Source organism: Glycine soja, chromosome 13 (genome assembly GCF_004193775.1).
Source record: "Glycine soja cultivar W05 chromosome 13, ASM419377v2, whole genome shotgun sequence".
NCBI lineage: Eukaryota > Viridiplantae > Streptophyta > Magnoliopsida > Fabales > Fabaceae > Glycine > Glycine soja.
The window spans coordinates 17151907-17267541 of NC_041014.1; the positions used below are offsets into that span (position 1 = coordinate 17151907).

The window sequence follows — 115635 nt, forward strand, 5'->3', positions numbered from 1 at the left end:
GCGTTTTCGTTCATGCATCCTCCACCAAATAGTTTGGAGCCATGCTTCATGATTGACTAGTGAGGACCCTCTAGTGCAATCCTCCATTCTCGCCTTTTTTTCGGAGCCCCATGAATTGCGTTTCCGTTCATGCATCCTCCACCAAAGAGTTTGGAGCCATGCTTCATGATTGACTAGTGAGGACCCTCTAGTGCAATCCTCCATTCTCGCTTGTTTTTCGGAGCCCCATGAATTGCGTTTTCGTTCATGCATCCTCCACCAAAGAGTTTGGAGCCATGCTTCATGATTGACTAGTGAGGACCCTCTAGTGCAATCCTCCATTCTCGCCTTTTTTTTGGAGCCCCATAAATTGCGTTTTCGTTCATGCATCCTCCACCCAAAGAGTTTGGATTTATGCTTCATGATTGACTAGTGAGGACCCTCTAGTGCAATCCTCCATTCTCGCCTTTTTTTCGGAGCCCCATGAATTACGTTTTCGTTCATGCATCCTCCACCCAAAGAGTTTGGAGCTATGCTTCATGATTGACTAGTGAGGACCCTCTAGTGCAATCCTCCATTCTCGCCTTTTTTTCGGAGCCCCATGAATTGCGTTTTCGTTCATGCATCCTCCACCCAAAGAGTTTGGAGCTATGCTTCATGATTGACTAGTGAGGACCCTCTAGTGCAATCCTCCATCCTCGCCCTTTTTTTCGGAGCCCCATGAATTGCGTTTTCGTTCATGCGTCCTCCACCCAAAGAGTTTGGAGCCATACTTCATGATTGACTAGTGAGGACCCTCTAGTGCAATCCTCCATTCTCGCCTTTTTTTCGGAGCCCCATGAATTGCGTTTTCGTTCATGCATCCTCCACCCAAAGAGTTTGGAGCTATGCTTCATGATTGACTAGTGAGGACCCTCTAGTGCAATCCTCCATTCTCGCCTTTTTTTCGGAGCCCCATGAATTGCGTTTTCGTTCATGCATCCTCCACCCAAAGAGTTTGGAGCTATGCTTCATGATTGACTAGTGAGGACCCTCTAGTGCAATCCTCCATCCTCGCCCTTTTTTTCAGAGCCCCATGAATTGCGTTTTCGTTCATGCGTCCTCCACCCAAAGAGTTTGGAGCCATACTTCATGATTGACTAGTGAGGACCCTCTAGTGCAATCCTCCATTCTCCAGGGTTTTTCATCGTCAAGTGCGGATCCTCTTGACTGGGAAATGTGATCTTTTTTATTTTCCTGATTGATTCCTTTGCCAAACGTGTATATGTATATTATAATATTGTTGTTGTTGTTGTTGTTTGTATTTTGTTTTGTGTTGTGCAGAAAGAGAAGGAGTAGAGACGAGAGTCGTCATAGACTAATCACGGAAAGGGCAAGACAGACGAAATCAGTGTCTTATCTTTACTTTCCTCTTATCTCCGATAAAAGGTAAGTAAAGAGGGGCAACTGCCATACCCTAATTTCGTCCGGGGATTATTACTTGATGATATGCAACCTTTAATCTTCCGCTTTGAGATACTTGACATCCTTTGTTTCACAATATGTGAAGTCCCGAGACATGCCGAAAATCAAAAGGAAGCAGGCTTATACGATCTGTGAAATTCCGTAATGTAGCGGAAACCAAAAGGAGGTGTTTTTGCACAATCCGTGAGTTTCCGTAACTTCTTCGAAAGCTAAAAAAGAGTAAATAAATGATCCGTGAGGATTCGTAACCTTACGGAAAGAAAATAGGTGTCGTTACGAAATTCGTAAAGTTTCGTAACGTTACGGAAAAAGAATTACCAAAAAAAGTAGAAGGGGGTGCATTTAGTAAAAAGGGGGGGGTACAAATAGCAATCAAGCCCACTTGGGCCTTCCAGTTTCTTCCTCCAGAAGGCGGTTGCTTCTGGAGGAAGCAACCTTGCTCGCCTGGGCGAGCTGGGTGGCAAGCTCCTCCCCTATTTTGCTATAAATAGGGGAAGAAGTGTAGAGGAAAGGGGTCACCCTTCTTGGTACTTCTTATTCTCTTGAAATTGCTGAGGAAAATTGTTTCCGTGAAGAAAATCCTAGCCGAGGCGCTTTCGTAACGTTTCCGTGAGTAATTACGTGAAGATTTTCAACCGTTCTTCGACATTCATCGTTCGTTATTCGTTTTCTTCAGTCTTCAACTGGTAAGTACCTCAAACCGAGCTTTTCAATTCATTCTATGTACGTGTGGTGGTCCACATTTTGTTTCATGTATTTTTATTCTCATTTTCATTTTCTTTCCGTACCCCCTTTTTGACGTGCTTCAGTCATTTATTTAAGTCATTTATCGCCTAATCAAAAAATAAAATAAATTTCCACCGATCATTTGATTTGTAATATCCGTTAATTTCTGTTAAAATGAATTCCGACCGTTGGATCGTGCCGTAACCACGTTGGAAATAAAAAAAGAGGTAAAATAATAATATAATAATAAAAAAATACCTTTTAGTAAAATAAAACGAAAAATCAATCGGACGTTTTCTCTTTGGGATTTCTCATTCTTAATCGAATTGATTAATAACTAAAGTGAAACTAAGGCTAAAATCAATTCGCCTAGTCAAGCTCGTCCACAAAAAAGGTCACTAAATGGGATTTGAAAGTTTATCATTTCAATTTTCCTTATCAAGTAAATGGATCATTTTTAAGGTCCAACGCCTTAAAATGATCACCTTTCAAGTAAAAAGAATCACTTGATTCACTCTTAAGAAAGAACTACGTAGGTCTGATTTCCTCTTCGATGGAGGGTACGTAGGAGCAAAAGTCCCCGCTTTTGTCGACCTCAAAAAAATAAAAAGAAATAAAAGTTAAGGTAACACAATTTCCACAATTCTAAAAAATAGGCTGTTGTCCTTTGAGACAAACGTGAGAGCTGCTAATACCTTCCTCAAACGTAAATACAACTCCCGAACTTAGAATTTTCGTTTTTGACCGGTTTCCTTCGGTTTTTCCGACGTTTCCCACAAATAAATGTTGGTGGCGACTCCGCGCATCTTTCCTCCTTTGGAAAGCGCACCCGTGAGCCTCGCCTCGCATGCCCGCAAAAGGGCATGTTGTGACAAGCACCATTGAGAAATCGAGACCCATTTGCAATTTCATAAGATCGAAGCTAGAATTTTGGAAAAACCACATTCTTGAACAATGTATCAAGTTGTCTTGTGGAATCTAAATGCCTCAAGCCAACTCATTTCTTTCAATAACACACACAATTAACAAACAAACAATTCAAAAGGTTCGTCAGTTCAAAGGCTAAAGTATGAAATTACATTTCGTCAATGCAGATAGATTGATTAAATCTAGTCACAACTAAGACATAGTAGAAGAGCTCAGAGAGAGAGATATTGAGAGATTGAATAATAAATGGAAGAACAGAGAAATTGAATGATGATTTCTATATAACTATCCAATACAACAAATAGAAAGTTGTTGCCATATTACAAGTATCTAAATTTTAACAGGCTTTAAGAACCCATCAAATTGTCCATCATATTATATTATACAAAAAGATAAATAATAGTAACATACTTTTTATTATTGATTGAAATTCATTATAATTACAACACTTTGTAAGTCTCTTCTTATTTAATGAGTTCCATTCATAATTTTATGGTTTTGAATATGTTTTTAATAAGTAATTTTATAGCACTTTCACGATATTGTTATCTGTTTTCAATTAAATTAATAATTTTTTTTCTTTTTTCTGTCTCAATTTATTTTTTATATAAAAAAGTGATCACTACTAAAAAAAAAGGTTTTTCACAACACGCATTTAAAGACGGTTGTCCAAAAATCGTCGTCATTGGGGTAGCGATGATATTTTTTGTAAATAATTATAATTTTTCAAAAAGAACTTTTTTTGTAGCGGTGGTCATTAAAAGATCTTTTCAAATTTGAAATTAAATTTTCAATGTCGGGTTTACAAAGTAACCATCGTGACTGGGTTTTTACTTTCCTCGCGTCCATTCATCTCCTCACATATTTATCGTTTTCAATTTTTCATTCTTGGTCCCTCCCGTCCTTTCCTCTCCTCTCATCCTCACATACCTCAACCCAAACCCATTCCCCTCCCCAACCCTCCTCTCCTCCCTTGACGTTCACTTTGCTTCATCGCATGTAGTTATTACTATTATTATCTACATATTTTTGCAAAGTTGCTTCATCTGTATTATTATGCAGATTAGATTCAGGTCCTTATCACCAAGATCCAACAACTTCTCAACCACAAGAAGTTGGTATTTCCTTCGATTCATGAACCAAAAAATTAAAAAGGTCAAATTTTTTAACCCTTTAAGCCCCTTTTTAATTATTCCTGCCATGAATTGCAATTGTTCCATGGCAACACTACTAGAAAACCAGTCTTTTACATCGGTTATTCGGGACCAACTACATCGATTTACGGCCGTCGTCAAAAGGGGTCGCCTATACTACGATGGTTGCCAACGACCGATGTAGAATGCTGAGGAAACTACGACGGTCAGCTCTGAAGGACTGATGTAGAATGTTGATCATTCTACGACTATTACTGAGGGACCGATGTAGAATGCTGAGCATTCTAAGATGGTCTTTCACACATGACCATCTTAGAATGATCCGCATTCTACATCGGTCTTTTTAGAATCGATGTTAATTTTTTTTTTTTTTTTGTATTTGGAGGTACTTTTCTTGTATTTACAGAGTTGAAATAAGGTTCAAATACCTGTAGTAAATACGTGACAATATGAAATTAATTAAATTTTATGCAATGAATATGAAATTTTCAAATATTTGATAGTTTAAAGCAAATTAAGTACACTAGTTTAAGTATAGGAGTTTATCAAGGGAGGGAAATCAGCTTAGGCAAAATGAAAAGTAAGCTAAATCAATAATGAATATGCTATGAGCAAATTGAAATATTATGAGGCACACGAGAAGGGTCAGCATATCCATCATAAGCAAAGGAGGGGATAATCTTCTTCTCAAGTGAACTTGTCTCTAAAGTAGGCAAGTAAAAGTGTAGTGAGTCTAAACCTATTAAAAATAGTCTCATTTTTGGCGAGCTTTTTCCAAAGTAAAGGCAGACTACCAAAATGAAAAGTGATTCTAGCATAACTAAACAAAAAAAAAAAAAATTAACCCAATAGGTGGGGTGGCTAGATGGATCAAATATGACCAACCTGCTATCTCAAACATTTAAAAGAAAAAAAAAACAACAGTATTTAGAAGACCAAAATCTTGAGGGGAAATAATAGAATTATAAAATCAAAGCTCTTGCCTTCTAGTTCAATGTCATTTTCATGAGCAGCTTCTAACATAGACATTCCAACAGGGACTTTGATATGCTTCTCTTCACCATCCTTATCAATAAAAGTTACAGATATCCTGCATAATGTTGCCTCAAAAAGTAAGGAGCATAATGACAACTGTCTCAAGGGATATCTATGTAGGTTAGTATTTAATAAGTAGGTGGATTATTGCCATCTTATATGAGACTTGAATTGTGAAAATTTTCAAGGAAATGTGACCTACTGCAACAACTGAGACTTAAAGATTTTGCTATTCTTGCCATTTTGGTTGAAGTATCAGAATCAAGCAGCAACCTAACTTTTGCTCGGATATCATATCATACCCCCATGATAGACAACATAGAATCTTAATTAGAGAAGAGTGCTAAACCTTAATCAATATATTCACATGACATTAACATTCTCTGCATTTTGAAAATGCCTTAAAAAAATTAATCATTAGAAGAAAAATATATAGAAGTAAATTTATGTTAGTTCTTAAGTCTTCCATTTTATTTTGGGGAGGGGGGGGGGGGGTCAAAATATTGCATATGTTGTATGATAACATAGATTGTACTCTCAACAACCACTTCTCAAGGTAAAAATTAGACAATAAGAAAAAAGGCCACTTTATAACATTGGAGAGTCCTTGTTCAATAACCAAATCATGCTTAGCTAGAAACAAGAAATCAACAGTTAACAACTAGTCTGCAAAGTGTTGCCTGTCAAAATATAACATCAACACTAGAAAATTACAAAATTTTGCATGGGTGTTTTATGCTAAATGTTTTTTTAAGAGTCCATAATCTTAACAAAACAATGGAGAAATGATCTATATATATATAATTAATCAACATTCCTGCATCCAAAATTATAACACAAACACAATCAATAGCAAGTTTTGAATGCTATTACATATTTATAAAAGGATCACGTACTCCCAAAAATCTGTCATCTCAGATAAAAAAGAACTTACGTTTGTTTTTGTTCACTTCCTTCCTCAGTAGCGTTGTTAGTAGTCATTGTTGAATGGAAATTATGCTTTTCTATCATGGCTCCCTTGTATAACTTAGTAAAAGAATGCTGTTGAAACTATTTTAAAAAAAAACACTGAATAATTAAAATAAAAACAGAGATAAGCATAAATCAAAGCCATGAGAAAGTAAAAATTTAATAAAACAATTTCACCAGTATTCCTAAACTAAATGTACACAGAATTTCTAAAAATTATGGATTGCACAAACATTTGCCCACATAGTTGCCAATTTGACGAATACTTAGAATGTCAATTATTATAAAACCCTTGGTACTACAATCTCTCATCACTCCAATCTAGTAACTAAATTGATAGAAAGACTTTCAGATTTCTAGGTTTGGGTTTACTAAATGATAATTTTGGTCTGTCCAAGAATTCAGAGACAACCAAATCCTTTCTAGAATTACCTATATAAGAAACCAATAAGCTCGTACACAAAACCATAATACAATCTTAAATTTATCTACATCTTCATAATAGTCAGAATCAGAAATAAGAGAAAAACACTGCACAGGTCGGGGTCCATTTGTTTTTTCCAATCCTCTGCTAACCACAAACTTGTTGGCCATTTTAGCTAAAGATTGGAGAGTCCCATGGAAAAGGTTAATGTCATTATCATACTTGTACTTAAAACACTCTCACTGATTATCATCAGACTTCACCACATATTAATCAGTGCCAAGAATGGCATGTTCAAGGCCCTGAATAAAACCAAAGCTTAGACATTTGTAAGAATAAGACAATTGGATAAAAAAAATAGCATAAAAAGTGGTCAATTTAATATCACAAAGAAGCACTTGGGCAGTGATTTTTATACCTATTGCAGCTTTGATTTCTTTGTGATGCAGATATGTTCCCTGAAATAAGACCATCATTGCTGAGTTGAGACCTTTAAGACATACAACACTCCCTCTGCCTAAATTGAATTTATCATTATAAAAAATATTACACAGTAAAAAAATTATTGATGTTGATATACATGGATGAGATATTCACTTATTCAAATAGTTTTCTTGTCAAAATTAATCATCCAAGACCCACCCCACCACAGTAGTAGAAGACATGTTCCAATATTTTCAGAATTCAAACACATTCTTCTTTATCTCCCTCTCTCTCGTCGTGAGGATTTTTTCATACAAATATGAAGAATCAACATCTATTACTATAAGTTAGAGGTGCATGATGTAAACACAAGCCGAGGAGCCAGAAGAAGAGTTCAAAGGAAAGATTGCTTCAACTACCATATAATGCTGCAGACTACAGCAAGCCATGTATACACATGTTTTGATTTCAAAAGTAAGACATACTCTCACCTCCTTAATTCACAATTCTCAACCTATAAATATTATTCACGAAATCCAAGTTCTCTCAACATCCACTTTAAACATAATTGCACATATATCAGTGCTCACTCTTTTCCCTCTCCTCTCACTACTTGTCATCCAAGGCTAAAACACACATCCAATATTGTGCATTGTTATTCATAAAAAGAATTATATTTACACCACAATATATAATGGCTAGATTTCTACACATACTTATAATGCTCTATTTCTACAACCGCAGCATTGAAAAAAATTCCTACACTCACCTATGCTTTTCACCATGGTTGTGAATACAATCCAAGTATTTATCACCAGATACCAACAATATATTACCTAATCAATGTGTGGTGGAATTTCTTTTATTTTAGTGCCAAGTTCTTGTTCAATCCTATACCTGAACAAAATAAATGGAAACACATGAGAAATCTACAGGAGTTATCTCTTAAATTAGTCATAGCTAACATAAATATTACAAATTGAAGTGATCCTCGTAGGTGGTCAAGTTCACCGTCAAAACTAGGTGTGCAAACCTCCCCGAACAACCGACCTGTATATCAACATAGTATTCATAAGAACACGGAATCATGTTATCAAGATAGGGGACAAAGCAAAAAATCAAACGTACCCTATGTAGATAAGTTTATGAGTTAAGAGGAAAATCATACTTAGCCAAAGATCGGAACGGAAGGTGGAGGTGATTTTGGTGAAACCTCGATCTTCATGTTGTGTTCTTGTGCCATGCAAATATGATACTTCACGTCCAACATCAGAATGTTGTGCTGAAAGATAATTTCTGCTTCCACTACCACCTTTTGGTTCACGGTCATCTTAATCGTCATTTCACAATGAGATTAATCACTAGGGTTTCCTGACACTACTAGAAAACCCTTAGAAACCACTACGGCTTTGTAAATGACAAACCCTTAATGGTAACTCTATTACCATCAATAGCGCAGAGGTTGTTACCCTCAAAGAGCCCAACCAGGTTGGCCGTAGCGGCATCCTGAATAGCAGACACAGTGCCAAGCGTAGCTTAATTCGAGAATTGTCTTAAAACTACCACAAACCCTCATTCAAGTATTAAATGTTAAAGCGAAAAATATAAAGAGGAACCACACACCTTCGAGAGCGGGGGGAAGCCCATGGCGGGAATCGAGCAGGACGTGTTGCTTGTTTAGGGATTAGGTGACTCCGGCGTGGTGGCATAGCAGAGGAGGTCACGACGGCACGTACGACAGAGGAGATCAAAGACACAGGATGAGAGGTACGACAACAGAGCTATGACTTGCGTCAACTGAGCTTTAGGGTATAAGGGGGCACAGGTATGGACCAAACTATAATTTTTTAATTTATTGTTTTTAAAATTAACAAAGGTGGTTTGCTAAACACACCTGTCGTAGAAGGAACTGTGAAAATTACGAAAACGCCATCACGCCGTAACTACGAAGATGGGTGTTGAAGACGGTTCTAGGAAACCGCCTTAGAATGTGCGTCGTAAAAAAATTATTTTTTAGTAGTGCGATGGAGTTACTAAAGAGGACGGCGCAGCGTGTCCCCTCCTTGCCAGCGATCAAGCTGGCCATTCTTATGGCCCATGCGTCGGAGGCGAAGGCCCAGTAGGTGGAGCCCAAGGCCCGTGAAACCCCAACCCTCAAAACCTTCCAAATCTACCGTTGGAACCCCAAAAACCCCTCAAAGCCCGAGCTAAGGACTACCAGATCAACCTAAAGGAGTGCGGGCCGACGGTCCTCGATGCACTCATCAATATCAAGAACGAGATTGACCCGAGCCTCACATTCCAACGCTCATGTCGTGAGGGGATCTACGGCTCCTGTGCAATGAACATCGATGGCTGCAACGACCTCTCGTTCCTCACCAAGATCCCCTAAAAAAAAAATCTCAGCCACCACGATGGTCACTCCTTTGCCGCACGTGTTTGTTTTCAAGGACCTGGTCATGGACATGACGAACTTCTACAATCAGTACAAGAGTGTCGAGCCATGACTGAAGAGGAAGAGCCCACCAGTGCCGAGAAAAGAGATTCTGCAGAGCAAGAAGGAGAGGGAGAAGCTGGGTGGGATGTACGAGTGCATTCTCTGCGCCTGCTACAGCACGTCCTGCCTCAGCTACTTGTGGAACCCCGAGTCCTATCTCGATCCCGTTGCATTGGTCCACGCGAATAGGTAACTAACGCTTCGCCACACACACACACATTGTTCTCTTGTTGTCACCAAGGTTTTAAAAATGGTCCACCACCATGATTTGGGCCACAATATCAAGGTGTTTTAACCATCCGCCACTGCAATTTTGACCACATCAGTTGCATTTGTTCGTGATATCAACCCCAACACAATCGCCTCCGATATTTAAAACCTCAAAATTGAGATGAGGTTGCTTGTTTTATTATTATTATTATTATTATTAAAGTTTTTATCACGGTCCAGTTAGTAAGAACCAGACACATATCTAGTGGGTTCGATTCCCCGCTACTTTCGATGTGAGGACGCTGTTGGTGGGGTATATTGTAAGTAAGGTCTGGCATACGAACATATGGAATTGGATTGAAAATTTAAAATTTCCAACTCTTGTATGCATATAAGTCATATGAGAAAACTGGTTTCTCCTTCATTTTTGGTAATATTTTGAATTTACCAATGAAAATATCAATTGGTTTGCCGAGATTAATTCATCTGATATATTAGAACATCTGGGATGCTGATTTGATCAATAAGGATTCTATTCCATTAAAATAAGAATAAGCTAGGATTTTCTGTTGAGAATGTGATGTAATATATATGGGGTTAAAAAATGGTTTTCTAATCCCTATTGAGTTTTTTTTAAAAAAAATTATAATGCTCCTTGTAAAACATGGCTAACCGTTTTTAAGTGGCATGAAGTGTTTTTAAATTGCAATTATTCTGTGTTGGTAAAGGTACTGATATTTGGAGTGCTTGTAGTTATTGTGGAGTTCATGGAATGTAGTAATAACAGGTTCTTGCAATTCATCTCTCTTCAGGTGTAGCAAGAACATGAATAACTTGGTCTTATCTCTTGTTTCTGTGACACCCTCTACCCTTACAATTATAACTAACTAATTAAATAAATCATACAAAATTTATTTAAAAGATTATAAACACATAATAATAAAAGAAGAAAAAAAAAACAAAATTAATTAATAATTTTTCTTTTTAAACACATTTAATTTAAATCAATTCAAAAGGGTAAAGGTTCACATCCACTTAGTGAAAACATAATAGAATATATTTTTTTTTAATAAGAGATAAGATTATCCCGGCTCAAAACAAGGCCGTTCACTCTAAATAAATAATAAAAAAAAACTAAAGAAGAAAAGTATAACACAATTATATCATTCAGTAAATCATAATCCCTATCACAGACTAAGTCTCTCCATCTCTAGCATGTGACTCATCATATGAAGGCTCACCTGAAACAAAGTGGCAATCAGCCCAAACACAAACACACACCGGGAGTGAGTTATCACATTCGTATATAATAAAACATTAGAGCATGTGAAACATATAATACTTAAAGCTGAATTTATATAAATAGCATTACTGCACAAAATCGCACACATTATTCACACCCATTCAAGTTTACACACTCCATAAAATAACATCAACCACAATTGTTAACTTAATGAAATTCAAACACAAGCGTTATGCAACAATTATACTAAGACTCAAGCCTATATGCAATGTGGTACCATGTCAGTGAAAAACAACACTGGGGCGCTTAGGAGTACATGACAAAGCACACCACACAATGGGTATACTCGGTCACTCTCACTAAGTAACATCATAAGGTGACCAGTCAGGGTTACTCTGTTTTGCGAGAATGCCCCAACCACATGGGATCAACATGGGCTTAAAGGAGCACTCAAACCGAGTATCTTTACCCCCAAGGCCTAGACTCCGAAGAATCCGTTTGGGCCTCACCTTCCTGATTCAGGTCCAACCCCTAAAATATATTTTTTTTTTATTTGCACGCAGACACTGTTTATGAGTTATATAATACCCACGACCTCACTCTTATATTCCAACATATTTAACAAAATGCGCTACAGTTTAACCCTTCAGGATCCTAACTAGGAATCCTACAATTTTCTTTAACACTGCGCATAAAAGTTCTCTCAAGGTACACAGTGGTCGGGTTACTGTATAACTCATAACTCACATGACAAGTAATATCTCTACAAATATCAATCACACACTCATTCACAACCATATTTCATGTCTACAGTCTAACATTTCACACTCTAACTAATTACAAAATATACTCAACAATTAGATAACAATTTATCATAATAATAATAATATACAATATTTAACTTCAAGGCTTATAAACAAGTAACTATAAAATACACGTAAAATATATATATAAGTATATTATATTCAAAATATATAACAAAATATATATATTAACGTAAACGTAAACGTACATATCACATATAACATATAAAAAGTATTAAATATATATTAATATAAAGTAATCACAATAATATCAAATATATTATTAAGTAAATACAAATTATATATAACAATAAAATATATACTCATATTGATTTCTATGAACAACATGTATACCTATATTTTTAATATATTTCAACTAAGTTGCCAACATCAAGAAAATGCCTAATTACAATGTGAATACAATTTTAGTTAATTTCTTTAAATGATTTTAGCCAATTCAATTATCCAACAATCCCTACACCTATGAATTTCATGACAAGAAATTACCCACGTGAAATAAAATATACAGTTTGTAAAAAAAACAGTATCAATATATATGTACACGTATACACTGCGGTGTAAAAATAATTATCTGGACACAATATACATTAGCACAGGAAAAAGATTGAAAGGCCAACATATCTGGTATAAACAAAATCACCACCACACAATTTTTTATGTTAATTATAAAGAATTCTAATTCCTAAGGTACACACCTAACAGAGAAACACATCAATCCCACAACAAACTCGCAACAGAACACCAATTGGTTCATCAAACACACTCAATCCGCGATTAAACATGAAAACATAATTAAATTCATAAACACCCCAAAATAACCCAAAAATTGATCCTCTAGGGATCCCTACACATGTTCATTCTAATCCCCAAGCGTGAGTAACTCATCCCTTACCTCGAGGTAGTCGCTTAAATGTTCTCTGTTAGCAATGGTGGCGTCTCTGGTGCTCTCTAGAGCTCCTCCTCTGGTTGCTCTGTTAGGGTTCTTGTGCGTCAGAAAAGAAAAAGGGGCAGAAGTGTTTTGTAAAAGCTGCTCTAGGTTAACATTTTGTTTATATAGTGGAGATTTATGACCTAATTATATTTTTATTTATTTATTTATTAACTTATTACTGTATTATTTATTTATTAAAAAAAAACGACTGTTACAGTTTCAAAATTCTCAAAACTGCAAACTCTAATCCTCCTTCAAGACAAGCCTCAACTAGAGGATAATGCTGTCATGACTATTGCAAAATGCTGTCATGAACTGCAGATTCTGATACTGCATTATAGGTACGTATGAATGATTGTGTTAGAGCTGCATCTGAAAGTTCCCCCTTTTCATTTATTTTTTTTAATTAAAATGCAATATTTATTTACCTTCTGGAAATGTTTTTATGAGAAATTTCTGGATACAATTATCACACTGGAAATTTGCTATAAAAGTGGCCAGACCTATCCATCATTTTGGACTGAGTTATATAAACCACAGAAACAAAGTGCTATTGAAGATTTTGACATTTTTAAAAGTTCCAACGTACATGTTTAGAATAAGTACTTTATGTGATCACAATTAATCTTTTTTTTCTTTCTGTTGTGATTGTAATGATTATTATTGTGATGAAAATCTGCATTTAGAACTAGAAGAAGATGCTGAAGAGGAGTTTACAAAGCTTTGGTCCTGTACATTCAATCAAGGTAGTTGATCTATATGCCTTAAAAATGAATAGAATTGCTATTTCCTACATTGTAATTTTGAATGTTTCCTTTTTGTGCCGGCGAACATAATGTATACTGTGTTGGCATTTTCTACTGATATTATATTCCTAAACTCTTAGATGACTTGCTTCCATTTTTAATAATTGTGTGGAGTTATTACCAAAGCAGTTGGTCTTGAAGAAATAAAATGAAGAAAGAGGTTGTCATTTATCACTTAAATAAAGAGAAAATGAAGAAAAATAAATATTTTCTTCTTCTTGTTTATTAGACAGAAAATGTTATATTAAATATTCTATAGTGTGCATATTGTTCCATTATCCTCGAAATCTTAAATTGAAATTATTACCTGATGGAATTTCAGGACTCCTTTGATGGCTGCCATGCATGAGGATGATTCTCCAGACTTAAGAGAAATAGCAAGAATCCTTAATGACATATTTGAGGTAAACAAAATGAGATACCATAAGTTTTGTCCCTAAACCAGTGCCCTTGCCTGCTAATAGTCTAATAATAATTTATCATGTATGTGAGTGTCTCAAATTCCTGATGTTCCCTTGAAGGCAAGAAAAAATGTGGTGAAGGTGTGTGATGTGGTCACTCGTAGAGCTGCAAGAAAATTTTTTACTCTGTTTATTGTTGCCATGTGTAAAATTTGCAATTTGTCTTCTTTTGGTGTATAACATACTGAGAACTATCCTTGCAGGGCATGACTGCCAATTGGTGGATGATATTCCAGTTGAAAAGCTGCTAATCCATGATGTACCAGTGGATATCATTTATACCTCGACACAGGTCATTTTTAGAAATAGATCTATCCCAAAGCCTCAAGGTTGGTTAAACAATGATGCTACCCGTACCTATCTGAAATCACATTTTATTATTGCCTTTTAATATGCAAATCATTGAGATGCCCTCGCAAAGATGTAATTTGTGCACTAGTATTCAACCTTGAATGTTGTAGCTTCAGTTTCTCTTTCCCTTTTTGGATGTTCATAACTTAATGATATTTTTTTAAAAACTAACCAACATCTTATCTTTCTCGCAAGAATTTATTGGGACAAGTTGTCTCCTGAGAAGTTGGACAAGTTCGTATACTGAGGATTGAATAAGAGACTAGGCAAAAAACAAGGAATGGGTCGTTGCTTTTATTAAGCTATGCATGCTTTATCTATTAAGCTATGCTTTATTTTTATCTATCACTGTATCGATCTATGTCATACTATGCATTCTTGTAATTAATATTGGTAAAACTAAAGAGAAAAGTTAATAGAAGGAGGTGAAATAATTAATTAACCAGTTCACACATCAAATATATTATCAAAAATTAAAATGACAAAAAATATATTAAAATGGTAAGAATAAAAATACAGACTTATAAATTAACTAAAATAGCATAATTCATAATTAAATTATAAGATAGCGAAATAAATTTGTTTATTAAACATTAAAAACTTCAATTTGATCAGCTTCTTATATGTTGACATGCAGAACACATATTAAATAAAATCAGCCAATCAAAGGTACTCAGCTTTAAGAGTTTACATTTACACGGGTTGTTTTTATCCTTTCCTTTTTTCCTGTGACCTCAATTCTTAAAGTACTTCATAAAATTTTAATTATTTCAATTATTCTTTTATACTCACTTTTAGTGTACCTCCATTATTTTTGGTTTGTGCCGGTTCCCTTTATTATTAACATCACACTACATAGTAAATAAACCAACATCCTATAAATATCTTTTCCTCACATAGTTATATTATTATTATTATTAGCCACAACATTATATATACTAACCAGGAAAATAGTTGATATTAACTTTGGATAATTTATCTTGGATTATCTATGTTTTGAATTTTAATCATGTTTGATCAATTAGTTTCAATATAGGATAAAGATGTCTAAGTGCTTTTTGATAATTATTATTACTTTAAAAGTTTTTAAAATTTTTATTTTTTTAAAAAAGATATTCTAAGATGATTTTTTATGGTTCTTCAAAAAATCGTCTTAAAATACCTACATTTTAATATGATTTTCATAAATTGATCTTCAATTTATTTTTATTTTATTTTTTGAAAATTCATTCTAAGACGTTTCTATAAAAAATTGTCTTAGAATATTCAATTTTTTAATTTTTATTTTTTTTAAAAAAATACATTATTAGATAGTTTTCATTAAAATTGTCTCAGAATGTTGTCATTTTAAGACGGTTATTTTTTTGAAAATTATCTTTGAATTGTAGTTTTGATAAGACGGTTGTTTTGGAATTATCATCATAGATGCAAACAAACATTCTACACGTCACTTAGCGACAGTTGATAACCGAAGTAAAATGTTGTAAACATCCAACATAAAATGTGCTTTTTTAGTATTGTATCCATAAATACAAATATTCATATTTTAAAAAAAGTAGTAGTCAACAACCTTAATTTTTCCATTATAATTCTTCAAAGGCAGCATTCACACACTTACCATCGTCGCAGTAATTTGGTGGTGTTCTTTTTCTATAGTCCATAATTTAGATAATTTGAAACATTAAAATATAAAAGAAACTAAATGCAGGAATATAATATTTGAAGTATAGATATTTGTGCGATATATGAAAGAAAAATCAGCAAGATAGAAATATAATTCACCAATCATATAGATATATAACTTGATCCATTGTATCAAAAATTTAAAAATAAATGTAAAAGTGATGAAATAATATTGCCTAATCATATTTTTCAAACAATCTTGAATCCGTAAATAAAATAATAATAATTCTTAATCTTATATTTTCTCCAAAAATCATTATAGAAACATTTTTTCCAATTTAATTTTTAAAATTGAAATTATGCTGAAATGCTATTTTAATAATTTTAAAAAAATAGTTAGACACCTCAGAATTTTAGAAAATTTAATAGGGGGTTTCCTTAACCCTAATAACATGTCATATATTTTTCTCAAGCCAAAAAAATCCCAAGAATCTATTTTTCATAATTATCGTTCCTTTGTTGTTCCACAACAGTATTTTCACAAGACAATTTCTAAATATTATGATATTGCTTTATAATAATTTGGGAAAATTTCTAGACATTATTCTACCAGGTTAGTTGCGCATTATATATTTTTCCAAAAGTTATTTCTCCTGAAAATTAATTTCTTTCTATTTAAAACCTTCTCATGCAAAAAATCATTTGGATGAAAACAAAGTTGTCACAAACAAGAAGCAATTGAAGTTTGTCTTGTTATCAACATTGTGCCAAGCTTGTGTAGAGTTGTCAATTAGTAATTTTAGCTCAAATGAGAAAAAGAAGCAAAAAAAGAAGGATAAGCAACTAAAGTTAGAAGCTAAATGTAAGAACAATACCAAAACCATTGAAATTTAAGGTGTGTGAGAGAGATGAACCGAAGGAATTGTAACTTTTGAAAAACAAACCAAAGTGAAATTATACAGAAGAGGGTGATTATTTTGAATTACGAAATATATACTTCATGCACGCATGATTTTTGCACAACCATATCATAATTGTCCTCCCACACCATTGAGAAATAGAGATCCATTTGCAATTTTGTAAGATCAAAGCTAAAATTCTGGTGAAACCACATATTGTGGAATCTGAATGCCTCAAGGCAACTCGCTTCTTTCGATAACACGTGCAATTAACAAACAATTAAGATGATTCTTCAGTTCAGAGACCAAATTCTGAAATTACATTTCTTCAATGTAGACAGATTAATTAAATCTAGTTATAACTAACACATAGTAGAAGAGTTCAAAGAGAGAGACATCTAAATTGAATGATTATTTCTGTATAAACAAATAGAAAGTTGCTGCTTCAGCAGGCATGCGATAAGAACCCATCAAATTGTCCATCATTATTATACTATATACAGAAACAAAAATAATAGTAGCATAGTCTTTATTATTGACTGAAATTCGGTAGAAATTATAACTCTTTATAAGTCTCTTCTACTTTAATGAATTTCACTCATAATTATATGGTTTCAAATAAGTTTTTAACTAAAAAAAAGTTATATAACAACAAGGCACGACAAAAGTAATGTTTGCCAGGAGGGTAAATATCCTTCACGGGGGGTGCTTTGCATCTACTTCTCTTCTTTCTTTTTCTCTTTTTCCCCAATAAAATGCTTTGAATCTTCACTTGAATCAGGCCTCTGAGTGGATGAAGGAATGGTCATTGTCTTCCCAAACAGTTTCAAAACAATATGATTTGCAGGCGTTTTTTCTGAACCTGACAAACACGGCAACTGTGTGTTGTGATGGTCATCAATTTGTGGAAACTTCTGCGACAAAAGAGTTGGTTCAGTTACTATACCAACGCAGCTCATATCCACATTCACTTGTTTTTTAACAGGCTCCTTAAAAGACAGTCCATCTCGGGTACCTGATTTCTCTTGTTGAACAGCATGCGCAGCACGAACGGTATTTTGTAACATTGAATTTGCAGTTGGGAGAGGATCCTCTATGGATAGTCCTGAATAATTGGACCTTTTCAGGAATAGTTTGGACTGATTTTCAGCACCAAAAGTCAATGCTGAGTAAGAAACTACCACAGATGATAAGCAAGTATTTGCTTTGGTGTTTGAATCATGACTTTGGCTTTTCAATTCAACCACATCATCATCCATATCAGCTCCATGTTTACCATCTTTATCATCGAGCCGTGTAGGAAATGATGTCAACATCACAGAAACTAGTCTATCCTCAGCAACAGAATGAGAGTGACATGGTTCAATTATCTCAGAAGCAGACGACACCAATTCTGTAACTGCATCTCCCCCTTTATCTTTTCCAACTTCCATGATATCTGGCATAGTTTTAGCTCTCTTGTCCTTGACTGAACTCGACTTATTAGAATTGTACAAGACAACCCCATAACCATCAGTGTCCACCAGTTTAGACTCACCGTTATATGTGCTAGAAACAATGTTTTTATCTTCATGATCAAATTCTTTATTAATTTCCTTTGATTCATTTAAGTCGATCAACTGATTCCAAGCTTCCATATGTTTGGATTTATCATGGCTCAAGTTCGCAGCAGACGAAGGCTGGTGATCATTTGTTTCTGTGTCTAACTTATCATTGCCAATGGCCTCCACAACACGTGCATCATTAGTGTTAGCACTCCTGCCAAGATTTATTTCATTAAGTAGAGATCTAATATTTTCAAGTCTGTGGCGCATGAGATCCAACCTATGGGATTTCTGACCCTTGATGAAAAATCTCTTGCACTGATCTTTGGACTTTGTTCCTACATGTTGTGCAATCATCCTAAAATCCTCACCGAAAGATGATACAGCTTGAAGAAATGTTGCCTTCTCCTCATCTGTCCACTCACAAGTTCCATCATCAATATCCTGATGAGTAATGTTAGGTATCACAGGTTGTTGGCATGGTGGCCTTGTAGCCTCAAGTGAAAGAGAATCACACATACCAACCAATGCATCAGCTGCAAGCCTCTCGCTTTCATTGGATTTCCTCCAGAGGAGGAGTCTTCCTGAACGTGTTCTTTGATTAGCTACAGTGCCGCACACCATCATTGATTTCTTCTGTGAATCAACATTTGCTTTATGGTTCCCTTTTTTACCCAATACCTTCACGACAGTTTTGACTGTTTTTGACTTTTGATTCTTACAACCCTTTTTCTTCTTCTTATTCTTCTTCTTCTTCTTCTTATCTTTCTCTAAACAATTGGGCTTATGATCTTTGTAGTAGAATTCAACACAGTCAGCAATTGTCTTGTGATCAAGGAAAGAAGCAATTTTTCGAAAATCTTTTCCAAAGGCTTCAAATTTCTCCGAGAAAATCTTTCTCTCCTCTGACGTCCAAGGGTTGATCATAGCTTTTTCTCTCTCAACAACCCATGGATCTTCAACCAACCCATTATTAGAGTGGAACATTGAAAACATTTTATCCTTTTGATCCAAAATTAATGTTGGCAACTTCAAGATTTTTCTGTTAACTTCATCTTGGGGTTTAGAAAGCAGTTGGCTTGTACAATTTATCATCTCAGATGTGGGAACTAAGCTTATCTTACTTCCTGCTGCAAAAATAGAAGGAAATAAGGACAGAAACAAGGGAAGTATAGTTAGTATCATAAAAATAAAGCTAAATTAAGAATAGAATATCCACTTAAAAATGTAAACATCACGAGTCAATATAATAAAAACATGTATCAATAGTAGAATGCAACATTATATGGCCACCTTTAGAAACACTGTAATTGCATGACAGGTGACAAGTGCTTCTACAGTTACAATAGCGGCTATAATGAAAAATACTCAAGCAACTCTGGTAGGATCCAATTGCTAGGTATGAGACTTGGGTCCTACATTGAAAGCAAGGGATTCTGGTCTAGTGTTTATAAGGCCAATTACAAAACTAACTTGTAATGCCGTTCTCTAGATGTTCTTCTCAATTGGTGTCAAATCTTTTCAATATATCTCTTAGTTGCAAACAAGCGGCATGAGTGGGACATCAGTAGAATTGCAGAGTTGATCCAAGACTAGTAAGGGAATTAGTGCACAGCCAGTGCCCACATGGGCGCTAGGGATGCAAATAATGGTGAAATTTTAGAATCCAACTGCAAGGTATGAAACTCAACCCGATATTTGAAAATATGGAATTTTGGTATGATGTGTATAGGTGCTAGGGCTCTCTAACTTCAACTACAACAACTACCTTTTGCAGTGTGGTTCTCCCAATTATCAATCATGGATAGCGGCATATAGCAGCCGACTTTGAAAACACTGTTTCGAGAAGCAAGATTGTCACTATTTTAAATGTGTAAAGAACTACGAAAGAAGCTTCAAGAGTACTTGATTACAAAAAAGCAATCAGGCTAAAAAATTTGGTTGTGATAGAGTTCATTCACATCTTATTTTTGGGTTAGTCATTATACCCAAAGTCACAACTACTAAAGCAACAAAACAGCCACCACGGATACTACCCAAGTTCGATTATTGACATAAATAATTCTTGGTTAGGCTTTACTTACCTCACAATCAAACTTCAAATTAGTCAGGATCTTTTTTTCTCAATGAACCGGAGGGTTAAGACAAAAAAATAGTCATCACAGCTACAGTGGTGAACAAGAGTACAAACCCATAATTGCCCCCAATTTTTTAAAGTTCAATGCTATTTTTTTTTCTCTATTTTTGCACCAGAAACATTAATGGTTTGTAACCCCTTCTTCCACGGTCATTCATTCAAAAAACCGTACCTGACCCTTATTCAAACTTTGACACCTAACCCAAGGCCAGCATTTGTGGCCTTAGTTACCAATCCCAGATTATGACATGATGCAGTAGACTCCAAAATGTCAAGATAGTGGATATATTAAGATGACTGTTACACTGAAATAGATGAGATAAAATAATTTATGCTACACACATGAATGCCCAAATTGACAATGCAATTAATAACATGACATAAGGTGAACAAATGTTCAACACCAAATCTTCATAAGTGTAGAAATAAAATTTGAATCAATAAGACTGCAAAACGAGTTTTTGATTAAAAAAAGACGGAGGGTGAGAGCTCTGCTAAGGTTTCTAAGAAGGACGAAATTGAGGAGGACAAGGTGTCTGAGTCGGAAGTCAATTTGCTTCAATGGAGTAGGAAGAATAGATGGAAGGTAGTGGGGGTGTTGGAAGAAGATGGTGTTACAGGCAATGGAGGGAATAGTTCCTATATGGAGAGTTTTATCAAAACGGACGTACCTTTTGAAGGGTGTGAAGGTATTATGGATGATGATTGGTTTTATCAATTCATTAATGGAACCAACACTGGTGGTGCAAGCCCTGGAAAGGAGCACTGATGGTGAAAGTGCTAGGAAGAAGAGTACACTTACATGTGATTGAGAATAAGCTTAAACGAGAATGGGTAAGCAAAGGGTGTCTCAAGATCATTGCTTTGTACAGTGCGTGGAGGAACAGAAATGAGGTGGTTTTTTCTCAAACCGCTTCATCTGTGGAAAGTATCATGACCTATGTAAAAGCCTTGACGTTCAATGTTATAAGTTGTAGGAAACACGCACAAGTTACTCAAATGCCAAACCAAGGAATAGTGCTGCGGGATGACAAAGGTAGAGTGAAGTTGTCCTATGCTTCTAATTTAAGCATGTGTTAAGTTTCATATACAAAATTATGGGCCATTCTTAATGGCATTGGTATCATGTGAGCCAAGCCCTAGCTGTTATCAGCTGATTCAGGCTGTGAAATCCTTTTCGGAAAAAGGACGAGTGTTCTCTTGGAGGCTGTGGACAGAGAAGCTATCCATGTGGCCAACACTTTATCCAAGTTTGGGCTCTCTATTCAGGGGGATGAGAGAATTTTTTATTTAATGCTAAATTTTATTTCCGCTCTTTTAATGATAGATATTGTTTTCTTCTCCCTTCAGGAAAGTCTCTAATAAATTTCTTGGGGCTTTAGTCCCTATTCACACCAAAAAACAAATCTTCATAAGTTGACAGAATTAATAGAAACAATACACAAAAACCTCTGAACTGTGAAAATCGTAGGCACAAAAGTTTGTGAACTATGAAGTGCATTAAACTGCAAAGGGATCCGTACACTCCAACATAATAGGAAAAAAAATGAAGAGACATTCAACCCAAGCAGAGTGCATGAACAAAGAACAGGTTAGGTTTGATTTTTTTCTAGATCTCCTACATCATCAACGAAGAATGGTTTAAAAGCTCTGTAATGTTTCTTTTTAAGCATCTATATTTGTATAGTTTCGGAGTCTGCTGTTCCTCACCTCACGATTGTATGGAATCATTAACTACAATTCCATTAAAGAATTGATTATAGTAAAAAAAAATTACAAAATTATTGAGCAATAGATCCTTCATAAACAGCCAAAAACAACAAAAATCATAACACAAAATCCTCCAATTAGCCCTCCCTTAAACCTAGCTTCCACCAATTCCATCATGTTCTATTTATTTTTAACTTCATACTATCATCTCATTGGTCTCACTGCTAATGGAAAATGTGTGTTAGACTATACTATTGATTATTTGTTTATGAATAACTGAACACGTCTTTAATATTGGATCACTTTTTACTTTTTAAAACTCCCATGCGTATAGTATAAATTATAAGTTATTTACCAAGGAGGTATAGCTCAATTGGTTGAGCAGTGCTGTAAAACTCCCGATACCGTGTTTAGTTATAAAAATATTATAAGTTATTTATCTCATTTATAGTCTTTGATACAATAGTCATCCCACTTAGTGGTTAATAAGTGTACTAAGCAAACAAAGTGTTGCTAAATAGCAGCCATGGCGTAATGCAGCAGATTTTTCACCAACAGCTATAGACAATTAGTGAAGGGAATCCCACCATGGCGGCACAATAGTGAGTTTATACAGCAGAACATTGGCCTTCCGCCGTGTTCTGCCATCTGCCAATGTTAACACTAAGCAAGTAGCATACATTGACAAACAAAATACTAATATGAAGTATCAAAATTATCATCAACAACCAAGCCTTGTCTTACCTAGCATGGTTGGTTAAATGGATCGAGCGACATCATTGGGCTCTATTAAAAGCCAAATTTTCAAGAATTTAAATTATATATGATTCCCAATTTAACCAACAATAGAAAAATAATCAACTCTTGGTTACTTCCTTACTTTTTCTATGTAAAAAATATCTATATAGGGCCACATGAAATTATAACAGCTGAACTAATTATGCAAAGAAATTAGCAACCAACACCTAGCAATTTTGTACATTGCATTAACTTATTTATGTAAGGAAACAAACAGAAAAATTAATGCCACATTTTTAGCAAAAAAAAAACAGTTAGAAAGAATCATATCCATACCAGGTTGGAAAGGAAAACAGCGATAATGAGTAGAGGATAAGTTCTTCTGACAATAACTAGTGGCAACTTTGAGATGCAATTTTAGATTGTTGGGAGAGGTTCGGGTGCATTTCCTCAGATATCTTAAGCACATATCTTTTTTCCACGGGTGATCAAAGGTTTTATGCTTAATTGTTAAATCTTTCTCCTTAAATCCTGCAAACCTTTTTTTCTCTGCAAACTTGTCCTTAATGAATTCATCAACATGAGAGAGCGAACTACTGCTAACTCCAACATTACTTATAGTTTTGCTAGTTTCATTAGGCAAGAACTTCTCAAATACTGCACATGCACTTTGGGCTGTTTCTCTATTGGAAGAAATAATGGTGTTAGGTAAAGTATCATCGTTGATACTGGGATAAAAGCCTGCACTAGTGTGAGCTCTCATCCCATCTTCAATTGCCATTAATGATGAAAATGGACTACCACCACTAAGAGAAGATACCATTTTTATCAAGGGTTCTGCTTCTAGAAATTTCAATGTTGATGTTGCAGGATTGTTGATATCATTTTCCTTGGTAGTGTCATGCATACCATGCAAGTTAGTAGAAAGAGGCATCATCTTCTCTATGTTGTTGTCGTCATGGGAAGGGTCAATTTGTGATGGTTCTGGACGATGAGTAACCTTATCATAACCTCCAAATTCTATATCACAAGTTTTTGCATTGTGACATGGCATTCCATCCCCAAATTCAGATTGTAGTGGCTTCAGTTCATTCTCAAGTGAACAAATTTCAGTTTCTGTCTGCTCCAGTACTTGTGAAATGACATTTTTCCATATCTGCAACCTAGTCATTGTAGTGAATCCTTCTGGACTAGAATCTACAGAGCTAGACTTGTCAGAATGTAGCAACTCAGCAATTGAAGAACTCAACCTATTCCAAGAGTTGGCATCTGTCCTCTGTGAACTCAAAGGAAACTTCAGCTGATGATTTTTTGGAGACACAGTATCAGGTGAACCTTCCAAATCACAAACATCATTGTCCACAGTTTCAGCTTTCATGCACAATGTATTGTCGACACTTGCTACAAAGAAAAACTAATTAGATTATAGCAAACAAGTAATAGAAAAATAAGGACAAATAATGAGCATGTGCATACATATTACATTCAGACACCTGAATAAATACGACTCACCAGATATCAAAGTCCTGTGTTCATTATAATTCTATATGATCTAAAATCAACAATACCCTAACAAATGAGATGCCGCTACACTATATTAGCAGTAATAAACATTCCAACATGGTAAGTTGCCTTGTTCTGTAAAAAGGACTACAGGGCCTGGTTAAATAAACTTCTATATAAAAGAAGAAAAAATAGAAAGCTAAAGCTTCTCTCATAAGTCAAAATTAGTCAGCCTATAAGTTAAAATCAGCCTTTTGAAAACTTAAACGAGAGCTTCTATAAATTTGCTCATGCATAAGTCAATTTCAACTTAAAAGAGAAGCTTAAGGTTCTGTCTGAATAAACTTCTCTGTAAGTACTTATAGAAGAAGAAAATAACTGTTAGGTAAATAAATAGAACTTCTATTGTAAGCTAAAATCAACATACGCACTTAAGTTTTATAAAAATATATCTATTTTTTAAGCAAAATAGGCATGCAAAGACATCACAGTCAAGACAAGCATCCCAACAACATTGGCGCCCCCGCCTAACTTAGATAGGAAGGTCTCTCATCTAACTTCACCGAATGCAGAAGTACATAAGTTCATTTAAAATTATGAAAGAAGCTTAGTACATTTATCTTCTTATTTCCTTCTCTTATAATTACATACAGAGATGTATATACAAACAAGACTTAGTTCATTTTAGCTTAGTACATTTATCATCTTATTTCCTTCTCTTATAATTACATACAGAGAAGTATAGACAAACAAGACTTAGTTTATTTTAGTTGATGGGGGACTTCAACACACCCCTCTTTGCCTTATGTTACCAACCACAACTAAGGTGGGTTAGGAGTGACCACAATTAAGACGTCTTTCCAACAATTCTTATACATGTTTATTGAGAAGTTTATTCAAACTGTTGGTTTTGTGGAGAAAATTATAAAAAAACAGAGGAGAGAAGAGAGACAATATGTATGCGGAGGAAATTGAATTATTCTATTCTAATTCAAATTGTTCTCAGCAGCGATACAATAAATAGCAAAAGATAAACTAATTAGATAACAAGATATTAGCAAAACAGAATATTAAAACTAACTTGCTCCTTAAAGATAGAAACCACTTATTGACTAGGCTAATCCATTAAAACTGACTTACTCCTAAAATATAGGAAACCAACTTATTTACTAAATCCTATTTTAAAAACTAAAAAATAAAATATTATGCAGTTACAAAAGTATATCTTCAACACAAACGACCACAATAAAGAGTAGTTGATAGAATCTAACAAGATACCTGAGAAGGAATTGCATGCACAAGAAGCAGGAGTAGCAGTAGTAGCAGCACTTACACCATCACCCTCAGTTTTCTTTTTCTCGAACTTAGCAAGTCCTTCACCCCAACTTAGCCTCGGCCTCTTCCTTGTCTCTTCAATCACACTGTTGGCACTGCTTTCCACTATATTCATGTTCCTGTCCCTACCATTTACTGTGCTTCGAGAATAAAACCTTTCAGAAGTATTGTTCCCTTTATTAAGTGGTTTCCAGCCCAAAGAACCCTCCCTCTCATAGTTCTTCTTATTATTATCATGGCATTGTTCTCTAAAGTTAAGCTTCTCCCTAGTGTTCATAGAACATGCATGAGAGGGAGTACTTAGTACATCATCAATTCGCCTCTTCGTTGAAGAACTCTCTCTCTCATAGTTCTTATTATTATTATTATTATTATTATTATTATTATTATTATTATTATTATTATTATGGCATTGTTCTCTGGAGTAAGGCTTCTCGCCATTGTTCACAGAAGGTGCATGTGAGGGAGTACATAGCACATTATCAATGGACCTCTTTGAGGATAAATGCAGAGAGGCATTGTTAGCAATTTCCCGGAACTTGCATCTAGGGTCTCTTCGGGATTGAAGGGTTATGCCATAGTCAAAGCAAAAGCCTTGGCTAGGTTCCTTTGGAAACCGGTATCTAGCACCACCACCACCACCACCACTCGGTGTTCTGGGACCTATACAAAAAAAATATATATATATATTTTAGCCAAAATTCGTAAAAAGAAGAAGGAAAGCAAATCCATAGAAGCTAAGTATATATTCTCATGCACAAAAAAAGGAGAAAACAAATGTATGTGTTAGCTTACACAAAAATTCATTTATTTGAAATAAGATTTTCAATTAGAGAGTTGAAAAAGATTTTCAAGTTGACTTGGTATGTCTAAATTTTATGAATCCTTTGAAAGTAAATGAAATTCAATGATACTCACAAAAATTAATATTCATATTAATATTTTCTCAATTAAATACATCTTTGACCAGGAATCATAATGGGGAGGTGTTAGGTAGGGTGTTATAGCATTGTCTCTATATCAATAAAAAATGAAAAAAAAAAAAAGCATTGTGTCTATATCCATGTTTGAAAAACAAATAGTCATATTTGCTCATATACATGAGTAGATAATAACTACCCATGTTCTCACAATTGCTAAGCAGTTATATACCCTTATTTGCACATGTTATCTTCATTCTACTTCAGAATAAAACCAACAAATCAATAAAAAAATACTAACTAATAAATTCCAATAGTTGAATTAAAATAATTATTCTTAAATCATTCAAACATAACCATTCAACATAATAATTTAGCATTATTATTATTATTAAATCACCCAAACCTAATCGTATAATATATATGTGTAGGTATATGACAAGGTGGGTACTATAGTATCCACATCTGCATTTGCCTCCTTTAAATTTTGAAGGTAAATCCATCCCTAGATGCATTGCTATTCAGCTAGAATTTATCCTTTACCCATATATAAAATTGAATAATAAGTATAGCCAATTAAATTATAAATTATTCAAAATTTTATTTTCTTCATAAATTAATTAATAAAAATTGAATGAAAAATTGTTTTCTCAAAAGTACTTAGTTGATAAAATTATAAGGCATAAATTGTGGTGAAATGTTATTTGTAAGACATGTTGTACAAAAGATTTTACGATTAAAGAGAAAATAGAAGAAAAAGAAAGAGATAAAGAGATAGAAGTATGATGTGAGATGAAAAGAGATTGAGGTAAAAATATTGTATAAATATTTTTTTAGTTGTTGTATAAATAACGAAACTCCAACTTACTAGTTTACCAATTTGATTTCTTGCAATACATTTTCATCTTTTCTCATATTCTGGTATCCCCTTTTTCTTTCCTATTGTAAGGTTATATTTAGTCTCCCTTTAGCCTCAAAAGCTTAATTGATTATACATCAAGGTGCATAAATTATAAATTACAAATCTAAGACCAAAGCGATAAAATAATCACCTATATGTTGGTGAGCATCTTGTCATAATGCATCAAGAATCATAAGTTATAAACTATATATGAATCAGATCAAAATGATAAAGAAGACTCACCAACACATTGAAATTGAGTAGATTCCTGATTCTTAAACTCAAGAAAACCACAATGACATGATGAGTGTTGTTGTCTCACGAGAGATCCAAACCTCCTCTGCTCCTTATCCTTGGAGACTCCCTTTTGATACAACAACATTGATTTTGGAGGCATAAAAAATCAACCCTAGTAGCAATGCACACCTAGAAAGAATTGTGTTGACAACAACAATCTTAGCACAAAACTAAATCAAAATAAAATTCGAATAGCACTAAAATTCCACAAGATTAACACCAAAATTCTACAACTTTTGCACCAAATTTAAGATTTCCTACTCAACTAAAAACCTAGGGTTTTTCCAAAAAAGAAAATAAAACCAACAATAAAATCAAACCTTCAATTATTTTGGTATTGAGAGAGGATGATCGCCCTAATTGAAACTCAAATCGAAAAGAGTAACACTCTATTATGAACTTAAACAAAAGCCTTAAATTCTGAATATAAGTTCTTAATTCCTTAGAGTGTCTATTGTTTGCTTATCTAAAGATTGTGGCCAAAAAAACTAGAAAATGTTCAAATGAGATGATCAAGAATGACAGAGAGCTAACCTAGAGAGAGAGAGAGAGAGAGGGAGGGAGAAAGGAGAGAGAGAAACATAAGACAAAAACTATATAATTTTCAAATATCATTTTCCAATACTTTTTTACAAATCTTAAAGAGAACAAAATATATTTATAATAATTTAAATATGCTTAAAAATAAGTGTGGGAACCATTGCCCCTAGAAGTTGCCCTTCCCTCCGCCTAAACAAGATAGTGTTTTTAAAACAAAATGCAAATCAATTGAAGAGCTTCAGATGTGCATTGAGGTATACTAGTTTTCAATTTGTGCAAGTAATTTAAATTTTATCAAATTTATGTAAGTTTTAGACTTTTACCAAATAAAAACTAGTTGTAATTTAATAATACGATAAATACATATATAAGTTCTATTTGTATTCAATAATAAAATTGTATTTTTCAAATGCGTTTTTTTATTTTTCAGTGAACAATTATTCTCATATATGGTTTATTGACATTTTAATATTAAAAATTAGATTGCATATGCCAAATATGATTTTATATTTTTCACGAAATAATAAAATTTCATTTTCATGCATAAAACTATAATTTTATTGGAGTTTAATTTTATTACTATATTTCAATTTGTGCAACTAATTTATAAGTTTTAGATTCTTTCCTGTAAAATTAAGACAGTTTTGAAGAATATGATGAGAAATAAGCAAACAAAATGTATTTGACTTCTTCAAATTATTAAAGTTACTTTTAATTAACAATCATTCCCATATATGATTTTATAATACTTTAATTAAATAATTAAATTATATTTGTCAAACACAGCGTAGTATTTTTTTAGAATATAATGAGTTATTCCTTTATAAAAACTATATAATGAGTCATCATTTTCATGTATTATCTATAATTTTACAAATTATAAAAAATTATGCGGTTAACTAATTAGAAATTATATTATGTGACTTTTAAAGTAATTATTGTAAAGTCGTCGAACTTATATTCAAATATAAAAATTGTGATTAAATGACAATATAAAATTTTTTACACTATTAATATATTTTAATTCAATTATTTTATTTTATTTTACAATAATCATATAAGTCACAGATATATAAATTGTATCACTTACAAATTCTAGAAGACATTACTATGTTTTAGGATGACAATTGTTGTTATAATATATAAAGTTATGACTATAAAAATTTTATAATATAATATTTTAAATCGGTTTATCATCTACATAACGTAAATTATTCTTTGGATTTCTATATTTTATTTGACCACTTTATTCTTTAATTATTATTTTTTAAATAATGGACAAGAAAACATCTAATTGCATTTTTAGTAGTTACTATGAATTTGAGTCATTATTTAGTGACAAATAAATATTAAAATGGTACAAGAAATTATTTAGTCATCACAAACTACTACAAAACTACATTCTACGATGCTCCATCAGAAATGATTTCTAAAAAACCATCGTCAATGAAAACGTAGTGGAAATTTTATAAATAAATAGATATAGATGATTTTGGTCCTCTAAAAGATAGTCGTTAATGAAAACACAATACCATTAGTGATTTTTAAAACTTATTATTGTATAATAAAAAGTTAAAATGCTAAATTTTACAATTTTTGTTGGTTACCCAAATTATTTCTCCGTTATATATTATGTCTTTTAATGCATACTCACCAATGATCTACTATTGTGTCATCTAAATTATTTAGTCCTTATCATGTTTCACACGTATACGTAAGTAATTATCAAATTACAAGGGATAACCACTAAACATGTTGATTAATAATTGGCACAAAATTATTTTATCTTAGCTAGTGATCTCAAATTCAAGTACTGAGTATAAAATTATGTTAACTATTTAAAGGGGGAGATTTATCGTCCACAATAACCCTACATGGATTAGGATAATTGTTTGCAATAACAAATACATATGATTTATAAAAAAAAGGACAAAAATTAAGAATTGAAGCTTTGTTCCTAATACCATGTAAGTAATGTTGCACAACTCATTCATAAGAGCTTTCAAAACAAATGAATAGTTTATTTGATTAATATATGACAATAATTTATTAAATATCCTATCTTTTCAAAATCCTAAATCATTTGGTTCATATATGATAATTACTTATCATATCTTCAAACATATAATCCTTGTAAATATATAAATATATGTTAGTCTTTTATACATGGTATATCATATTTAATATTGTAACAATTTAGAGATAAGATTATTTTTTTGACTTATGGAATTCTTTGACTACTTTTATTCTTTCTTTTTAAAAATATTTTTTTCATTGAAATTATAAAAAATATTACACTTTAATATCTTAATTTCTTTTTTCCTTAAATTATAATAAATGTTTGGTATTTAATATATAACAAATTATTTTGTCTAAATTGAGTTCTGACTCTTCTCCCCCATTCACGATTACATTGCAACTTGATGTTTAATTAATGTGTTAATTAGCTACACTTTACAATTCATTGGTTTGTTTTTGTCTCTTAATGGTGCAAGATCTCACAAAATGATCACATTTTTTGGTATTAACCCTCTTGTTCATTAGGGAAAAGAGACTATAATTAATCCAAAGTTCAGCCAGATGGTAAATAAAGTTTAACAAATAATATTTTCCGCCAAGGATCGAACTCGAATAATACCAGACGATTCAATCTTAACTTCATCACATTAATTACTTGTGTTCAATTAATTGTACACATAATTAATGTACACCAATTAAATGAATTGAATTCTTTGTCTAACTCCCTTATGACAATTGGATATAGGAACTTGAAATTTTTTTCATGTCAATTGTTTTAGTTCTTGTTAGGTAGTTGAAAAGTCAAAGAGAAAACATTTATTATTTTAGAGCATTTTCTCTCTCTTATATAATAGGTACAATAAGTATAGGGCTAAAAGCAAATGTTATTCTTTTGACTATTTTTATGGCAATAATAGTTACATGTTGAAATGAAGCAATCACTTTACAAGGTTTTAATGCTTTTTTTCTATCTCACTCCTTATTACTTTCTAAGGAAACTATTTGGAGGATAAGACAAAATTTAATGTTGTGATTTCACCAACCTAAGTATTGGTTGCAATACCCTCATAAGTATTATATGAACATCATACATACCAATGTGGAACATACCTTTCCAAAGCCAATATCTTGTAAACTTTATAATAGAATAATATACACAACAAAGAACAAGTATGCAAGGCATCATACAAATTAACAAAAACAATCATATATAAACGGCTAATCCTCACATAGGTCACAAAATTCATCCTAAAAAAGGTCCTAATAAATAGATTAAATAGAAAACAACACACATGCAAACTGCTTAACATTTCTATTTCCTTAGTCTACTAACTCTAAAAGTAGTAGAATAAACTAATGATACGAAGGCCTCAGTTAGTGCCCTATGGACACTAAAATATTATACACCGTATAACATGCATGTACTTTCATAATAAGTATATCTCATAATTATGGTATTAAAACATATGAGTAGCTAACAAGTAAATCATGCAACCCGTAAAGGCATTACTCGTGAATCCTAGCATGAATGTGCTTAACTAAGCACGATTGTGCTCCCTTTAAGTATGTTTATATTTCAAAGCATGAGACAAACCCAAAACAAAAATCTAGAAACCTTGCACGATCGTGCTCATTATAGAACACAAATCTAGAAACCATGCAATACAGCTTGGTCATTGCATGGTGTGCTTTACTAAGTACAGTTGTACTCCCTTCGAGTATGTCTATCTTTTAAAGTATGAGATAAATTCAAAATTGAGATCTAGAAACACAAATCTACAACTTTCACATTGTAGAATGTGAATCTTGATGCAATCCTACCCCCCAAGGACAATGGATAGAAAACTCCAAGAAGATTAGACCAGAGATGCAGGAGAAGGTCGTAGGGTTCTCATAAGGCTTAGGGTAGATTTTGGTCTCATGGGCTAAGTATGAGCCCACTTTTTCTTTGTAAATATTAGAATAGATTTTCCTTCTTTTGGGCCTTGTATTTTGGTCATTTTAGGTTTGAAGGGTACCTACAAATTAAGGGCACCATACCTTATGACTTAAGGGTACCCTAGTAGTATTGAGTTTTAGCCTTGTATTTCAGGTCATTTTGAGTAGTCTTTGTCCTATTTTCATGTATTTTGGTATGTGGTGAGCTTAGCTATTGGAGGTTGTGTAGTTTCTCCCCTCTAGCTTGTCAAGGAATATGCTAAGATGCCTTTGGCATATTCTTGTGGCATATTCATTTCCCATGTGCTAGAGTCACACCTTCCATTCTTGTGGCATCTAAAGGAAATATGCTAAGATGGCTTTGACATATTCTTGGAATATGCTAAGTGTTAGACAAGTGGCCTCAATAACTTAAGAGGGGGTGAATTAAGTTTCAAAATTTCCCACTAACAAACTTTTAACCCCCTTCTAAATTATAGGCTCAAAATGTAGAAAAAGAAGCAACAATCAATTTAATAATGTTCTTTAAACATGTAAGATAAAATTGATTGCAATAACATAAATTAGTTAAGGGAAGAGAGAAATACAAACTCAATTTATACTGGTTTGGCCACTTCCCGTGCCTATGTCTAGTCTTCAAGCAACCCACTTGAGATTTTCCACTATCTCTATAAATCCTTTACATACTTTGAACACACCTTGGGATCCCTCACCCTTGTGTTCAAAGATTCTCCAAGAGACAACCCCTCTCTTGATTACAAATGACTTTCTGAAATGAACAGAAAGATTTCTCTCCTTTAGAGTGGATGATACAAATTGAAGTTCCTAAAGAAATTTCTCTCTTTTAGAGATGATAATACAATTTGAAGTTCCTGGATGAATTCTTAATAGATTTGCAAGTGTTTTCCCAAGAATCGTTGAAAGAGCATTTGACAATTAATTTCTCTTCGAATATCTCTCTCTTGCTTTTCGAACTCATACACACATATATATAGACCCTTCGTGACTTTTCAAAATGGTTTGAAGAATATGTCTTTTTAAAAAGTTTTTTCAGAAATTCTTCATTGGTAAACGATTACAGGTTTCTAGTAATCGATTAGACAATTATATTTTGAAGGGTCATATTTTTTCAAAGTGTTTTTTGAAGTGTCGTTGCTGGCAATCGATTACATAATTCAAAATTCAAATTCAAAACCCTTTTTAAACCGTTTGCTTCAAAATTGTCTTCTAGTAATTGATTACACTGCCTGGTAACCAATTACCAAAGCCTTGGATGTTGGAAACAATGTGTTTTGAGGCAAAAGCTTGATCAACCAATGAGATTGTTTGAGGCCTTATCTTTTTCTTGATCTTGTTTGCTTTGACCTTGAATTATTCTTGAAGCAATGCTTAACCTTTGAATGTTTGTTGAAGCAACCTTGTATTAATCTTAAAGCAATGCTTAACCTTTGAATGTTTGTTGAAACAACCTTGTTGTTTGATTCTACTTTGGCATCATCAAAACCTTGTAATCATACATTCACACTAAGATGCCTTTGGCATATCCTTGGAATATTCCTCTTAGATTCACATGAAATGAAATGAAATTCTCATTAGTTAGTGACCTAGGCTATAAACAGAAACATGTGTAACATATGTCACAACTTTGATGAATGAGAGTCTTGTGAGACATACTTCAAAGTTCAACTTCTCTCATGCACTTTCTTCCTTCAATTTTCCATGCCACTTTCTCTCTCTTTCTCATTTTTTTCCTCCATTGAAGCTTCCTCTCTAAGCTTCTTATCCAAGACACTCTCTTGGTGGTGAAGCTTCTTCTTCCAAGGCTTATTCCCTAGTGGATGGTGTCTCCTCTCCCCTCTTCTCCTTTATCTTCCATTGCAACTCCATAGTTGAAAATCAACATTGAAGGACCTTACTAAAGCTCAAAGATTCAGCCTCCATAAAAGCTTCTCAAGCAAGCTTCCATGAACACAAGTTTGCCCTTCCATAGCCTTCTAACCCCAACATAGACATTGTGTGGCGTATAGACAAATCTTAAAACATGTAATGTCCATAATACTTTAACCCTATCCCCCTAGTCATAGCTAGATGGATAACAATAAACATCAAATCTTTTCCTCCTAAACCCTAACAAGGCAATACTAAAAACCAACAAGAAACCTATCATAACATAATCAATCAACAATTAGGTAATTAATGTAATGCAATTCAATACTAGTCATAAACAAGTAGGAACAAATATGGGGAAAAGAAACAAGTAGTCATATAGCTATAAGGAGGCAAAATCGTTCAATGAATTGCACTTACTTATGGATAAATAGTAGTTTGCTAAGGTAATGCCTGGGTTCTACATTTGTCTTCTCTCTCATTGTACCAATCTAAATTTCTACAATTAAATTTCCTATTTTATTTATGAATAATTGTATTTAATTCATGTTGCTTGTGATGTTACTTGTATGAAAATAATTTTATGTGGATATAGAGTTTAAAAGGGAAATGAAGTGTTTGATATATATATATATATATATATATATATATATATTGCTTTATTTAATAACTTAAGTGAAATAATTGACCAGAAATTAATTTGAGTGTGAGATATTAGTGGAAATAATTTGACTGATGTTGGATTAATGCATTGGTGTGATATGATGTTAGAAAAAAAATTAGAGCTTTAGGTCATTAATCATAAACAAAGTACTATTTTGAAATTAATGAAAATTTGGTAGAAGATAATTGCACATAGGTCCCTAGGATTAGGAGTCTTATAAAAGCAATGTAAGATCCCCAACTGTAGAAGTAGCATGTGCTTACCCTAACAAGGATAAGAGAGGGAGTATTTTGTGTTCATGTGTGAGGGAGAGGCCATTAAGGGTGGCTCCAACAGTTTTTGCTCATTCTTGCTTCAAATCTCTTCTTTTCTTCTCACAAACTCTCAAGTTATAGGGAGTTTTTCAAATAAAACTCATGAACCATGTGTTTTTCAACTGACTTGGGTCTTAGGGGTGTTTGGGCACATGATTTTGAGATGGGATTTCTTCTATATTGACAAGGAAGTGAAAATTCCATTTTCAGTATTTTGTGAGATTAAACCATTTGTATTGTTTTTAAGGTCTCTGGTTCTCGTGGTTATTTTTGTAAAAAAAAAATTGGCACTCCTTCTAATTAATTTTAATGGACTTCCCTTTTACTTTCCCCAAATATGGCAATTTCTATTTTTGATTTTAATAACTTTTGTGGGCCTTATTTGGAGACACCATTTGGTACGTTTCTTGCCCCAACTATGGGGAGTAGCCAAAAAGGTGTTTTGAGCAAGATAATGAAGGAAAATATTTTTAATGACCCAAAATGTTAAATCTAGACCAATGGACAATGTAGACATTTTAAATGAAAAAATTAGTTTTACTAAGAGTTGGATTGGTGGGGATCCAATAAGCCAACCGAAGGACACTTTGTGTGACATTAGAGGTTCCATGACTAGGTCTAAGACTAGGAGGATCAAACATGCTTTGCAAGGCCTTATAATAGAGATCAACTTTGGTCAAGGTGAATTAGAGGTTACACAACATTGGGTCACTTTTTTGCAAGCAGTGGATGAAGATTTAAGCCCATCTTGAATACAACAAGAAAAGCCCAAACTTGCAAGACAAACATTGCATTGATGGGCTGGAGTTTAATAAGTTTTTAGGGCAAATAGTTATTTAAATTCCATTTTACTATTTTTAAAGTAATTTTCGTTCTTAATTTTGGAGAAATAGATTCAGATGCCTATTCGTCTTGCCTAGCTTAAATTTTAGTGTGTTTAGAATTTCAAAGACATTATGATGACTAGTGGGACTTACTGAGTCATTGTGATGGTTAGTGAAAAGTAAATGTTAGTGGAAAATTAATGCCTAGTGGAAGTTCACTATTTGTATTTCAAGGCTTTCTTAGTTTAGCCTAAGTAGGAAGCTCATGTAAGATTTTAAGGTCGAATTTGAAAATCAATCAATTTGAGTGTTTCTCTATTGTGAGAATTTTCCTTTTGTTCTAAGCTTAAAAACTTTATAGTGTTGGTTCTACCGGTAAGTCATGGTTAGGGTCACACTTCTCTTTATAACTTTGGTTCTATTAGCAAGTTGTGGTTAGGGTCAAATTTCTCTTTTTATCTTTTATCTGTTTTCAAGAAAATCCTTAATTAGATTCATATCATGGACCATGGTTTTATTTTATATTGACCTTTGGATATATTACAGTGTTTGGTGATTTTCAGGGATCTTATAAAAATTGTATTCTATTCTCCCTTAATTAAATAGTGTAAAACATACTTTCTGATAGTGGGTAAAGTTAATTATTTTAAAATATTTGTGGTAAGTTTTGAACCTCTGGAAAACTATGTGTTAGATAACACAATAATGAAGTTGTGTGCAAACAATTTTGAAAAACTAAAATATTTTGACCGTAATCAAATAATAGGAGAAATATATTTATATTTTAATTTTTAAAAAATAACATGAAATTAAATTTTTAAAATACAATATATATATATATATATATATATATATATATATATATATATATATATATATATATATATATATAAGTAATTATTTTTATCAAATCTCATCAAGCAAAATTGTCATTACAAATGTACATTTTTTTTACCAAGTGTTCTAGCTTAAATGATGATAGGATATGAGAGCAACAACAAAAAAGAATAGGATAAGAACAAGATAAGTTTGAATCATGATTAATGTTTGGTGCACACCAGATAATAAATCATATAATGATATGATTTAATGTATTAAATATATGCAAATGATAAAATTATTGTTTCTTTTAAATTATATATAATGAGTTGTTTTCAAGAATTTTTGAAGCACATTTGTATATCAAATTAATAATAAATACTTCATTTGTCCAATTATAATTGTGGTGTAAAAGTAAAAAATTGTTAGAAAATCATTGTCATTTTAGTTTTTTCAATGTAACATTAGTTACTTTTTTCACTTATATCTCTTATATATTAATGATGAATTACAAAATCTAGAAATGAATTGATGATGTTGTAAGGTTAATTTTATAAAATTATTACTCTTTTTCTTATATTTATTATTTTTCTTGGTCTATGTACTTGGATGACAATTATTTTGTGATGAATGGAGTAATTATTTACTTATCTAAAAAATAACTATTTGCTTATTACATGAAATTAATTAAATATCTACTAATGAATTTTTTAAGCTATTTATTCCAAACTATTCTAATTTACCAAAAATTTCCTCACTCTTCTATATTTTATAGGTGGCAACTTTTGTACATATATTATCATCTATTTTGATCTAGCTAGGATTGGGAGAATATGGCAAAGATTATCCTACCCTCCCACTTTGCCTAGAAACCAAATTTATTATTCATAATGTCATTCTTGAAGTGGAATTCATGTTTTGTAAGAAAAAAATCCTAAAATGATAAAGCAACCAAGTGGTTTGTTACAAATATCAAGGGATAAGTAAACATTCAATATTATAGGTCTTAAACATAGTTGTCTCTCATGAGTGATACTTGTCATCTCTACAATAAAAATCATCAAAACAAATTGAATTTATGATATTTTTTTTAGAGTACAATGCTCATACTAAGATTTGAACGTATGATCACATGAATTCTACCCCAACCTTCCACCACTAGGGGGACCCTAATGGGTTTAATTTATGATATTATAGATAAATTAATTTAAAATTAATTTTTTATTAAAATATGTTTGATAAATTAATTTATTATCTATTTATGTAAAACATATTTAACATTCATATATAATTAGTAGTCAACAACTTTTCCATTTATGATGTTATTACTGATAGAGTCAAAAGATTATTTTGTGATAAATATATTAAGCAATTAGATTTAAATTAAATTTTATGTGAAATTAAAAAAATATAAAATTAAAATAAATGGAAAAATAAAGTGAGAGAGAAAAAAGAGGGAGAGGGTGACAAAAGAGAGAAAAAAGAGAAGAGAGAGAGAGAGAGAAGAGAAAAAAATTTGTGTAACTTTTATAAAATAAAAGAAAAAGGTATAAAAAGATGAACACAAAACTAAGTACACATAGTGACACAAAGTTAATATAGGTTATTGATGTAATTTTGTCAACTTATTCAATTCTTATATGGATAGTAGATGAAATATATTTTGATTGAATTTTGGTATGATGATTTTATTTTATTTTGTGGGAATATACCTATTATGAAACGTTAGTGTCAATGTCAATTTTGATGACATTTGGAATTGAATTGATATTTTTAGAATATTGTGAACTTTAATGCTAGTGTGTAAAAATGTTAAGTTTTTAATGAATATAAATGCTCTTTTGATGTGAATTGCTACCCGTAAATTTAAATAATAGAGTTCTGCAAATAGTTTTTAAAAACTAAAGCATGTTTGGTAAAAAACATTAAACCATTGAGTCACTTGTTGAATAACCTGAACCTTAATAAAAATAAAATAAAATTTTCATACCATGTCTTTAAAAAACACCACAAATTATCAGTACTATAATTTCACAAATTCATATAACATTTTATTATTAGTAATAATAACTTTATATATAAAAGCAAAAGTGAGGATAATTATGTCTTTTTTCCACTCATTTTAAGACTAAAATAGAATTTTAACTCTTCCACTCTATTTTAGGATTAAAATGTAATTGTATAAGTATTTTATATTATAATTATAATAATTACTATAATTAAAGTTACAATTTTATATTTAAAATATTATACTTTTATTTAAAACGTGATATATAAAATAATTTTATGAAAATCAAAATTTAATTTATATTTAAAAATGCTGGACTTTTGTTTTATTTTAAAAAAAATGGGACAAATTTTATTTTATATTAATAATAAATAATAAATTAAATAAATATACACGATATTTTAAATTTTATATTTTTGTATTTTACATTTCTGATTTATTATTAAATAGATAATAATTTCATATTTGTTAAGTTAAAAGAAATTTATGTCTTGAGACAAATCATGACTCCTAATTATTTTAATTAGTTGTAAATAAGTACAAAGGTCAAAAGTTGTGTCTTATGCTTTATTTGATCATGCCGTATACATCATGCTTCTAAAGTCATGATGTGATACAATACTAGAGAATGACATTTAAGACTTCATTTTGTGTTTGTGATTCATTTTGAAGAGAGATTCCCATACAATCTGTCAAATTCTATGAATAACAAATGAAGCTAAAGTTCAAAAATTGCCAAAACAATATCAAAAGATAATTTTTGTGCCATGCAAATATGATACTTCACGTCCAACATCAGAATGTTGTGCTGAAAGATAATTTCTGCTTCCACTACCACCTTTTGTTTCACGGTCATCTTAATCGTCATTTCACAATGAGATTAATCACTAGGGTTTCCTGACACTACTAGAAAACCCTTAGAAACCACTACGGCTTTGTAAATGACAAACCCTTAATGGTAACTCTATTACCATCAATAGCGCAGAGGTTGGTACCCTCGAAGAGCCCAACCAGGTTGGCCGTAGCGGCATCCTGAATAGCAGACACAGTGCCAAGCGTAGCTTAATTCGAGAATTGTCTTAAAACTACCACAAACCCTCATTCAAGTATTAAATGTTAAAGCGAAAAATATAAAGAGGAACCACACACCTTCGAGAGCGGGGGGAAGCCCACGGCGGGAATCGAGCAGGACGTGCTGCTTGTTTAGGGATTAGGTGACTCCGGCGTGGTGGCACAGCAGAGGAGGTCACAGCGGCACGTACGGCAGAGGAGATCAACGGCACAGGATGAGAGGTACGACAATAGAGCTATGACTTGCGTCAACTGAGCTTTAGGGTATAAGGGGGCACAGGTATGGACCAAACTATAATTTTTTAATTTATTGTTTTTAAAATTAACAAAGGTGGTTTGCTAAACACACCTGTCGTAGAAGGAACTGTGAAAATTACAAAAATGCCATCGCGCCATAACTACGAAGATGGGTGTTGAAGACGGTTCTAGGAAAACGCCTTAGAATGTGCGTCGTAAAAAAATTATTTTTTTAGTAGTGCGATGGAGTTACTAAAAAGGACGGCGCAGCGTGTCCCCTCCTTGCCAGCGTTCAAGCTGGCCATTCTTATGGCCCATGCGTCGGAGGCGAAGGCCCAATAGGTGGAGCCCAAGGCCCGTGAAACCCCAACCCTCAAAACCTTCCAAATCTACCGTTGGAACCCCAAAAACCCCTCAAAGCCCGAGCTAAGGACTACCAGATCAACCTAAAGGAGTGCGGGCCGATGGTCCTCGATGCACTCATCAATATCAAGAACGAGATTGACCCGAGCCTCACATTCTGACGCTCATGTCGTGAGGGGATCTACGGCTCCTGTGCAATGAACATCGATGGCTGCAACGACCTCTCGTGCCTCACCAAGATCCCCTAAAAAAAAAAATCTCAGCCACCACGATGGTCACTCCTTTGCCGCACGTGTTTGTTTTCAAGGACCTGGTCATGGACATGACGAACTTCTACAATCAGTACAAGAGTGTCGAGCCATGACTGAAGAGGAAGAGCCCACCAGTGCCGAGAAAAGAGATTCTGCAGAGCAAGAAGGAGAGGGAGAAGCTGGGTGGGATGTACGAGTGCATTCTCTGCGCCTGCTACAGCACGTCCTGCCTCAGCTACTTGTGGAACCCCGAGTCCTATCTCGATCCCGTTGCATTGCTCCACGCGAATAGGTAACTAACGCTTCGCCACACACACACACATTGTTCTCTTGTTGTCACCAAGGTTTTAAAAATGGTCCACCACCATGATTTGGGCCACAATATCAAGGTGTTTTAACCATCCGCCACTACAATTTTGACCACATCAGTTGCATTTGTCCGTGATATCAACCCCAACACAATCGCCTCCGATATTTAAAACCTCAAAATTGAGATGAGGTTGCTTGTTTTATTATTATTATTAAAGTTTTTATCACGGTCCAGTTAGTAAGAACCAGACACATATCTAGTGGGTTCGATTCCCCGCTAGTTTCGATGTGAGACGCTGTTGGTGGGTAAATTGTAAGTAAGGTCTGGCATACGAACATATGGAATTGGATTGAAAATTTAAAATTTCCAACTCTTGTATGCGTATAAGTCATATGAGAAAACTGGTTTTTCCTTCATTTTCGGTAATATTTTGAATTTACCAATGAAAATATCAATTGCTTTGCCGAGATTAATTCATCTGATATATTAGAACATCTGGGATGCTGATTTGATCAATAAGGATTCTATTCCATTAAAATAAGAATAAGCTAGGATTTTCTGTTGAGAATGTGATGTAATATATATGGGGTTAAAAAATGGTTTTCTAATCCCTATTGAGTTTTTTAAAAAAAAAATTATAATGCTCCTTGTAAAACATGGCTAACCGTTTTTAAGTGGCATAAAGTGTTTTTAAATTGTAATTATTCTGTGTTGGTAAAGGTACTGATATTTGGAGTGCTTGTAGTTATTGTGGAGTTCATGGAATGTAGTAATAACAGGTTCTTGCAATTCATCTCTCTTCAGGTGTAGCAAGAACATGAATAACTTGGTCTTATCTCTTGTTTCAAAATTCTCAAAACTGCAAACTCTAATCCTCCTTCAAGACAAGCCTCAACTAGAGGATAATGCTGTCATGACTATTGCAAAATGCTGTCATGAACTGCAGATTCTGATACTGCATTATAGGTACGTATGAATGATTGTGTTAGAGCTGCATCTGAAAGTTCCCCCTTTTCATTTATTTTTTTATAATTAAAATGCAATATTTATTTACCTTCTGGAAATGTTTTTATGAGAAATTTCTGGATACAATTATCACACTAGAAATTTGCTATAAAAGTGGCCAGACCTATCCATCATTTTGGACTGAGTTATATAAAGCACAGAAACAAAGTGCTATTGAAGATTTTGACATTTTTAAAAGTTCCAACGTACATGTTTAGAATAAGTACTTTATGTGATCACAATTAATCTTTTTTTTCTTTCTGTTGCGATTGTAATGATTATTATTGTGATGAAAATCTGCATTTAGAACTAGAAGAAGATGCTGAAGAGGAGTGTACAAAGCTTTGGTCCTGTACATCCAATCAAGGTAGTTGATCTATATGCCTTAAAAATGAATAGAATTGCTATTTCCTACATTGTAATTTTGAATGTTTCCTTTTTGTGCCGGCGAACATAATGTATACTGTGTTGGCATTTTCTACTGATATTATATTCCTAAACTCTTAGATGACTTGCTTCCATTTTTTATAATTGTGTGGAATTATTACCAAAGCAGTTGGTCTTGAAGAAATAAAATGAAGAAAGAGGTTGTCATTTATCACTTAAATAAAGAGAAAATGAAGAAAAATAAATATTTTCTTCTTCTTGTTTATTAGACACAAAATGTTATATTAAATATTCTATAGTGTGCATATTGTTCCATTATCCTCGAAATCTTAAATTGAAATTATTACCTGATGGAATTTCAGGACTCCTTTGATGGCTGCCATGCATGAGGATGATTCTCCTGACTTAAGAGAAATAGCAAGAATCCTTAATGACATATTTGAGGTAAACAAAATGAGACACCATAAGTTTTGTCCCTAAACCAGTGCCCTTGCCTGCTAATAGTCTAATAATAATTTATCATGTATGTGAGTGTCTCAAATTCCTGATGTTCCCTTGAAGGCAAGAAAAAATGTGGTGAAGGTGTGTGATGTGGTCACTCGTAGAGCTGCAAGAAATTTTTTTACTCTGTTTATTGTTGCCATGTGTAAAATTTGCAATTTGTCTTCTTTTGGTGTATAACATACTGAGAACTACCCTTGCAGGGAATGACTGCCAATTGGTGGATGATATTCCAGTTGAAAAGCTGCTAATCCATGATGTACCAGTGGATATCATTTATACCTCGACACAGGTCATTTTTACAAATACATCTATCCCAAAGCCTCAAGGTTGGTTAAACAATGATGCTACCCGTACCTATCGGAAATCACATTTTATTATTGCCTTTTAATATGCAAATCATTGAGATGCCCTCGCAAAGATGTAATTTGTGCACTAGTATTCAACCTTGAATGTTGTAGCTTCAGTTTCTCTTTCCCTTTTTGGATGTTCATAACTTAATGATATTTTTTTAAAAACTAACCAACATCTTATCTTTCTCGCAAGAATTTATTGGGACAAGTTGTCTCCTGAGAAGTTGGACAAGTTCGTATACTGAGGATTGAATAAGAGACTGGGCAAAAAACAAGGAATGGGTCGTTGCTTATATTAAGCTATGCATGCTTTATCTATTAAGCTATGCTTTATTTTTATCTATCAATGTATCGATCTATGTCATACTATGCATTCTTGTAATTAATATTGGTAAAACTAAAGAGAAAAGTTAATAGAAGGAGGTGAAATAATTAATTAACCAGTTCACACATCAAATATATTATCAAAAATAAAAATGACAAAAAATATATTAAAATGGTAAGAATAAAAATACAGACTTATAAATTAACTAAAATAACATAATTCATAATTAAATTATAAGATAGCGAAATAAATTTGTTTATTAAACATTAAAAACTTCAATTTGATCAGCTTCTTATATGTTGACATGCAGAACACATATTAAATAAAATCAGCCAATCAAAGGTACTCAGCTTTAAGAGTTTACATTTACACGGGTTGTTTTTATCCTTTCCTTTTTTCCTGTGACCTCAATTCTTAAAGTACTTCATATAAGTTTTAATTATTTCAATTATTCTTATACTCACTTTTAGTGTACCTCCATTATTTTTTGTTTGTGCCGGTTCCCTTTATTATTAGCATCACACTACGTAGTAAATAAACCAACATCCTATAGATATCTTTTCCTCACATAGTTATATTATTATTATTATTAGCCACAACATTATATATACTAACCAGGAAAATAGTTGATATTAACTTTGGATAATTTATCTTGGATTATCTATGCTTTGAATTTTAATCATGTTTGATTAATTAGTTTCAATATAGGATAAAGATGTCTAAGTGCTTTTCGATAATTATTATTACTTTAAAAGTTTTTAAAATTTTTATTTTTTTTAAAAAGATATTCTAAGATGATTTTTTATAGTTCTTTAAAAAATCGTCTTAGAATATCTACATTTTAATATGATTTTCATGAATTGATCTTCAATTTATTTTTATTTTATTTTTTGAAAATTCATTCTAAGACGTTTCTATAAAAAATCGTCTTAGAATATTCAATTTTTTAATTTTTATTTTTTTTAAAAAATACATTATTAGATAGTTTTCATTAAAATTGTCTCAGAATGTTGTCATTCTAAGACGGTTATTTTTTTGAAAATTGTCTTTGAATTGTAATTTTGCTAAGACGGTTGTTTTGGAATTATTATCATATATACAAACAAACATTCTATGACGTCACCTAGCAACAGTTGATAACCGAAGTAAAATGTTGTAAACAACCAACATAAAATGTGTTTTTTTAGTAGTGTATCCATAAATACAAATATTCATATTTTAAAAAAAGTAGTAGTCAACAACCTTAATTTTTCCATTATAATTCTTCAAAGGCAGCATTCACACACTTACCATCGTTGCAGTAATTTGGTGGTGTTCTTTTTCTATAGTCCATAATTTAGATAATTTGAAACATTAAAATATAAAAGAAACTAAATGCAGGAATATAATATTTGAAGTATAGATATTTGTGCGATATATGAAAGAAAAATCAGCAAGATAGAAATATAATTCACCAATCATATAGACATATAACTTGATCCATTGTATCAAAAATTTAAAAATAAATGTAAAAGTGATGAAATAATATTGCCTAATCATATTTTTCAAACAATCTTGAATCCGTAAATAAAATAATAATAATTCTTAATCTTATATTTTCTCCAAAAATCATTATAGAAACATTTTTTCCAATTTAATTTTTAAAATTGAAATTATGCTGAAATGCTATTTTAAAAATTTTAAAAAAATAGTTAGACACCTCAGAATTTTAGAAAATTTAATAGGGGGTTTCCTTAACCCTAATAACATGTCATATATTTTTCTCAAGCCAAAAAAATCCCAAGAATCTATTTTTCATAATTATTGTTCCTTTGTTGTCCCACAACAGTATTTTCACAAGACAATTTCTAAATATTATGATATCGCTTTATAATAATTTGGGAAAATTTCTAGACATTATTCTACCAGGTTAGTTGCGCATTATATATTTTTCCAAAAGTTATTTCTCCTGAAAATTAATTTCTTTCTATTTAAAACCTTCTCATGCAAAAAATCATTTGGATGAAAACAAAGTTGTCACAAACAAGAAGCAATTGAAGTTTGTCTTGTTATCAACATTGTGCCAAGCTTGTGTAGAGTTGTCAATTAGTAATTTTAGCTCAAATGAGAAAAAGAAGCAAAAAAAGAAGGATAAGCAACTAAAGTTAGAAGCTAAATGTAAGAACAATACCAAAACCATTGAAATTTAAGGTGTGTGAGAGAGATGAATCGAAGGAATTGTAACTTTTGAAAAACAAACCAAAGTGAAATTATACAGAAGAGGGTGATTATTTTGAATTACAAAATATATATTTCATGCACGCATGATTTTTGCACAACCATATCATAATTGTCCTCCCACACCATTGAGAAATAGAGATCCATTTGCAATTTTGTAAGATCAAAGCTAAAATTCTGGTGAAACCACATATTGAGTTGTCTTGTGGAATCTGAATGCCTCAAGGCAACTCGCTTCTTTCGATAACACGTGCAATTAACAAACAAACAATTAAGATGATTCTTCAGTTCAGAGACCAAATTCTGAAATTACATTTCTTCAATGTAGACAGATTAATTAAATCTAGTTATAACTAACACATAGTAGAAGAGTTCAAAGAGAGAGACATCTAAATTGAATGATTATTTCTGTATAAACAAATAGAAAGTTGCTGCTTCAGCAGGCATGCGATAAGAACCCATCAAATTGTCCATCATTATTATACTATATACAGAAACAAAAATAATAGTAGCATAGTCTTTATTATTGACTGAAATTCGGTAGAAATTATAACTCTTTATAAGTCTCTTCTACTTTAATGAATTTCACTCATAATTATATGGTTTCAAATAAGTTTTTAACTAAAAAAAAGTTATATAACAATAAGGCACGACAAAAGTAATGTTTGCCAGGAGGGTAAATATCCTTCATGGGGGGTGCTTTGCATCTACTTCTCTTCTTTCTTTTTCTCTTTTTCCCCAATAAAATGCTTTGAATCTTCACTTGAATCAGGCCTCTGAGTGGATGAAGGAATGGCCATTGTCTTCCCAAACAGTTTCAAAACAATATGATTTGCAGGCGTTTTTTCTGAACCTGACAAACACGGCAACTGTGTGTTGTGATGGTCATCAATTTGTTGAAACTTCTGCGACAAAAGAGTTGGTTCAGTTACTATACCAACGCAGCTCATATCCACATTCACTTGTTTTTTAACAGGCTCCTTAAAAGACAGTCCATCTCGGGTACCTGATTTCTCTTGTTGAACAGCATGCGCAGCACGAACGGTATTTTGTAACATTGAATTTGCAGTTGGGAGAGGATCCTCTATGGATAGTCCTGAATAATTGGACCTTTTCAGGAATAGTTTGGACTGATTTTCAGCACCAAAAGTCAATGCTGAGTAAGAAACTACCACAGATGATAAGCAAGTATTTGCTTTGGTGTTTGAATCATGACTTTGGCTTTTCAATTCAACCACATCATCATCCATATCAGCTCCATGTTTACCATCTTTATCATCGAGCCGTGTAGGAAATGATGTCAACATCACAGAAACTAGTCTATCCTCAGCAACAGAATGAGAGTGACATGGTTCAATTATCTCAGAAGCAGACGACACCAATTCTGTAACTGCATCTCCCCCTTTATCTTTTCCAACTTCCATGATATCTGGCATAGTTTTAGCTCTCTTGTCCTTGACTGAACTCGACTTATTAGAATTGTACAAGACAACCCCATAACCATCAGTGTCCACCAGTTTAGACTCACCGTTATATGTGCTAGAAACAATGTTTTTATCTTCATGATCAAATTCTTTATTAATTTCCTTTGATTCATTTAAGTCAATCAACTGATTCCAAGCTTCCATATGTTTGGATTTATCATGGCTCAAGTTCGCAGCAGACGAAGGCTGGTGATCATTTGTTTCTGTGTCTAACTTATCATTGCCAATGGCCTCCACAACACGTGCATCATTAGTGTTAGCACTCCTGCCAAGATTTATTTCATTAAGTAGAGATCTAATATTTTCAAGTCTGTGGCGCATGAGATCCAACCTATGGGATTTCTGACCCTTGATGAAAAATCTCTTGCACTGATCTTTGGACTTTGTTCCTACATGTTGTGCAATCATCCTAAAATCCTCACCGAAAGATGATACAGCTTGAAGAAATGTTGCCTTCTCCTCATCTGTCCACTCACAAGTTCCATCATCAATATCCTGATGAGTAATGTTAGGTATCACAGGTTGTTGGCATGGTGGCCTTGTAGCCTCAAGTGAAAGAGAATCACACATACCAACCAATGCATCAGCTGCAAGCCTCTCGCTTTCATCGGATTTCCTCCAGAGGAGGAGTCTTCCTGAACGTGTTCTTTGATTAGCTACAGTGCCGCACACCATCATTGATTTCTTCTGTGAATCAACATTTGCTTTATGGTTCCCTTTTTTACCCAATACCTTCACGACAGTTTTGACTGTTTTTGACTTTTGACTCTTACAACCCTTTTTCTTCTTCATATTCTTCTTCTTCTTCTTCTTATCTTTCTCTAAACAATTGGGCTTATGATCTTTGTAGTAGAATTCAACACAGTCAGCAATTGTCTTGTGATCAAGGAAAGAAGCAATTTTTCGAAAATCTTTTCCAAAGGCTTCAAATTTCTCCGAGAAAATCTTTCTCTCCTCTGACGTCCAAGGGTTGATCATAGCTTTTTCTCTCTCAACAACCCATGGATCTTCAACCAACCCATTATTAGAGTGGAACATTGAAAACATTTTATCCTTTTGATCCAAAATTAATGTTGGCAACTTCAAGATTTTTCTGTTAACTTCATCTTGGGGTTTAGAAAGCAGTTGGCTTGTACAATTTATCATCTCAGATGTGGGAACTAAGCTTATCTTACTTCCTGCTGCAAAAATAGAAGGAAATAAGGACAGAAACAAGGGAAGTATAGTTAGTATCATAAGAATAAAACTAAATTAAGAATAGAATATCCACTTAAAAATGTAAACATCACGAGTCAATATAATAAAAACATGTATCAATAGTAGAATGCAACATTATATGGCCACCTTTAGAAACACTGTAATGGCATGACAGGTGACAAGTGCTTCTACAGTTACAATAGCGGCTATAATGAAAAATACTCAAGCAACTCTGGTAGGATCCAATTGCTAGGTATGAGACTTGGGTCCTACATTGAAAGCAAGGGATTCTGGTCTAGTGTTTATAAGGCCAATTACAAAACTAACTTGTAATGCCGTTCTCTAGATGTTCTTCTCAATTGGTGTCAAATCTTTTCAATATATCTCTTAGTTGCAAACAAGCTGCATGAGTGGGACATCAGTAGAATTGCAGAGTTGATCCAAGACTAGTAAGGGAATTAGTGCACAGCCAGTGCCCACATAGCGCTAGGGATGCAAATAATGGTGAAATTTTAGAATCCAACTGCAAGGTATGAAACTCAACGCGATATTTGAAAATATGGAATTTTGGTATGATGTGTATAGGTGCTAGGGCTCTCTAACTTCAACTACAACAACTACCTTTTGCAGTGTGGTTCTCCCAATTATCAATCATGGATAGCGGCATATAGCAGCCGACTTTGAAAACACTGTTTCGAGAAGCAAGATTGTCACTATTTTAAATGTGTAAAGAACTACGAAAGAAGCTTCAAGAGTACTTGATTACAAAAAAGCAATCAGGCTAAAAAATTTGGTTGTGATAGAGTTCATTCACATCTTATTTTTGGATTACTCATTATATCCAAAGTCACAACTACTAAAGCAACAAAACAGCCACCACGGATATTACCCAAGTTCGATTATTGACATAAATAATTCTTGGTTAGACTTTACTTACCTCACAATCAAACTTCAGATTAGTCAGGATCTCTTTTTCTTAATGAATCGGAGGGTTAACACAAAAAAATAGTCATCACAGCTACAGTGGTGAACAAGAGTACAAACCCATAACTGCCCCCAATTTTTTAAAGTTCAATGCTATTTCTTTTTCTCTATTTTTGCACCAGAAACATTAATGGTTTGTAACCCCTTCTTCCACGGTCATTCATTCAAAAAACCGTACCTGACCCTTATTCAAACTTTGACACCTAACCCAAGGCCAGCATTTGTGGCCTTCGTTACCAATCCCAGATTATGACATGATGCAGTAGACTCCAAAATGTCAAGATAGTGGATATATTAAGATGACTGTTACACTGAAATAGATGAGATAAAATAATTTATGCTACACACATGAATGCCCAAATTGACAATGCAATTAATAACATGCCATAAGGTGAACAAATGTTCAACACCAAATCTTCATAAGTGTAGAAATAAAATTTGAATCAATAAGACTGCAAAACGAGTTTTTGATTAAAAAAAGACGGAGGGTGAGAGCTCTGCTAAGGTTTCTAAGAAGGACGAAATTGAGGAGGACAAGGTGTCTGAGTCGGAAGTCAATTTGCTTCAATGGAGTAGGAAGAATAGATGGAAGGTAGTGGGGGTGTTGGAAGAAGATGGTGTTACAGGCAATGGAGGGAATAGTTCCTATATGGAGAGTTTTATCAAAACGGACGTACCTTTTGAAGGGTGTGAAGGTATTATGGATGATGATTGGTTTTATCAATTCATTAATGGAACCAACACTGGTGGTGCAAGCCCTGGAAAGGGGCACTGATGGTGAAAGTGCTAGGAAGAAGAGTACACTTACATGTGATTGAGAATAAGCTTAAACGAGAATGGGTAAGCAAAGGGTGTCTCAAGATCATTGCTTTGTACAGTGTGTGGAGGAACAGAAATGAGGTGGTTTTTTCTCAAACCGCTTCATCTGTGGAAAGTATCATGACCTATGTAAAAGCCTTGACGTTCAATGTTATAAGTTGTAGGAAACACGCACAAGTTACTCAAATGCCAAACCAAGGAATAGTGCTGCGGGATGACAAAGGTAGAGTGAAGTTGTCCTATGCTTCTAATTTAAGCATGTGCTAAGTTTCATATACAAAATTATGGGCCATTCTTAATGGCATTGGTATCATGTGAGCCAAGCCCTAGCTGTTATCAGCTGATTCAGGCTGTGAAATCCTTTTCGGAAAAAGGACGAGTGTTCTCTTGGAGGCTGTGGACAGAGAAGCTATCCATGTGGCCAACAGAATTTTTTATTTAATGCTAAATTTTATTTCCGCTCTTTTAATGATAGATATTGTTTTCTTCTCCCTTCAGGAAAGTCTCTAATAAATTTCTTGGGGCTTTAGTCCCTATTCACACCAAAAAATAAATCTTCATAAGTTGACAGAATTAATAGAAACAATACACAAAAACCTCTGAACTGTGAAAATCATAGGCACAAAAGTTTGTGAACTATGAAGTGCATTAAACTGCAAAGGGATCCGTACACTCCAACATAATAGGAAAAAAAATGAAGAGACATTCAACCCAAGCAGAGTGCATGAACAAAGAACAGGTTAGGTTTGATTTTTTTCTAGATCTCCTACATCATCAACGAAGAATGGTTTAAAAACTCTCTAATGTTTCTTTTTAAGCATCTATATTTGTATAGTTTCGGAGTCTGCTGTTCCTCACCTCACGATTGTATGGAATCATTAACTACAATTCCATTAAAGAATTGATTATAGTAACAAAAGAATTACAAAATTATTGAGCAATAGATCCTTCATAAACAGCCAAAAACAACAAAAATCATAACACAAAATCCTCCAATTAGCCCTCCCTTAAACCTAGCTTCCACCAATTCCATCATGTTCTATTTATTTTTAACTTCATACTATCATCTCATTGGTCTCACTGTTAATGGAAAATGTGTGTTAGACTATACTATTGATTATTTGTTTATGAATAACTGAACACGTCTTTAATATTGGATCACTTTTTACTTTTTAAAACTCCCATGCGTATAGTATAAATTATAAGTTATTTACCAAAGAGGTATAGCTCAATTGGTTGAGCAGTGCTGTAAAACTCCCGATACCGTGTTTAGTTATAAAAATATTATAAGTTATTTATCTCATTTATAGTCTTTGATACAATAGTCATCCCACTTAGTGGTTAATAAGTGTACTAAGCAAACAAAGTGTTGCTAAATAGCAGCCATGGCGTAATGCAGCAGATTTTTCACCAACAGCTATAGGCAATTAGTGAAGGGAATCCCACCATGGCGGCACAATAGTGAGTTTATACAGCAGAACATTGGCCCTCCGCCGTGTTCTGCCATCTGCCAATGTTAACACTAAGCAAGTAGCATACATTGACAAACAAAATACTAATATGAAGTATCAAAATTATCATCAACAACCAAGCCTTGTCTTACCTAGCATGGTTGGTTAAATGGATCGAGCGACATCATTGGGCTCTATTAAAAGCCAAATTTTCAAGAATTTAAATTATATATGATTCCCAATTTAACCAACAATAGAAAAATAATCAACTCTTGGTTACTTCCTTACTTTTTCTATGTAAAAAATATCTATATAGGGCCACATGAAATTATAACAGCTGAACTAATTATGCAAAGAAATTAGCAACCAACACCTAGCAATTTTGTACATTGCATTAACTTATTTATGTAAGGAAACAAACAGAAAAATTAATGCCACATTTTTAGCAAAAAAAAAAAAACAGTTAGAAAGAATCATATCCATACCAGGTTGGAAAGGAAAACAGCGATAATGAGTAGAGGATAAGTTCTTCTGACAACAACTAGTGGCAACTTTGAGATGCAATTTTAGATTGTTGGGAGAGGTTCGGGTGCATTTCCTCAGATATCTTAAGCACATATCTTTCTTCCACAGGTGATCAAAGGTTTTATGCTTAATTGTTAAATCTTTCTCCTTAAATCCTGCAAACCTTTTTTTCTCTGCAAACTTGTCCTTAATGAATTCATCAACATGAGAGAGCGAACTACTGCTAACTCCAACATTACTTATAGTTTTGCTAGTTTCATTAGGCAAGAACTTCTCAAATACTGCACATGCACTTTGTGCTGTTTCTCTATTGGAAGAAATAATGGTGTTAGGTAAAGTATCATCGTTGATACTGGAATAAAAGCCTGCACTAGTTTGAGCTCTCATCCCATCTTCAATTGCCATTAATGATGAAAATGGACTACCACCACTAAGAGAAGATACCATTTTTATCAAGGGTTCTGCTTCTAGAAATTTCAATGTTGATGTTGCAGGATTGTTGATATCATTTTCCTTGGTAGTGTCATGCATACCATGCAAGTTAGTAGAAAGAGGCATCATCTTCTCTATGTTGTTGTCGTCATGGGAAGGGTCAATTTGTGATGGTTCTGGACGACGAGTAACCTTATCATAACCTCCAAATTCTATATCACAAGTTTTTGCATTGTGACATGGCATTCCATCCCCAAATTCAGATTGTAGTGGCTTCAGTTCATTCTCAAGTGAACAAATTTCAGTTTCTGTCTGCTCCAGTACTTGTGAAATGACATTTTTCCATATCTGCAACCTAGTCATTGTAGTGAATCCTTCGGGACTAGAATCTACAGAGCTAGACTTGTCAGAATGTAGCAACTCAGCAATTGAAGAACTCAACCTATTCCAAGAGTTGGCATCTGTCCTCTGTGAACTCAAAGGAAACTTTAGCTGATGATTTTTTGGAGACACAGTATCAGGTGAACCTTCCAAATCACAAACATCATTGTCCACAGTTTCAGCTTTCATGCACAATGTATTGTCGACACTTGCTACAAAGAAAAACTAATTAGATTATAGCAAACAAGTAATAGAAAAATAAGGACAAATAATGAGCATGTGCATACATATTACATTCAGACACCTGAATAAATGCGACTCACCAGATATCAAAGTCCTGTGTTCATTATAATTCTATATGATCTAAAATCAACAATACCCTAACAAATGAGTTGCCGCTACACTATATTAGCAGTAATAAACATTCCAACATGGTAAGTTGCCTTGTTCTGTAAAAAGGACTACAGGGCCTGGTTAAATAAACTTCTATATAAAAGAAGAAAAAATAGAAAGCTAAAGCTTCTCTCATAAGTCAAAATTAGTCAGCCTATAAGTTAAAATCAGCCTTTTTGAAAACTTAAACGAGAGCTTCTATAAATTTGCTCATGCATAAGTCAATTTCAACTTAAAAGAGAAGCTTAAGGTTCTGTCTGAATAAACTTCTCTGTAAGTACTTATAGAAGAAGAAAATAATTGTTAGGTAAATAAATAGAACTTCTATTGTAAGCTAAAATCAACATAAGCACTTAAGTTTGATAAAAAAATATATCTATTTTTTAAGCAAAATAGGCATGCAAAGACATCACAGTCAAGACAAGCATCCCAACAACATTGGCACCCCCGCCTAACTTAGATAGGAAGGTCTCTCATCTAACTTCACCGAATGCAGAAGTACATAAGTTCATTTAAAATTATGAAAGAAGCTTAGTACATTTATCTTCTTATTTCCTTCTCTTATAATTACATACAGAGATGTATATACAAACAAGACTTAGTTCATTTTAGCTTAGTACATTTATCTTCTTATTTCCTTCTCTTATAATTACATACAGAGAAGTATATACAAACAAGACTTAGTTTATTTTAGTTGATGGGGGACTTCATCACACCCCTCTTAGCCTTATGTTACCAACCACAACTAAGGTGGGTTAGGAGTGACCATAATTAAGACGTCTTTCCAACAATTCCTATACATGTTTATTGAGAAGTTTATTCAAACTGTTGGTTTTGTGGAGAAAATTATAAAAAAATAGAGGAGAGAAGAGAGACAATATGTATGCGGAGGAAATTGAATTATTCTATTCTAATTCAAATTGTTCTCAGCAGCGATACAATAAATAGCAAAAGATAAACTAATTAGATAACAAAATATTAGCAAAACAGAATATTAAAACTAACTTGCTCCTTAAAGATAGAAACCACTTATTGACTAGGCTAATCCATTAAAACTGACTTACTCCTAAAATATAGGAAACCAACTTATTTACTAAATCCTATTTTAAAAACTAAAAAATAAAATATTATGTAGTTACAAAAGTATATCTTCAACACTCCTCCTTGCTTTTGGAACTGCAAACTCCAATTCTTTGCCTTAAGAGTTCAAGTTTGTTGATAGGTAGTAACTTTGTAAACATGTCAGCCAGTTGATCTTTAGACTTACAGTAAATTAAGTTTACTTCTCCACTTTGTTGCATCTTTATCAAATAATAAACCTTGATATTGAAATGTTTAGTCTTCCCATGACACACAGGATTGTTTGCAATAGCAATGACTACTTGATTGTCAACAAAAATTCTAGTTTTGTTCTTTTGAGAAAATAGAATGTTTGGCCTTGTTGTAGTGAGATACATTAGACATCCAATCAAGCTCCCATAATATCCTTCATCAATGTTATCAACACCTTCTTCCTTGTTGAACTTCACCTTTTGATTCATTGGTGTGCTAACAGATTTGCATTCCTCCATTTGAAACTTCTTCAAATTTTCTTTTGCATATTTCCTTTTTTTCATGTTTAGCATTCTTTCAAGATGGCAATGACCAAGTCTCTTGTGCTTGAATTCCGTGGGTGTGACTTGAGTGAAATAGGTTGTATGTTCCTCCTCTGCTGGATCAAATGAAAAGCTTTTACCTTTCATTTTAACCCTTAGAACTTCCCGGCCAAAAATGTCATAGATAAAGCAATGTTGATGTTCAAAGGACACTTTAAATCCCTTTTTAATCAACTGACCTACACTTAGCAAGTTTTGATCAATGTTAGGTACATAAAGAATATCTGATATTAATTTGATACCTGAACACGTTGAAATTACAACAGTTCCTTTTCCTTTTACAGGAATATAGCCACCATTCCCAATTCTGACCTTTGAGACATTAGTTGGCTTCAAATCCTTGAATAGAGTCTTATCATATGTCATGTGGTTCGTACAACCACTATCTATCAACCAACTTTCACTTGATTCACTACTCAAGAAGCATATGGCCACAAACAGTTGGTCCTCCTCATCTTGATTAGCAATCTGAGCTCCTTCATCATGGTGATTTTTGTTGGGGCAGATCACCGCTTCATGCCCTATCTAGTTGCACTTGTTACATTTTGCATCTGATCTCTTCCAACATCTGAAAGGTGCATGACCTTTTTTGCCACAATGCTGACAAGGTGGATAATTTTTCTTATTATCCTTACCTTTGTTTTGGTTGTTTGCACTATTTTCGCTGCTTACTGGTTGATTCTTCTTGAAAAAATCCTTTTTGCTTTCATCAACTTCATGATGTTTGGCAGGCAAAGCACCTTTGACAACACGATCTTGTCTCATCAACCTTCGCTGCTCTTGAGCTTGCAGGACATGTAGCACTTCTGCCAATGTGATTTTTGACAAATCCTTTGTGTTCTCCAATGAAGCTATAGATGCTTCATACCTCTCTGGCACTGTTACCAAAATTTTCTCTACAATTCTCGAATCAGCAAAATCACTTCCCAACAACTTTATCTTGTTGGCAATACCCAATAATTTGTTTGAGTATTCTTTGATTGTATCTGACTCTTCCATCCTTTGAAGCTCAAATTTCCTCCTTAAATTCAGCACTTGCATGCTTTGTATTCTATCATCTCCAGCGTATTCCTTTTTTAGATAATCCCAAATTGCTTTGGGTGATTTAAGAGTCATGATTCTGATGAATATCATTTGTGAAACACCAGTGAACAAACACGACCTCGCCTTTGCCTTCTTCATCTTTCTTTCCTTGTGATTTTTAATTTGGGCCATGGTGGGATGTTCAGGGAGTGAATATATTTCATAATCCTCTTCCACAGCATCCCACAAATCTAAAGATTCCATGTACGATTGCATTTTCACTTCCCAAAGATCATAATTCTCTCCATCAAAGATTGGAAGAGTTATGTGGGAAAAACTTGCTTCACCTTCCATGGTAGAGGTCCCGTAAGAATAAGGCTTTGATACCAATTGTTGGTTTTGTGGAGAAAATTATAAAAAAACAGAGGAGAGAAGAGAGACAATATGTATCCAGAGGAAATAGAATTATTCTATTCTAATTCAAATTGTTCTTAGCAGCGATACAATAAATAGCAAAAGATAAACTAATTAGATAACAAGATATTAGCAAAACAGAATATTAAAACTAACTTGCTCCTTAAAGATAGAAACCACTTATTGACTAGACTAATTCATTAAAACTGACTTACTCCTAAAATATAAGAAACCAACTTATTTACTAAATCCTATTTTAAAAACTAAAAAATAAAATATTATGCAGTTACAAAAGTATATCTTCAACACAAACGACCACAATAAAGAGTAGTTGATAGAATCTAACAAGATACCTGAGAAGGAATTGCATGCACAAGAAGCAGGAGTAGCAGTAGTAGCAGCACTTACACCATCACCCTCAGTTTTCTTTTTCTCAAACTTAGCAAGTCCTTCACCCCAACTTAGCCTCGGCCTCTTCCTTGTCTCTTCAGTCACACTGTTGGCACTGCTTTCCACTATATTCATGTTCCTGTCCCTACCATTTACTGTGCTTCGAGAATAAAACCTTTCAGAAGTATTGTTCCCTTTATTAAGTGGTTTCCAGCCCAAAGAACCCTTCCTCTCATAATTCTTCTTATTATTATCATGGCATTGTTCTCTAAAGTTAAGCTTCTCCCTAGTGTTCATAGAACATGCATGAGAGGGAGTACTTAGTAAATCATCAATTCGCCTCTTCATTGAAGAACTCTCTCTCTCATAGTTCTTATTATTATTATTATTATTATTATTATTATTATTATTATTATTATTATGATGGTATTGTTCTCTGGAGTAAGGCTTCTCGCCATTGTTCACAGAAGGTGCATGTGAGGAAGTACATAGCACATTACCAATGGACCTCTTTGAGGATAAATGCAGAGAGGCATTGTTAGCAATTTCCCAGAACTTGCATCTAGGGTCTCTTCGGGATTGAAGGGTTATGCCATAGTCAGAGCAAAAGCCTTGGCTAGGTTCCTTTGGAAACCGGTATCTAGCACCACCACCACCACCACCACTCGGTATTCTGGGACCTATACAAGAAGGAAAGCAAATCCATAGAAGCTAAGTATATATTCTCATGCACAAAAAAAGGAGAAAACAAATGTATGTGTTAGCATACACAAAAATTCATTTATTTGAAATAAGATTTTCAATTAGAGAGTTTAAAAAGATTTTCAAGTTGACTTGGTATGTCTAAATTTTATGAATCCTTTGAAAGTAAATGAAATTCAATGATACTCACAAAAATTAATATTCATATTAATATTTTCTCAATTAAATACATCTTTGACCAGGAATCATAATGGGGAGGTGTTAGGTAGGGTGTTATAGCATTGTCTCTATATCAATAAAAAATGAAAAAAAAAAAGCATTGTGTCTATATCCATGTTTGAAAAACAAATAGTCATATTTGCTCATATACATGAGTAGATAATAACTACCCATGTTCTCACAATTGCTAAGTAGTTATATACCCTTATTTGCACATGTTATCTTCATTCTACTTCAGAATAAAACCAACAAATCAATAAAAAAATACTAACTAATAAATTCCAATAGTTGAATTAAAATAATTATTCTTAAATCATTCAAACATAACCATTCAACATAATAATTTAGCATTATTATTATTATTATTAAATCACCCAAACCTAATCGTATAATATATATGTGTAGGTATATGACAAGGTGGGTACTATAGTATCCACATCTGCATTTGCCTCCTTTAAATTTTGAAGGTAAATCCATCCCTAGATGCATTGCTATTCAGCTAGAATTTATCCTTTACCCATATATAAAATTGAATAATAAGTATAGCCAATTAAATTATAAATTATTCAAAATTTTATTTTCTTCATAAATTAATTAATAAAAATTGAATGAAAAATTGTTTTCTCAAAAGTACTTAGTTGATAAAATTATAAGGCATAAATTGTGGTGAAATGTTATTTGTAAGACATGTTGTACAAAAGCCTTTACGATTAAAGAGAAAATAGAAGAAAAAGAAAGAGATAAAGAGATAGAAGTATGATGTGAGATGAAAAGAGATTGAGGTAAAAATATTGTATAAATATTTTTTTAGTTGTTGTATAAATAACGAAACTCCAACTTACTAGTTTACCAATTTGATTTCTTGCAATACATTTTCATCTTTTCTCATATTCTGGTATCCCCTTTTTCTTTCCTATTGTAAGGTTATATTTAGTCTCCCATTAGCCTCAAAAGCTTAATTGATTATATATCAAGGTGCATAAATTATAAATCACAAATCTAAGACCAAAGCAATAAAATAATCACCTATATGTTGGTGAGCATCTTGTCATAATGCATCAAGAATCATAAGTTATAAACTATATATGAATCAGATCAAAATGATAAAGAAGACTCACCAACACATTGAAATTGAGTAGATTCCTGATTCTTAAACTCAAGAAAACCACAATGACATGATGATTGTTGTTGTCTCACGAGAGATCCAAACCTCCTCTGCTCCTTATCCTTAGAGACTCCCTTTTGATCCAACAACATTGATTTTGGAGGCATAAAAAATCAACCCTAGTAGCACTGCACACCTAAAAAGAATTGTGTCGACAACAACAATCTTAGCACAAAACTAAATCAAAATAAAATTCGAATAGCACTAAAATTCCACAAGATTAACACCAAAATTCTACAACTTTTGCACCAAATTTAAGATTTCCTACTCTACTAAAAACCTAGGGTTTTTCCAAAAAAGAAAATAAAATCAACAATAAAATCAAACCTTCAATTATTTTGGTATTGAGAGAGGATGATCGCCCTAATTGAAACTCAAATCGAAAAGAGTAACACTCTATTATGAACTTAAACAAAAGCCTTAAATTCTGAATATAAGTTCTTAAGTCCTTAGAGTGTCTACTGTTTGCTTATCTAAAGATTGTGGCCAAAAAAACTAGAAAATGGTCAAATGAGATGATCAAGAATGACAAAGAGCTAACCTAGACAAAGAGAGAGAGAGAGAGGGAGGGAGAAAGGAGAGAGAGAAACATAAGATAAACTATATAATTTTCAAATATCATTTTCCAATACTTTTTTACAAATCTTAAAGAGGACAAAATATATTTATAACAATTTAAATATGCTTAAAAATAAGTGTGGGAACCATTGCCCCTAGAAGTTGCCCTTCCCTCCGCCTATACAAGATAGTATTTTTAAAACAAAATGCAAATCAATTGAAGAGCTTCAGATGTGCATTGAGGTATACTAGTTTTCAATTTGTGCAAGTAATTTAAATTTTATCAAATTTAAGTAAGTTTTAGACTTTTACCAAATAAAAACTAGTTGTAATTTAATAATACGATAAATACATATATAAGTTCTATTTGTATTCAATAATAAAATTGTATTTTTCAAATGCATTTTTTTTATTTTTCAGTGAACAATTATTCTCATATATGGTTTATTGGCATTTTAATATTAAAAATTAGATTGCATATGCCAAATATGATTTTATATTTTTCACGAAATAATAAAATTTCATTTTCATGCATAAAACTATAATTTTATTTGAGTTTAATTTTATTACTATATTTCAATTTGTGCAACTAATTTATAAGTTTTAGATTCTTTCCAAATAAAATTAAGACAGTTTTGAAGAATATGATGAGAAATAAGCAAACAAAATGTATTTGACTTCTTCAAATTATTAAAGTTACTTTTAATTAACAATCATTCCCATATATGATTTTATAATACTTTAATTAAATAATTAAATTATATTTGTCAAACACAGCGTAGTATTTTCTTAGAATATAATGAGTTATTCCTTTATAAAAACTATATAATGAGTCATCATTTTCATGTATTATCTATAATTTTACAAATTATAAAATATTATGCGGTTAACTAATTAGAAATTATATTATGTGACTTTTAAAGTAATTATTGTAAAGTCGTCGAACTTATATTCAAATATAAAAATTGTGATTAAATGACAATATAAAATTTTTTACACTATTAATATATTTTAATTCAATTATTTTATTTTATCTTACAATAAACATATAAGTCACAGATATATAAATTGTATCACTTACAAATTCTAGAAGACATTACTATGTTTTAGGATGACAATTGTTGTTATAATATATAAAGTTATGACTATAAAAATTTTATAATATAATATTTTTAATCGGTTTATAATCTACATAACGTAAATTATTCTTTGGATTTCTATATTTTATTTGACCACTTTATTCTTTAATTATTATTTTTTTAAATAATGGACAAGAAAACATCTAATTGCATTTTTAGTAGTTACTATGAATTTGAGTCATTATTTAGTGACAAATAAATATTAAAATGGTACAAGAAATTATTTAGTCATCACAAACTACTACAAAACTACATTCTACTATGCTCCATCATAGATGATTTCTAAAAAACCATCGTCAATGAAAACATAGTGGAAATTTTATAAATAAATAGATATAGATGATTTTGGTCCTCTAAAAGATAGTCGTTAATGAAAACACAATACCATTAGTGATTTTTAAGACTTATTATTGTATAATAAAAAGTTAAAATGCTAAATTTTACAATTTTTGTTGGTTACCCAAATTATTTCTCCGTTATATATTATATCTTTTAATGCATACTCACCAATGATCTACTATTGTGTCATCTAAATTATTTAGTCCCTATCATGTTTCGCACGTATACGTAAGTAATTATCAAATTACATGGGATAACCACTAAACATGTTGATTAATTGGCACAAAATTATTTTATCTTAGCTAGTGATCTCAAATTCAAGTACTGAGTATAAAATTATGTTAACTATTTAAAGGGGGGGATTTATCGTCCACAATAACCCTACATGGATTAGGATAATTGTTTGCAATAACAAATACATATGATTTATCAAAAAAAAAAGGACAAAAATTAAGAATTGAAGCTTTGTTCCTAATACCATGTAAGTAATGTTGCACAACTCGTTCATAAGAGCTTTCAAAACAAATGAATAGTTTATTTGATTAATATATGACAATAATTTATTAAATATCCTATCTTTTCAAAATCCTAAATCATTTGGTTCATATATGATAATTACTTATCATATCTTCAAACATATAATCCTTGTAAATATATAAATATATGTTAGTCTTTTATACATGGTATATCATATTTAATATTGTAACAATTTAGAGATAAGATTATTTTTTTGACTTATGGAATTCTTTGACTACTTTTATTCTTTCTTTTAAAAAATATTTTTTTCATTGAAATTATAAAAAATATTACACTTTAATATCTTAATTTCTTTTTTCCTTAAATTATAATAAATGTTTGGTATTTAATATATAACAAATTATTTTGTCTAAATTGAGTTCTAACTCTTCTCCCCCATTCACGATTACATTGCAACTTGATGTTTAATTAATGTGTTAATTAGCTACACTTTACAATTCATTGGTTTGTTTTTGTCTCTTAATGGTGCAAGATCTCACAAAATGATCACATTTTTTGGTATTAACCCTCTTGTTCATTAGGGAAAAGAGACTATAATTAATCCAAAGTTCAACCAGATGGTAAATAAAGTTTAACAAATAATATTTTCCGTCAAGGATCGAACTCGAATAATACCAGACGATTCAATCTTAACTTCATCACATTAATTACTTGTGTCCAATTAATTGTACACATAATGTACACCAATTAAATGAATTGAATTCTTTGTCTAACTCCCTTATGACAATTGGATATAGGAACTTGAAATTTTTTTCATGTCAATTGTTTTAGTTCTTGTTAGGTAGTTGAAAAGTCAAAGAGAAAACATTTATTATTTTAGAGCATTTTCTCTCTCTTATATAATAGGTACAATAAGTATAGGGCTAAAAGCAAATGTTATTCTTTTGACTATTTTTATGGCAATAATAGTTACATGTTGAAATGAAGCAATCACTTTGCAAGGTTTTAATGCTTTTTTCTATCTCACTCCTTATTACTTTCTAAGGAAACTATTTGGAGGATAAGACAAAATTTAATGTTGTGATTTCACCAACCTAAGTATTGGTTGCAATACCCTCATAAGTATTATATGAACATCATACATACCAATGTGGAACATACCTTTCCAAAGCCAATATCTTGTAAACTTTATAATAAAATAATATACACAACAAAGAACAAGTATGCAAGGCATCATACAAATTAACAAAAACAATCATATATAAACGGCTAATCCTCACATAGGTCACAAAATTCATCCTAAAAATGGTCCTAATAAATAGATTAAATATAAAACAACACACATACAAACTGCTTAACATTTCTATTGCCTTAGTCTACTTACTCTAAAAGTAGTAGAATAAACTGATGATACAAAGGCCTCAGTTAGTGCCCTATGGACACTAAAATATTATACACCGTATAACATGTATGTACTTTCATAATAATTATATCTCATAATTATGGTATTAAAACATATGAGTAGCTAACAAGTAAATCATGCAACCCATAAAGGCATTACTCGTGAATCCTAGCATGAATGTGCTTAACTAAGCACGATTGTGCTCCCTTTAAGTATGTTTATATTTCAAAGAATGAGACAAACCCAAAACAAAAATCTAGAAACCTTGCACGATCGTGCTCATTATAGAACACAAATCTAGAAACCATGCAATACAACTTGGTCATTGCATGGTGTGCTTTACTAAGTACAGTTGTACTCCCTTCGAGTATGTCTATCTTTTAAAGTATGAGATAAATTCAAAATTGAGATCTAGAAACACAAATCTACAACTTTCTCATTGTAGAATGTGAATCTTGATGCAATCTTACCCCCCAATGACTGTTGGACCTTGTGGCCTCAATAATCTTAAGAGGGATAGGCTTAGAATGCAGAAGAAGCAACAACAATCAATTTAATAATGTTCTATAAACATGCAAGGCAAAATTGATTGCAATAACATAAATGAGATAAGGGAAGAGACAATGCAAACACAATTTTATACTGGTTCGGCCACACCCTTGTGCCTACATCCAGTCCCCAAGGAACCCGCTTGAGAGTTCCACTATCTTGTAAATTCCTTTTACAAGTTCTAAACACACAAGGACAACCCTTCCTTTGTGTTTAGAATTCTTTCACAACAAGAGACCCTCGGTCTCTTAATCCCTTTTCAGAATGAAGAAGAAGAGAAGAAGAATTCTCTCTTCAAGAGAAGAATATTACAATAAAGATCATGTAGGAATCCTTGTAGATTTTGCAAGTGTTTGGCCAAGGATTTCTTTTGAGAGAGCATTTGAATAGGAAGTTCTTTTGGAATCTCTCTCATTGTCTTTTGAGAGGATAAGACATTTTTGCCAAGCAAAACTCTCTCTTCAATTTCGTCCCAAGTCACATATATATAGGCTTTTGATGGCCATTCAAAATCCAAATGATAAGATGTGACTGTTGGCGATATTCCTTGAAAATCCTCTCTGGTAATCGATTACAGAATTAGTGTAATCGATTACGCAGTTATTTTTCTTGAACAGTTGTGACTCTTCATTTAAATTTGAATTCCCAACGTTTAGAGTCTCTGGTAATCGATTACATATGATGTGTAATCGATTACACACTTTCATGTGCCTTGGTAATCGATTACATGTATTGGTAATCGATTACATGTGCCTTGGATGACTTGAAATCTTTTCATTTTGAGGCAAGGCTTGATCTTGAAGAAATCTTAAATCAAGGCTTTGTTTGTTGAAACAATCTTGTATTAATCTTGAAGCAAAATGAGCCTTGTTTGATTCTTCTTTTAACATCATCAAAATCATGTATACATACATTCACAGTGTGATGAGAACCACGCACGATCTTCCTTGTGCTTGTGAGCTATCCAAATATGTTGTTGGTTGCATCCCATTGGATTCAATCCATATGTTCTGGTGGAGACTCGGTTTTTCAGACCAAGGATTATCTCAGCCCGAGATGAGCATCAAGGAAGTAATGGAAACAATATCCAAAAGATTTGAAGAACTTGATGTTTGTGGTAAGTTTACTTTGAAGACTAAGCTTTGCGAAATTGCATACCCTGATCAAAATTCGAGGTGTCCTCCTCCAGCAAAGGTTACACAAAAGGTGCACCGAAGAAACCAATGAAAACAAATCCAAGGTCAACAAAGCGCGATCCATCTTACTGGGAGTATGTAGATGATTTTCATTCTCAGCAAAATAGCAATTCGTCAGTGAGGCATAGTTCATCATCTTCTAACCAACCCAATCCAAGAATGATGATGCCTATGTTGGATCAATTTCAGCCATTTATCCACAACTTCATTGATAATATTGTTGATGTCGAAGCTGATGGAAATTGTGGATATCGGTCGGTTGTCGGTTTATTAGGTATGGGTGAAGACTCTTGGTCTTTGGTTCGCACTCATTTGCTTATAGAACTTGGCATATTCTCATAAGATTATATCAAGCTCTTTGGTGGCACGAACAGATTTGAGGATTTAAGGATGTCACTACATGTTGATGGGTTAACCAACGTATTTAATTTATGTTTTTGATTTTTAAGACTTAACTTTAAAATTAACTTTGACGTCTTTATTTGTTTCATTCAGGTCACTATGGATAAGTGGATGGATATAACCGACATGGGATATGTGATTGCATCAAGGTATGATGTAATCCTTGTATCCTTGTCTCACCAAAAAAGCATGACGTTCTTTTCTCTTAGAAGTCAACCACTGAGAGATTCTTCGGTGCATCGCATAATTTGTATCGGTCACGTCTATGGCAATCATTTTGTTCAGGTACATTGTAGATATCAAGTTTTTTTTTTATATTTATGAAATTAGTTGTGTACGATTGAGTTAATATTTTTTTTTTGCATGTACGGCAGATTTATTTAAAAGACCGTTGTCCTTTACCACCAATAGCATTGTTATGGTCTAGCAATTGTCATCCTTAGGCGAAGCAGTGGCCAACTCCATATATTAGTAGAATGCAGTATTATAGAAACTTCACAATGTACAAAAGAGATTGTGTTGACTTAAATGATGATTGAAAATGTACTTTTGTTTATTTGTTATGTTAACATAAAAATTATTAGTTAATTGTTGCTTTTTCGAAGAAAAAAAATTGGTGCAACTAAAATAAAGTACGCATGTATGATAAATCGTTGTTTGAGTTGATAATACATTGGAAAATGCAAGCGTGTTAACATAAAGCATGTTAGCATATCACGTCATTGGTGTGGTTGACAACACAGATAGAAACCATGTGCATGCATATGTATTTATTTTAAAAAATTGAATCAATGATACTGAAATTCATCTATATATATCACACAGCCGGACATTGTAAAAAATTAAACATTCATTCCTAACTCAACTCTTTGAACAAAGTATGACATTCTTGGGAGAAACAAGCAGTCGGACAATTGTGAGCTCCACATTAGGTTTTATTTTTCCAAATGATTCTATTGTTCACAATGACAGTGGTGTTTATTTTCAAATCTCCACTCCAGTACCTTTTCGAGTACCTAACGCTTGTGATTTTCAAACATTAAAAACCAGAATACACAATACCCTTCAGCTAACCGACAAACAATATTTGGATGAAATTTACTATTGGCAGTCATTCACAGATATAGGTAACCATCTTTGCTTTCAATGTATGCAACTGAAAAATGATGATGATGTTAACACAATGTAAATGTGTAATCATCAATTTTCAAGTGTTGGTCCGATTGAGTTATTATGCATCATTGGTAAAACACCAAATGGTATATTAAACATACTTGAAGCCACTATGACCCTTACTCATGATACCCTACTATATTACAATGGGAGGTGGAACATGCCACACCAAAATGAGTTTGTTGGTTACTCGTTCACAGGAAAAAATCCCAAAAAGTTTGACATTCCTTCCGGATGTACCATGGATGAACTGAAGGATTTGATCAAGCAAGTTGCGTCTCATGAGATTCCCCCTTATGGTATTCATGAAACACAAATGGTACGACGATTATTTTTTCGACAACCAAGTCACTATGAGTATTCAGATAAAATTATCAAATTCGAAATTATTGAACTGAAAACCAATGATGACGTGTTGAAGGTGTTAGTGCATTCTAACTACTGGAAAAAAATCCGAGCCAATAGAAATTTTAGCTGTTTTTAGTAAGCATGTAATCAAAATGGAAGATAATATGTCTTTGTCGCAAAATTAACATGACTTAATTGTCGTATTTGATGTTAATTTTATTTCTTTCGACTCTGTTTAAGTTAATGTAATGTTTGAAGTTAATGTAATTTTATTTTATGTTTGGAATGATTTAATGTTTGAATTCATGCAAATTTTATGTTATTGGTATTCAAAAATAAAATAAAATCCCCTTCTAAAATAAAAAAAATAAAGACACAAGCTTCTTGCAAATCAAGTTGATTCGTAAGTGACTTACGAATCAAGTTGATCCATAAGCAGCTTGCAACTTGCAAATCATCTACGTCAACTATGGATCAAATATAGCTTATGCGGATCAACAAAAATCTATATGAATCACATCATAACATAAACAAGGACATTTATGACATTTCGATATCTTATTCCATTATTAAGATAATAGTAGATTTCCATTTTCCATTGCTTAACATATAAGAAAAAAGATAAAGATGGAGAATATCCAGTAGTCCACTACGCTTTCCCTTACAAAGTTACAAATTCGTCAACAAAATCTAGGTTGACCATAGAAATAACATATTATTGGAGACACGTGTCAAATCAAAAGAACTCGGAAGATAACAATCACGCGGAGAATCCACTCTCCCCTCTTAATGGTGGTAACTACATAAAAGGAGAAGCGCACGATAATAGCCTCAGTTGCATCGAAGAGAGAGAGAGCGAGAGAGAGAGAGAGAATGGCAGCACTTGGTGGCAATCGTGATGTGGCAGGAAGCCAGAACAGCCTTGAGATCGATGGTTTAGCTCGCTTTGCTGTTGAAGAACACAACAAAAAACAGGTTTTTCTTTCTTTTTTCCCTTAAAAAAGATGAAAGAAAATGTTAATTATGTGTTGTATTGCATTGTTTGCTTCTCGAGAAATTCCTATGATTTGTTTTGAGTTGTTAATTTGTATTGGGTCAGGCCGATGATCGGTTTTGGCCATGTTAACGTTTCTTCGGAAATGCACATCTTGAATTGGATTCTCTCTCTCTTTTCTTTTGTCTTATGAACAATTATTGGCTTTTGGAATTTTAGTAATGGGATAGTAGATAGTTGGGTAAGTCTATTATTAGAATAATTATGAGTAAATTGCACTGATATCTATTGTGGTTTATTGAGATCGCACATACTCTTTTTTTAAAAAAAAAATTTACAGCCTTCCTGCACCATAGTAAAATGTGTTAGAGATGCCAATCTTTTCAAACAATTCAGGGAGATAGTGTATGGGTACAAAAAGAAAGATTGTTGAAAGAAATTCGACAAAACTACAAGAGTGTTAGTGTAATTTACTTAATAATTATTTATAGAACATTCACGTCATTTTTCTGAAGTGAGAGTTTTTGAAAAATAAGCCAATATTTCCAAATTGTAATCTCTTATCAATCATGCACTTACTCTCCAAAGGTTACGGTTGATTTAGTTTTTGATGTTACAAATGGTAAATTTAATATTGTCTTCAACAAGTACTCTGAACTAAAGATCAATTTAGAGCATATTTGAAAATCTGTTGCAAAATTACGTTTGACTCAAAAGTAATTTTGCAAATGGATCAGATTCCTTGCTTTTGCATTTATTTTGCTATTATTGGTTGAATTTGCATTGGAACGCATGCCACAACATTTCCAACTACTAATAAACATGCACTTAGTTTGCGAATTCAGCAGCTATCAGTTCATTACAAAGTTAAAAACCAAATTGCTTGTTCATAACATTAAGCACTAAATTAATTGATTGTTGGAACATCAAAGGATTCATTGAGTAGAGTAAGACAAAATCTTGCATCTAATAGATTGCAGGTTTGAACCCTCATTTGTTTATTTGGAGTGGGGTATATGTAAGTTTTTGTATAAATGTTCTTTGAGCCTAGAGGCTTTTTTCTGTTGTGTACTGGGCCATTCCTCCTCCCCTAAATTTTTGTTAGCCAAAAAAATCAATTGATTGTTGCGACAAATTTGCATGTTCATTATGTCAAGGAATAAATAGGTTGGTGGCGCCAATTTCAATAATGAAGTTAATTTTTTATTCTTTGTAGTTATAGAAACACTAGTGGGTTTCTATTATCTTTTCATTTTGTGGTAAGGGAATTTAAATATGACTTCTATTTTATTTTTATTGAATTGTTAATGGTTATGCAGAATGCCCTTTTGGAGTTTGAAAAGGTAGTAAGTGCAAAACAGCAAGTGGTTTCTGGTACCTTGTACACCATCACTTTGGAGGCAAAAGATGGTGGGCAAAAGAAGGTTTATGAAGCCAAAGTTTGGGAGAAGGCATGGTTGAACTTCAAGGAGGTGCAAGAGTTCAAGCTTGTTGGAGATGCACCTGCATAGTCTAGTGCTTAATTAGGTATTTGATAACATTACACAGTTGCCCCTGCATGATTTTCAAGTATGAAATGTTTCACTTATGAACTTCTTTCTTGTTTTTGCTATTCTTAAGATGGATCAAAAACCGAGGTTAAAATGAATGGGGAACTAAGTGGGGTAGCGGAGTTTAAAGAACTAGAACTTGAAGTTTGGATCAGTTTTCGATTTACACATTGGGCATTTTGTCAGTACAGTGCTTGTGATATTAATGATTGATAATGCTCATTCATTTTACTATCTGGTGTATAGGTTTCTATATAACCTGTCAATAAGTTGTTGATTATCATTGCTATAAGTTTGCGGGAAATTCATTTTTCATTTTTCCTGATGAATCAGCTTTGAGGGTAACGACAGTGATATATTGTGATCACGAATTTTGTTAAACATTTTATGAAATTATATTATTCATTTCAGATTCACTCTAGTTTTTTTTTCTTCCCCAATTCTCAAAGATAAATTGCACCTTAGCTTGACTTTTGGAAGTGAAACATTTTATCACAAAACTTCTCTAAGTTTTTATGACATAGGGATTGGGGAGAATGACCTTTTGATGTACTTTAAGGAGCAAGGTGGAGTATTATATGACTAATATAGTACTCAACTAGTGCATTTAAGTGAAATCATGTTAAAGTGAGTCATTTTCCAGGTTATCATTTGCTCAAATTCTCTTGAAATCCATTTTTATTTCTTTGCTTGTTCTGAATCATGGTCTCTGTATACCGTATTCCTCTTAGTAGCAATAGAGTGTTAGTCCAAAATGCATCGGTATATTTCTGTGTTTTTACCATTACAATAACAGCTGAAATAACACTCATTATATGTTTCAATAGTTGTGGTCCTGCCATTGCCGTAGTTTTGAACTCAGGATGAAGTGTTGAACCCTACACCCAATTAAGGGATGGCTATTGACAGAGTATTCCCTTTAGGGCCATTTCATGACTTCACTTATTATTAAGTGATTTCCACTCTTGCTTGTTTTCTGCCTAATACCATAAAACTTTCAAAAGGCTACTAATGGATTGCAAATCAACATAACTCTATCTTGGAAATCAGTGCCAACCTTCAATACTACGTCAATTTTGATTAGAGAATAAACATCAAAAGCACTTTAGTTACCGCAGCTAAATTTTGTCTGTTAACATATATGCCTTCATGTCCCAAGTAGTATTGAAACTTATAAAGGAGTCTTTCTTGATTTTCAGGTTGCAGAAGAGTGAAGAGTGAGACAGCCTGGCTCGAAGGGGAAAGCCTAAGGATATATCAAAGCATGCTATATGTATAAAATAAATGTAGCTTTTCTACCTTCGGTATTGATATTTGAAATCGTGATTTGGCATCTTATATATGATCTCTGTGTTTGTCTATACCTATTTATCTATTTCTCTATCTCCCTCTTTGTGTGTGTGGAAAATATTTAGTGAGAAGATCATTTTTTACATGAGTGAGAAGATAATGAATATTGACCACTATAAACATCAGAGTTCGTTGAAGCAAGTTTTTACACGCGGCAGTGCCAAAAGAATCTGAACCATTTTTAACTTTTTGACAAGCATATCACTTTTGGACCTGGCTTCTCTGTTGTCCATTTTCGTATTGTCCCCGTGAATATTAATACAACTCTTAAAACGACGTTGTTTTGAAGGGACAACACGGGAACAGCACGAAAAAGGATAACAGAGAAGTCCATTTCATCATTTTTAGCGAACATATTGGAGTTCGTATATTATAGTGGAGCTGTTACTACGGTGCACCAGCTATGCAAGTGGTTTATTATGGACCACTTTTATATACCGTAAGATTAATCTCATCGACACACTTACATGGTGTCAACACCAATTTTTTGTTTCTTTCTTTCTCTGTTTCTCCCTCATCCATGGGTTCACACTTTCTGAGGAAGAGGAAACATCCTGCGAGCATGTCCTCCACTGGATGTTCCTTGGCAGTGCACCACTGTCGAACAAGAACACCTTGACTACTTTACCACCATTCATCGTCGTGTACGAAGGTCCACCCGTTTGCTATGACATTCCCAAGGTTGATGCTTGAATTCGGCGCCACTGCCTCTCACTTTTCCATTCCGATTCGCATGACTTTAATTGTATCCAATCACAACATGGAGGTCTGGATTTCGGTCACCATCCAGTGCATCCACGGTTTAGCTGCATCCGCAACGATAGCTTTAACCACTATCCTAAGGTATTTAATTGCTTGTTTGATAGAATAAGGAGGAAAGAAGTCTGTTTCCTATTGATAGTGGCACTCCCACAGGCTGGCGGGGAACTCCCATATGGATGGCTGAGAATAATTCATATATAGGCTATAGGCTTGAAAAGAGTGCTAGCTTTCGTTAGGCCTTTCTTTTCCTAAAGATATCACCATGTGGAGTCCGGTCGAGAGCCATAGGCCTCAGTCGCAGTATGCTTCAACACCATCCACAGTGGCAACACTCACATCTTCAACAAAATGATAGTAGCCTCCCCCTCCCACAAACGCACATCCCCGCAAAAATGTGACAAAATTGCATGCAACCAAACAAACTCACCTTCCCTTTGATTCTCAAGACATTTTCAAGGGCATCGGTGATGAGCCTTTATGCTTTATGCTCAAATTTTTAAACTTGGGTTTGATGATGATCTTTTTGTCAGCTATTACTTGATTCCAATCCTTGTGATTTTCGGGTTCAAGGAAAGTGCAAGTCAAGTGTTTGATAAAAGTCCCCTGAAGGATATTGTTGTTTGAACTGCACTAATCAATGAAAATGTTAAAAACAAGACTCCTAGTTGAATACTAACAATGAAGCGGAAGATGGCGAAAAAACACGAAGGAGAGACCGGGGAGAGATGGCAAGAAAGGGAAAAAAATCTGCTGCCAAGGGTATGCGATGTAACCATATAGATGAGATTATTCTTTGGGGGTGTATAAACAACCTGAATAATTGGTTCAAGGAAGTCGATGGCGAATGTTGTGCTTGCCATAAAAGATATTAACATCAAGTGTATTAACATCAAGACCTAAATCTATATTTATATTTATATCTGTATTCTATATTATAAACATTAGAGTTCGTTGTTGAAGCAAGTTTTTACCTGTGGCAACGCCAAAAGAATCTTGGACATTTTCAACTTCTTTTGAAAAGCATACCACTTTTTAGCCAACATCTTGGAGTTTTTAAAAATCAAATTTAGTTTTACTTTTTAGCCTTGTGAGTGTATTAACACCAAGGCCTAAATTTATATCTATTATAAACATTAGAGTTCATTGTTGAAGTTAGTTTTTACATGTGGTAGTGCCAAAATAATCCTAGCCATTTTCAACTTTTTGAAAATCATACCACTTTTAGCCAACATCTTGGAGTTTATGTATTATAGTGGAACTTTAAAATCAAATTTAGTTTTACTTTTTAGCATCAAGGCCTAAATCTAATCTTAAGAGTTTATGGATTAACATCAAAGCCTAAATCTATATTTCTATGTCTATTTTATATTCTATATTATAAACATTGAAACTCATTGTTGTAGCTAGTACTTACACGTGGTAGCACCAAAAGCATTTGATCATTTTTAACTTTTTGTAAAGCATATCACTTTTAGCCAACAAATTGGAGTTTGTGTATTATAATGGAACTTCAAAATCAAATTTAGTTTTATTTTTTAGTCATTATAAGTGTATTAGCATCAAGTATATATATATATATATATATATATATATATATATATATATATATATATATATATATATATATATATATATATATATATATATATATATAAACATTGAAGCTCATTGGAACAAGTATTTACACGTGATATCACTAAAAACATTTGGTCATTTCAACTTTTTGTAAAGCATATTCCTTTTGGCCAACATATTGGAGTTTGTGTATTATAGTAAAATTTAAAAATCAAATTTAATTTAACTTTCTAATCATTATAAGCGTATTAAGGCCTAAATTAATTTATCAACATCAAAGATTAAAAAATTAATAATTAATTATTATAATTAGAGATTAATCTTATCAAATTGAAGAAAAGTGTGTGATTTATATAACCAATATCATCTAAGAATATAAGATTTTGTTATTATTATTGTATTAAAAACTAAAGTGACTTTTAGCTGTTATTTAACGAATTAAAATATTTTTCCACAATGTAAACAAAGTCATGGGGATTAGAGGTGGCAGCGCTAAGGGGCTAAGGGCTCATGACAGAGCATGGAGGTAGGGGTGGGTAAGTGGGTCAGTCCACCCCGTGTAACGCCTGCCTGCATTGGTAGTGGACTGGTCCAATCCGTCCCGCTTCTTATACGGGCCAAATAAATTGGTCCGCCCCCGTCTCGCGGACCCCGCGGGTTAAACGGGCAGGTCCGCGGGCCTAATTTTAAAAGAATTTTAACTTTAATAAAAATATAATACAATCAAATTAAGTTCAATACAAATGTAAATAAAATCTCAATAATTAGTCAATTACATCAATAAAATAAATAATGTCTTAACAAAAGAAAATTCAAGCAATAAATCTAAAATATGAAATTTAAACATCTCCAACAACAAATGATTTCATATCTGAAGTAGCTTGAGTCTTCTCCATCTCCATATATTCATCTTCTTTTCCTAAAACTCAAAATAATAATAAATATTAGAATAAAATCAAGTTAAGTGATTAAAAGACAATAATTATTACATATTATTTATCCTGCATATCAAATACTAGTAACCAATTTTTAGTATATATTGTCAACAAGAAGCCTAGTTCAATATTTGTTAAGCACACGTGAGGAAAAAAATGTTCTACAACTACTAGATATGAATTATTTTTTATAATAAAAATATATTGAAATATCTTTAAAAATATTTATTTAACAATTATTTTTGGCTTAAATGATAAGAATTGATATTTTTATTATTTATGACTTTCAGATATGAAAATGATAGATTAAAAGAGAAAAAGATCGAGAAAATATCAAAAAAGAAGATTTTTAGCAGGTTATCACTTATCTTTTTTATCTTAATCTTTTATTTTTGTTATCTTTTATTTTTCTTATCTTATCCTTTTTTATCTTTATCATCTTTTAATTTAAATCTTTTATTTTTATCTTTATATCTTTATCTTATCTAATATATTTCTTTATTTGTTATTTTAAAAAAAAAGTTTAAAGTGAAAAAGAGAAAATCAAACATAATATAATTGGGTCAGGATCACACAAATTAAACTTAATGCGGGCTGCGGGCAACCCGCGGACTCCGCGGGCCAAACCCGCATAGTCCGCGGGTTAAGCAGGACGGGCCCAAAAATATGGCATAACCATGGACCGTTTAAAAAAATTGGTCCGTAACCCGTGCGGATCGTGGGCCCCATGGGTCAGTCCATGGACCTGAGTCCATTTACCCACCTCTACATGGAGGTGCCAGTATGAAGGACACGGATAGGGGAAGCTACTATAACTACTAAGTGTAAAGCAAAAATAAGTAAAGCTAATTGTGGATAGGAATTATCTGCCTCATTTCATTCCATGATTCATATTTATAGTGGATACAAGAATGCTAATTTGTCCTTATCCAGCTACTATAGGCTCACTAAATACAAAATAATAGAATTGGTGCATTGTTTATAACAAAATTGGTTGGCAAGATCTGTAGAATATTCTGGTTCTTGGCCTTGTCCCCTTATGCATAATCACTAAGATAAGTTGGTCTCCTTGTGGTCCTTCGTGGTCAGGTGTCAACCATGGCAAAATTGCTATCATCTCCCCCTTTTGGAAGACAAACCTTTTCCTTAAGGTTGTAGGTGATGCGAATGTTGTCCCACAGCTCTCAACTGGTGTCCTCTCCCGTCCACTACACCAGAACAAGTTTGGTTAGTGGCATGGTTTCATTGTCCCACTCCAAAATCTGAAGGGGCTCTAGGTGTAACTTGCAGATGAAGAGGGGGTTTCAGTCAGACACCAAACTCTGAGGAAATTCGTGTAACTTGCAAACCATATCCAAGAAGAGAACCACTACCTTGTGTCCAGTGTAACAGGGCGGCAAAGCACCGAAATGGGTTCCTTTGGAATAACTGTCTACGACCACTAGAATAGAAGTGAAGTCATTAGAAGGGGTAATCCAGTAATGAAATCCAGTGATAAATCCTTCCACAAAGAGGATGGAGTGGGTAAGGTTTGAAGTAGATCCGATGATGTAAGCTCTAATGTCCTTGGGGGGTAGGATTGCATCACCTGATGGCTTCTTAGATCTGTATTTTGTTTGCTGACAAACGGAACATTGTGCTACATATCACCGAACATCATAATGCATTTGCGGCCAAAAGAAATTAGTTTGTAGTTGATGCAATGTTTTGGCGACACTCATATGACCTACCAAAAGGATTTTGTGAAACTCGTTCAACAACAAGTTGGTGAATTAGTTATCCGAGGGTAACCAAATCTTCCCCTAAAAAACAACAGGTCGCGATTGACAAAAAACCCGGGGTGAGATTCAGGGTGTAGACGCACTTGTCACAGAAGGTTAGCGTAGATGTTGTTGTCATGTAGAGAGCGACGAAGATGGTCGAGAAATAACAAGAACAATTGAGAGGTGATCAGAATATTGATGCGGGATAATGCGTCAGCTACAACGTTAATGGAACCATACTTATATTGTATGGTGTAACCATACCCGAGCAACTTAGATAAGTAAGTCTATTGTTTTGGGGTTTGGATCACTTGGGACATGAGGTCTTTCAAACTCTGGTACTCTGGTAATCGGTGAGGATAATAAAGGGGTGGCCCAGGAGGAAATATATCCATTTTCGAACTGTGGAAGTAATTGCATGAAGAAGTAATTGCATGAAGTTCGCGGACATATGTCATGCTTGCTTGAGTTGACGACAAAATGCCTTGCTGAAATAAGATATGGGATAGGAATTTTAATTTGAATCAGCATGACACCCATAGCTATGCTGGAAGCATCTGATTCCAAGATAAAAGGAATAGTGAAGTGTGGTCTGGTGTCATCCATGGCAGAATTGCTATCAGACGTGCCCATCGTGTACAGATGGTAGCAAATAGGGTGCACGATAGAGCCACCGCTTGGATGTTGCAGCACAAGCTCAAAGAAAATATAGAGCAAAAGAAATTTTATTTTTTGAAATAACAGTGGACTACAAATTTAATTGTGAGGATATATGAATTTTTTATGATTCTCAATATATTTTTAACATTTAAAACCTTTAATTGCGGAAGATTTTTCAAAAATTAAAATATGCAAACAGACGTCTTAGTTGTCACGTTAATTAATTTGATAAATTATTCACATGTGATGTTATGAGAGTAGGCAATAATTTCTCAGCCAACCCATAGGATAATTTCTCAGCCAACCCATCTTAGGAATTCTTTTAAGAATATATTTTCTTAATTTATACATAGAAAAAGGAAGTTAGAGTATATAAAACCAAATTAAACCGTTTGTCAAACACTAAATCAATCCAAAAAAATTGAAAATCACTTAAACAAAAACTCACAAAATAAAATTTTTTAAAAATTCATATACATTTTGCAGTTTAGTTCAATTTTCATATTTTATTATAAAAAACAAACAAATCAAATATTGTAATTATATTATTTTTTTATTGTGGTAGTTAGTAATAAATATTAAATAATTTTAAATTTTTTTATTTTATAATTAAGATGTATATTTTACTTTCATATGTTAAAAGATGACGTATTAATATGTTAAAAAATATTATTAAATATAAAATTATTCACAAATTATTATTATTATTATTATTATTATTATTATTATTATTATTATTATTATTATATTATAAAAAGTTAAGTAATATCATTTTATATTAATGTTAAATAGAAAGTGAAAATAATAATTTTTAACTAAAATATATTATTTAAAATTTAAAAAAAGTTATTTTTAAAATAATATAGAATCTATAAAAATAGATAAAAATGATTAATATTTTTAGTTTTTGATCTTCAATTTTATTAGGTCACTGCATCCTTAATCAACCAAATATTAACAAATATGGATGTATCCGCACCTCTCCCACCTAGGTCTCTCTTACTCTCAAATTTTAGTTTTCCCACATTAAAAAAAAATGTAATTACAATTTCTATTCAACCTCCCTTATTTCTTCCTCTCCTGTCTATCACCCCTTCTTTCTGCCAAGCTGCATCCATTATTCCCTCAATGATTTCTTATGGTTTCTTCAAAATCAATGAAAAATAAAAGCAAAACGAACACGATTATAGTGAGGTCGAAGGGTAACCCCATATCCATCCAATATACTACTCCCGTTCTTTTCTTCTTTAGAATCCTAAATTTCTCTTTCTCTTTCCGATGATGATGCTTTCGCCTTAGTTTTGTTGCTTTCTCACTGGTTCAAACGTCTTTTCCTCTTTCCACCTCTACGCATTCTCTGTGCTTTTCACTCACGATCTTCACTTCAATCGCTACGATTCGCTCCCCATTCCTTCTCTTTTCATAGCTTGTCGGATCAATTTGTGGTTTTTTTCCCTCTCTTTTTTTGTTGTTTGTTTGGATTTTTTTTTTTTTCATTTTAGTTTGTGGATTTTTTTGTGTGTCTGAATCAGTTTGAGATTGTTGTTCCCGGTGCGTGTTTGTATGCGATGGTGGTTGTCGGGTCCATATGTGGATTTTTTTCCATTGAATGCTCAATCTGGGTTTGATTTTTTGTTTAGTATTCCTGATGAAGCAATTGGTGGAGTTTGTTGGAAAAGATTCTACTTTTAGCAAAATATACTCCACAAACAAAAAGAATGTCCCTAAAAGCATACTTAGAAAACCATCATTTTTTTGCATCCCAAATTTACCACACACTTCTTATGTCATCATCATTGTCAGTCATCCTAATCCTCCATAATAACCAAAACAGATTACACAAATTCCAACTAACTCCATCCGAAACACCACAAAAAAAACCCACAAACTAAAATGAAAAAAAAAACAGATAATTCAAACAAAAAACAAAAAAAAAAGAGAAGGAAAAAAACCTCACAGATCGATCTGGCAAGCTGTGAAAAAAAGAAGGATCGGGGAGCAAATAAAAATAGTATTCATTTTATCTATTGTTTTCAAAAGTAGTTAATTAATTTTACCAAGAGGGGCATTTTTTCCAACTGGGGGGTTGCTTTTAAATAAGGGTAAATAGCCTCTTTTGTCCCTTAATGTATAATTCACTGACAAATGCGTCACTGAAAGATGAAAATACAAAATTTAGTCCCTGAAAGTGTAAAATGTATGACAAATATATCATGTCGTTAATTTAGCATAGGGGCATATTTGTCATAATATTTTTTTGACTTTTTATCTTTTCACTCCGCTGACAGATACATCCATGAAAGATGACAATACAAAATTTAGTCCCCAAAAGTATAAAAGTGCAACAAATATATCTGAGTGTTAATAATAGATTGTGACTAATTATTATTATTATTATTATTATTATTATTATTATTATTATTATTATTATTATTATTATTATTATTATTATTATTATTATTATTATTATTATTATTATTATTATTATTATTATTATTATTATTATTATTATGTGTTTATAATTTAATGCTCATATTTGTTTAATACTTCGGTAATATATTTTTTAAATTGCCTTTTAATATATATATCTTTATTATTTTGGTTTTCTTATCAAACCTTAATCTTTATAGTTAAAAAAGACTTTATCTTATATCTTATAATTTTATCAAATTTCTACTAAATTTCTCATTTTTAATCTTTAAAATTATTTCATTTCCCAATTTTAACTTAAGTAACCTTATATTTAGATTGAAAATAATATGTCGAAAGTTTTGAGTAGAAAAAACACAATTGGCTGCAAAACCAAATTTATATATTTTAGAAAAAAAATTAATCAACTATTTTTTTTATAAAAAAGTCTCAAAATTTAAACTAGTTAAAACTAAAGTGAAATTTAAAAAAAAAAAGTCTCACAAAATTTAATCAATTGAGTTATCATTTTAAAAAAATAAAAGTCTTTTATTTCTTGAAATTTTTTGTTTCTTCTATTAATTATTAATCTTTATTATGTGCTCTTCCATAATATGTCAAATGGAATGCAATGTCGCTGCAGCCTCTAAATCAGCGAGAGATACAACTCTACGTTCCACAAGTAATAAACCTTGTACTAGTTTGTTTTTTTAAAGTTAACATCTGTATTAATTTGAGCATTATTGTATTTTTTATTTAAATTTATTTGGATTTTTTATTTGTTAGTAACTAATTTCCATTTCATTCATATTATGTATAATAAGTGTTGTCTTGAGTAGAAGTATATAAGGTTTATCCACGAGATTCTTTCATATTTGAGATATATATATATATATATATATATATATATATATATATATATATATATATATATATATATATATATATTATTGATTAAGGAAAAAGACTTATAATTTCACTTTAGTTCTATCTAGTTTAAATTTTTTGAGACTTTTTTTTAAAAAAATAGTTGATTATATTATTTTTTATAAATAAATAAATTTGATCATGCGACTCGTTGTGTTTTTTCTACTCAAAACACTTGACATATTAATTTCAGTCTAAATATTAGAGTACTTAAGTTAGAATTGGGATATAGAATAATTTTAAAGATTAAAAGTGAGAAATTTATTAGAAATTTGATAAAATTATAACATATAAGATAAAGTTTCTTTAACACTAAAGATTAAGGTTTGACGAGAAAATCAAAACAATAATAATATATATATTAAAAGACAATTCAAAAATATATTACATAAGTACTAAACGAATAGCAGTAAATTATAAACACATAATAATAATAATAATAATAATAATAAGTTACACGTTTGAATATATTTGTCATACTTTTTATATTTTCAGGGATTAAATTTTATATTTTCATCTTTCAGGGACGCATTTGTGAGTCGGAAGACGAAAAGTCAAAAAAATATTATGACAAATATGCCCATATGCTGGCAATTCACATTGACAATCATTTCAATGACAAATTTGTCCTTCTGTGCCATGTAGGCAACTTTATTAACGGTGACGGATAGAAGTTAAGGGCACGATATATTTGTCGCACTTTTTACACTTTTAGAGACTAAATTTTGTATTTTCATCTTTCATGGGTGCATTTGTTAGCGAATTACACATTGAGGGACAAAAGTGACTATTTATCTTTTAAATATTTTCCCAAAAGAAGATAAGTCGTAATAGATGCTATAACTTTTACATTAGAAGTCGTAGCACCTATTACGAGTTTTTTTTACTGAAGTCGTAAGTAATTTTACGATTTTAGTTAATTTTGTTTAACGACTTTAAAGTCGTAACTTTTTTGTTTTTTTTTACTTCTACGACTTGAGAGTCGTAAAAGTTTTTTATTTTTTTGTTGGTTTTAAGACTTCAAAATCGTAAAACCTTTTTTTTAAAATTAAAATTGTTTTGGTAAAATTTTTGTTGTTATAAAAGTTTTAATTGTTTTACCAACTATTTTATTTTTTTTTCTAATTTTTTAAAATTATAAAAAAAATTATTTATTTAATTTTCAAATAAATAATTTTAATTTTAATTTTAATTTTTTATTAATTTTATTTAATATGGTTTTATTTTATGTGATATATTTTTTAATGTTTTATTATTTAAAATATATTGTATCCTTTTAATATTGTTTTATTTAATTTTTTATTTATTTAAAATTTAGATAATCTATTTATAAAAATATATACTAAAATTCAAAGCAACATAATACATTAATATAAAATGAACAATACTAAAAATATTTAATATGTATTTTTATTAAAAGAATATATAAATTTTAAATAAAATAATATTAAAAAGATATAATATATTTTAAATAATAAAACATTAAAAAAATATATAACATATAAAATAAAACCATACAAAATGTACAACATATTAAATAAAAGTATTAACATGTATAATTAAAATGATTTATTTAATAATTAAATAAATAATTTTTTTTACAACTTTAAAAAATTAGAAAAGGAAAGAAAATAGAAGTAAAAAAAATTTAAAACTTTTATAAAAAAACAAAATTTTATGAAAATAATTTTAATTTTGTTTAAAAAAAGTTATACGACTTTAAAGTCGTAAAAAAAAAAAAAGATAATCACTTTAAAATAAAAAAGTTAATAGTAAAATTATTTTAAAAAAATATAACAGATATTATAACTTTTACCTCATAAAACATAACATATATTATAATTTATACTTTTTAGAAACTTATTTAAAAACAACCCAAAAAATGCATAAAAAAATATCCCTATAGATAAAAAAAGCCCACCAATCCGGAAATGATTTCATCACATTTTTATTTTCATGGTATATATGTGTACAGGTAACAACAAACTATAGTCACGAAGATTCAGAAAAGGTCCAGTAATAATAATAATTTACCACGGCACATGATATGGTAAATTATATCGAAGAACGATTTCATATATTTAGAGATTCAACTGTTGGTAAATATTTGTGTTTTAATTTAAAATTTATAAATATATATTAATTCTATTTTATAAAATAAAATATTTATTTTAAATTTTTTTAAGATTTTATTTTTAATGAGTCAACTAATTTGTTATATTTGTTTTTGATAATTGTAGGTTAGTTTTCAACGGTTATATTTTCAACAGTCATGTTTGGTTTGTTGCTGAAGGTGACCTGTGTCTGTATATTTTCTTTCCTCCTTTCTAAAAAGAGTCAGAGCAACGTCTGGTTTCTTTCTCTCATCTCTTTCTTTTTCCTATAAAAAACTTATTTTTGTTAGAGCAAGAACATTGGTGTTCAGAAGGTTCGAGAATCCTTTCGCTGCACACGATCGGAACCAACGAGTTATCGTATCTTAGGAGAGGAGCGCAATCAAATTTTTCTACCAGTGCAATGGGGCGTTTTCTCTCTAAGGATGATGTTTACGCGCTTCAACCCAAACTATATTTTTCTTCCCCTAATTTATTTTTTTCTTGTGCTTATTGTATGTTATAATGCATTATTCATGTGCTGTCAATTAAATTTATTTTGCTACTGTTATTTTGTTATTTAATTCAAGACTGTGCATCTTCTTCGTATTTATTTTCTTTCATTTTTTATTTTATTTTTCCAACAGTCTTAAAGAGAAAAATTTATTTTTCACTTCCTTCTTGCATAGTCTTTTCTGCAGTAACATTCTATTTTATCAAAATGTCCGTCATGGATATGATTAAGTCCCTTTCCAGTAAGCCTGAAAAATTTACGGGTGAAATTTTTTTCTGTTGACAACAACAAATGAAATTCTGGCTTACTGAATTGGATTTATACTCTGTGATTTCTAAAAGAGAAATAAAAACTTCAACTTCCTCTACTGATATAGTTCAATCTGATGCAACCATTAAGCATGATGTTTCTGATAAAGATATTTTATGTCATGGACGAATTTTAAGTGCATTGGCCGATAACATATATAAGATTTTTTGTCATACCAAAACTTCTGTTGAGTTATGGGAAGCACTTGAATTGAAATATGGATCTGCCGAAAAAGGTTTAAGTCGTCACTCTTGTGAAAAAATGATTGAGTTTCAAATGATTGATGAAAAATCTATTTCAGATCAGATCCATGAATTTGAAAACATTGTTTATGACATGAAATTGAAAGGAATTGTTTTGCTTGACATTATGCTTGTGACTTTCATGATTTCAAAATTGCCTCCTTCGTGGACTGATTTTGCTCGAAGCCTAAAACATAAACATGAAAGTTTTACCTTTGATGATTTGCTTTGTCTCCGCATTGAGGATAAACATCGTTCATCTAAAAAACACTTGCAAAAATTTGATTCTCAGTCTAAGGCCTATCTTGTTGAGAGCTCTAGCAAACCTTTCTCTAAGTCCTTCAAAAGGCATGGGTTTAACAAAAATAAATTTGGTAGAAAGCCTTCTTTTTTCTAAAAATAAGAATAATGCTTTTAATAACAACAATAAGCCTAAGGATAAAAATTTGGGGAATGAAATTTTTTGCTTTGTTTATGGGCGAGCTAATCATCTGGCTAAGAATTGTTTTCAACGTCATCGCCAACCCACGTCTTTCCCTAAACCTCAGGCTAATGTTGTTACCACCAGTGTTGCCTCTGATTCCCCATCTGACAAGTACCATGTCACTAGCCCTGAGTTAAATGGTGTTTTTAACTCAAATGATTGGTTTATAGACTCCGGGGCTAATGTTCATGTGCGTGCTGATAAAAAATTATTTTCTTTATATCAGGAATCAAGCACACGTACTGTGAGCATGGGGAATAGGAGTATGACACATGTGTTAGGAGAAGGTCAAGTGAAGCTAGAGCTATCTTCAGGAAACTTTATTGTTTTAGATGGTGTCTATCATATTTCTAATATTAGGAAAATTTTAATAAGTACTTCTTTGTTAGTCCAACAAGGGTACAAGGTTGTTTTTGAATCCAATAGAGTTGTTATTACGAGACATGGTAATTTTATTGGTAAAGGCTACATTTGTGATGGTTTGTTTAAGTTAAGTCTTATGTCTCGGTCTATTAATAAAATATCAAATATTTCTTCTTTTGTTGCAAATGTTGAATGTTCTAATATGTGGCATGCTAGACTTGGACATGTGAATTTGAATTCTATCAAAAGAATGATGTCTCTTAATCTTATTCCTAAGGCTTCCATTGATTTAAAACAAAAAATGTGAAACATGTATTCAAGCAAAGCAACCTAAAAAGAGTTTTACTACATGTATTGAAAGAGAAACTAACTTGCTTGAATTGGTTCATAGTGATGTATGTGATAGTAATGATGTGTTAACACGTGGTGGTAAGAGATATTTTATTACTTTCATTGATGATTTCTCCAAATATTGTTATGTGTATTTAGTTAATCACAAAAGTGAATTATTTGATAAGTTCAAAGTATATAAAACAGAAGTAGAAAATCAATTAGAAAGAAAAATTAAAATTTTACGTTCCAATAGAGGTGGAGAATACACATCTTTAGACATGAGTAAATTTTATGAAATGCATGGTATTATTCATGAAGTGACACCTCTGTATGCTCCTCAATCTAATGGTATTGCGGAAAGAAAGAATCGTACATTGCTTGATATGGTAAATGCTATGCTTGTAAGTTCTGGTTTACCAAGTAATATGTGGGGTGAAGCTTTGTATTCTGCATGTCATATTCTTAAAATAGAGTGCCTTATAAAATTTTTGAATAAACCCCTTATGAGCTATGGAGAAAAAGAGAACCAAAACTGAAATATCTTAAAGTGTGGGGGTGTCTAGCAAAGGTAAACATCCCCATTAATAAGAAAAGGAAAATTGGACCAAAAATTGTTGATTGTGTTTTTGTTGGATACTCTATGCATAGTACTACTTATAGATTTTTGGTAGTTAATTCAGAAGTGTCTGAAATTTCTAATGGTACTATTATGGAATCTAGAGATGCTACTTTCTTTGAAAATATTTTTCCTTTGAAAAATAAATTGTCTAAATCTATGTGTGATACTTCTTGTTCTAATTTGTCTTCTTGTAGTAATACTAATAAAGACATTGTGTTTGAACCTAGGAGGAGTAAAAGATCTAAAAAAGTTAAGGATTTTGGTTCTGAATTTTGCTCTTTTTTGCTTGAAGATGATCCTAAAACTTATGGTGAGGCCATGAGGTCTATTGATGCACCTTTTTGGACAAAAGCTATTAATGATGAAATGAGTTCTCTTAAAAATAATAAAACTTGGTTTCTTACTGATCTTCCCCTGGTTGTAAAAGTATAGGTTGTAAGTGGGTTTTTTGAAAGAAATTAAGAACGGATGGATCTATAGAAAAATTTAAGGTAAGACTTGTTGTGATGGGGTGTAAACAAATAGAAGGTGTAGATTTCTTTGATACATATTCTCCTGTTTCTAAAGTTACTACCATTAGGGTCTTAATTGCACTTGCTTGTGTTTTTAATTTAGAAATTCATCAAATGGATGTAAAAACTGCCTTTTTAAATGGTGAATTAGAAGAAGAAATTTATATGAGTCAACCTGAAGGCTTTGTAGAACCGGAGAAGGAAAAGAAAGTTTGCAAACTTGTGAAATCTTTATATAGTTTGAAACAAGCTCCAAAGCAATGGCACGAAAAATTTGATCAAGTTGTTCTTTCGTATGGTTTTTAAATCAATAATACTGATAAATGTGTGTATGTGAAACAATTGGATGATAATGGATGTGTCATTTTATGTTTGTATGTGGATGACATATTGATATTTGGTAGTAATATGCAATTCATAAATGATGTGAAGCCTTTCTTGTCTAGAAATTTTGATATGAAGGACCTTGGTCCTATAGATGTGATTTTGGGTATTAAACTTATAAAGAAATATAATGGCATGATTTTAACCCAATCACACTATGTTGAAAAGCTATTGAAAAAGTTTAACTATTTTAATGTGAAACTTGTTTCTACTCCTTATGACTCATCCATCAAGCTAAAGAAAAATTTGAGTAAAAGAATTTCTTCACATAAATATTCTCAAATTATCGGTTCTTTGTTGCATTTGACAAACTTCTCTAGGCCTGACATTGCATATGCAGTTGGTAGATTAGGAAGGTATACTAATAATCCTGATCATTCTCATTAGATTGCATTAGAAAGAGTTTTTAGATACTTAAAGAGGAACCATCAATTATGACATTCATTATACATGTTTTCCTGCAGTAATTGGGGGGTTTAATGATGCAAATTAGATTTCTGATTCTGATGAAACAAAATCAACAAGTGATTATGTTTTTACTTTAGCTGGTGGTGCAATATCATGGAAATCTGCTAAACAAACTATTATTTCACGTTCTACTATGGAAGCAGAAATTATTGCTTTGGATACTGCTACTAGTGAGACTGAGTTTCTTAAAAATTTGTTATGTGATTTTCCATTGTTGAATAAGCATGTACCTCCAATTCCAATGCATTGTGATAGTCAAGTTGCTATATCTAAAGTTACTAGCAAAAATTTTAATGAAAAAAGAAGACACTTAAGAGTGAGACATAAGTCTATTAGAAATTTGATTTCTCATGGTGTCATTTCTCTTGACTTTGTCAGGTCAAAAAATAATGTTGCGGATCCGCTTACAAAAGGGTTGACGTGTCAACAAGTACTTGAGTTGTCGAGAGGAATGAGACTAAGGCCCATTATTTAGTTACAACAATGGACACCCGTCTCTGTGTGATTGGTGATCCCATGAATAGAGTTCAACGGGAACAACAAAATTGTTTATTGACTAAAGTACACCAAAATGAAATCTGGCGGAGCTATTCTGTTTCTCATTCCTATGACGATGTGTATTATAAATTGTGGTAATATTAAGGTTGAGGTATTTATATATGTGTATTTTTGGTAAAAAAAAAATACCTCTTAATGAATCCGATGACAATTATTGTAGGGTGGGGTCACAACCCACTCTTTGAGGATTCACCTAGTGAGTGTGGTGGTGGGGTCGCCACTGTGAGATATGAGTTAATTTCTAAGTGACACTCACGAAACAAGATACAAGCGCAAGGCTGTGTAACGCACTACCACTGATTAGAACCTAATTGAACACCAATTTTGTAGGGGTTGTGTACTAAAGTCCGGTTAAAGAATATGTAGTTCAAGACAATCAAGTCACTATATTTTTTTCGGATGGAAGTTCATAAATACTAGATATAAGGCTCAAACCCGAAAGGTTCTTTATACCGAAATACAATATCACATGCTCTTTCTCTTATGTTTTTATACAAATTATCTTTTAGAAAATATATTTTAAAATTTTAAATTATGTGGGGGAATGTTGGTAAATATTTGTGTTTTAATTTAAAATTTATAAATATATATTAATTCTATTTTTTAAAATAAAATATTTATTTTAGATTTTCTTAAGATTTTGTTTTAATGAGTCAACTAGTTTGTTATATTTGTTTTTGACAACTGTAGGTTAGTTTCCAACGGTCATATTTTGTTTGTTGTTTAAGGTGACCTGTGCCTATACATTCTCTTTTCTCTTTTCTAAGAAGAGACAGAGCAACGACTGCTGGGTTCTTTCTCCCAAAAAAAATTATCTCTTTCTTTTCTTATAAAAAAACTTATTTTTGTGAGAGCAAGAGCATTGGTGTTCAGAAGGTTCGGGGATCCTTTCGCTGCACACGATCGGAACCAACGGGTTGTCGTATATTGGGAGAGGAGCGCAATCAAATTTTTCTACCAGTGCAGTGGGGTGTTTTCTCTCTAAGGATAGTGTTTACGCGCTTCAACCCAGACTATATTTTTTTCCCTAATTTATTTTTTTCTTGTGCTTATTGTATGTTATAATGCATTATTCATGTGCTGTCAATTAAATTTATTTTGCTACTGTTATTTTGTTATTTAATTTAAGATTGTGCATCTTCTTCGTATTTATTTTCTTTCATTTTTTTTTTCGAACAATATACACGCACGATTTGATGTAATTCATCTATAATATCTAAAGCATTATTAACCCAATTTTCTAGCATTCATATCTTTCACTAACAAATATGATTTACTCACCTCCAAGTAATTTTTACTTTTTATTATTTTTTTTCCTTTACCAATTGCGTAAACAGAATTTTTTTTATTATTTTTCTTTTTCTCAATCGTTAAAGAATAAAAAAAAACAGTTTATATATGTGATTATAAGAAAATAATATTTATCCTTATACTTGTGTTATACGTGATTTGATTTAAAATTTGTAAAATCAATTTTTTTAGTTATAATCTTTAATTATTATTTTTTGTAAAAAAGCCACCTTTTTTATTATTATCTTGAAACTAATTATCTAATAAATTATTATATTAACATGTTTAATATTTTTTTACTAAAAAAATTAAATAATATTTATCTAAATAATCCTATGTTACCTCCGTATTGCTATCAATGTTCAATATATCATTGGAAGTCAACTCCTGCAAGATAGGACGATTGCAATTTTGAATAAAATTAAATTGTTAATGAAATGATTCCTATCCTTGCTTTTATGATTCCCCAAATATTTTTTAATGTCTCTTTGAATTTATTTTGTTGATATCATTAATTCTTCTTCCTTTCGTTTTTCTGCATTAATTTCCATAGGATCTATAATTCACTCTAAAAAATGTATGGTTTCTATTATCTAAAATGAGAGGTAAATGATATTTGGTGTTGAATTTGAAAGAGTGTGTTTTTCTCAATTTAATGTGTTTGATCACTGATAAAAACATGCATATCCTATTTTGCGGTTTGAAACTCTTTAGAAATCTTTGTATCTCTTCAATCAATTTCTTTTGTTCAACAAAAAAAATTGATTTTCCTTCTGAATTGAATTTCTTCATCATCGTGTGTACTAACACGTATTTAGGAAATATTTCATTAGGTTATTTAAAGGCTTTTTTTATTTTTTTTTCAAGTAAAGGTCTCGCCCCTATTTTGATCTTATATTACATGCAGGATCTCCTAATGCGAGAAAGCAATACTAGTGATGCTTCTATTGTTTAAAAATAGAGCAAGGTGAGCAGGTTCAAGTTTATAAAATGGTTAAAAATTATATTCTTGAAATTAGATTCTACGTTAATTTTGTAGTTTATTATTATTTAATAAATATGAGTATTTCAATTTCATTTGAAACATAGAGGGGTTGCTATGGAGACTTATGCTATCAAATTCACAAATTGGTTTAGATTTTTTTGCTATAAAATTTTGAGCTGCATCATGGTAAAACTTAATTTGATGTTATTTTTTTAAAACTATTTTTTATTTAAATAATATATTGATGTTACATTTTACGAAAAAAAAGAGAATACAACAAATTAGATGATTATTTTTTTATGAAAGTATATATGAAGAGAGAAATTTTAACTTAACTTACCATATAAAATATATAAAATGTAACACCTAGAAATAACATTTTCTAATGAAAATGAGTAAGAATATTTACACTAAACTCCCAAGAATAAACATTTTTTATAAATATTTTTGTCCAATCAAAGTTATAATTTATTTTGCACAATTAGAGTATATTTATTTACATAAAAAAATCAAATCAACATAACAACTATTATTTTCTTCATGAAAAATTAGTGTATAATTTATTTTTTATTTATTATGATAGAGTTCCAAGCCAAAAGATAAAGTGCATGCATAATGAGAATTAGATTTTTATCACTAAGGTATAGGTGACTTTAATACAAAGTGAAAGATTATATTTTATTAGATGAATCTTAGTTGAATGAATATATTGGAAGTTATTTTTATTTCAACTTTCAAGAAAACTTATTTATTATAGTTGGTGATCATCTTCATTATAAATAGAGAAAATATTAAGTGAAGAAATACAACACATGAAAATAGAGTGAGAGAAGAGAGATTGTGAAACAAAGTCTTTGTTCTTTGTGTGAGAGTGTTATCATTTCTTGTAACCATTGAGTGAGATATTCAGGTTTGTACAATGATATACTATTTGAAGTGAGTTACAATCTTGTAATCATTTTTGTAATAGTGAAATACTTTTTGAGTCGATTTTGTAGACGTGGACAAAAAGTGTCAAATCACGTTGAGATTTATTATTATTTTTCCTACGATATAATCTTTAATGTTCTCATTAGACGTAGATAATTTTATTAGTAGGAAAGTTGATTATCCAACAATGATATTGTGTATGTTCTCATTATCTTAGAGTTGATTTTCCAACGATAATCTTCCCACTTGTCTAAATTATTTATGTTTTTCTTCTACCCAATAAGTTTTATTTTATTTTATGCTTTGATATGTGTATGACAATAAATTAATATAGCAATTACATATAAATTATAACACTTAAGGATGGATTTTTTTTTTCTTATCAAAGCAGGTAGAAATTTCCACTTAATTTATGGGAAAGAATAATTTTCCTGAAGTTACATTATTTTGATGAAATTATTTTTTATTATAACAATTTTAATTTGAACGTATTTTTCTTATGATTGCCTCTTTCGTTATTTAAATAACTTATTGAGTGTTTTATTCTATCATCTTGGAAAGTATGAAAAGAAAATAACAAATGGGAAGGAATATTTTTCATGAAAGTATGAAAACGAATTAAGACTTAAATTATCATATAAAATATTCAAAATATAACTAATAAACATTTTTTTATAAAAATAAGTAGGAAATTTATTCTAAATTTAGGGGGATAACATGAACAAGCTCATCTACAATATCTAAAACACAACTCCTATCATTTTGAAATTAAATTTGCCAAATCCTATAATCATATAACCATAATTAATCAAATCAATGTCTTGCGTGGCATTCTCTTGAAGAATATACCAGTTTTGGGATCTTAGTTTCAAACTGCAACCAGTTGAATGTGTAGTAGAGTGACTCAAATAAAATAAAAAACACAAACCATGCCGCAACATAAGTTGGACTAAAGAAGAGATCATTTGCAATTCATCGCCATCAGTGCACATAATGGAGAGCAGATGTAAGAACATCATAAATTCATTTAATTTAATAAAGAAAGTCACCGGAACAACACAATTTCAGCCATTGTTTTAAATGAGTAATAAAATCAACGGTTTTGATTTGTGGTGTACCAGTGGAAAAAATATGCCTTGCCGCACCTAAGTGAAGCCCAAAGGAATGATAAATAATAAAAATAGGAACGCTTTATTTTATTATTTTTTTCCTTAAGAGAAAAGAACGCGTTTACAATAACGAAAGTGAAATCAAAACATTGACTTAAGCCATATGATACCTGAATTTCATACATTTGACTTTTGAATCTCGTTTAGCATTTAGCAAGAGTTTCAGTGCTCTGATCCAATTTGCAAAACAAGAGAAGAAATGGCCTTAGCTATGGTGGGAGAGGCACTTATCTCTGCTTCTGTTGAGATCTTAATAAAAAAGATAGCTTCAAGAGAGTTTCGAGATTTCTTCTCCAGCAGAAAGCTGAATGTTTATGTGTTGGATGAGTTGAAGATGAAGTTGTTGGCACTTAATGCTGTTCTTAATGATGCTGAAGAGAAGCAGATCACTGATCCTGTAGTGAAGGAATGGCTTGAAGAATTGAAAGATGCTGTCTTGGATGCAGAGGATTTGTTGGATGAAATCAACACAGATGCTTTGAGATGCGAGGTGGAGGGAGAATCTAAAACATTTGCTAACAAGGTCAGATCAGTGTTTTCTTCTAGCTTTAAAAATTTCTATAAGAGCATGAATTCCAAGCTTGAAGCAATTTCCGAAAGGCTGGAACATTTTGTGAGACAAAAAGATATTCTTGGCTTGCAAAGTGTTACTAGGAGAGTCTCTTATAGAACAGTAACAGATTCGTTGGTTGAATCTGTTGTGGTTGCTAGAGAGGATGACAAGGAGAAACTACTGAGCATGCTTCTATATGATGATGATGCCATGTCTAATGATATAGAAGTGATCACAGTATTGGGCATGGGAGGTCTAGGAAAAACAACCCTTGTTCAATCCCTTTACAATGTAAGTGAAGTGCAGAAACATTTTGATTTGACAGCTTGGGCATGGGTGTCTGATGATTTTGATATTCTTAAGGTAACAAAGAAAATTGTTGAGTCTCTCACATTGAAAGATTGTCATATTACTAATCTTGATGTTCTTCGTGTTGAATTAAAGAATAACCTAAGAGATAAGAAATTTTTGCTTGTGCTTGATGACCTTTGGAATGAAAAGTACAATGATTGGCATCATCTAATAGCACCTTTTAGCAGTGGGAAAAAGGGAAGTAAGATCATTGTGACAACCCGACAACAAAAAGTTGCACAAGTCACACATACATTTCCCATTTATGAGCTGAAACCTCTTAGTGATGAAAATTGTTGGCACATACTGGCAAGACATGCATTTGGAAATGAAGGTTATGACAAATATTCAAGTCTAGAAGGAATTGGTAGGAAAATTGCAAGAAAATGCAACGGCCTACCATTAGCTGCTAAAACATTGGGAGGTCTTTTGCGATCAAATGTTGATGTTGGCGAATGGAATAGAATCCTGAATAGCAATTTGTGGGCACATGATGATGTTTTACCAGCTTTACGCATAAGTTATCTCCATCTTCCTGCACATTTGAAAAGGTGTTTTTCCTATTTCTCAATTTTTCCAAAACATCGTTCGCTGGATAGGAAGGAATTGATTTTGTTATGGATGGCTGAAGGCTTTCTTCAACATATCCATGAAGATAAGGCAATGGAATCATCTGGTGAGGACTGTTTTAAAGAATTATTATCTAGATCCTTAATTCAAAAAGATATTGCTATTGCAGAGGAAAAATTTCGAATGCATGACCTCGTCTATGATTTAGCTAGACTTGTATCAGGAAGAAGTTCTTGCTACTTTGAAGGCAGTAAAATTCCAAAAACTGTTCGCCATTTATCATTTTCTAGGGAGATGTTTGATGTCTCTAAAAAGTTTGAGGACTTCTATGAGCTAATGTGTTTGCGGACCTTCCTACCACGTTTGGGATATCCATTAGAAGAATTTTATTTGACCAAAATGGTATCACATGACTTGTTACCAAAACTTAGATGCTTGAGAATACTGTCATTGTCTAAATACAAAAATATCACTGAGCTGCCCGTTTCAATTGACAGTTTGTTGCACTTGCGGTATCTGGATCTGTCCTACACTTCCATTGAAAGCTTGCCCACTGAAACATTTATGCTTTACAATTTGCAGACATTGATACTATCAAATTGCGAATTTCTTATTCAATTGCCACAGCAGATAGGAAATCTGGTTAATTTGCGTCACCTTGACCTCAGTGGCACTAATTTGCCAGAGATGCCAGCACAAATCTGCAGACTACAAGATCTTCGTACTTTGACAGTTTTTATTGTTGGAAGACAAGATGGACTAAGTGTTAGAGATTTAAGGAATTTTCCTTATCTGCAGGGTCGGCTTTCCATTTTGAACTTGCACAATGTTGTTAATCCTGTGGATGCATCTCGTGCCAATTTAAAGAACAAAGAGAAGATTGAGGAGCTTATGCTGGAATGGGGCAGTGAACTACAAAATCAGCAGATTGAAAAAGATGTACTTGACAACTTGCAACCATCAACTAATTTAAAGAAACTCGACATCAAATATTATGGTGGCACTAGCTTTCCAAATTGGATCGGAGATTCTTCATTTTCAAACATCATAGTCCTTCGTATTAGTGATTGCAACAATTGCTTGACACTTCCATCATTTGGACAACTACCTTCCCTCAAGGAGCTTGTCGTCAAAAGGATGAAAATGGTGAAGACAGTTGGTTATGAGTTCTACAGCAGCAATGGAGGTTCTCAGTTGTTACAGCCATTTCCATCGTTGGAGAGTTTGGAATTTGAAGATATGTTAGAGTGGCAGGAGTGGCTACCATTTGAAGGTGAAGGCAGCTACTTTCCTTTTCCTTGTCTCAAACGTTTGTATCTATACAAGTGCCCCAAGCTGAGAGGAATCTTGCCCAATCATCTACCTTCATTGACAGAGGCTAGTTTCTCAGAGTGCAACCAACTAGTGACAAAGTCATCTAATCTGCACTGGAATACATCAATTGAAGCAATACATATTAGAGAGGGACAAGAAGACTTGTTGTCTATACTTGACAATTTCTCTTATTGTGAACTATTCATTGAAAAGTGTGATAGCTTGCAGTCTTTGCCTAGAATGATACTAAGTGCAAATTGTCTTCAAAAGTTGACTCTTACAAATATCCCATCTTTGATTTCCTTCCCAGCTGATTGTTTACCCACATCATTGCAATCACTTGACATTTGGCACTGTAGAAAGTTAGAATTTCTATCCCACGATACATGGCATAGATTCACATCACTTGAAAAGCTAAGAATATGGAATAGCTGTCGTTCCTTGACATCCTTTTCATTAGCTTGTTTCCCTGCCCTTCAAGAACTTTACATCCGTTTTATTCCCAACTTGGAAGCAATTACTACTCAAGGTGGAGGAGCAGCTCCCAAATTAGTTGATTTTATTGTCACTGATTGTGACAAACTTAGATCACTACCAGATCAGATTGATCTCCCTTCCCTTGAACACTTGGACCTTTCTGGGCTTCCAAAGCTAGCATCATTGTCCCCAAGGTGTTTCCCTTCCAGTTTACGATCACTTTATGTTGATGTTGGTATACTATCATCTATGTCTAAACAAGAGATAGGTTTGGTATTCCAATGCCTCACTTCTCTGACACATCTTTTATTTAAGGGTCTCAGTGATGAAGATCTTATTAACACTCTTCTGAAGGAGCAATTGCTGCCTATTTCTCTCAAAATTCTGGTCCTGCACAGTTTTGGTGGTTTAAAGTGGTTGGAAGGAAAAGGGCTTCAGAATCTCACTTCTCTCCAACAGTTGTACATGTACAATTGTCCAAGCTTTGAGTCCTTACCTGAAGATCATCTTCCTTCCTCTCTTGCAGTACTCAGTATGCGGGAGTGTCCTTTACTGGAAGCAAGGTATCGAAGTCAGAACGGGAAATACTGGTCTAAAATTGCTCACATTCCTGCAATCAAGATAAATGAAAAAGTGATAATATGAGCTGTTGCATGAATAAGAATCCTCTAAAGGTAAATAAACGCTTCAATTATTTTGAAAAAGTATGCTGTTAGTCTTATGCCATTTTTATTTTTATTTCTTCTGCTCCAAGAGAAAGAAATTTGTAGGTCAAACTTATGGTTGGCCAACTAAATAATTCTCCATGGATGGAGCATATTTTTGAACCAGTTTGGATGCGGATGCTAACTGATGTATGAGCAATTTTATTTTCGAAAAACATCAAGAATGGATTCAATTTGGATTAAATGGTACTTCCATGTTAATAATTGAAAAGACAAACTATCAAATTTAGTAAATTGTCTAGAATTGAGGACTAGCTGGTGGATCCTAAAGCCAATGTATAATTTTTTGAAGTTTAAGTTAGGGAAGGTGTACATGCATAAAATGATGGTGTAACAAGGTAAAATGGTTCAACTTTACCGTGTCTCAAAATGAAGTATCAAAGTTTCTTCAATTGAATTTCTGTTTGTAAGAGTTGAGTAATAGAATGATAATACGTTTACTTCAAATATGTTTAATTAGAGATTTCTAAAATACTACTGAAGCACCTGATGAAAAATATAAGTGAGTTAATATAATCTCAGTTGATAAATAGGAAAAAAGAAGCACTTATGTGGATTCTGATCCTCATTGAGTAGATTGCATAAATCCATTGCCAAAGTGGATGGTGAAATGACAACACTGAGATGTATTCAGTGCCAGGAATTACATGGTTGTTTCCTGCTTTTATTTGTGATTTAGTGTTTGTTGGCATATTTTTTAGTCTTACTTTTCAATGGATATTAATTCTGATAGTTGATACTTAATAGTGTAAGTAAATGATAGAGTACTGTAACATAGATTGAGTAAATGCTAACGGAGAAACATAATGCTGTGCTATGGTATAGTCTGTTCTATCTTCTTTTTTTCTTCTAATTTAGACACTGCGTCAAATTCTCTGTATATAAACACATGGGATTTGATTTGATGAAATGGACTGTTTTTTCTGCAAGAAGTTTAACCTTTTGTTATTATGGATTACTATTAGTCTCTTTCTGAACTGGTTTATTGACTTGAACTTGAAAATTTTGTTAGAAATGACATGTTTTTGTTTACTGATGATTACAGTTGGTAGCTGAGATGAGACTGGACACGCGTTTCTTCATATTTGCTTGCTGAGATGGTGTTAGATTACTGTGTTATTCAATTCTCTGGTCCGTATTTCAATCTTCTTATCTCATAGCTTTTGCCACTTCCAGAAGGTTTCCCTTGAACAAGCTGTACCAAACATCAAATTTTTCTCTGTATAACTGGTAATTGGTTGAACTAAACCTATGGTTTGTTGAGGTTATTATCCAGTTAAGTAGTTTTTCTGGGGTGAACTATTTCTAAAACCAGAATGTTATTCTATTTATGATGTTTTTGTTGAACTATCTAAACCTTTATATGCATAACAGAAACTAGAATTTGTGTTAGACTTCAATGTTGTTTATAGTGTTTTCTTTTCATAAAATGTTACCCTTGTAATTTTGTCCATGTTACTCCAAGTTTGAAGCTATTTGAAAGTGCTTGTTTTGATTAAAATTATAGTCTAAATGTGTAAGTGATTATTTGATGGTGCTTTATGGGTTTATGGTCTAGTTTTATTCTGTTGTAAGCTTACATTGGATTACCCACATACATAATAGGAGTTAACCACATCCTTTGCTAAATAGTACAGAATATAGATATTTTAATGCATGTTTGGTTTAACAAAGTATGAGAGATTTGTGAACATTATTCCCTGCAGAGGGGAAATATTGGCTTCAAGAGAGAACCTTTCAATTGAAATTGAAATTGAAATTGAAAGAGGTATGTACAAGTTAGAGAACCTAACAATTGTGAAGCATTAATTGCAATTGAAAATTATATATATATATATATATATATATATATATATATATATATATATATATATATATATATATATATATATACTAACTATTCCTATTTTTTTTATTAATTGAAAAAATAATTTGAAAATAAAATAGCAAGTACAAAAATGAGTAATAATTCCAATAGAGACTGGTATAATTCAATTCAACATTTTGTTCAATTGGGTTTAAGTTATGTCTTGGTGTGAGTGGGAATAACATTTCTCTTCTCAATGTCCATGGCATGTCCATGGAGTTTTGAAAAATCCAAACATCTCAAAAATAGATAAAGATAGGAATTTATTGAACGAAATGCATTAGTCATCATTTATCAAAAAATAATTGATTATCAAACTATTGAACAACCAGGAACAATTTACTTATGATATTTAGTTAACATTCATAAAAAGTATTTAATAATTTATAAATTAATATGCCTACCCCAGTTCAAATCCAATTCATCATTTATAACTCATTTATTGTTCTCTAGACTCATGTGCCCTAATATGAAAGAATCAAAATATGAAATATCCCTAATGTTATTTTTTTTTCGTTTTTGTTATGTATTGTATATAATATAACTAAACTATAATTTATAATCAAGTATTTAATTAGTACCACACTAAAGTAGTTGAGAATTCATATCGTTTATCTTAAAAAACACATATCCATAATGAATTATTTTTAGTAAACTATAAATTTTAAAAAATAAGCTCTTATCGTATATTTTTATCATTTTAATTAACAAACACGTTAACAGGGTATACCTTGGATATATTTAAAAAAATTGTAATTATAATTTATTAACCTACTCCTCTACATATATACTAAATGTTTTACCCGTGCAAAGAATTTAAGTGTTTTTAATTAAATTTTATTTTTTATTTAACTGTTAAAATGGACATAACATTTCTCAGATAATGACAACTTTTACTTGTTTTTATATCTAATTGATGTCACAATTTTATCTTAAATGTATTTATTTTTATTTGATAAACAGAACAATTAAAAAATATTTGAAATATGCAAAACCAAAATAAAATTAGAGAAAAAGGATTATATGCTTTAAAAAAGTTTTATATTGTCATCCAATCACAGTCTATCATATATGATAAATTTGTTAACTTTTATGATAATTAATTTTAAGGGTCATATTAATAATGAATTATGATTGAACAATGTAAAAGTGTTTACACTATCAATGTATTTAACTCATAGATTTAGTAGAGCAAGTGCAGTATTTAACTTTGCATAAAAATTCATAATAAAATTTCATTTATTTATTATTTTTTCTTAGTCGGTGTAAAATAACCTAGGACAACACTTATTTTAGGACAAATGGAATACTTTCAAATTTAAAAAAGGATATTTTGATATTAAAATAAATTTAAACATCATTCATATACAAATTGTATAATTTAAATATTTAAGACTCGCTTAACATAAAAAAATGATGAATATAAATAAAATCAATCATTGTAGCTAATATGTCATAGTATGGTTACCCAAGTGAAATGAATATAAATATTGATTAATGCAACATAAATGGAATGCATAATAGTTTAAAAATATAATTTTTACACTTTTTAATTAAAAAATTAAGAATGTTTTGATAAAAAAAAAAAAAGAAATATCAACATCATGTTGAAATTTTAGCGGGTCCTTATAAAATATCAATAACCAGTAATAAAACATTACGTTAGATTATTAGGAAGAGTTTTAGGAATACCTGGATCCATAATGGTTAATCAACAAACGCAACGAAATCTGAATCCGTAAGTGATTTTTGATCTATGTACTCTTCTTAGGATCTATTAAAGAATGTATAGCCATGGATCTGAATCCATTGGAGCTTGTATGCCTTGGATCTTCTTCATCAATGGAGTCATTTGCTTCTTGAATTTTAGTGGCAACAGAATGGAGAAGAAGAAGAGTTGAGAAGAGGCGCCACTTCAAGGAGAAGATGAGTCAAGAAGAAGCTCACCACCATAGGAAGCCATGGATAAGAGCTTGAAGGTAGGAGAAGATGAGTGGAGGGAGAAGGAGAGAAAGAGCACGAAATTTTGTGTCTCAAAAGAGGTATGAACTTTGAATTATAATTCTCAAATGATCAAAGTTGAAAAAATGCACACACATGACCTCTATTTATAGCTTAAGTGTCACACAAAATTGGATGGAAATTTAAATTTCTATTCAAATTTCACTTGAATTTGAAATTGAATTTGTGGAGCCAAATTTTGGAGCCAAAATTTCACTAATTATGATTAGTGAATTTTAGCTATGGTTCAGCCCACTAATCCAAGATCAAGTCCAAGATTCTCCACTAACTGTGTTTAGGTGTCATGAGGCATGTAAAACATGAAGGACATACACAAAGTGTGACTACATGATGTGGCAATGGGGTGTAGCAAGCAAATGCTCACATCCCCCTCTAAAATTTAATTGAATTGGGCTCCCAATCCAATTAAATTTATTTCCAACCACACACATCAAATATTCACTTAATGCATGTGAAATTACAAAACTACCCCTAATACAAAAACTAGTCTAGGTGTCCTAAAATACAAAGGCTAAAAAATCCTACATTTTTAGGGTACCTTACCTATATTATGGAGCCCTAAATACAAGGCCAAAAAATAATGAAACCTTAATCTAATATGTACAAAGATAAGCGGGCTCATACTTAGGCCATAGACCCGAAATCTACCCTAAGGCTCATGAGAACCCTAGGGCCTTCTCTTGCATCTCTGGATCAATCTTCTTGGAGTCTTCTACCCAATGCCCTTGCGGGGTAGGATTGCATCATTCTCTCCTCCTTGAAAAGGATTTGACCTCAAATCCTGAGGTTCTTGGAACTCTGGGCTTTTTTCCTCAACACCTGTAAAAAAACAAAAATATATGTATTAGTGGTGTTTGGTATGTTGAAGTAAGGTAAGGTTTAAAAACCCATTTCCTGGGCATCTTCCCATAAAGGAACATGGTTCCTCACCAACTCAATGAGTGGTGCTACAAGTATAGAAAAATATGGGACAAACCTTTTGTAAAAGTTTGTTAAGTCATGGAAACCCCAAATTTTTCTTATACTTGGTGGAGTGGACCACTCAGGAATGACCTTTATTCTCTTAGGGTTCATGGGAACCCCTTGATCACTATTTAAAAAATTAAGAAAAGTAATGCAATAAAACATATATTTTTCTGTATTTTCATGTTGATTATTCCTACAAAAAAGTATGGCAAACCTAAGGTGTCCCATATGAGTACCTATGTTTGTATTGAAACTAAAAATAAGAACAAACCTACCTAATGAGTCCCTATGTACACAAATCATGAAGATGTTGGGTGCACGAGTGATTTTACAAAAGTGGGTTGCACCACTCAAAACATTCATCATACCACGTATTTTAGGGATTTGGTGCCTAATAATACCTATTTTGGGCACCAACAAAGCACAAGGATTTAAGCTCTTGCGAAGCAAACCCTCATCCAACAACTTCTTTACTTGAGGAATAAACTCAAGCCTAAGAGGTGTGACAATGCTAACAAGTGTCTTTTTTAAAGGAGAAAATGTGGAGGTTGTCTAAGAGGGGAAATTTCTTTAATCTTTGTCTCTATTTCAAAATGTCTTTCCTTCTTAACTAACCTCTTGGAGGAGACACTTACCTCCTTACACTCATTCTTAATCATTAAAGGTTGTCCTTCTTCTTAGGGGTAAATCTCTTCACTAGATTCTTCCCCTTTTTCTTCTTCACTTTCACTAGAGGAAGGTGAAGTAGTAACCTCATCTTGGCTACTATAAATGTCTTGGTCCCTCATAATCATGGTTTTCTTGGTGCTCCTAACTTAGTTTTAGCACTCTCGATGCTCTGAGTCGGATTTTCGCAAATCTTATATGCTACCCTACATTTTCAAACCTAACAAACTCATTTTTGAGGTAAAAAAATTTAATAACAATAGTTCATACTTCTGTAACTCTTAGTCCAAATTCGTGATAGATTTTTCATTTTACTAAAGGTCCTTAAACTTGTTTTATTTGTAACTTTTGCTAGGAAACTCCGATTTGGGAGGAATTTGAGGCTAACTCTATGTTTTAGCATGAAAAGAAGTCATTTTTGGCATACAAAACTCAAGGAAAACAACTCAGAGCACAGATTCGAGACATGACAAAAAAATCTAAAATTCAAAGCAACAACATGTTCAAGGAAGTTCAACAACAAACATATGATTCAAGAGTTGGAGAGACCCCCCTTACCTCTTGTAGACTCCACGAAATTTAGAAGGAAGAATGAGGGAGTTTAGATTCGAGTTTCCAACCTTCAAGAGTGCAAAATAAGGTTTTGAAACTACAAGTGAAAATAGAGCAATAAAATGAAGTGAAAATCAAGCTTGGAGTTAAAAATGTAGATCACTTACCTAAGCTTGATGGAAGAAGGGCTTAAAACGCTTGGAAGAAAAAGAAAAATATAATCTCTTATTTCTCTTAAAGCTTCAACAAAATGGGAGAACTGACCTAGACTTTAGCTTTTAAAAACAAGAGCACTTTGAATGACCGTTAATATGACCAATTAGTAGCTTGGACAGCCCTTGAGGTGCTCTCCACGAGCTCAACCATATCTTATATGGCTTCTTGCACTTTTCCAAAACTAACTATAAAAAGATAAAGTAGAGTTTTGTCAAAAATGGTAAAAATTGCTTTTGCTAAAACTGGTAAATCTTAGCCTAATCTTCTAGATTAGTGTGCTAACTTCCTAGATTAGTATGCTAACCTCCCTTGGGATATATGTACTCAAAGTCAACCATGTACAGAGTCTACTCACACAGACACAAATTACACTACGACTCAATGCACAATGTAATTTTTGTGTAGATGGAAATCTAGCTCAGACAATTTCTATTTCTCTATCAAGCTTTACTAAATCAATCACACACACACACGCACACACACACGCACGCACGCGCGCGCGCACTCACACATACACACAGCATACATAGCACGAAATTCTATGATTATAAACATATAACTACTGAAGTTAAATTTATACATGCACAGATGACACAACACAGAGTTCCTCTATTAGTCTGAGTTGTAATTTTCTAGAGTGTTACAACTCTAACTTATTTTAATTATTCTACATCGTATAATTGGACACTTTAATTAGTCACCAACTAGTTAAACTAAAATTCTATTTTAAAACTAGTTATATAGTTATTTCCCCTGCTTTAAACTCTTATGACTTAATTACCCCTGCTTCTAATTCTATGGAATCTAGATCACCATAAATCAACCTTAATTATCCCCACTTAATTTCTAACCTTACATTAATTATTAATTTTCTTTCAAGTTTCTAATTTCTATTTCTAGACAAAAATCCAATTATTAACATCTAGGTCATTAATAAATTGACCATTATATGACTAGAGAGTTTTCTTTGAATTATTCTTATTCTTTTTAGACTTTAGCTTAAAAACTTAAGAGTTTAACCATGTTTGGGTATCCTATGGTAACATCTCATTTTTTTACCATTTCAATAGTCTAGAAACACCGCCTTACGAATTAAGCCTTACGAATAAAATTAAATTACCAATGATAAGCGGAGAAGATAAACACACACATAATATCAATGAGGATCCATAAGGGTACATAGATTACATCAAAATCTTAAGAAAAACTAACTAACTGTTGCACAAGGTACAAGGTTAGCAAGAAAAAGGATGTATGAAATGATCCACGGTTCGATTCGGCGGTGCCTCGGCTTTGCTTTTTTTCTTCTTCTCTTTCTCCCTGCGTTTTTCCTTCTGTTCCTTCAAATGCTAGCCCCTTAACCTATTTTCCTGCATGACTATTTATAGAAAAAACCATTTGGGGTAGGGGAAGCTCGTCCAGGCAAGCTGGTTGCTTAAGGCTGGCGAGCCAGATGCTAGCTTTGGCGAGCTAGGGTCCAGAAAATTCCAAAAAATGACCATTTTACCCCTTTCCTTGTGACTTTTGTTTTCGGGTCTGACAATCAAACATCAACCCTGAGCGACCCCTCGGCCTTGTGCCGCAACCAATGCCAAACACCGCAATTTGATTAGCAATGATCAAAACATCATATGTGAATAATAAAAGTATTATACCTGGATGAAATTAGGGTCTCACACCTAATTATCAAAAGTATAATTTAATCATGATAATGTCATAGGAAATAAAAAAACAAAAAAAATGACATTTAAAGAAACTAAAATAAAAAATAACATACTTCCATGACAAAAATAAAAACTAATATATTTACTATGACTTAAAACAAAAAGTAACATACTTGTAAAGACTAAAACAAAATGTTAATTAACATATTTATAGTGATTAAAGTTATAGAGAGGGATTAAAATGGAAAAAAAATATTTGTAAGGTTTAAAAACAAAAAAAAGAAGTACAAAGCTATTGAAAATTCGAATTTAAATTAAATTAACAATTAATTGATAGTTTACGAATGAGAATCACAACGGATATTTAAATTAGAAGAAAATCTAGATTGAAATGGCTACTGGGATTTTTCAACTATAATATTCGTTTTCTTAATTGAACGAGGCGAAAAATGGAGTCTATTATATGTTAATGCTAAAACAACTGATTTAACAATTTTACAGACGTCTGATTGTATATATAATAGTGAGTAGTTATGGTAGAAAAAATTATTGATGTTAATCAAATTTATCTTTTTTTTTATGTTACTTAACTTTATTTATCAAATGCTTATTTTTTTAAAATATGTCACTTTCTATTTTAATTTAGTCTTTGTACATTATTTTTTATGTCATTTTTTATTTTGTTTTTTTAAATGTCACTTTTTTCTATTTTATTTCTTGTCATATATGTCATTATTTGTTTTTAGTCCTCACAAATATGTCATTTTTAATTTTAGTCCTTAAAAACATCTTACTTTTTAGGTAAAATTACATTTTTAGTTCTCCAGTTTCGGATTTGGTTCTCCATTAATTTAATTCACGAATTGGATCTTCATATTTTATAAAATTGTGCAATGTTGATTTCTTAGGCCACAATTAGACGTTGACTGTTAGTAAGTGATGTTGACTGCCACGTGTCACGTTCTTATTGGATCATGATTGTCACATGTCATGTTCTGATTGGATGTCAACTCTATGAAAGATGAAACATATTATTGTTTTCATTGACCAATCAGAACGTGACACGTGACAATCATTATTCAATAAGAACGTGACACGTCCCGTCAACATCACTTGCTAATGATCAACGTCCAATTGTAGTCTAGGGGACCAACATTGCACGATTTTACAAAATAGGATGACACAATTCATGAATTAAATTACTAGAGGATCAAATCCAAAACTTGAGATAAAATGGGGACCAAAAATATAATTTTACCTACTTTTTATTTTAATTCCTTCAAATATGTTACTCTTTTACTTTAGTATTTACAAATGTCACTTTTTATTTCATTTTATGCAAATATATTACTTTTTTTTGTCCTATGATATCATATTAGGATGCTATAATACTTTTGATCAAATTATCTTGACTAAATTCATTTAGTGATAGAACGTGTAATAATATTATCATGACATTATGATGACATCATTATTATTGCATTTAATGGGATAAATTAATTAACGACAAAGATAAAAATAAAAAATAATACAAAAATAGATTAAAAAAAATTAGAATGAACCAAAACAAGAAATATTTCTTTTTTTATTTTTAAAAGAATTAAAAAAAATCATTTAAGCACATTGAAAACATCAAATGTGTATTTGATTTCACCTTAACTCTTATCAAGAAAGTTTAACTTTGGATGAATGTTTGTAAAATTAATTTTAAAAAATGGTTAAAATTAACTAATATAATTTATATATTTGTATATTTTTATTAGAAAAATAAATTAGTATTAAATCTTAGAATAAATTTTTATTTAACTCAAAAATCACATAAAGTTGGTTTAAAAAAAGTCACATCAAATTACTCCATCTTATAATCAATTTTAGATTCAAATTTCATCACTCCATTTTAATGTAAATTTGGAGAATCTAATATAAAACTAAACACGGTCTAAGCAAAATTATATTCTTTCACTTTTTCAAACTCCCCAGACAATAAATAAACAATAAAAATACATAAATAAAAAAGAAAGCAAATTATTAATAAGTATGAAGAAAATAGAGAAATAAAGAGGAACCAGATAGAACTATCCTAGAGACTTGTGAGAATCCAGTCCCAATGTAAGATACAAAGCCAAAATAAAAGTCTGCATAGTATTAAACGAGGACTGATATAGAGACTTTTGAAGCTTGCTGGAAAATAGTTTTTTTTTTTAATTTACTTTAAAGTAACATCGAATATTTTGAATGATTATGATTCCATGATTTAATGTGAATAAGATTGTTATTTTATTTTAAAATAAGAGGCAACGAATATTTTGAATGATTATGATTCCATGATTTAATTGAATAAAATTGTTAGAATCAGTTCTGCACAAAAAAAAAAAGTATATATCAAATTAAAAAGGTAAAAAAAATCTAAACTAATAGTTAATTATTTAAAAATTAAAATATTAATTTTACCTAAATTTTAATATCTTAAACCTTAAACAATGTCAATAAACATGTTAAGATATCAGCTATTGTAAGTACAACAATCTGAGCCATGAAAAATGTTTACCTTTTCCAAATGCAACTTGCTTGTCATTGCATACTATTCCTATGTTTTCACTTCACAAAATTAAGTCACATTCAATTCGGAAAAGGAAATTTAAGTGTCACAGGCTGGTTCCATCGAACATCTTACCATTGATGGTCCCCTAATTTAGAACTGAGCAATGCTGTACACAGTGTATAGGTCAAACCTGAGGGAGATTCCTTTAAAGTCTCAATCCCATTAATTACACCACCTTCCATGTTTTTTCATTTCCTAACCCAACCACTCGCTTTAAATTCTCTCATATAGCTACAACATACCCGGGAATGTTTACGTGCACATTTTATATACCATTAAAATTGAATCAAATTATAAGTATCTTGTTTCTCTTTCTCTTTAATAATAAAATATAGTTACGTTATTGGTCCTAGTGATACTACACGATTCTCTTAAACAAAGTTTCGTATTTAAATTTTGTAAATAAAAAATATATGATTAAGAGAAAATAACTCCACCAAAAGTGGTGGTCGGTCAAGTTTTAAATAAAGATTAGTTATCGATAAAATTAATAAATACTTTATACCAATAATATGGTTATAAAAAAAATTAGAATTTATCAAAAATACTAAATAATAAACTAGTGTAATAATTCGTATCTTGCCCAATGCTAAGTTTATAATTTATAATTTTTTTATATTTTATGTTTTTCATTTATTTTTAAAATTTTCTATATAAATATGTGAAAAATATATATAAATATTGATATATATTTAAATAATTTTATATCTTTTATATATATATATATATATATATATATATATATATATATATATATATCTTATATAAAGAAATTTAAACTATATATAATGCACATAAAGATTTTTATAACATGTCATACGTGAATTTTGTTCTATATATATGTCCATGGAAGCTGTGAATCACACAATAGCATATATCATAAGATATACAAACCTCTCAAGAATGTCAACCGTCACTGCTTCTTACAATGTCACTCCCAATGAGCCAACTCCAAACGTTTCTATGGGGCTGTCCGAGAGTGACCAAGTGGTACGTTGGACTCACGCCCCAACCATTTACATTTACAAAGAAAACCAAACCCAAAACGCCCTTGAAAGAATGAGAGATTCTCTAAGCAGAATTCTAGTGCACTACTACCCTTTGGCCGGTCGATTGACTTGGATAGAGGGTGGTAGAGTAGCACTGAATTGCAATACAAAGGGAGTGACACTGATCGAAGCCGAATCTCCAAAAACAATGGATGATTATGGCGATATTGCCACGAACGAAAAACTGATGAGTGAACTCATTCCTATGGTTGATTATTCTCAACCCATTGAGGAGCTTCCCTTGTTGCTTGTTCAATTGACAAGGCTCAAAGGAAGCAGCAACCAAGGCCTTGCAATTGGAGTGGCTATTAGCCATGTTTTGTGTGATGGGGTAGCAGCCATTACATTCATCAATGCATGGGCAAAGCTTACTAGAGGGGAAGCTTTGGACTCAATTGAAATGTTTCCATTTCTTGATAGAACAATCATCAATTCCACATACCCACCAAGGACTCCACGTTTTGATCACCCTGCGTTGAAGCCTCTACCTCTCAAACTAGGCAGCACTGACACCAAAAAAGAACAGGAAAAGGAGAAAACTTCTGTGATGTTGAGACTCACATCACAGCAAGTTGAGAAATTGAAGAAGAAAGCCAATGATGAACGACCTAAAAAAGATGGTATTACGAGTAAACATACAGAAATTGATTATTTCTAAACACCCCCACCATTTTATCAATACCCATTGTTTTTCTGTCTTTTTTTTTATATCATATTATATGATTTATTATATCTAGGGATCAAATGCTCTCCAACAACATCCCTCTCACACTTTTCTATATTTCTCATTTTCATTTTCGTTTTAATTTTAAGCTCTTTCTCTTTTATTCTCTTTCCTCTTCTCTATGTTTTTGGCCAAAGAAAATCCAAGTTGATTATATTTCTTTTTTCTTTTTTTTTAATTTCTTTCTTTCATGACCCATGGTGTTAAATAGGTTGTTGGATGTCCAACAATTACTTTTTTTCAAAATAATTTCTTGTTTTGATCTTGTTTGAATCAAATCATGTTTCACTTTAATTTATTTTGAAAACCGCTTGCTTTTATCAATTTACAAAAATTGAACAATACAGAACCACTAAATCTTTATGTTTAATTAATTTATTTTTAGTTACATTTTCGGCTCTATGAATGTCAAACTAAAGGCTAAATTACAACCACTCTTTTCATTTCATCATTTTTATGTTCCCTCTTTCTCTCATTTTCCTCTAATTTTTGGGCCATGTTACATTTTCAAACAGAAATGTCACGACCATATAGTAGATACGAAGTCATGGAGATGTGCATCAAAGGCACGTGAGCTAGAAGATCTTCAACCAACCGTGGTAAGGGTACCTGTGGACATTCGCAATAGGCTGAACCCACCCCTCCCAAGAAACTACTTTGGCAACGCATTGGCCGCGGCATTGACACCAAAATGCCTCACTAAGGAACTCATAACCAACCCATTAAGCCACGGTGCCCAAATGATTAGGGAAGGAATTGAGTTGCTCAATGACGAGTACATAAGGTCACAATTGGACTTCATTAGGTGCCAGGAGCAGTTGAATTCGATAAGGAACTCGTTTTTGGACCAAGTGAAGCCAAAAAATGCACCCTTTTATGGGAACCCTAACCTCAACATTGTGAGTTGGATGAGCATGCCCGTTTATGAGGCTGATTTTGGGTGGGGGAAGCCGGGGTATTTTGGTCCAGGTGCTGTGTACCATGATGGAAAGGCTTACATTATTCGAAGCTCGGATGAGGATGGTTCGCTTGTTGTGTTGGTTTATTTGCAAACAGCACACATGGAGCTTTTCAAGAAGTTCTTTTATGAGGACATATGAGAATTTTGTGAAGGAATTTTGATTTCTTGTGATTGATGCATGCGAGTTTTCGTCTGTGTTTTGTGTTACTTTTTTTTTTGCCATTGCTGAATTTAATGAAATTTTTGCCTAGTTGGTACTTGGTAAAACGTTGATAAAAATTTTCTTGTTTTATTTTCCTCTGTTTTCTTATTTTTCTTAAAAAAGAGTAAAATGTTATATTAGTTCTTTTAAAATTATAATTATGCATCGTTTTAGTTCTTAAAATTAATCATGTAATTTTAACTCTTAAGTTTTAATTGTGTCAATTTAATTCCTCATGTATCATAAATATGTGATTTTAATACCTAGATTTCTATAATGGCAAGTGAGTCCTCCAAATATCACAATTGTATGATTTTAATTTTGTGGGTATAACAATGGTGCTATTTTTGTCCCCAAAATTTTAGTTTCAATCTCACAATTGCTAAATCATGAGGAAAATTGTAAAATCAGAGTACTTAGATTATTTACTTGTCACAATTGAGATTTGAATGATTAAAATATCACATTTACAATGCTCTCAAGGGATCCAATTGGCATAATTGAAACTTGAGATAGACACTAAATTACAATTCCTGGTGAACCAAAACTACAATTAAGACAAAAAAAAAAATCTTTAAAATTGATAAGGTCATGTATTTTGAATTTTACATTTATCAATTACCTTAATAATCAAATTTTGCATAAGCTTTAATAAAATTGAGTATGCAGTATATAAGATAAATATTTAGAGGAGAAGTTTTGTCATTCGTATCAATTTAATTAATTTGAGTAGAATTGTCTTTTATGGAAAATACAGGTGATTTGGTATAAAAAAATATAATTGACTCTAAATATATTATTTTTAGAAAATTAATATAATTACTATATATATTTTATGAATATTCTTTAAGACTCTCATTCCTAAAAACCTAATTTAGTTTTCAACAAAAAATAATAATAATTTAGTGAGAATAAAAAAATCCTGATATTAAGTGTCACCTTAAATAAAAATACCATTTAACCTTTTTATTTAATTTTAAATGATTTTAAAAAATCATGAAAAGATTTAATATTATTTTATTGGTAAAATATTTTTTTCCTCTAGATTTTTTCAAATTAGGTTTTAAACCTCCAAAAATTGTCTCTCTAGTTTAAAAATACTCTACTTTTGATCCATACAATGTATTTTCTAATGGTTTGTAAATGTTATTAGGGGTTAATTATAACTACTTCGAGGACCAAAATTCAACTTTTTTTAAATTAGAGGGGCATAAATATGATGAAATTTTTGGGTGACTAATTAAATCCAATTTGAAATTTTTAAGGGGGATAAAATAAATTTTTTATCCTAACTTTTTTTATTTGCATAAGACAATAATAATTTATTTGCATAAGACATAGATTAAATAAAATATAATTGGCAAACCTTTTTTTTAGGTGTGTTTTAAGGTAAATATCAATTTCATACTCAAATAGTTGATATTCTTTCTAAAATAATATCAACTCAAGTGCATCTGTTTCAGTGTAAATATCAACTTTATACTTGATCAACCGACATTGTCTCTTTGAGATAATATCGATTCGGGCGCAACCGTTCTAGAATAAATATCAACTTCACATGTCATGAATGCGTGACACACAACCTAATACATTATGAACAACTTAAAGATCATGTTGAGTACAAATCTAAACGGTTGAAGTAAAAAGCATCTTAGTAACAATTAATTGAGGACAAGTCTCATGTAACCTTCAAGATAAGATATCTAACACAATAAATATTTGTAATAAGTCATGTGACTGATAATGTCACGTAAACAAACATTATAAATAGATACTTTGTAATCACATCAAAGAAAGATACACATAACAAAACTCAATACTATTAGACTTCTTCAAAGATCTTTCTCTAAATTCTCTTTGATTCTCTTATTTTCTCTAAGTCTATTTCACGCTAGATGATCCAAATCACCTTTTGTGTCCTACACCATAACAACTTGCATGTATTACATTTAAACATATAATTTGTTTTTAAATTATCTTCATCAAAATTTAAATAAAAATACACTTGATCAATTCGGAGTTTGTTTTATTACTTGAAAAGCAATGTTTAGAAAAAAGGCATTATATACATAGGGTGAGCATTTGAGACATTGGTTACCCAACATAGAACATGTGACTCTACGTCTTAAACAACATCCCCTTTGTTCATCTTGCATCTTGGAAGCTCAACTACAAGAGATTTTATTCATTTTCAAAATCCTAGCATGTGTCTGAACTCTTCCTAGCATTTGTGTGTTTAGCTTCCAAGTAATTTGTCTTCATTTTGTTACTTGACGACGGATGCTCCCCAGTGTGTCAAATGCTACTTCAAAAGTGTATGTGCTTTGCTTTAATTTTTTACAAAATAAAAGAAATACCTTAATTATGTATGTATTTAATATAAAACTAAAGCTAAAATATTTTTTTTGTTGTTTTTATAACTTTTTATACTTTTATATAATTCTCTTTTCTCTTTATTTATATGTGAAATCATGCACATAATTTCATCAAATATGCATTTTTCATATACATAATATTTTTTTGATATTAGACTATGTCACTTACATTGTATATGCTTGTTTTTTTATGCTGGCATACAATAATTAGCTAAGGACGTGATCATAATTTTGTTTTTCCTTTGCTCAGTTTTAGGGTTACGACACATATAAAACATACAGAAAGAATTAGAATAATTATTATTTTTATTAATACTAATATTTTATTATTATACTAATAGAAACCCAATCCAATTATAATTGGGTCAACCAAAGTGAACCCAAATCAATTTGATGAGTCAACTCAACCCGTTAAAATATTGTTGGGTTAGGTTGGATTGATCGGGTTCGCAAGTTGATTATGATCCGCTTACACCTCTATCATTGTTGGTAGCTAATTTGTAAATATCATGGTAAGTACTTTGAAGTTTGCCTTGACCTTAGTGAACTTTATAAATCCAACTTACCTAAACTTTTTAATCAACAAAAAAAAAAATTATGTGAGGGGGATATTTTCTAATAGAGTGAATAACTAATTTAGTCCCTAAAATTGTAATAAGAGGTTAAATTTGTCCCTAAAATGACAAAATAGCCCCTAAGGTTGAACATTATTCCTCAATTTAGTCTCTCAAATTGTAATAGATAGAAAATTAATCCTTAAAATAAATAAAAAGAAAAATTGATCCCTCAAATTAGGAGTTATAAGGTTTGCTTGGTGGTTAAAGAGAGAAATGGGGGATTATAGGATTAACTTGGTGGTTAAAGGAAAAAAAAAAGAGAGAAACTCTGTAACATCCCGATTTTTCATGTCTATGTGGTAGACAATATTTTTGTTTGTTGTGTGATTGGATAGTGTTTTTAAACTAGAAAATGAGATGTTATAATAGAATATCTATGAATGGTTAAGCTCATAAATTTTTAAGGTAAAGTCTAGACAGAATAAGGATAATTTAGAGAAAATTCTCTAGTCAAATAATGGTCAACTCATTAATGGCTTAGATGTTAATAATTGGATTTTGGTCTAAAAATAGAAATTAGAAGCTTGAAAGAAAATTATGAATTAATGTAAGTAAATTTAGAAATTAAGTAGGGATAATTGAGGTTGATTATTGGTGATCTAAATTTCATAGAATTAGAAAAGAGATAATTAAGTCATAAGAGTTTAAAGTGGATGGTATTTTCATAAATGACTATACAACTAGTTTAAAAATAGAATTTTAGTTTAGTTGGCGACTAATTAAAGTGTCCAATTATATGATGTAGAATAATTAAAATAAGTTAGAGTTGTAACACCTTGAAAAATTACAACCCGGATTGATAGAGAAAACTCTGTGTGGTGTCATCTATGCATGTATGAATTTAATTTTAGTAGTTATATTTTTAATAATTGAATTTTTTGCTATGTATACATATGCATGTGATTGGTTTAGCAAAGTTTGGTAGGGAAATAGAAACTCTCTGAGCTAGATTTTCATCTGTGCAAGAATTGGATTGTGCATTGAGTCACAATATAATTTGTCTTTGTGTGAGGTTTACTCTAAGTGCACGTATTACTAGGGAGGTTAACATAATAATCGAGAAAGTTAGCACAATAATCAAGGCGTTTAGGATAGAATTTACTAGTTTTGGTATAAAAAAAGCAAAAATACCCAATGGCTGAGCAAGAGTCATTCATGAGTCAAAATTGAGTGATTAAGATAGGCTAACACCTTAATCCAATGGGTCATACTCTAAACTTCTTCTATAAGTTCATTTAGGCTCCAAAACTCACCAGTCATGCTCATTCTTCCTCTATTTTCATGAGCTGGTCAAGAGCGAAGGAGACACCATTTCCACTCTTCTTCCAAGCTTTCCCAAGTGTTCTTGAGCCCTTCTTCCATCAAGCTTAGGTAAATGGCTTCCATTTTCAACTCTAAGCTTGGTTTTCACTTTATTTTCTTGTTCTATTCTCACTTGTAATTTCAAATCTTATTTTTGCACTCTTAAAGGTTGGAAACTATAACCTAAACTCCCCCATTCTTCCTTCTAGATTCATGGAGACTACAAGAGGTAAGGGGGTCTCTCCAACTCTCGAACCTTATGCTTGTTGTTAAACTTCTTTGAACACGTTGTTATCTTGAAAAGGTTAAACTTAAACTTTAGTTAAATAAGAGTTTTCAAGGAAAAGTTATGAATAAAACAAGTTTTAGAACATTCTATTGGATAAAATCTGTTATGTTGTCAAATTTTCAAATAGATTTGTGTGAAACGTGATTTCTTTCACTTGAGGGGCCTAGAATGGTTCCCTGAGAGTAGTACATAGGTTTGAGCCTTGTCTCTCCCTGTGTGTGTATGAATGTTTGTCTTGTGTGTTGTACACGACATGAGTGCTACGCACGCAATGCGACATAAAAATGCAAGAAGATTGATGAGTAAGGAACCATTAGTTTTATCCCATTTGTGAGATGACGTGTTTTGTTATTAGGATTCATCTGTGACATGGTGTGGTTATGGTTAGATTCCATCCATAAGATGGTGGGGTATATGATTATGGGTTATTCGTGAGATGGTGAGGTATGTGGTTATGTTTCATCTATAAAATGGTGAGGTATATGATTATGGTTCATATGTGAAATGATAAGGTATGTGGTTATGTTCCATCTATAAGATGGTGAGATATATATTTATGTTCCATTTGTGAGATGACGAGGTTTATGTTCAGAAATGGATGATTTACACGGTACACTTGGGTATAGTAGGCGGAAAGGTTCGAAGAACCTAAGGGAATTAGCGAGTGGTGACTACCTGACATTTGGTGCACTCATTTGGCGTGGGAAACTTACAGGCCTCACTTTACTACTCTTGACAGGTTCCGAGACTATAGTTTTTGGAGTTGGGAGCTTGGGGGTCGGTATACGTTGTACTCATATGTGATGATCACTCGCAACTATCATCGACGTGGTTGTGTAAGACCACTAATACTTGGGAGGCTTAGTGACATTGTTGGGCCTTGTTATGTGTCGAGTGTGACAGTCAATTGTGTTCAATGTGATTATCAATAATGCCAAGTGTATTATTTGACTGTGTCAAGAGTGATAGTCAGTGGTGTTAAATATTATAGTTATTTATGTCAAGTGTGATAGTTATGCACCCTAGGGCATCATAAGTGTTGTTTGCCTAGAAAAAACCATATGTCATGGTTATGTAAATTGTATACTTTGTGTGTTGTTTGTGGCATTTGAGGAACGGAGGACTCACGCATATAACCAACAACTTTTAGGGTTAGGAGATGTCAAGGGAGTCGCACCCACTACGAGCTTGGCATAGTAGGTAGACAAAAAGAGTGTGGTTGTGTCAGGAGACACACACGTTAGTTTACACATGTCACACTCTGGTGCACATGGTGCTGGTAGAAAGACCAAATGTCACGCCCATAACTATCAATCGTTGTCAGTATTGCTATATTCCTTGGGGATTTACGTCTCATCGACAACCAGAGTGGTTTTAAGACAACTGTTTTTATCTAGCTATGGAAGATTCTCACGATGCTCAAGAATTTGAAGTGATCAATGAGGTTTGATGCAAGAGGTAATGTCATGAGTTGGAGATTTGAGTTATTATGTCTCATATAGGTCATTGAGGATTGAGGAGATCACACCGACATGATGTCCGAGGAGGAGGAAGTGCATCATGAGCTTGTACGAGATTTAGAGCCTTCATCTTAGGAGGAGGATTGGTTACCTTCATGTGTTTATACCTTAGGCGTAATTCAATACTTTTAGTCGGGTAGTAATCTGCTCTGATCCTAGATCCTTTTTTATATTTGATGTATTTTGAGGGGTGAGATCTTCATTGAAACTATTTTCTTTATGTAACAGATGTGTATCGATAATTTAACTACTTTTACACTTTGGGTTGTATCCAAATTTCTTCTATTGTGACACTATTTATTTGATTTATTTACATATAAAGGTTTCATATTATAAATTTGCGTTCATTTATTTACATATTTAATTACGACGTGAAAACTTGATGTTTCTTAAGCAATGCATTTATTTTATTTTATCTTACTTATACAAAAAAAATGATGAGATATTTTTTTAACTTAAAAATAGAAATTAAAAGTTAATGACACATATTCCACAATATTTATTATTCAAACCATTTTATGTAATATTTTAAAAAAAAAAGTATATGAGATGTTACATAAAGAGACCATAAGTTGGAATACCTCCCACTAACAAAAAGTAACAAATAAATTACTAGGATTGGCCTTAAAAAAATCGCGAGTTGTTAATTAATTTACTCCTTAATATTATAATAGTCAATTAATTAAATTGGTCCCTAAAATTAATTGTTTTCTTAAAAAAAAAATAAGTAAAACATGAGAATCCAAATCAATCTTAGTTGGTGGTTGGTTTGAGTATTTTTTTTTCATTTTTAAAGAAAAATAAAATAAAAGTGAAAATACATTTTCTTAAAATTTAGAAAATATACATAAAAACAGATCAATAGTAAAGCAACGTTTTCAATCTTTTCTTAAGAAGTAAAAATACGGTGACACTTTGACTTTTTTTCTCAATATATTTTTTAAATCTTAAAAATTTAAAAAAAAAAATATTTAAAAAAAAAAAAAATAAAC

The 115635-nt window shown here is 32.0% G+C and overlaps 4 protein-coding genes and 3 pseudogenes across 4 annotated transcripts; 5 read left to right on the forward strand and 2 right to left on the reverse strand.

The window, feature by feature from the left end:
• Positions 1-9091: 9091 nt before the first annotated feature.
• On the forward strand, positions 9092-14595 carry LOC114382060 (annotated as a pseudogene).
• A 2824-nt stretch (positions 14596-17419) lies between these two features.
• On the reverse strand, positions 17420-21855 carry LOC114382159 (nuclear receptor corepressor 1-like). Its single transcript, XM_028341389.1, has 2 exons — positions 21430-21855; positions 17420-19620 (listed from the first exon to the last, which is right to left on the reverse strand). Exons 1-2 carry the CDS (start codon positions 21485-21487, stop codon positions 17663-17665), a joined length of 2016 nt encoding a protein of 671 aa, XP_028197190.1. The 5' UTR covers positions 21488-21855; the 3' UTR covers positions 17420-17662.
• An 18740-nt stretch (positions 21856-40595) lies between these two features.
• On the forward strand, positions 40596-43691 carry LOC114381650 (annotated as a pseudogene).
• Positions 43692-46528: 2837 nt separating this feature from the next.
• LOC114382129 (nuclear receptor corepressor 1-like) lies at positions 46529-50960 on the reverse strand. Its single transcript, XM_028341366.1, has 2 exons — positions 50538-50960; positions 46529-48729 (listed from the first exon to the last, which is right to left on the reverse strand). The coding sequence occupies exons 1-2, from the start codon at positions 50593-50595 to the stop codon at positions 46772-46774; spliced, it is 2016 nt and encodes a 671-aa protein (XP_028197167.1). The 5' UTR covers positions 50596-50960; the 3' UTR covers positions 46529-46771.
• Positions 50961-67605: 16645 nt separating this feature from the next.
• On the forward strand, positions 67606-70808 carry LOC114382688 (cysteine proteinase inhibitor). The gene is made up of 3 exons (XM_028342262.1): positions 67606-67856; positions 69195-69402; positions 70625-70808. The coding sequence occupies exons 1-2, from the start codon at positions 67755-67757 to the stop codon at positions 69384-69386; spliced, it is 294 nt and encodes a 97-aa protein (XP_028198063.1). The 5' UTR covers positions 67606-67754; the 3' UTR covers positions 69387-69402; positions 70625-70808.
• A 20319-nt stretch (positions 70809-91127) lies between these two features.
• Positions 91128-96481, forward strand: LOC114381042 (putative disease resistance RPP13-like protein 1). Its single transcript, XM_028340217.1, has 2 exons — positions 91128-94998; positions 96095-96481. Exon 1 carries the CDS (start codon positions 91259-91261, stop codon positions 94967-94969), a length of 3711 nt encoding a protein of 1236 aa, XP_028196018.1. The 5' UTR covers positions 91128-91258; the 3' UTR covers positions 94970-94998; positions 96095-96481.
• Positions 96482-106435: 9954 nt separating this feature from the next.
• Positions 106436-108588, forward strand: LOC114381904 (annotated as a pseudogene).
• The last annotated feature ends 7047 nt before the right edge of the window (positions 108589-115635 follow it).

What these genes read in the sequence shown, in the direction of transcription:
- LOC114382159 (XM_028341389.1), bottom strand. Translation starts at nt 21,487, where the DNA reads ATGATCTTGAGACACCCTTTGCTTACCCATTCTCGTTTAAGCTTATTC. An exon ending in AAGCTTATTCTCAATCACAT is followed by an intron (nt 19,621 to 21,429) that starts GTAAGTGTACTC and finishes CTATTTTTGCAG; the next exon opens with CAGGAAGTAAGATAAGCTTA.
- LOC114382129 (XM_028341366.1), bottom strand. Translation starts at nt 50,595, where the DNA reads ATGATCTTGAGACACCCTTTGCTTACCCATTCTCGTTTAAGCTTATTC. An exon ending in AAGCTTATTCTCAATCACAT is followed by an intron (nt 48,730 to 50,537) that starts GTAAGTGTACTC and finishes CTATTTTTGCAG; the next exon opens with CAGGAAGTAAGATAAGCTTA.
- LOC114382688 (XM_028342262.1), top strand. Translation starts at nt 67,755, where the DNA reads ATGGCAGCACTTGGTGGCAATCGTGATGTGGCAGGAAGCCAGAACAGC. An exon ending in AAGAACACAACAAAAAACAG is followed by an intron (nt 67,857 to 69,194) that starts GTTTTTCTTTCT and finishes ATGGTTATGCAG; the next exon opens with AATGCCCTTTTGGAGTTTGA.
- LOC114381042 (XM_028340217.1), top strand. Translation starts at nt 91,259, where the DNA reads ATGGCCTTAGCTATGGTGGGAGAGGCACTTATCTCTGCTTCTGTTGAG.